Source organism: Littorina saxatilis, linkage group LG2 (assembly GCF_037325665.1).
Source record: "Littorina saxatilis isolate snail1 linkage group LG2, US_GU_Lsax_2.0, whole genome shotgun sequence".
NCBI lineage: Eukaryota > Metazoa > Mollusca > Gastropoda > Littorinimorpha > Littorinidae > Littorina > Littorina saxatilis.
The window spans coordinates 69,958,795-70,066,294 of NC_090246.1; the positions used below are offsets into that span (position 1 = coordinate 69,958,795).

General features: G+C 41.2%; 3 protein-coding genes across 7 annotated transcripts; 2 read left to right on the forward strand and 1 right to left on the reverse strand.

The window, feature by feature from the left end:
- The first annotated feature begins 18,070 nt into the window (after positions 1-18,070).
- LOC138953899 (internalin A-like) lies at positions 18,071-21,889 on the forward strand. The gene is made up of 2 exons (XM_070325881.1): positions 18,071-18,134; positions 20,949-21,889. The coding sequence occupies exons 1-2, from the start codon at positions 18,071-18,073 to the stop codon at positions 21,887-21,889; spliced, it is 1,005 nt and encodes a 334-aa protein (XP_070181982.1).
- Positions 21,890-36,869: 14,980 nt separating this feature from the next.
- On the reverse strand, positions 36,870-71,929 carry LOC138959616 (poly(A)-specific ribonuclease PARN-like). 4 transcript variants are annotated; one of them, XR_011453757.1, is made up of 23 exons: positions 71,901-71,929; positions 69,988-70,065; positions 69,728-69,801; positions 67,842-67,909; positions 66,152-66,233; positions 65,805-65,865; positions 65,166-65,346; positions 64,490-64,594; positions 63,451-63,574; positions 56,090-56,146; positions 53,567-53,644; positions 53,118-53,161; positions 52,554-52,596; positions 51,920-51,995; positions 51,203-51,313; positions 50,085-50,157; positions 49,401-49,456; positions 48,812-48,898; positions 46,565-46,639; positions 45,059-45,311; positions 42,772-42,863; positions 41,840-42,088; positions 36,870-41,776 (listed from the first exon to the last, which is right to left on the reverse strand). XR_011453757.1 is itself a non-coding variant. In XM_070331176.1 (23 exons), the coding sequence occupies exons 1-22, from the start codon at positions 71,917-71,919 to the stop codon at positions 42,039-42,041; spliced, it is 1,887 nt and encodes a 628-aa protein (XP_070187277.1). In that variant the 5' UTR covers positions 71,920-71,929; the 3' UTR covers positions 36,870-40,675; positions 42,035-42,038. The 4 variants fall into 4 exon arrangements, 3 of the variants coding, with proteins under 3 accessions (XP_070187277.1, XP_070187276.1, XP_070187275.1); XM_070331176.1 differs by having other exon boundaries at positions 36,870-40,675; positions 42,035-42,088; XM_070331175.1 differs by having other exon boundaries at positions 36,870-40,675; positions 42,005-42,088.
- Positions 71,930-72,120: 191 nt separating this feature from the next.
- On the forward strand, positions 72,121-85,419 carry LOC138959618 (bifunctional apoptosis regulator-like). 2 transcript variants are annotated; one of them, XM_070331178.1, is made up of 8 exons: positions 72,121-72,232; positions 75,421-75,649; positions 76,082-76,271; positions 76,841-77,000; positions 77,516-77,664; positions 79,288-79,455; positions 80,835-81,034; positions 81,564-85,419. In XM_070331178.1, exons 2-8 carry the CDS (start codon positions 75,438-75,440, stop codon positions 81,748-81,750), a joined length of 1,266 nt encoding a protein of 421 aa, XP_070187279.1. In that variant the 5' UTR covers positions 72,121-72,232; positions 75,421-75,437; the 3' UTR covers positions 81,751-85,419. The 2 variants fall into 2 exon arrangements, with proteins under 2 accessions (XP_070187279.1, XP_070187280.1); XM_070331179.1 differs by lacking the exon at positions 72,121-72,232 and adding an exon at positions 74,632-75,188.
- Positions 85,420-107,500: the final 22,081 nt, after the last annotated feature.

The following is a 107,500-nucleotide window of genomic DNA, read 5'->3' on the forward strand; positions in this document are numbered from 1 at the left end:
AAAAAACAGGTGACTGGCTTGTGTCGTGTGTGGTATGTAGACCAGGTCAGGGGTCAAGGTTAGGTCAGATCGCGTGAAGGATTGTGGTATAGATACAGTTATCACCGAGCTGCAGTTCGCCGATTCGGAGAAGACGATTGCACATTTGTTCGGTTTTGTAGCTCCAGAAAAATAGATAAAGAAGATACCAAAGGAGATTTCCTACAGGTTAATCTGCACAGCGTGTTTCCAGTGTCTGCGCGAGGAAGCGCTGTCGAAAGCGCAGTGTCGATCTGGCCATCTGGCAGTCGTGTCCCCGTAAGTAGGCTACAGACAGACAGATCTAGATCTAGTGTCTCGCACTCTTGCACCGTGTCACCTATGCTTACTGTGTGTGTGTATGTGACGGAGTGATTGAGTTTGTGTTACTGTTTGTCGATTTCTTACGTGAGCCTTGAAGGCTTCGCCTCTTGTTCTCTTTCTTTTTCTCTTTCGTTAAATTTTATTTTTCTGTCTGTGTTCGTTTTTTTAGCCGCCTTTATGTATAAAGCGGCTAGTAGGTTTCACTGTGTCTGTTTGGATGTTTGTCCGTTGTCCCACGACAGTTTAGACTTGTATCTCTGGTACTCTGGTTTTCTTTCCTTCTACTTTGTCCGTTTTTTCAAGTTAAGGAGACTTTTTCTTGTATTATTCACCAAAAAAACACTTTCGTCCGTTGCTTTACCGCTTTTTATGTGTTGGGGGGTTAAAGCCACCTTCGTTCTCAGGCGCATTATCATTTAAACCACCAGAAACCTTTTCAGGCTTGTGTAACACCAGGGGCGGAACCAGGAGGGATTTCCGGGGTATCCGCCCCCACCCCCCCCCCACCCACCCACCCCACCCCAAGCCTAGAAAAAATAAAATTACAAAATTAAAAAAAACTTGAAAAAAGACAAAATGATGGCTCAGATTGCACTAGATTGCTCCATTTTCCTTGTGTTTATCAAAATGTTTAGGGGGGGGGGCATGCCCCCGGACCCCTGTAGGAGCCGGCCTTTGTCTTCTAAATGACGATTTTGGAAGGTAGTTGGGTAATTTGTTGGCTCAGGTTGCACCAGATTGGTCAATTTTCCTTGTTTTTATCCAAATTTGTCTTCTTAAATTAACTTTTTGGTAGGTGCATTAGGGGTAGTTTCTTGGCTCCGATTGCACCTGATTGCTCCATTTTCCTTGTTTTTATCAAGGGGGGGGGGGGGGGGACCCCGGACCCTCCTAGGATGTTCGGGCGCTTCGCGCCCTCAACAAAACGCTTCGCGTCGTCGATCTGTCCATTAAAGAAGTTTGGAAACCCCCCCCTTAAAAATGATGTGATCCGCCCCTGAACACGCAATAAGAGCATCCTCCCACACACCAAAAATCTACAGCCTTGCTGTTTATTGTACAGGATGTGAATATTTTTGCTGAATTAATATATTCTTCTTGTCGACGGCGACCACACGTCTATATTGTCAGCCCGGACAGCTAGACAAATGATGCTGTCTTTTCCAGGTCCTCCTTTCCTTCGTACACCTGGCAGCGTAGGGGGACTGCAGTTGGCCACACGGTTTTCCTTAGGCTTTCTAAAATGGTCCATCTCGAATTAAGATATTTAAACCAATGTCAATCTTCTAATTCATTCATCAATTGTTTGTATTCCACTCTATACAGGACGCAGCCTAACGTTGATTTTTTGTATTTGTCCAAAGGATGGATGCCCTTGTGCCCTGGAAGACAGCCATAACAGTTCGTTTACACGTGACGTAATTTATGTTAAGGATAAAAAATAAAAAAGGCAGGGAAAAAGATAGAACCAGTAAAAAAAATTAGATAACAGAAGTAACTTCCATTGTCAAGAAAAAATAATTACATGAGGTATATCTGCTCTTCTTCTTGTCGTTCGCCAATAAGGTATATCTGCTCATTCTAAAGGCTCATTCATAACGAAAATACGAACATTTCAACAGTTCATAATTCATATTTCCGCCATTAGAGATTTTCTTTCGATCAAAAATGTTGTACATGTTTTCCAGTTGCAGATAAACCTTCGTGCGGAAGATGTTTTAAGTCCATCTTTTAGTTGTCAGTTTGACTCCCCATAGTATTCCCTGCTAATTCAATCGTGTTGTTGTCAGTTTGACTCCCCGTAACCTTCCCTGCTAAGTCAATCTTGTTGTTGTCAGTTTGACTCCCCATAACCTTCCCTGCTAAGTCAATCTTGTTGTTGTCAGTTTGACTCCCCATAACCTTCCCTGGTAAGTCAATCTTGTTGTTGTCAGTTTGACTCCCCATAACCTTCCCTGCTAAGTCAATCTTGTTGTTGTCAGTTTGACTCCCCATAACCTTCCCTGCTAAGTCAATCTTGTTGTTGTCAGTTTGACTCCCCGTAACCTTCCCTGCTAAGTCAATCTTGTTGTTGTCAGTTTGACTCCCCATAACCTTCCCTGCTAAGTCAATCTTGTTGTTGTCAGTTTGACTCCCCATAACCTTCCCTGCTAAGTCAATCTTGTTGTTGTCAGTTTGACTCCCCATAACCTTCCCTGCTAAGTCAATCTTGTTGTTGTCAGTTTGACTCCCCATAACCTTCCCTGCTAAGTCAATCTTGTTGTTGTCAGTTTGACTCCCCGTAACATTCCCTGCTAAGTCAATCTTGTTGTTGTCAGTTTGACTCCCCGTAACCTTCCCTGCTAATTCAATCTTGTTGTTGTCAGTTTGACTCCCCATAACCTTCCCTGCTAAGTCAATCTTGTTGTTGTCAGTTTGACTCCCCATAACCTTCCCTGCTAAGTCAATCTTGTTGTTGTCAGTTTGACTCCCCATAACCTTCCCTGCTAAGTCAATCTTGTTGTTGTCAGTTTGACTCCCCATAACCTTCCCTGGTAAGTCAATCTTGTTGTTGTCAGTTTGACTCCCCATAACCTTCCCTGCTAAGTCAATCTTGTTGTTGTCAGTTTGACTCCCCATAACCTTCCCTGCTAAGTCAATCTTGTTGTTGTCAGTTTGACTCCCCATAACCTTCCCTGCTAAGTCAATCTTGTTGTTGTCAGTCTGACTCCCCATAACCTTCCCTGCTAATTCAATCTTGTTGTTGTCAGTTTGACTCCCCGTAACCTTCCCTGGTTTTGCTGACACGTATCAGCCTCTACAATCCTAGATAAGTTTCTTGGAAAAGTATACTGTCATCTTCTTAACAAAAAGTAGTGGAGAATTAACTTTGGAAAAACTATATATTCTTAGAAGCAGTATAAGGTTAGTTTCTTCCTCAGGCATGGGTAACGAATGAAATCGGGGGCAGAGACTGCAAGGTATCCTTTTCACTCTTAATTTCTGTGTTATGTCACTGGTGTTGTTTTTTCTCCCGGTATTCGTTGACATTGAACCACTTTCTCTTTTATGCCCCTGTCGTTTTATCTTTGTCGCTGTTCCAGTTTGTAGGTAGCCTGGTAACTCAGTTCATTGGTAGAGCACTGAACTTGAGATTCACAGTCTCGAAGGTTCGAATTCAGACCGGGATGGACACGGGTCAACTTTATGTGGTGACTCAGAGGTGAAATTCATGCCCTAATAACCTCCTTCAAAAAAAGAAATAGAAGGCAATGAAAAACCTCGTGAAAGAACTCGGCACGCAAAAGACCTTTTTATTTAGCAAAAAATGCAGGTGACTGTTTACACCTCAACACGAACGCGACTCTTGTTGCTGCTAGCTTTACACTGGGAGAAGGCGACCCAAATGTCCAAGCAGTAGAATCTTAGACAATAAAGTATAAAATCAAAATTGAATGAAATGAAATCGTTGATTTTTCGTTCTAATTCCAAAGAACAATTTCACTATCGAATTTTTTTCTTGATTCCATTTTTTAAAATAACAAACAGCAATTGAGAACTACTGTTAAAATTTCCTGTATTCAATAAGATGTGGAGAAAAGTCGAAAATAGCCAAATGACACTAAAGTACCGCAAATGACACATATGTAGCGATTTCAGGAGTTGTCCCTCTCATTGAAGTATAAACATTTTTATTTTTTTCATTTTTATTATTTTTTTACGATGAGGGATTTTAAATAAAGTTTACTGAAAACAGAAAATCCGGTGGATTGTTATTTCATTTTATTTGTGTCTGCTTTAAATCACACTTTTCACATTCCATTTCCAACTTTTCTTCCGTCCTCCATTTCCCAGAAATGTGGGTGTGGTGGGCATTGGGAGGGAGGGTTTTTTCGAAAGGGTTTGAGAGAGTGAAAGGGAATAACCAGTGTCTACGTTTGGTCAAATTAGACATACTCAGTCCATGGAAGAGCAGCAGGAAAGCCATGTCGGGGTTGGCATACTCAGGTGACATCAATTTCTCATGTACCTATGGACATTCCCCCCCCCCCATCCTCCCCTCCCCCTTAACCCCTCTTTACTGTCCGTTGTTGGGCAAGCTGCCCATCCCACACCCTTTTCTTGACATTCCATTTCACTCTTTCAACCCTTTTCCGCGCCAAACGGTCGGGTCCACGATTTTTTATTTATTAAAGACCGTGCCATATGTCATCAATATTCTTACATCAGATACAACCTTTTGGCAAACAATTTACGGTAGAGTTCCAACGAATCCAAGCTTTACGAAAACTTGGCTGACGACATTTCCTTTCGTCGGTCGTTTCTGAGAAACGTAAGCGTGTTGTTTACGCGCATGACGTCGAAGATCAACAGCAAAAGCGACAGGCCGTGCACATCTTGTAAAATCATCAAAAACAACGTTTTTATGGTAGCACTGATCAGTCTGTCCAGAAATTCGCTGACAGCCTCCAATGTTGGCTGGACCTCCACAGGGAATTGGCTGATGACTTCTGAAAGAAGGTAAGCGTTGAAGGGACTCTCCTACCTGAGTAAAATGTTCGGCTAACTAGCTGTCTCAGGTCTGGCGAGGCTCTTACATGGGTGGCCCGGTAGCTCAGTTGGTAGAGCACTGGACTTGTGATCGGAAGGTCGCAGGTTCGAATTCGGGCCGGGACGGACACCGGTCAACTTTATGTGCAGACCCAGAGACGGAAGCCATGTCCCACCGCCGTGTCGCCACAATGGCACGTGAAAGACCTTGGTCATTCTGCCAAAAGTGCAGGTGGCTGAATACACCTAAACACGCAGACACCTGGGTAGCGCGACTCCGTTGCTGCTAGCTTTCCACTGGGAGGAAGCGACCCGAATTTCCCAGCGATGGGACAATGAAATAATGAAAAAAAAAACATCCCTCCACTTGGCGCCAACATGAACAGCCATAGCCATGTTGCTCTCAGTGCACCGTAGGATTGTTCAAAGAATTACTTTTGTAAAAGCCAATGGTGTCTTTTTAAGATATTAATTCCTAAAACATTTCCAGCTCACCACAGCAAGCAGTCATAGTGTTGATTTTTGGTATGTGACCAAGTGGAGGGATGGTCTTATACCATGTAAAAGCCTGGTGAGATCTGAGATGGGGAGTCGAAATGTTGACACGGGAAGGAGTGTGCACGTGAGCATACGTAGATAGATACAGTGCCCCCTCTGATATTCGGCGGCGGATTTATTTTCTTTCCCAAAGATTAATAGTCATAAAGGTTTCGGCATTTAAAATAAAAAAATCATGGCAGTAATTTGTGTCATTTTACCCACACCTTGAAAGAAAAAAAAAGGTCAGCAAGTACATCTGCCGAAATGACGTCAAAGTGTTCGGTAATTTGAGATAAGTTTCGAATGGCCTATTGCCGACTGCCAAACGACATCCATGCAGACAAAACAAAAATCTTATGACCTAGGATTTGAAAAAGTGAGTCGTCAAATTAATTTCAATTTGTCGAGTTACGGGCAAAGATGGTACAGAAATTAAGATGTGTTTCTTTGGGAAGTTTTTCACTATTTTTGTCAAGGTCCTCGATAAAAAAAAAGTTTGGAACTTGCAGGAACATCCTGAAGAATCTCCGCAATATCTTATCATTAATATGTACGTGCTTTGACCTGGTTTACTTTACACCTGACAAAACATCCTCCACACCTCAGAAACAGGTTTCTTTTGTCCTATAAAGTATTATTTGAAGGCTTATGGGTCAGATTGTACGTTTTTTGCAACTTTTTGTGGCAAAACTTGGAGTTATTGGGACACATTCGTCTTCCCGAATAATAAAGATAGAATCATTAACAGAGCAACTTTTTCATATTTATGAACAGATGTTGGCTCTGGGGAGATATCACTGTCACAAAATACATTTTGGGAAAAAAACAAGTTTTTGTACTTTGACAGAACATCTAAAGTTATTCCTCGATAAATCATAGAAAATCTGTCTGTTACTGTGTGGAGACATCATTTTTGATAAGAAAAAAAAAGGTAAGAAGATAGAACAGTTTCCATTGACGGTGCTTGTGTTCAAACAACGATTCTGAGAAAACAGCGTCAACAGTTTTTAAAATGGTGTCAAATGTTAATAAATTATTTTAAAAATGATAGTTTTATTGCAAGAAAGACGTTGAAGATGACAAAATTACATCGCACAATGATTCTTTGGTGTTCAAAGTACCTAACAAGTCGCGTAAGGCGAAATTACTACATTTAGTAAAGCTGTGGAACTCACAGAATGAAACTGAACGCACTGCATTTTTTCACAATGACCGTAGTCCGCCGCTAGTGCAAAAGGCAGTGAAAGTGACGAGCCTTTTCAGCGCGGTAGCGGTTGCGCTGTGCTGCATAGCACGATTTACTGTACCTCTCTTCGTTTTAACTTTCTGAGCGTCTTTTCAATCCAAACATATCATATCTATATGTTTTTGGAATCAGGAACCGACAAGAAATAACATTAAATTGTTTTTAAATCGATTTCGGAAATTTAATTTTAATCATAATTTTTATATTTTTAATTTTCAGAGCTTGTTTTTAATCCGAATATAACATATTTATATGTTTTTGGAATAAGAACATGATGAAGAATAAAATGAAAATAATTTTGGATCGTTTTATAAAAAAATAATTTTGATTACAATTTTCAGATTTTTAATTACCAAAGTCATTAATTGATTTTTAAGCCTACATGCTCAAATGCAATATGCAATACCGAAGTCCGGCCTTCGTCGAAGATTGCTTGGCCAAAATTTCAATCAATTTGATTGAAAAATGAAGGTGTGACAGTGCCGCCTCAACTTTTACAAAAAGCCGGATATGACGTCATAAAAGACATTTATCGAAAAAATGAAAAACATATCTGGGGATATCATACCCAGGAACTCTCATGTAAAATTTCATAAAGATCGGTCCAGTAGTTTACTCTGAATCGCTCTACACACACACACGCACAGACAGACAGACACACACACACACACACACACACACACACACACACACGCACAGACAGACAGACACACACACACACACCACGACCCTCGTCTCGATTCCCCCCTCTATGTTAAAACATTTAGTCATAACTTGACTAAATGTAAAAATGCTGAGAACCCAACAATTTTGGATCAAAATGTCGTACAATTGCTTGTTTATTGTATTGAACATGTCTTTATCCGTCATATCCATTTTACCATTATGTAACCTCTGTGCATTGCATGAGAAAATGTAAAATTGCCTGAAGAAAAGATCCCACGATTGACAAAAGGGTCTTTCCTGGCAAAATTGTATAGGCATAGATAAAAATGTCCACCAAAATATCCGTGTGACTTGGAATAATAGGCCGTGAAAAGTAGGATATGCGCCGAAATGGCTGCGATCTGCTGGCCGATGTGAATGCGTGATGTATTGTGTAAAAAAAAATCCATCTCAAACGGCATAAATAAATCCCTGCGCCTTGAATATGTGCGCGATATAAATTGCATAAAATAAAAATAAAAAAAAAATAAAAAAAATAAATCCCTGCGCTTAGAACTGTACCCACGGAATACGCGCGATATAAGCCTCATATTGTTTGATTGATTGAAGAAAAAACAATTGAAGAAAAAATGTCGTACCATCTGTGGCATAAATACACAGAGAGTCTTGGAAAACACGGTCTTAAATCAGTGGTCGGAAGTCTTACAGCAGGAGTCCACCGTACTGGGGCTAGATTGACTGACTGGCTGGACGCACATGGCTACGCCAAGTTTGGAATTTGCAGGAACATCCAGAAGAATCTCCGCAATATCTTAATATTATTATGTCACTTCAATCGCACGTGGGTTGACCTGGCTTACTTTATACCTGACAAAACATCCTCCGTACAGAATTTCGTCATGCAAACGGACAATATTGTATACATCCATAGTTGTTGTTATCAATGTTTTCCAAAAAGTAACCCTTCTATTTTTGAAAAGGGTCTAATGTGCGCAAAGATCAGCGCAGGAAATGCATGTGCATTAATGAAAACTATAGGTTATATCAGATGATTCCTATCAATTTTGTCAAATGTAAACCAAAAACGTCTAATTATATTTTAATTAATGCTGTCCATTCGGTTTGCTCCAATTAAAAATTATGTTTAAGTTATATGCGATGCAACTTTATTATGAGTTACTTCTAATATGCTGACTGTTAGCAAATGATAACAGACATGTCGAGAAAAAAAAGATATCAAGCATGAGACTTTTAGGCGAATGCTGATATCGTTTGTGAGACATGTCTGTTATCATTTCCTAACAGTCAGCATATTAGAAATAACGGTTTTATTACCGTTTAATTCGACCAAAAGAAATTTCGAAGCGACCCCGCGAATTAGACAGAACAGCCGCAATGGGAACTTGAGCGCTCCTACCTGATTATGCCTGTCAGTCAAAGAATTCTCGTGACCTGGGTCAGCCAATCAGAGTAACACACCTGACGTGATGAATATTCACAGGTCAAATGCGTTTGACATACAAATCTCACAAGATAAACCATGTTGAACATGCGTTTTGGTTGCTTCGCTTTTTACATTTAGTCAAGTTATGACTAAATGTTTTAACATCGAGGGGGGAATCGAGACGAGGGTCGTGGTGTATGTGTGTGTGTATGTGTGTGTGTGTGTGTGTGCGTGCGTGTAGAGCGATTCAGACCAAACTACTGGATCGATCTTTATGAAATTTGACATGAAAGTTCCTGGGTATGATATCCCCATATGTTTTTTTCATTTTTTTTATAAATGTCTTTGATGACGTCATATCCGGCTTTTCGTGAAAGTTGAGGCGGCACTGTCACGCCCTCATTTTTCAACCAAATTGGTTGAAATTTTGGTCGGGTAATGTTCGACGAAGCCCGGACTTCGGTATTGCATTTCAGCGTGGTGGCTTAAAAATTAATTAATGACTTTGGTCATTAAAAATCTGAAAATTGTAAAAAAAATATGTTTTTTATAAAACGATCCAAATTTACGTTTATTGTATTCTCCATCATTTGCTGATTCCAAAAACATATAAATATGTTATATTTGGATTAAAAACAAGCTCTGAAAATTAAATATATAAAAATTATTATCAAAATTAAATTTTCCAAATCAATTTAAAAACATGTTCATCTTATTCCTTGTCGGTTCCTGATTCTAAAAACATATAGATATGATATGTTTGGATTAAAAACACGCTCAGAAAGTTAAAACGAAGAGAGGTACAGAAAAGCGTGCTATCCTTCCCAGCGCAACTACTACCCCGCTCTTCTTGTCAATTTCACTGCCTATGCCGTGAGCGGTGGACTGACGATGCTACGAGTATACGGTCTTGCTGCGTTGCATTGCGTTCAGTTTCATTCTGTGAGTTCGACAGCTACTTGACTAAATGCTGTATTTTCGCCTTACGCGACTTGTTCTTGTTGAACAGAGAGCGACAGATTAAGAACCGACTCCAGACGGATGGGAAATGACGTACAGATACATTTGACGTAAAGCGAGTGACGCAATTTCACTTGTTTTTTCCGAACTTAGATAATTTAGATTTCAAGTGAGCGGGTCGGCATTGCACACTCAGAGGATGGGCGGTGCCCTGCTGTTCCGTAAAGCACCCACCGACAAAACTCGCTTTTCGGTATTTTTTAGATAAAGAGAGTATTATCTGACAGCATTTAAAGTGTCATTCGTTAGAATAAATCACGCTGATATTGTTGATTTAAATTTGTACTTTGTCTTGTTAATTTTTAGCTTGATAAACAAAAAGGGTCCCTGCCTGAACGTTATAACATTTAGAGGGTCACCTAGAATCCGTCCTGATTGGTCAAAAAGCCATATGGGGCACTGAATTGGTAATAAACGGTGATGATGTAGCTTTTGAAGACTGACAACCCCGTGCGTTTCGGTAGTTGTATGATTGAGGGATAGAAACGGTCACTTCGGTTTAACGGGGACTCAAACGACAAAGGGCACATTAAGAGATGGCTTTTAACCGGAAACTTCCAGTATTTTACCGGTAAAAACATAAATATACCGGAAATGAAATTGGCAATTGGTCAACATGCATATTGTTCAGAGTATGACCACTGTTACCTCTTCTGATGCCATTTTCAAAAAGGGGGTAATGGTACGGTTTGCAAGTCTGTCCTAAAATGTCTTGGTCAATGTTGAGTATGTGTATATGTGATAGTGTGGACTTTGCTCTGCATTGTGTAATTTTTGTTGTTTAAATCGCTCGGATGCTCCGGATATATATATGTTCATGCTAATTGAAAAACTGATCTGATTTTAACCTGTGAGAACGTCACGTAATTACGCTATTTGCGGCAATATCAGAAAGACACTTCACAATATCTTAAATAGAAACACAACTTTACAACAAACGTAAACCAGGGATTATTACCACTTACAAATTAGGTCCTTTGGTTGTAATTGATCGGTCATATACCCCATTCAATTACACAACCCTCGTTTGAATGATTCTTTCAGAATTCTGTATCATAAATTCTGTCCAATTGATTTCTCTATTTTTTTCACACTTGTTTCAACACACTCCGAAAATGTTACAAGAAAAATATCAAGGAAATCTATTTTTGGGGTCAATCGGTGTCCGATCTGTAGTACGTTAAATATTATAAAGAAAAATTAAATGTGATTTTTGTACATTAATCACAGCGAGAATGTGTGTATGCAGAAGGTCGTTCAGTCAAGAATAATTTTATGAGTTAGTAATTGTATTTCAATCAATCAATCAATGAGGCTTATATCGCGCATATTCCGTGGGTACAGTTCTAGGCGCTCAGCAGTGATGCCGTGTGAGATGAAATTTTATACGGCCAGTAATTGCAGCCATTTCGGCGCATATTTACCTTTCACGGCCTATTATTCCAAGTCACACGGGTATAGGTAGACAATTATTAACTGTGCCAAAGCAATTTTGCCAGGAAAGACCCTTTTGTCAATCGTGGGATCTTTAACGTGCACACCCAATGTAGTGTATATGTTAATAATATTTTAGCGTTTCGTCTGCCGTTGTGCTATAAGCACCACCACTGTAATTTCTCATGCTTGAGATAATACAGTTAATTTGATTTGATTTGATTTGATTTGAAATGACAGAACTGTAGGTCAGTGGTTTTCAACATGGCCATCTGCAAATGTTGTAACCAATATGGTAGCTAGGACAAAGGTTGGACGAGTCTCAACATGGTCAGATTTTATTGGCAGGTAAAAGAGCACAAGGAATAAACAAAACGAATAATACGACAATAAGCAACTCCTGAACACAGAGCAGTTTGTGTGCGCGCGCGCGCGCGTATGTATGTGTGTATGTGTGTGTGTGTGTGTGTGTGCGTGTGTGTGCGTGCATGCGTGTGTGTGTATGTGCGTCCGTGCGTGCGTCTGTGTGTGTGTGCATGTGTGTGTGTGTGTGTGTGTGTGTGTATGTGTGCGTGTGTGTGTGAGCGCGTGCTCGCGTACGTGCCTACGTTTGTGTGTGTGTGTGTGAGCGTGCGTGTGTGTGTGCGCGTCCGTGCGTGCGTCTGTGGGTGTGTGCATGTGTGTGTGTGTTTGTGTGTGCGTGCATGCTTGCGTGCATGCTTGCGTGCATGCTTGCTTGCGTGTGTGTGTGTGTGTGTGTGTGTGTGTGTGTGTGTGTGTGTGTGCGTGCGTGCGTGTGTGCGTGCGTGCGTGCGTGCGTTCTTTTGGCGATTGCAACTGTGTCATAGTACGTAAAAGGGAACACTGTTCTTGGCAAACTGTACCAGGTCTTTTATGTTACAAGGTAATATCACTTGAAAGAGATACGATCGACTGGTATTGTGGAATAGGGGATAGTCCTTTCATTCGTGTTTTGGCCAAGGACATTCTTTTACAACATGACCCAGTTACCCTTTTGTGGAATATATGATCACATATTACCAGTACTGACACATCCAGTATTGATTTCAGTGTCACTGCTTTTGCGTCAGTTTCAATTAGCTTTACATCTACACGTTCAAAACGTGCGCTTAAACTTGCGGCTTGGTCAAAAGAATCCGACGTAACAAAGTATCTACATTTTAGATGTCTTTTCAAACCGCCTTTCTAAGGCGAGTGATTAATCACGCATATTACACCGCGCCAATTTCTTGCTACTTGCCCAATCCTGTCAAAGTATGAAGTGTATTGAAACGTTTCCCATAAAAAGTCTACTAACAACAAAACATTCGCTATTCGATCCTCAATATCTGTAAACGCGTACGAGTGCGCCGGGTGACTTTGGCAAAAGAGTGCTGATGTCAGCGTTGGATTGATGCCACATAAGCCTTTCTTTACCTGTTCTGCAAGCGAATCACGGCGCTTTTTGTCAACGTTTTGGCAAATCCCAAATTCTCGAGAATCGACTTGCAGTATAGATAGGTATAAAGCAACTGAGTCATCACACCAGGAATGTAAAGGTGTGGTACGGTTACAAACAATGATTTTTTTTCTCCGAAAGTGGTTTGGTGATAATTCCAAGTAGTGGAGAAATAAACATTTACAATTTGAAGAGAGCCTATCATAGGGCTTATGAAATACTTTCCATTGTGACTGGCTTCAAGCCAAACGGCTTTGGTTTCTTTCCGAACTTGACGTGACTTTGAGTCGGGGTTGCTCTTCGGTCCTTTTTGCACACACACAAAAAGAAGAAGAAAAGGCTTGCGACAATAGCCTAAAGTCACTTACACGTGCACTTCTTCAGTTTTTCTGTACTCAGTGACATATTGGCAAAGGTCACATCTGAATAGTATCAACATTTTTTTGGAATGATAGAGGGCCCCAAAGGGTTTAAAATCGTGATCGTGATTGGCGTTTTTTTACCTTTCTGTGACCGTGATTGCCGAAATTTCCATTTCTGTGATCGTGATGGGACTTTGCCCGTGATCCGTGATGACAAAAAAATCAAGTCTCGTGATCGTGATCGTCATTTGTTTTCGTGATTGTGATGGGCATTATTGCAAAGCATTTTATTTTCAACGTACATTTTTCACAGCTGTATCACTCTATGATCCTCTATTCGTCAAGGTGTTTGTGATCGTGATAACAAAAATCAAGGTAACTGTGATCGTGAAATCTAAAATTTCCCTTCCCGTGATCGTGATGATACCCCCCCTTTGGGGCCCTCATGATAAGCATGATCATGGTGATTATGCTTTCATGAACACTTTGGGACTTTAAAGTTGTCACAGGAAACCTAAGTTTTCGTGCATCATTTTTTCTCATGGGGTTTACCTCAGTACAAGGAAAACGTACAGCATGACAGCCTCAACTCAGTCTCAATTCAATCTAATCATCTCTTGTCGATTGAATTTCTCCCAAAACCGGATGCAAAATGTCAGGCCTTTGTCTCTTTCAGCTTATGTTGCATTGTTATTGTAATGTTCATTTTCGGGTTTCCCGAAGTTGTTTTCCTTCTATATTTGTTTCTACTCATTCTACGCAAGCCACTAGTAGACCGCTTATGCATGGACTCATTCTTCTACTCGCAAGTAACTGTTCACCCACGTCGATTCAGAATTTGGCGAACATGTCCCACCAGGGCGAAAACAACAAGAAAGCTCCGATCGATAGAATGGGTAATGCACGTGCACATGCATGCATGACAGCAAATCGACTTCTTGTTCTGGAACCGATGCATGAGTGAAAAGCGATCATGCCGTGCCGTGAATCACTCAGGTGGAACAACATATAGGTGCATGAAAAAATGTCGATTTTTTTAACGTTTATTTTTTTTGTATTATTTTATTTTATTTGATTTTATTTCATTTGATTTTATTTTGAATATTACTATTTTGTTTATTTGTTGACTTTCTACAGGGAAGATTTGTTTAATGGTTTTTTCTGAAACAAACAGGCAAGAGTGTTAACGAAGGTCATTGTCTTGTGAATACAGCTCATTGTTCTGCAATGTCGCTGGTACATTTTTCTTCTTCCATCCTTGTTCTATCATTCCCAGTTTTTGTTAATGCGATCACGCTTCAATCTCTCCTGTTATTGCAGAAAAGACTAATTTGCAAAGTGAAAACACACACACACACACACACACACACACACACACACACACACACACACACACACACAGCAATTATGATCTCTCTCTCTCTCTCTCTCTCTCGCTCTCTATCTATCTCTCTCTCTCTCTCTCTCTTTCTCTCTCTCTCTCTCTATTTTTGAAGTTGTTTGATGCTCAGGTTCAACCGATTGTTCAGTATGGCTCCGAAATTTGGGAATTGGGAAGAATTTACCTGTTGAAAAGCTGCAGTTGTTTGCTCTGAAGACATTTTTGCAAGTGAATTGTCGTCCTCCAAATGATTTTATCTATGGAGATTTAGGACGATATCCAATTTATTTAAATTCATATGTTCGCTGTATTCGATATTGGTTGAAATTAGTAAGACGGGCGCTGTGGCGGGGTGGTAAGACGTCGGCCTCTTAATCGGAAGGTCGTGAGTTCGAATCCGGCCGCGGCGGCCTGGTGGGTTAAGTGTGGAGATTTTTTCGATCTCCCAGGTCAACTTATGTGCAGCAGACCTGCTAGTGGCTTATCCCCCTTCGTGTGCACACGCAAGCACAAGACCAAGTGCGCACGGAAAAGATACTGTAATCCATGTCAGAGTTCGGTGGCTTATAAAAACACAAAAATACCCAGTATGCTTCCTCCGAAAGCGGCGTATGGCTGCCTAAATGGCGGGGTAAAAACGGTCATACACGTAAAAATCCACTCGTGCAAAAACACGATTGTACGTGGGAGTTTCAGCCCACGAACGCAGAAGAAGAAGAAGAAAAGGTTGAAATTAGTTAACATGGATGAAAGCAGATTACCCTACAAAGCATACAGAATATTGTATAAATTAGATTGCAAGGGAAAAGTAACCTGGACATCAAGCATTCGTGAATGTTTGTGTAAAGATGGGTTTTCACATGTTTGGAATAATCGGGGTGTCACTAATGAGAATATCTTTTTGAAATGTTATAAACAGAGGATTATTCATTACAGATGGCATGACTGGGATGACCATAATACAAACAAGTACAAGATTTTCAGTGTAAAGAATGTTTAAAAAATCTAATTTTGTTGAACCGTATTTGTTGTTAAATATTCTTAAGTCTATCCGGCGTCCCTTTGTTAGATTTAGATGTGGTGTATCTGAGATTGCTGTCCATTCTCAAATATATACATTTCATAATTTGGATAGTATGAATTGTCGGATGTGTCAGTCTTCACTTGAAGATGAAACTCATTTTTTGCTTCACTGCCCTGCTGCACTTACAGATATAAGAGAATTCTATATTCCCCAGAAATACTGTAGACATCCCAGTAGTTTGAAGATGATCTTGTTAGTATCTTCCGGTAATACAACTGTTCTAAGGAATCTCGCCATATATTTGTATAAATCATTTCGGAGACTGAATTCGATGTTAGATTAGAGTATGCATATGCATATATCCAAACAGTACTGCTGAACTGTGAATTATTTGATGTTGTATGATCCTTCATGTTTGATGTTATTTATGTACTTATTCGTATGTGTATTTTTCTTTTTGTTTCCCACCCCTTCATATGGAGCTATGGCCTTAATGAATAAACCATCCATCGATCTCTCTCTCTCTCTCTCTCTCTCTCTCTCTCTCTCTCTCTCTCTCTCTCTCTCTCTCTCTCTCTCTCTCTCTCTCTCTCTCTTTAATTTATAAAAATCGAAATATCTACATCATGCATGAGCCTGTAGCCAAAACAGCTTTACAACAGTCACTCTGACATGGCCAAGTATGCAAACATTGACAAGCAATTCATTATTTACGGCAAATTAGATAGGAAACATGTGTAGAGTCTGCACAGGAATAACATTTTACAATATGCAACATATTGTCAGAATTTTATAGAATGAAATTCCCTTAACAAAATTTGTTTCACATAGTGTTAATGCTGAGTCACAGTGTGAAGTATCTAGATGTATCAGTTGACAGCGTTACCCCAGCTTGTTTACAACTATCATAGTTGAATTTTTCTTTTTCTTATTTTTAAAATTTTTTTAACAGAGAAGGGTTTAAACAAATCAGCCAAAATGCAGTCAAGCAGCAACTTTCTAGTGGTTTCCTGTCAGTTCTATTTCGCGTAGGGCTCTCCCCCCCCCCCCCCCAAAAAAAAAAAAAAAAAAAAAAAGATAGCGACATCGGATCTACGCGGATATTCTCACCATAGCTGGAGCTGAATAAGCTTAGTCCTCTATCACTGAGGTGCGAAAAGAGCTAACAGGTAGCTTCACTCAAACAAGAGAATGTTTCGTTTGAACAGAGACGACAGCAGCGTTGTGCAACAAACTGCAACTCGTTTGCATTAAAAACAAGTCGCGTAAGGCGAAATTACTACATTTAGTCAAGCTGTGGAACTCACAGAATGAAACTGAACGCACTGCATTTTTTCACAATGACCGTAGTCCGCCGCTTGTGCAAAACGGAGTGAAACTGACGAGCCTGTTCAGCGCGGTAGTGGTTTCGCTGTGCTGCATAGCACGCTTTTCTGTACCTCTCTTCGTTTTAACTTTCTGAGCGTGTTTTTAATCCAAACATATCATATCTATATGTTTTTGGAATCAGGAACCGACAAGGAATAAGATGAAATTGTTTTTAAATCGAATTCGGAAATTTAATTTTGATCATAATTTTTATATTTTTAATTTTCAGAGCTTGTTTTCAATCAAAATATAACATATTTATATGTTTTTGGAATCAGGAAATGATGTAAAATAAGATGAACGTAAATTTGGATCGTTTTATATAAAAATAATTTTTATTACAATTTTCAGATTTTTAATGACCAACGTCATTAATTAATTTTTAAGCCACCAAGCTAAAATGCAATACCGAAGTCCGGCCTTCGTCGAAGATTGCTTTACAAAAATTTCAATCAATTTGATTGAAAAATGAGGGTGTGACAGTGCCGCCTCAACTTTTACAAAAAGCCGGATATGACGTCATCAAAAGTATTTATCGAAAAAATGAAAAAAACGTCCGGTGATATCATTCCCAGGAACTCTCATGTCAAATTTCATAAAGATCGGTCCAGTAGTTTGGTCTGAATCGCTCTACACACACACGCACAGACAGACACACAGACAGACAGACAGACAGACAGACAGACACACACACACACACACACACACACACAGACACACACACATACACCACGACCCTCGTCTCGATTCCCCCTCTATGTTAAAACATTTAGTCAAAACTTGACTAATGTAAAAATGACACTGAACAGGGAGGCGACCCGGCCCTTGAACGCACGCGGCTTTTTTATTTATTTATTATTTAAAAAAAAAATCCAGCAGTGATACTAATCTGTGTAAATACGTGTTGAGACTAGAAACCGCCTGCTGAATCATAGAAGAACGAATGAAGCGCGTCAGTCGACGCAGTGGCCCACTGGTCTAAATCCAATCGACGCCCAGCTAAAGTATCCGGTTGACCCACCACACCAATTTCTCAGAACTTGAGCTTTGACTGACTCGATGGGAAACGCTGCGTGCATGATTGCGTGTGAGTGTGTGTCTGTGTGTCGCCAGCAATAAGCAAGGCAAGGCAAAGCAAGCGCCTCCCCGGCCTTTGTGGGTGCACGGATTGTCCCGCACTGACTAAAGTATTAGTAGACTTTTTTCGGTGAACGGTTTTATTGCGTCAGTTGCCTTGGCAGGTATAGACCTGCTATGCCTATATCGGTGTGTGAGCGAGTGTCATGCTCGCAGTCACACCTGGGCGTCTCTGGCATTGGTGGGGCGTCCTCCGGGAAGCCTGGAAGTGGAGACTCTTCTCTCGGAGGGGGTTCTGACTTGTGACAACTGTTTTTGACTGCAGCTTCTTCTGGTGAGTAAAGTGTAACCTTATATCACAGATTGGGTCTGTATAGTGATATAACTGCATTACTGTTGTTTTCCTGATCGTGCTGCCGTCTTTGTTTAAAAGAAGAAAGGGTAATTAATTTATGTACTGTTTGTTTTACTGGCCCCGACACGATCAGCAGGGGAAATTATACTTTATAAAATATATACAAAGCAGCAACTTCATACATAGGCTCACTGACTGAAGGACGGGGTCATTTTTTTTTAAACTTAAAGGACATGATCCTTATGTGCCAATATGATTGGAGCTTATGTAAAACAGGTGTTTTGTTTTCTAAGTAGTGTTAGCAGGGCCGGACTAGGCTAAGAGGAGGGGGGGGGGGGTTGCCAGTGGTGGTCCAGGGGGATGGTCCCCCTGGCGGGGTCAAGGGGCAGAGCCCCTTGTGGGGGTCAGGGGGCGAAACCTGATGGGTAGGTCATATTCTGAGATAGGAAAATGGTGGCTCCTTGCATGAAACAGCATAAAATAAACAATAATAAAAAATGTTTTAAATAAGTGAGGTACATGTTTAGGCTAGGTGGGGGGGGATGCGCAACCCCCATAATCCCCCCGGTAGTCCGGCCCTGGTTAGGACAGAAACAAGAAACTTGTAGCCTACACTTGTAGGCGTGACATAGAGCGCGCCTCACGACACACACGCGCACGCACACTCTTTCTCTCTCCATCTCTCTCTCTCTCTCTCTCTCTCTCTCTCTTAATTAACACAGCGCGGCGACGAAACACAAGAAAGAGAGAAGGGGGGGGGGGGGGTACAACAAATCCACCGCGCCTGATAGCAAGTAGAGGGAGGTATGTAGATCGATATAGTCTTAGAATGGCACACTGGGGTTGTTTTGTTCGTGTCATAGCCGTTGACATACTTCCAAGCCGAGAAAAGTCCAGATATCAGTGCCGTCTATATATTCACGTAATCTGTTCTGTTATCGTTCTGCTTTGGAAGACCCGGCCTCAGGTCAAGTTAAGCGGCAGTGCGTGTGTGCTTATTCGAGTGTTTGCTTTTTCATTTTTGTTTTGTTTTAATCGTCAGCGTTTATTCAGTATCACGTTTTTGCCCTTTGTTCCATTTTTTGACTACCGGCACGGTGGCCTAGTGGTAAGGCGTCCGCCCTGTGATAGTCGGGGGGTCTTGGGTTCGAACCCCGGCCGGGTCATACCTAAGACTTTAAAATTGGCGTCTGGCATTATGGGGTTAGTGCCTAGGACTGGTTGGTCCGGTGTCAGAATAATGTGACTGGGTGAGACATGAAGCCTGTGCTGCGACTTCTGTCTTGGGTGTGGCGCACGTTATATGTCAAAGCAGCACCGCCCTGATATGGCCCTTCGTGGTCGGCTGGGCGTTAAGCAAACAAACAAACAAACAAACAAACAAACATTTTTTTGACTGAGAATCTAACTGTGCCAGCTGTACAACCGTATGGCTTAGTAATCATCAAGTACGCTACTACTCCGTAACACTAAAGATCTTCAACAACCGATATATTTCACTGTCGAGTCATCAAAGTGCATGTACCACTGAAGTGTCTTTCTTATGACCTTGAACAAATAACATCGTCGTTTAGTTCACAAGGGCGCACGGAAACTCTGAGTGACCTGCATGTTGTTTGTTTGTTGGATGTTTCGTTCAAACTTGCAGTGATCAAGAATGTCTTCCGTGTACGGATAAGGAGGTCCCAACTCACTTATTCTAATTTCAGAGCTCCTCCCCGCCGGAGTTAGGCCCAGGTCCTCTATCCGTTCGTCTACCGGCAATGGTGCACGCCGCTTTTTGGAGTGCAGTGAAACGTAACACACAAGGACGTTACTGCTGAATTCGTCGTAAACAGGATACTGAAATGTATGCGTGTAACCTATATTAGGTGGTGTCGCTGTCTCATTCCCGACCACCACCTGTTTTGGTCTGACGGTCTGATCTTTTTTGTGACACTGTCACTGACTGAAGCATTGACACGCTTTTTCTCCCTTTCTTGGGAGAACATTGGCAGTATAGTGATTTTCTGGAGCGTAGCAGGTGTCCCATTTAATATTTTACAGGTTCGAAATAGCTTTTACTGATGGACGAAGAAGAAGAAAGAAAGAGAAAAAGAAAGAGAAAAAGGAATGAGATGAACAGGTAACAGTAGTACCATCAGCAGCGGTAGTACTTTGCAGTTGTACATGTGGTAATAGTAGTAGCAGAAGTATTAGCAGCAGCAGTTGTAGTAGTAGTAGTGGTAGCAGTAGTAGTAGCATCAGCAGTAGTAGTAGAAGCAGGAGGAGAAGAAGGAGAAGAACTAAGAAAAGAAAAATACCCCCTCTTCAAATTATAAAGCAAGAGTGACAATTTAATGAATTCGTAGAACAGAGCAGCATGGAAGAAACAACGTGGATTTTGTTTGTTTATATCCCACTGAGTTAATTAACATACATATGCGTTAACCAGGCTGCTGCAGATCCCTTCATACATGCACGACAGTTGTGTAAGGCTTACAGTAACAGAACAAAGACACACTGCAGTAAAACAACATCTGTTACACCAGCAACAGCCTCAATATCAAATCATTTGTCGAAGTTTGATGCAGCATTGGAATATTAGTAGACTTAGTGAATCACCGGCTGTATGGAGAGCAAACTGTTCATTACATGGAAACCACGGTATCAAAGGCAGAGTACTTCTCGTGAAAACCGTAGTTCGGCTCACTCTCTCAGATCTGGCCAAGCTCTCTGATCTGGCCAAGCTTTCTGATCTGGCCAAGCTTTCTGATCTGGCCAAGCTCTCTGATCTGGCCAAGCTCTCTGATCTGGCCAAGCTCTCTGATCTGGCCAAGCTCTCTGATCTGGCCAAGCTCTCTGATCTGGCCAAGCTCTCTGATCTGGCCAAGCTTTCTGATCTGGCCAAGCTTTCTGATCTGGCCAAGCTTTCTGATCTGGCCAAGCTCTCTGATCTGGCCAAGCTTTCTGATCTGGCCAAGCTTTCTGATCTGGCCACTCTCTCAGATCTGGCCAAGCTTTCTGATCTGGCCAAGCTTTCTGATCTGGCCAAGCTTTCTGATCTGGCCAAGCTTTCTGATCTGACCAAGCTTTCTGATCTGACCAAGCTTTCTGATCTGGCCAAGCTTTCTGATCTGGCCAAGCTTTCTGATCTGGCCAAGCTTTCTGATCTGGCCAAGCTCTCTGATCTGGCCAAGCTCTCTGATCTGGCCAAGCTCTCTGATCTGGCCAAGCTCTCTGATCTGGCCAAGCTTTCTGATCTGGCCAAGCTCTCTGATCTGGCCAAGCTTTCTGATCTGGCCAAGCTTTCTGATCTGGCCAAGCTCTCTGATCTGGCCAAGCTCTCTGATCTGGCCAAGCTCTCTGATCTGGCCAAGCTTTCTGATCTGGCCAAGCTTTCTGATCTGGCCAAGCTCTCTGATCTGGCCAAGCTCTCTGATCTGGCCACTCTCTCAGATCTGGCCAAGCTTTCTGATCTGGCCAAGCTTTCTGATCTGGCCAAGCTTTCTACCTGGGGCAAGGGCATCCCTCTACCTGGACACGTTTCAAAAATCAACATCCTAACTGCTTCCTGTTCAGCGTGGGAAATTGTGGATGAATTCATAGCGCAGCTTGATGCAAGTAAATCAACACATTCTCACTCTGCACAGAACGCATAGGTTGTTGATTTATTATTATATATATATGAAGTCTTATATCGCGCGCGTATCTCCAGACTCGGACTCAAGGCGCAGGGATCTATTTATGCCGTGTGAGATGGAATTATTTTTTTTACACAATACATCACGCATTCACATCGACCAGCAGATCGCAGCCATTATTTTCGGCGCATATCCTACTTTTCACGGCCTATTATTCCTAGTCACACGGGTATTGGTGGTTATCCAAGTGCCGAAGTGGAGAGATGATGTTGTTCCAAGGAAAAGCCCGTCCAGAACCGAGATTGTGAGTCGAGTGGGGTACACGAGGAAGGACTCGACTGTGTGAACCATCCTCTGAGGCGGGATCAGCTAAAGCCAGAAGCAGCCGGCAATGATTTGGTAAAAGCGTTGATTACATACATATTTACATCCGTAAGCAGTTCACCTTCTGATGAGAGGACAACTGTAAAGAGAGAACATTTTCTGTTGTTTGTCAGTTTCCCTCTCCATAGTCTGTGAACTTAAATAAAAAATCTCAGGGTAAATCTCTCGTGTACAAATTGTCACGTTGGTTTGTAGACGATTTGTGTGCTTTAAAGCATTATGTCATAATTTATGCTTTGTTGGATAAACTTGCGTCTTTTTCTCCCAACGAACTGTCGTCCTTTCTTATACGAAGGCCCCCCCCCCCTCCCCCCTCCCTCCCCCTGCAATAACTGCATCTTTTTTGTATCTTTTTTGTTTATTACATTCTTTGACCGAAGTCTCCCTGTCATGAGTACAGAGCGCGTACCAAAAATAAATAAACAGGGTTGATACCAAGAATTACCCTCTCATGACGCTAATCGCGGTGCTGGAATTTCCAGTCCTGCTCTGACGTCACGCCGGAATGCTTTTGAAAAAGGGGGCATCGATAGAAAGCCGGGAAACTTGATCTGTTTCGTGGAAAGCCGATACGGGTTTCATTCATTTTACATGATCAAAAAATCGATGCTCCCCGGTCTACCCTGCAAGACCAAACAAGTAGGCCTACGCCCCAGCCGCAGACGATCGAGTTGTGCAAGATTGAACGTAGATCATGCAGTTCTCAGCGGGGTAGAACTGCGCGATTTATTGATGCGTTTCACCTGCATAACTGAACAGCAGTGCCCCCTCAGTCGTCCGCTCCCCCTCCCCTCTTGTCGTTGTAGTGATGTAGTATTTGAGGGTGGTGGTGCAAGACCATGCAAGACCGAACACGTCCCTATCCTGTTGCAGACGACAGCGCACTTGAATGAGTTGTGAAAGACTCAACACTATGAAACTGTTTGAGAGTGTCGCACCATTGCATAATATTGTACTGCTGATTCTCACCAGCATATCTCACCGGCAAACGCGCAGCAGCTATAATGGACTGACATATACATGTATGCAAGTTCATGCAGACCCTTACACAACTTGAATACCACCCCACCCACACACACACATACACATAACGCACCTAGCAACCCCGTCCCCGCTCCGGCTATTCTCCTCGAAGTCCCCTCTTCCACTTGAAGAAAGCAACGAATATTGTCTTTGGAATGATAATTGAAAGAAAATCACAAAGATGCCAGAATAGCAGAAAAAAATACAGTCAAGAAGCCCGTTACTTGTCTCAAGAGTTGCATACATGCATGCATGTTTGAGCTTTTAAAGCATGGAACAAACATGGGTTAACAAGACATAAACTAGCCAGGCGGACGGACAGACAAACAGACATCAGAACACAGACAGACAAACGGACGCAAGCACACACACGATTAAGTTCCAACCAATGACCTCATTGTGACGTGGCTAAAACTGTATATGGTACTTATGTAACATCTGACCGATAATTTTTATTTCGTAACTGTCGTTTCTTGACTTGTCAATTGTTCCCCAAAATGAAACGAAGTTCCGTGTTTTTGTTTGTTTCTCGCTTTTGGACCGCGTGAGGTTTGCGCATAAGCTTACTTCATTAGTAAATTTTCTTGGAACTCCGTTTTCTGTTTATAATTTGGGAATTTAACACAAAAAACGGATGCACACACACACACACACACACACACACACACACATACACACACACACACACACACACACTGACACACACACACACACACTTACATTCCAGTAACGCCCACGTAATGCTTTAACGCCGTCATTCCATCGTTATGTTTGGGAAAACCCCAACATATGTCACCGCATGCATTTTTTTGTCTCACAGCTACGATTCTATAGATACAATGATATCCTTGTTGAAGACAGAGGAGGAGGAGAGGGGCGGGGTGGATCAATCTCTGTGGTTGGGGGGTGGCTGGATCTGGTTTTTTTTGCAGTGACTTTCGTTTTTGTACTACCCATCACCACCACCCTCGAATACTCAGAAATAAAATGAGGCGAACTGTGAATAGACATTACCTCGCAATGACTAGTGTATTTAAATAGATTTTCCCGCGTCAATAGAAATGGGAAAGTAATTTTGACTTGCCACTTTTTCAAATATCATCATATATTAACATCACATGACGGCTGATTCATTAGTTGCTGCTGCTGCTACTGCTGAGTGTGTGTGTGTGAGTGTGTATGTGTGTGTGTGTGTGTCTGTGTGTGTGTTTAAGTGTGTGTGTTTGTGTGTGCGTGTGTGTGTATATATGTGTGTGTGTGGTTGTGTGTGTGTGTGTGTGTGTGTGTGTGTGTGTGTGTGTGTTAAATTAAAGCAAATCATTAGGCGTGGACCAACAGGCTGCATCCGCTTGCGCATAGCTAATTTCCCCATCTTTGTTTGCAAGCCGGACAGACGAATAATCAATTATCCGGTTTATTTTGAACATCGGATGTGCATAAGTTTTCCTACAGAGTAATGCGAGCGAGCGTAACATACAGCCCTGTCAAATGATATTATCACGAGTTTTGTCCCGTATATGAGTGTACAGTTTCGGACAATTTCCCAAGCCTTTGCTGCAGTGCTGCAGAAACAAGGAGAAACAAAACTCTGCGGAAAAGTTATAAGGTGCATAACGTGCTCAATTCTCAGTATTGCGCCATAGAGGAAGAAATTGGGGAACCCCCTGGATTTAGTGTTTTGGAACAAAGAGCAATAAACACGCTCTTAGCAGCGCTGACGCCCGTGGACCAGAGGTAAGTTAATCGTCCGCTGTTTATTTTAATCCCTTGATCAACAACCACTCTAGAAGATTTGGGGCAATGTCATATTGTTTTCATACGAACCAACCATGTAATTTTATCAGCAACAAGACATCAACTTAGTGACAAGTCTGTTTTATTTCCCATCCATCAATGGCAAGTTCTCTTTATTACGAACTATAACTGACATGTCATCAAGACATCGACTCGGTAATAAATTGAGATCAATGCATCTCATCAGTTTTTCCAGCAATTACTTAGGATTTTGTTCTAATGGTGAAGTGTGGCGTTTTAACAAGACATGGACTGAGTGATAAATATAGTCCAACTTTAACAGGTTTTTCAGCATTCACTTTATTTCAGCCAATAGAACTTAAGAGAAGCCGAGTCTGCGGAGACTAGGAGTTCTGGGAGGCATTATGGTGCTCATGACAAATAATGCCCCCGGAAGTTCTAAACAACCAGGCTCTGATCCAACAAATTAACAAAGAAACACAGAACGAATCGAAGAAGAATTAGAATGGAAGAAGAAACAAGTCGCGTAAGGCGAAATTACTACATTTAGTCAAGCTGTGGAACGCACAGAATGAAACTGAATGCACTGCATTTTTTCACAATGACCGTAGTCCGCCGCTCGTGCAAAACGCAGTGAAACTGACGAGCCTGTTTAGCGCGGTAGTGGTTGCGTTGTGCTGCATAGCACGCATTTCTGTACCTCTCTTCGTTTTAACTTTCTGAGCGTGTTTTTAATCCAAACATACCATATCTATATGTTTTTGTAATCAGGAACGGACAAGGAATAAGAGGAAATTGTTTTTAAATCGATTTCGGAAATTTAATTTTGATCATAATTTTTATATTTTTAATTTTCAAAGCTTGTTTTTAATCCGAATATAACATATCTATATGCTTTTGGAATCAGAAAATGATGAAGAATAAGATGAACGTAAATTTGGATCGTTCTATCAAAACAATTTTAATTACAATATTCAGATTTTTAATGACCAAAGTCATTAATCAATTTTTAAGCCACCATGCTGAAATGCAATACCAAAGTCTGGCCTTTGTCGAAGATTGCTTTACAAAAATTTCAATCAATTTGATTTAAAAATGAGGGTGTGACAGTGCCGCCTCAACTTTTACAAAAAGCCGGATATGACGTCATCAAAGACATTTATCCAAAAAATGAAAAATCATTCTGGGGATATCATACCCAGGAACTCTCATGTAAAATTTCATAAAGATCGGTCCAGTAGTTTACTCTGAATCGCTCTACACACACACACACACACACACACACACACACACACCCCACGACCCTCGTCTCGATTCCCCCTCTATGTTAAAACATTTAGTCAAAACTTGACTAAATGTAAAAACAAGTCGCGTAAGGCGTTTCGATCGTTTTATAAAAAATTATTTTAATTACAATTTTCAGATTTTTAATGACAAAAGTCATTAAGTAATTGTTAAGCCTCCAAGCTGAAATGCAATACCAAAGTCTGGCCTTCGTCGAAGATTGCTTGGCCAAAATGTCAATCAATTTGATTGAAAAATGAGGGTGTGACAGTGCCGCCTCAACTTTTACAAAATTCCGGATATGACGTCATCAAAGACATTTATCGAAAAAATGAAAAACACGTCTGGGGATATCATACCCAGGAACTCTCATGAAAAATGTCATAAAGATCGGTCCAGTAGTTTACTCTGAATCGCTCTACACACACACACACACACACACACACACACACACACACACACACATACACCACGACCCTCGTCTCGATTCCCCCCTCTATGTTAAAACATTTAGTCAAAACTTGACTAAATGTAAAAAGAAAGAGAGAAGGAAAGAAAGAAGGAAGGAAGGGATGACGGAAGGTAGAAGGAAATAAAGAACGAAAGAATGAAAGAAAGCTAAAAAGAAGAACAAACAAGTCGCGTAAGGCGAAAATACAACATTTAGTCAAGCTCAGTCGAACTCACAGAATGAAACTGAACGCATTGCATTTTTTCCGCAAGACCGTACACTCGTAGCATTGTCTGTCCACCGCTCTTGGCAAAGGCAGTGAAATTAACAATCCAGAAAAGCGCGGTAGCGGTTGCGCTGACTCTCTGAATGTGTTTTTAATCCAAACATATCATATCTATATGTTTTTGGAATCAGGAACGGACAAGGAATAAGATGAAATTGTTTTTAAATCGATTTCGAAAATTTAATATAAATCATATTTTTGATATTTTTAATTTTCAGACCTTGTTTTTTTTATCCGAATGTAACATATGTATATGTTTTTGGAATCAGAAAATGATGGAGAATATAATAAACGTAATTTTGGATCGTTTTATAAAAAAATAATTTTAATTACAATTTTCAGATTTGTAATGACCAAAGTCATTAATTGATTTTTAAGCCTCCAAGCTGAAATGCAATTCCAAAGTCCGGCCTTCGTCGAAGATTGCTTTGCCAAAATTTCAATCAATTTGATTGAAAGATGAGTGTACCGTGTGACAGTGCCGCCTCAACTTTTACAAAATGCCGGATATGACGTCATCAAAGACATTTATCGAAAAAATGAAAAACACGTCTTGGGATATCATACCCAGGAACTCTCATGAAAAATGTCATAAAGATCGGTCCAGTAGTTTACTCTGAATCGCTCTACACACACACACACACACACACACACACACCACGACCCTCGTCTCGATTCCCCCTCTATGTCAAAACATTTAGTCAAAATTTGACTAAATGTAAAAAGAAAAATGGAGAATAATAATAAAGAAAGGTACGTTCAAGACATAACTCCAGTCCACACACACACACACACACACACACACACACACACACACACACACACACACACACACACACACACACACACACACACACACTTACAGCCACACACACACACACACACACTGAGAAGGACCTGCGTGTCTCTGCACTTGTTCGGTACAATAAACAACTTTGAGGACGTCGAGCTAGATAAGCCGAGTTCATGTGGTATGCAGTGTACATGGTTCAACGTGCTCATGTACTGACACCAAAGCAAGATCGACTGACGAAGAAAGAAAGGTTGATCGGTTAGTAAGCATGTAAGGCACGCAGGCAGGCAAGTACACAGACAGACGCACGCACGCACGCACGCACAAACACGCACATACACACATACGCGGACACACACACACACACTTTTGTATTTACTTTCTTTTCTTTTCATCTTTTCTTTGAACATTTGGACTTTTTATTAGTTTTTAAACTTTTTTTCTATTCATTTTTTTTTACTGATCACTGATTTATCTATTTATTAGTTCATATTTGTTGATTGTTTGTTTTGCATGGTGTCATTTTATTAATGCTTGCAGAAATCCGTATCGTACTGGCCTGTGGAACTGACTTCAGTGAGTCCCGTGACCAGCATTGTGAAAGAACTGCAGAGAACAAAAGTTGCACAAACGACTTTTGTTAGTTACTCGTTCGGTCTAACCAAACATACTAACAAGTCGCGTAAGGCGAAAATACAACATTTAGTCAAGCTCAGTCGAACTCACAGAATGAAACTGAACGCATTGCATTTTTTTTTTCAGCAAGACCGTACACTCGTAGCATCGTCTGTCCACCGCTCGTGGCAAAGGCAGTGAAATTAACAATCCAGAAAAGCGCGGGAGCGGTTGCGCTGAGGAGGATAGCACGCTTTTCTATATCTCTATTCTTTTTAACTTTCTGAACGTGTTTTTAATCCAAACATATCATATCTAAATGTTTTTGGAATCAGGAACGGACAAGGAATAAGATGAAATTGTTTTTAAATCGATTTCAGAAGTTTATTTTAATCATAATTTTTATATTTTTAATTTTCAGAACTTGTTTTTATTCCGAATATAACATATTTATATGTTTTTGGAATCAAAAAATGATGAAAAATAAAATAAACGTAATTTTAGATCGTTTAATAAAAAAATAATTTTAATTACAAGTTTCCGATTTTTAATGACCAAAAACTCATTAATTAATTTTTAAGCCTCCAAGCTGAAATGCAATACCAAAGTCCGGCCTTCGTCGAAGATTGCTTGGCCAAAATTTCAATCAATTTGATTACAAAATGAGGGTGTGACAGTGCCGCCTCAACTTTTACAAAAAGCCGTATATGACGTCATCAAAGGTATTTATCGAAAAAATGAAAAACACGTCTGGGGATATTATACCCAGGAACTCTCATGTAAAATTTCATAAATATCGGTCCAGTAGTTTAGTCTGAATCGCTCTACACACACACACGCACAGACACACACACACACACAGACACACACACACACACACACACACACACACACACACACACACACACACACACACACACACACACACCACGACCCTCGTCTCGATTCCCCCTCTATGTTAAAACATTTAGTCAAAACTTGACTAAATGTAAAAATGCATTCAGGACATGCTCTAAATGTGCTTTCCTTCCCGTCAAAACTGTTCCGCTCAGTACCTCAGGCTGACCATTGGATAATAACCTCCCTCTGCACTTGGACATATACCGAACATTAACATCTTGTGCAGAGTTGGAATTTCTGATTGCCTAATTTTTAAAAGACTCTTGATCTGAGATGATAAGCCACATTGTCTAACAACTAAGGTCTGTGCCTTTAATCGCAAGATCGACATGTCTGCTCAAGTACTATTTGTTGTGACATCTATATATATATACGACTAGTGTCTGTCTGTCTGTCTGTCTGTCTGTCTGTTCGCGATGCACGGCCAAAGTTCTCGGTGGATCTTTTTCAAATTTGGACACCGTATTCAGCTACACCCCGGACACAACCTCATCGATGAGATATTTCAACACGTGCTCTCAGCGCGCAGCGCTGTGCGCGCTGAACCGATTTTTTTTTTTCGGGATCCACTACCAGTAACTCTTCCTTATCTTCTCCAGTGTTTTCAGCCGCGATTATCTCCCTTCCTCTGTGTGGCGTCAATCCATATTCCCGTTACTACGTTACTATTTTTAGAAGGTCACTGCACGTTACTATTTTTAGAAGGTCTCCAGTGTTTTGCGTGTTTATCTCCTTTCCTTCGTGCGCCGGCGAAGCCGGCGTACACCCGGCAAAGCCGGGTCCCAGGCGCAGCCTGGTATTCGGCTCTACTTCTTCCCGGCGAAGCCGGTACCCGGCGAAGCGGGTAATCATCTAGTACGGCAATATGTGGGCCTTCCGGGTTCGTTCAGACCGATGCTATCAGAGTGGTAAAGATGTTGTATTTAAAAGCGTCAATTCCCTTTCAGTCAAACTGGATCAAAAAACAACAAAAAGAAGAAGAAGAAAGAAACGAATGGCATGACCAGAGAGCATAAATATCAACAAGCAACAGGTCTTTACTTCTTACCATTTCCGGACTCCTTTCAAGAAATGTGAATGCGCAAAGCAGTCCAAACACAAATTTAAAACTTGATTATTACAACAGAAAAGTAATGCTCACTTCAGAGCTAACAAGAAGGGCAAAGCCCATACGACTCACATGCTTTACACATTTTTCCTACCAAAATACATGTGACCTTGACCCAAGGTCAAGGTCATCCAAGGTCATGCAACATAAAGCTGTTAATTCAAGACATAGGAAGTACAATGGTGCTTATTGGCTCTTTCTACCATGAGATATGGTCACTTTTAGTGGTTCACTACCTTATTTTGGTCACATTTCATAAGGGTCAAAGTGACCTTGACCTTGATCATATGTGACCAAATGTGTCTCATGATGAAAGCATAACATGTGCCCCACATAATTTTTAAGTTTGAAACAGTTATCTTCCATAGTTCAGGGTCAAGGTCACTTCAAAATATGTATACAATCCAACTTTGAAGAGCTCCTGTGACCTTGACCTTGAAGCAAGGTAAACCAAACTGGTATCAAAAGATGGGGCTTACTTTGCCCTATATATCATATATAGGTGAGGTATTCAATCTCAAAAACTTCAGAGAAAATGGGAAAAATGTGAAAAATAGCTGTTTTTTAGGCAACATTTATGGCCCCTGCGACCTTGACTTTGAAGCAAGGTCAAGATGCTATGTATGTTTTTTGGGGCCTTGTCATCATACACCATCTTGCCAAATTTGGTACTGATAAACTGAATAGTGTCCAAGAAATATCCAACGTTAAAGTTTTCCGGACGTCCGGACGGACGTCCGGACGGACGACTCGGGTGAGTACATAGACTCACTTTTGCTTCGCATGTGAGTCAAAAATGCCACTGTATGATTTCCACCGCCGGATAATTATACTGATCAGTGACTATAGTGCACCTTTAAGCTAATTGAGGCTTTAAATAGTTCCTCACTCAGCTGATACTTGTAATTCACTTTTGCGGCTACGCCCTTCGGCCTATTTTTCCATTATGTCAGTCCCCGCCACTTTCTGTGAGACAGTTTAATTTCATGGTTTTTTTTATTGACACCTTCTGAGCAGCCTTCTGACCTGATTCAAATTGGATGACACCCAAAAGGATCTATTCAGGTTATTAATACACAACACACACGTACAACATTCATACTGAATAGCAGTTTTTTTCTGATCGTCACGCGTTACTCTTTCTCAGCTTGGCCCTGTAAACAGGTTAAGACCGATTGTATCAATTGCACATAAAGATATAAAGCCGGCACGATAGGACACTAGGACACATATGGGTACACCAGTACCGCTACCCCCCGCCCCCCCCCCCCCCCTCCCCATTTCCTCGACCTCTCCTTTCTCTCCCGTTCCACCCGGCCACCCCCACCCTCTCACGTATCGCGTGACCTGCTCCACATGACCCAAAACAACAACGTAAACGAAAGAAATCTATGTATTAAAAAAAAAATTAAAAAAAATTGGAGGCAACCCTCCCCCCCCCCCCCCCTGTCCCTCCCCAACACACATTCTTCCCCCACCTCTAACCAACACTATGTAATAATAGTGCAGGTTTCAACTTCCGCGTAGTTGGTTTCGCTCCGGCTGTCGTCGAGGTCACACTGACCTAGATTCATATCGACCAATCGCAGCTCGCCTTGATCGTTAAAGGGTACTGTGTCCCCAAGAGTGTTTCAGTTTTTTTACTCAAGTTTTGTTTAGAGGGGGAAATCGAGACGAGGGTCGTGGTGTATGTGTGTGTGTGTGTGTGTGTGTAGAGCGATTCAGAGTAAACTACTGGACCGATCTTCATGACATTTTTCATGAGAGTTCCTGGGTATGATATCCCAAGACGTGTTTTTCATTTTTTCGATAAATGTCTTTGATGACGTCATATCCGGCATATAGTAAAAGTTGAGGCGGCACTGTCACACGGTACCCTCATTTTTCAATCAAATTGATTGAAATTTTGGCCAAGCAATCTTCGACGAAGGCCGGACTTTGGTATTGCATTTCAGCTTGGAGGCTTAAAAATTAATTAATGACTTTTGTCATTAAAAATCTGAAAATTGTAATTACATTTTTTTTTTAATATAAAACGATCCAAATTTACGTTTATCGTATTCTTCATCATTTTCCGATTCCAAAAACATATAAATATGTTATATTCGTATTAAAAACAAGCTCTGAAAATTAAAAATATAAAAATTATAATTAAAATTAAATTTCCGAAATAGATTTAAAAACAATTTCATCTTATTCCTTGTCCGTTCCTGATTCCAAAAACATATAGATATGATATGTTTGGATTAAAAACACGTTCAGAGAGTTAAAAAGAATAGAGATATAGAAAAGCGTGCTATCCTCCTCAGCGCAACCGCTCCCGCGCTTTTCTGGATTGTTAATTTCACTGCCTTTGCCACGAGCGGTGGACAGACGATGCTACGCGGTGTACGGTCTTGCGGAAAAAATGCAATGCGTTCAGTTTCATTCTGTGAGTTCGACTGAGCTTGACTAAATGTTGTATTTTCGCCTTACGCGACTTGATTCTCTTTCCTGTGAATGTGTGACGGAGCGCATTAAAACTGTGGGTATCTATAGTAGGGTATCAGCTTACCTTCCATGAAGATTTGTGTTTTATGTGTTGGGATTAGCACACTTCCACATTAAAACTTAGTGTGTATACTTTTTTCTGTGAAATTTCAGGACGTACCCCCCCCCCCCCCCTCCCCCTCCCCCCCTGACAAGATTTTGAACTTTTTAAAGGAGATCAAAAGTTAAAACAAGATTTGAAACAAAAATTGTGAAAATATATGAGCTTTTTAAAACGTTTTTCATTTTTCTGTGATAGACCTAAATGTTAATAGTTTCAAACACAGGGCCTACCATGTAAAGTGAGAAAGGTGGTGAAATTGAATGGGTCCTGCACCGCCATATTGGACAAAGGGACGTTAACAACAAACAAGCAACCAAGTACTGTCTGTGGAATATTAACTGACAATGCCGCTGTCCTCCAGCGGTGGGTTTTTTTCTCCAACGGGGATAACGTTTGGAGTTATCCAGTAATTGCATTGCTGACAATTACTAGTCCACACAGCCGTGTTTTTCCCAGTTCCGTTGCAGTTAACTCGACTGCGATGAACAAACAGGACCTTGTATCAAAGTGCTGGTCGGTTGAAGTATTCTACTACTTAGCCTACTTAGCAGTACTCTGTAGAAATACTACAGTAAATCCTAGTATCAATTGGGCGAAGTCACGAAGCTCGCTGCCCGAAACTTTGGCACTGAATTTTTGGTAAAATGATTCACCTAATTATAATGAACTTCTGGTACTGTACATTCTGTTTACCTCAGTGTTCGAGGTAAGTTAAGTTGATAACTGCCCCTATGCCCCCGTTCACTTCTTATCGGCTTGGAAAGTAAAATCAAGTCGCATTGATTTTAAGTGTGTACACATTATGTTGGCATTCCGAGCTCCGCCGAAATGCAGTGACCACTGAATCGCCGAAAGGCGCTGATGTCACTTCAGAAAAGGATTTCCCTACCCAGACTTCCATACGGTTTATGAGATTTTGAATATTTCGTTCGGGCCGATGACGCACTATGGTCGGTTTATTATACAAAGAAAAGCAAGCAATTCAAACGGGAGTCGACCGGGCCAATAAAGGATCATACGAATTTGTAAGATCATATACCTGTGTAGAAATAAATGAAGCAAAAATAAAAAACAAAAACAAAAACAACAACCAACACAATAACCCCCCCCCCCCAAAAAAAAAAAAAAAAACTAAATCTCACTCTGATACAATCAGGAAACAAGCAGGCTCGTGATCTTTGGTATGTGGCCAAGTCAGTGTAAGAATTGTCTTATCCCATGGAAAAGCCTGGACAGATGGTTTACAAGGAACTAAGGCCGTACATTTTCTTGATTCGGAAATGACTAAACTGAAATGAGAACCAAATGAATAAAATAGATAGACTCTGGAGATGAATCATTTAAACTGTTCTGATTGACACTGCGTCCCTTGGACAAGTCTGCTTTCAGCCCCTAGTCCCAAGTCAGATTCTCATGTGTAATAATCAAAGTCTGTCTGTTCTCTGACCTGAATTGGTTCTGCAAGCACTAAAGTGTCTTTAGACCAGTATTCCAAACCTTGTTGAGGGGTCAACGACATTTTTTGAGGGTCCGAAGCGGCGCAGGTATTCCATGATTCTTTGGGGTCTTATGATATAGTTACTATTTGTGTACATCTGTTTGCTTTATCTGCATGTTATTAATGTTAAATCTGGCAAAAGCTCACGACCTGAAGATGCATTGTGAATGCTTCGTTAAACAGTTACGGTTTGGTTCCTTTTGGGTCAAAGTCTTGTGGAAAACAATAATTTGGCTCCATGAATATAAGTAAGAAGCGCGCTTGTGTGTGTGTGTGTGACAGTGCGCGCGCGTGTGTGTGTATGGCGGTGTGTATGCATCTGCATGTGTGTGCATGTGTGTGTAATTGTGCACATGTGTGTCTTATTATTTCTGTCCTTAATTCTGTATTTGTGGCGCTACGTGCTTGTACAAGTCGAATATCATGTGCAACCCGCGTGTGTGTGTCTGCACGCCTGAATAAATTGAGGCCAATGGTGTCATATGCACTCAGCCCGTAACGACCAAACGATTATCGAGGTAACAGTCGCGTCTCGAACAACACTGCGGCGTATGGCACGATAACCTGCACACATGTTTGTCCCCAAGCACGTTTCAGATATACAATGTGCCAACCTTTGGGCTGAAACCTAGAATTGAAATGCTTTCAGACTTAAACATTGAACATAAAGCGAATCACAAGTGAACGAGAACTACTAGTTTAATCCACTTCTAAGTGAATATATGTTTTTGGGGAGGGGCGGGCGGGGCGGGGGGTGCACGGCGTGGGGAGACGGAGGTGAGGAAGGGGGGAGGCCGGGGGGTTAAAATGTCTGAAAAGATTCAATGTGATTGTGTTTTTCTCTGTCAAAGCTCTTTTTATCAATACAGCTTTTTTAATCGCTCGATTTGCATTCAAGTTACATGCTGAAAAGGGAAAGACAGCAAATCCTGCAAATGGCTATAATGATAGTTGTGTCTCTTTTAAGAACTTGAATAGCACGGCACATGTGCGGACTACGCACGGCCAAAGAAAGCTGTCCTTTGTTCCAGATATCTCTAAAGATCCAGCAATCATCAAAGTCTTCATTGCAAAGTGATATGCTTCACTGCGTGGCCTTGGTCCAGTCCAGACGCATCACTTTTTTTCCTTTCAAATACCGGTTCATACCTGCTCAACATTTTGAATCTACCAAGACGTTCCTTTGACAAATTCACAAGCAATACCAATGTCGTGTTTTTTTTCTCTCACCCAATAGCGCCCTAACCCTGTGAACGGGATCCAAATGTTTAGTTAGTGGACGACTGTCGCCTCTTATTTTGTTGAATAAAACCCGACCAAACTCATTCTGACCCCCTGTGTGTGTGTATGTGCCTGCCTTCATGCATATTGTGTATTGCACGCACACACCTGTGAATGTCTGCTCGTGTGTCGAAATGTTTGTGTGTGTATATTTCCGTGTGTCCGGCTGTGAATGTTACTGATTCTCGTCAAGGGCGCGAGTGTGTGTGTTTGTATGTGTGGGTGCGTGTGTACATGCACGCACATGCGTGCAAGTTTAAGTGAGTGTGCATGTGTTGGAAGCACAATCTAAAACATGTGTTTTCACACACCTTTCTTGTTGGTTCAAAGTTCATAATTATCTGGGTGACGATTAAGGTTGAACGTCAATGAAATAATGTCTGTGAACCACTGAAAGTAATTGAATTGGTCAGTTAAAGTTTTAGACAGTTCTTTTTGTCCTGAGGAAAACGGGAAACTTCATAGCAATTTTATCTGAAGTCACATTCTGTTTAAACAAAACCTGTTATCATATATCTGTTAGCTCAACATAGGAGGAAAAAGGGGCACACTTTACGGGATAAACTTCAACACTGCAACCACAGTTAGAAACTGTGATGTGAAAGATGGGGATTTACCAAATGGATAAAAATAGGGTAGCAACTGTGATGTGAAAAATGTGGGGGATTCACCTAAAAGATACAGAGTAGGAGTGGCCGATATACTGGGGTTTAACCCGCCCAGAGTTGCACGCGGTTTCCTGTGTTCTTTGAATTTTGAACTTAAAGGATGCTATTTCTGTTTGAGCAGATTTTGAATGTTATTAATGCTTGGAGAAAAAAAAACATGCTTTGAAAATAGATGCGTATGTCCCAAATATGGACTCCTTTTAGATCTTCCACTCCCTCTCCCCTCCACTCCCAATTGACACACATGCCCGAGCTCATGCAAATTCACACACACACACACACACACACACACACACACACACACGCACACACATACAAATAGAAAGGTCTAGAAATAGACACACACACACAACAGGAAATACTTTGGGAGAAAAGCTATCCGATTTCTTTTATTTAAATCTGCTTTTTGTTGCAGAGAAATATGTTTCTCTCAGCGTGTATCTTTTACAACAATCAAAAACAACAGTCAAAGAAGAAGAAAAAATCACAATGTAATTTTCTTCCATTTTTTTTTCACAGCAAGTCTTTTTCATTATCCTCTCAATAAGACGGAAGTGGCAAATAACTATTATAAACCGGTAATGAAAACACAAACATTTGGGTCCTCTGCTTTGCACTTGAACTAAGCAGCTGATATAATAAAAGCAAACTTGCAATGTAACGGCAAAGAAAAACAAGTCGCGTAAGGCGAAAATACAACATTTAGTCAAGTAGCTGTCGAACTCACAGAATGAAACTGAACGCAATGCAACGCAGCAAGACCGTATACTCGTAGCATCGTCAGTCCACCGCTCACGGCATAGGCAGTGAAATTGACAAGAAAAGTGGGGTAGTAGTTGCGCTGGGAAGGATAGCACGCTTTTCTGTACCTCTCTTCGTTTTAACTTTCTGAGCGTGTTTTTAATCCAAACATATCATATCTATATGTTTTTGGAATCAGGAACCGACAAGGAATAAGATGAAAGTGTTTTTAAATTGATTTTGACAATTTAATTTTGATAATAATTTTTATATATTTAATTTTCAGAGCTTGTTTTTAATCCGAATATAACATATTTATATGTTTTTGGAATCAGCAAATGATGGAGAATAAGATAAACGTAAATTTGGATCGATTTATAAAAAACATATTTTTTTACAATTTTCAGATTTTTAATGACCAAAGTCATCAATTAATTTTTAAGCCACCACGCTGAAATGCAATACCGAAGTCCGGGCTTCGTCGAACATTACCCGACCAAAATTTCAACCAAATTGGTTGAAAAATTAGGGCGTGACAGTGCCGCCTCAACTTTCAGGAAAAGCCGGATATGACGTCATCAAAGACATTTATCAAAAAAATGAAAAAAACGTTCGGGGATTTCATACCCAGGAACTCTCATGTCAAATTTCATAAAGATCGGTCCAGTAGTTTAGTCTGAATCGCTCTACACACACACACACACACACAGACAGACACACACACACATACACCACGACCCTCGTCTCGATTCCCCCCTCTACGTTAAAACATTTAGTCAAAACTTGACTAAATGTAAAAAGAAAAAAAAGCCCGAAGAAAAAAGAACAATTCGCGTAAGGCGAAATTACAACATTTAAGTCAAGCTGTCGAACTCACAGAATGAAACTGAACTCACTGCATTTTTACAGCAAGAGCGTATACTCGTAGCATCGTCAGTCCACCGCTCGTGGCAAAGGCAGTGAAATTGACAAGAAGAGCGGGGTAGTAGTTGCGCTGAGAAGGATAGCACGCTTTTCTTTATCTCTATTCTTTTAAAATTTCTGAGCATGTTTTTAATCCAAACATGTTTTTGGAATCAGGAACCCACAAGGAATAAGATGAAATTGTTTTTAAATCGATTTCGGAAATTTTATTTTAATAATAATTTTTATATTTTTAATTTTCAGAGCTTGTTTTTAATCCGAATATAACATATTTATATGTTTTTGGAATCAGAAAATGATGAAAAATAAGATGAACGTAAATTTGGATCGTTTTAAAACCAAATTATTTTTTTTACAATTTTCAGATTTTTAATGACCAAAGTCATTAATTAATTTTTAAGCCACCAAGCTGAAATGCAATACCGAAGTCCGGCCTTCGTCGAAGATTGCTTGGCCAAAATTTCAATCAATTTGATTGAAAAATGAGGGTGTGACAGTGCCGCCTCAACTTTTACAAAAAGCCGGATATGACGTCATCAAAGGTATTTATCGAAAAAAAGAAAAAACGTCCGGGGATATCATTTGCAGGAACTCTCATATCAAATTTCATAAAGATCGGTCCAGTAGTTTGGTCTGAATCGCTCTACACACACACGCACAGACAGACAGACAGACAGACAGACACACACACATACACCACGACCCTCATCTCGATTCCCCCTCTACGTTAAAACATTTAGTCAAAACTTGACTAAATGTAACATCGAACGCAGAAGAAGAAGAAGAAGAAGACTAAATGTAAAAAAGAGACCAGAAAAAAAATATGTGTGCAGAAAGATGTGGTACATGTACAAATTCTAAAAGAAAAAGAGGTCAAATTCGCACTTAATTTTCAACAAGTCAACAGATTTGTAAATGCTTCTTACAATTTTATCAATACTAGATTCTGTCCTCACAAAAGAGTACAACTGCAAGGTCTGTTCATAATGTATAATAATAGGAAGAAACAAGTCGCGTAAGGCGAAATGACTACATTTAGTCAAGCTGTGGAACTCACAGAATGAAACTGAACGTAGTCCGCCGCTAGTGCAAAAGGCAGTGAAAGTGACGAGCCTGTTTGGCGCGGTAGCGATTGCGCTGTGCTTCATAGCACGCTTTACTGTACCTCTCTTCGTTTTAACTTTCTGAGCGTGTTTTTAATCCAAACATATCATATCTATATGTTTTGGAATCAGGAACCGACAAGGAATAAGATGAAATAGTTTTTAAAACGATTTCGGAAATTTAATTTTGATCATAATTTTTATATTTTTAATTTTGAGAGCTTGTTTTTAATCCAAATATAACATATGTATATGTTTTTGGAATCAGAAAATGACGAAGAATAAGATGAAATTGTTTTTGGATCGTTTAATAAAAAAAAAATTTTAATTACAAATTTCCGATTTTTAATGACCAAACTCACTCATTAGTTTTTAAGCCACCAAGCTGAAAGGCAATACCAAACCCCGGGCTTTGTCGAAGATTGCTTTGCCAAAATTTCAATCAATTTGATTGAAAAATGAGGGTGTGACAGTGCCGCCTCAACTTTTACAAAAAGCCGGATATGACGTCATCAAAGGTATTTATCGAAAAAATGAAAAAAACGTCCGGGGATATCATACCCAGGAACTCTCATGTCAAATTTCATAAAGATCGGCCCAGTAGTTTAGTCTGAATCGCTCTACACACACACACAGACAGACAGACACACATACACCACGACCCTCGTCTCGATTCCCCCCTCTGTTAAAACATTTAGTCAAAACTTGACTAAATAAATGTAAAAAGACCCTAAAAGCCACATGCAAAAAACAAAAACAAAAACAAGCTAAGAAATGTAAAACTGATCTTACATTACACTCATACAAGCTCAACAGACTTAAACAGAGAAAAACATATTTGTATCTCTTTTGTGTTATTCAATCTCCCTCCCTCTCTTCATTCTTATGTTACTACTGAATTAATTAATTAACTTGTCTAACCATAAACAATAAAAAATACTATCTAAGTAAGCTTTTAATTTGATTCCTTAATTGAAAATGATACTTTCTGCCAATAAACAATTACTATTTATGGTTGGAAATTAACAAAATCTTGACATGAAATTATAATACCAAACAGGAAAGCTTTTAGGTTTGCAGCCGTATCAGAGATACGATCACTTTCCACAATTTCTTCGCTTCTAAATGGAGAGCCCAGTTGTCAGAGAGAAATCCTAAGGTAAAGTCTTGAGGTGTACATTGTAATTAATTAACTCATTGTCTCCCAGGTACGGATATATCTGTACCCACACATATGGCTCTATCTGACCAGGTACGGATATATCAGCTCAGACTGTTTATATACTGTTTATAGCTTCAGTCGCTTCCTGTAACGTCGATCTAACGCCTGCATTCCAGCATGTTGATACACAGTTCCTACTATTCTGAGTGACCTGTTGCAGCACAGCTGGTCTTGGCTATAAAAAAAAAAGGTCAACATAGGTGGGGTAAAAAGTGTGAACTGCAATTCCTCTACCGTCCATATTCCATAACTGTCTTGCCTACCGTCCATAGTCAATCAAGTCAAGGTAGCCTAGATGTGTCTTCGCTGAGACATAGTCAACACCTAACACTCTTTACAACACATAACACTATAAACTGTCCTGAAAGGAATCATGGACAGAAACTCTTTTAGTCCTTCGCCTTTTGACACCCACACACAACACCGCCAATTGGTTACAATGAAAACAAACACACGTCCATTTCCAGCCTGTACTTAACCGAAGAACCACTGCACAAGAAAAATCCGGTACATCGGACTATTTTTTTTACAAAATATGCTGACTTTAGTAAAAGTTACTGAACAACATGCAAACATTCTGATTCGTTTTACTTTTCTTCGTTTAACATTTGGATGCAAAGGGGCCCAGCACACCTGTAGGTTAGGTAAGAATTAAACCCAGAAGGTCCAAAATCTACAGAAAGTGGGGAACAGGGATAGCAAAATAATAATAGTAAGTTGATAAACTTGTTCTTGTACATCCCGCAGACTCCAAAACCTGTGAAAGGTTTTCAGCGCATAGCTCAACACTGTGCTGCGCAACTTATGCAGGGTTTTCTGGAACGTATCTTCAGATTTCTTTATCAAGGACATAACAGTAAATTGTACAAACTATAGTACTAGTATCAAATGGTAACTCAATCAATCAATCAATCAATATGAGGCTTATATCGCGCGTATTCCGTGGGTACAGTTCTAAGCGCAGGGATTTTTTTAATTTTTTATTTTTTTTGGTCTCGTGCCTGGCACAATCTGTTGTTCACATGAGCCCTGAAAGTACTAATTATACAAAAGCAAATGCAATGTGGGGACACTTTCAGGTGATCCAATACTAAGTGTCCTCTCGTCAAAGGTACCACTGTACTTATACAAGACTGGCGCATTGCTTCCTGTTTGTACTTAGAAATCAGTCCTAGTAAATCCCAAATGTAAGTCTCCCATGCCTTTTAATACCCTGTTTTGTGAGAACAACCTCTGTCAATGTACCCTCATTTTAAGCCCCCTTATGGCTTTAGACCTGTTTTGTGAGAACAACCTCTGTCAATGTACCCTCATTTTAAGCCTCCTTATGACTTTAGACCTGTTTTGTGAAAACAACCTGTGAAAATGTACCCTCATTTTAAGACTCCTGATGGCTTTAGACCTGTTTATTTCTCTCAAGATGTTTAGGTCTTAAAAGGGGTGTTTCTCAGTTCATGTAACTGCGTTAAACTTTAAGCGTTAAGTTCTAGTTCCAGTGGTGTACCATTAAGGAGACCGCTTGCACACTCTTCACCTCTTCACCAGACTTCAGGTTCTGCAAACATCTTCTGTGGAGTATTGGTAACACCTGCAGTCCAAGAAAGACAAATATTTGGGTATGAGTTGATTTGAGAGAAATGGCAATGTCCCGATTTAGCCCCGTGTGAGGTTCACCTTCACACTGAGTGAATCTTACATGTTCGCTCTTCTTTCAGTGTGTGATGTGACTCACTTCCACAGGGTTAATTCGGGCATACGCCAGAGAAATTTCTCTTTACTTGCTGGCTAGTTTAAGGCAGGTAGGTACATCCAACTTTAGTTAACCTGCTACATGCATGTACAGGCAAGAATGCTTCTCTACACACCAACGAAATTGTGTTTAGCATAACAACTAATCTGAATGAATGACTGGCCCCCAGACCGATCAATCAATTAATTCATGAATCAACTCCTAGATCGACATATCCATCAAAACCTCCTGGGCTTTGTTAATTGCCGTATGCGTCCTTTGAATGACCCGCACACGGTTGCAAGCGAAAGATTTCTAGGAAAAGCTACAAAAGCCAAGAGAAAAAAAGGTGCCAAGAAAAAAAAAGGTGCCAAGAAAATATCACAGAAGTATAAGTGGGCTGGCATAAACTGCCGCATTGATTTCCTGCACTTTTTGAAGTTGCTTTATTTGCCGAATGGAGACCTTGGAACAACTTTGAGAATGTTATCATCTTTCGGAAGAGCTGACCGTACAACAGCGCAGCCAAAAGCATAGTTTACCTCTTCCGTTTGAAGATTTGTCACTGTCACCTTCTGACCTTGGAACTAACTCTGGAATCTCATCTTCTTCCATGGCGGCTAATGGTGCAGCACTGCAGCCAAACATCAGACTTGTTAATCAAATAAACATCAATCAAAACGCAAACAAGTATAACAAAAATGGACTTCAAGTTATCTTATCTTATGAAATCCCCCCTGCTAGGTCGCGAAGCTGCGCGCTCTCCCTACGCTTATTTTGAACTGCACAAAACAAGCGTAGCCGTGTCGTGGCGCAGTACAGTCGTGATGTAGGTTTTTTTTATGGTCCCCGTCACACAGCTCTACGTTTTTACGACGACCATGCCGATCACTCCGATTTGAAAAAGTTATGAAGTCGGGGCTCGCCGTCAAAATCCAGCACATGGCAAATAAAAACAAGAAGGGCAAAGCCCATACGACTCACATGCTTGACCTTGACCTTTACATGACCTTGACCTTCAGGGTCAAGGTCAAATAACTAAACCTAGCAATGACATACACTAAGAACTGCTTTACACATTTTTCCTACCAAAATACATGTGACCTTGGTCAAGGTCATCCAAGGTCATGCAACACAAAGCTGTTAATTCAAGACATAGGAAGTACAATGGTGCTTATTGGCTCTTTCTACCATGAGATATGGTCACTTTTAGTGGTTCACTACCTTATTTTGGTCACATTTCATAAGGGTCAAAGTGACCTTGACCTTGATCATATGTGACCAAATGTGTCTCATGATGAAAGCATAACATGTGCCCCACATAATTTTTAAGTTTGAAACAGTTATCTTCCATAGTTCAGGGTCAAGGTCACTTCAAAATATGTATACAATCCAACTTTGAAGAGCTCCTGTGACCTTGACCTTGAAGCAAGGTAAACCAAACTGGTATCAAAAGATGGGGCTTACATATATATCATATATATTGCCCTATATATCATATATAGGTGAGGTATTGAATCTCAAAAACTTCAGAGAAAATGGGAAAAATGTGAAAAATAGCTGTTTTTTAGACAACATTTATGGCCCCTGCGACCTTGACCTTGAAGCAAGGTCAAGATGCTATGTATGTTTTTTGGGGCCTTGTCATCATACACCATCTTGCCAAATTTGGTACTGATAGACTGAATAGTGTCCAAGAAATATCCAACGTTAAAGCTTTCCGGACGGACGGACGACTCGGGTGAGTACATAGACTCACTTTTGCTTCGCATGTGAGTCAAAAACGACATCACGACTGTACTGCGCCACGACCTGGCTACGCTTGTTTTGTGCAGTTCAAAATAAGCGTAGGGAGAGCGCGCAGCTTCGCGACCTAGCAGATCCTACCCCGACCAAACCACGCTCATGGAGATCCTGCCACGTTTGGCCCACGATTGGCCACGCTCTCCGACACTTTTCCGTCGTAGCAGAAGCGACGTCTATATTATGTGACTGGGGTATTAGTACCATGTTCTGGATTTTGACGGCGATATGCCCCGATTTGATAACTTTTTCAGATTGGCGTGATCGGAATGGTCGTGGTAAGGACGTAGCGCTGTGTGAATGGGCCCTTATAGAGCCTGGCCTATAATATATTTCTCCCTCCTGTTGCTGACTGGAGACCTAGGAACTTCTTCACACATGGGCTGAAACTTCCACGTTCACTCATGTTTATGCACAAGTGGGTTTTTAAGTGTTTGGCCGTTTTTCCCCTGCCATTTAGGCAGCCATATGCCAATTTCAGAGGATGCATGCTTGGTATTTTCTTGTTTCTATAACCCACCGAACTCTGACATGGATTACGGGATCTTTTCTGTGCGTACTTGGTCTTGTACTTGCGTGTACACATGAAGGGGGATAAAGCACTAGCAGGTCTGCACATAAGTTGGGAGATCAGAAAAATCTCCACCCTTAACCCACCAGGTGCGGCAGGGATTGAACACTCAACCTTCCGCTTAGGAGTCTGGCGCCTTACCCACCAGGCCGTTGCGCCCGTCGGAGACTAGACCTTCGCACAATTTTGAGAATTTTATCATCTTTCGGGAGAGCTGACTCTACAACAACACAGCCAAAAGCATAGTTTACCTCTTCCGTCACTGAAATTGTAGGGGTTTAGAGGCACTTTAAATACTTTAATAGCTGCATGCCCGTTTTCTACCCTGGCACTGAGGCAAACATATTTGTTTCAGGGAGCATGAATTAACTCGGTACCATATCACTCATCCCTTTTCCACTCCTCTACGAACCCCATCATTCCTCACAAAATCCCTCCACCCCAGAACAACTCACTCTTTATTAGCAGAGCGCTGTTTCTTGCTAGCCGACTCATTAGAGTCAGAATCATCATCATCAGCAGCAGGGTCGGCAGCAGATCTCTTGAGGCCAGTGAGGAGTGGTGTTGGTGTGGAGACAGGAACAAAGGACGACGCTTTTTCTGGCACTGGTGGTGGCATTAAAGATGATGCTACTCCAGCCTTGCTTTTGTAGACGTTGTACGGAACCAGCTGGTACTGAGACTGTGTCATTGCCAGAGTTTTTAACACTGAAATTGAACACACACACACAGTCATAAAATCTTTCAAAAATACCTATATACTTGAGGTGTAGGAGGAAAGAAAAATGGGAGGGGGTTGGGGGGGGGGGGGGGTGGGTTGGAAGGGGTTGGGGACATATATGCATACTAGGTGTATTTTAAAACAATCATGCTGATAAGTAACAAATAATCTGGAATATATATATGCAGGGTTCCACATCACGTAGAATTAAGGGTATAATACCCTTTGACCCTCCAAATCACGTACGAGATGCTCTCTGAAGAGGTATAAATACGTAACTGTTTTCTTCCAAAGAGGTAAAAAAAGTACGAGTCAAACGCTGAAAGGGTATAGCCTTTGCTAGTTTACAAGCAACAGCACGCAGGCCGCCTGCTCTACTGAGACCACTAAAGTACACGCCGTGTTCGTGCCACTCCTCTGTTGACACTGACACGCCGTGAAGCAGAGGTTGCCTCCCTTGTCCTCAAACTGCGCGATATCTTTAAACTGATCATCTCGATGGCACTGTTCGCTTTAGCCTATCCTCAAAATGGCAAAGGTGATAACTACCAGACAGGCAATCATATGGGGAAAAAAATGACATTTTATGGATACACCGATTGTCACTCATACCCTGTGAAAAATCTGGAAGGGGTATAAAAACCCTTTACTTTTTTCCTGAAAGGGTATGAATACCCTTGACTTTTGGGGTTGTGTGGAACCCTGTATATATATATATATATGTGTGTGTGTGTGTGTGTGTGTGTGTGTGTGTGTGTGTGTGTGTGTGTGTGCGTGTGTGTGTGTGTGTGTGCATGCTTGTGTTCATGTGCATGCTTGTGTTCATGTGCATATAAATGTCCATTATTATTATTATTATTATTATTATTACTATTATTATTCATGTGCACTTGCGTTCGTTTCATCCCATCCCCTCTTTTCTTGCGCATTACAACATCTTTCCAAGTAGTGGAAAATCAAACACTCGAGTACAATTCATGCGGAAGTATCTAACACAGTATTCTTTCTATGACCTTGCTGATATGTCCCCTTATCATTTTTCAATGAAAGGTACAGTGGGACCTGCCATGAAAGGACGCCCTTGGGACCAGTTAAAAGTGTCCCTACATTACAGGTGGCCTGTCATGACAGGTATACTTTGGTCATGATAATAGACATGGGGACTCCAGAAGGTGTCCTTTCATGGGAGGTGTCTCACATTGCAGGTACCACTATATAACTAACGGTATTCTTGACTTACCAACAGCTGCATTGTCTTTCTTGAACAGCGACACGAAAGCAGAGGAGTCATTCAGCCAGGAAATGTGAATGCTGCCTGCAGGTGATAAAGCACAGAAAACTACATCAATAACTGAGCAAAGTATCTCCTCAGGCTCACCCCCTGAAAACCGTGATTCCCCTTATCTAAGGCATTACAAAATCTGGGATAATCAGGTCTGCATTGGTAGCACCTGCAGTCCAAGAAAGACAAATATTTGGGCATGAGTCTTAAAAAGCACCAATCTTAAAATGATGGTAAATTTACCAATGTTATAATCAAAAAGTCTGGAAAACAAGGGTCTTAAAGAGGGGACAGTCTAAAAATGGAAAAGTCTTAAAAAGAGGGGTACCATGACATTGTAGCATAATGTTGGTTACAGCAGCAAGGCATCATTTAAGTCACTCCTTGGAAGCACAGAAGTACAACAGTCTAAGACTACTAGATGGGACAAGGGAAGTAATTGAAACAAAACTGAGGGATAGCAAAAGACAGCAAAGAGAGAGTGAGAGGCAAATTAAACTCATATTCCACAAGCTGTAAGTTTGTAATTTTTTCTAGTGTGTGCACTTGAATTTTGAATCTCTCCACTACTGGGGAGGAGGGGCTTCCAAAATGAGGCAGGGGTACAGGGGCTGACAAGGTGGGGTCTGGGGGGCCTTTGTTTGTTTGTTTGTTTGTTTGTTTGCTTAACGCCCAGCCGACCACGAAGGGCCAGATCAGGGCGGTGCTGCTTTGACATATAACGTGCGCCACACACAAGACAGAAGTCGCAGCACAGGCTTCATGTCCCACCCAGTCACATTATTCTGACACCGGACCAACCAGTCCTAGCACTAACCCCATAATGCCAGACGGAGCAGCCACCAGATTGCCAATTGTAAAGTCTTAGGTATGACCCGGCCGGGGTTCGAACCCACGACCTCCCGATCACGGGGCGGACGCCTTACCACTAGGCCAACACTGCCGATCTGGGGGGCCTCATCTCCCGGTTGCTTTTAAAATCAAGCATTATAAAGGGATGTTATGGGTCTCTCCTTGAGAAAAAAGGGATGTTTTGGGTCTCTCCTTGAGAAAAAAAGGTACATTTGCCAGGTAAAGGGGGAGGGGAGGGGGGCTTCTACTCCAGAACCCAGGAAACTACCCTTAGATCCAGCCCTGGTGTGAGTGTGTATGTGTGTGTAGTTGTGTGTGTGTGTGCGTGTGTGCGTGAGTGTGAGTGTGAGTGTGAGTGTGAGTGTGAGTGTGAGTGTGAGTGTGAGTGTGTGTGTGTGTGTGTGTGTGTGTGTGTGTGTTTGCCATGCTACATTATACGTTAATTGGATCTGTGATCCAAACATGGCTTTTGGTCAATCGAGATGGAAGTTTATTCCACAAGCCCGTAGGGCGAGTGGAATAAACTGCCATCGAGATTGACCAAAAGGCATGTTTGGATCACAGATCCAATTAACATATATATCTCGACATTCACTGGTCTTTGGGTTTTTGTTTTCAAAGAAGAAAGAAACTTGCTTGAACACGGACCACTTCTCCGAGCAAAATCAACAAACCTAATCACTCGCATTCCACCTCAAGGTCTCGGCCAACCAAGACTATGTCATACTCGTAGCAAAGCCGCCGAATGGTACCGTAAACCAAGAATAGTGACGTAAGAGAATAGAACGTCGTCTTTTGATTTGGAACGTGACGTGTTTCAGAACTTCTTCTGGACAACTCGGATGGTCTTCTGCGTAGTGGTTGGCACGAGATTCTTTTTCTTCTTCGACAGTTCATCCTCCGATACTGTAGCAAAACGTTTCATCTTTTTTCACTTTCGAGTATGCGGATGACTGAACTTGACCGCTAAAAAGTAGTCCTTTCGGAATCATTACGCCGAGTCTGAACATGAGGTCTGAACATTGCTTTTAGGCAGGATCTAGGTGATAGCGAGGCTGTTCTTATCTCTGTGTACAGTCGAGAGAGAGAGAAATACATGTCGAGACATAGTACATTGCTGTGAGCTTATGTAAGAAGGGGTGATTAATAAGTGTTCATCATTATTTATTTTTATTATAATTTAAACAAAATAGCCAGCCTGGTACGTGTCCAAATTTAAAAGATGGCCTTGTTCTATTTAAAGGCCCAGGAGGATGCATGCATGTATTTTACAAAAGGGTTTACATGGGAAGGACATTACCGTTAACCAACCAGGACAGAGAAAGAAAAATATGCACAGCTCAGAGCTCTCACCATAAGGAGCAAACAAGTTGTTGATGTCTGCAGATTTCCACTCCCTGGGAAACGACAGGTGAAACACATGATCCCTGTTGGGTTCCACTGCAACAATGAGAAAGCTCCAATCAAAACAACATAGCAACACTGTAATGGCAATAACATCTGAGCCAAGTCTGTCTGATGCAGACATCAAGGTGTCAGGTCATGTGTCTGTGTCTCTTGGAAGCATAGCCACCAACCAGATTTTATACGTATCTCAACACAATTAAGCTGCTCCCCTCTCTCAAATTCATGATCTTTTAAAATCCAGGTGACACTCTACATCAGGACAAAGCTCAGTCAGTCACAAACAAATCTTAGCTATCTGAATGATTCAAGCTTTGTTTGCATTTTCTTTTTTTGTTGTTATTCTTTTTAACCCCCATTTTTCTCTTTAGTCCCCAACCCAAAGCACAAAATAGACTGGCAAGTGATAGTTTTTTTTCCCATCAGTTTCAAAGTGCATTGCACCGAACATGGCACAAGGCCCTTGATCAACCATACTTGACCAACATAGAACACACACCTAAAGTATACACTGATGTGAAGAAGTAATTGTACTCACGGTCTGGTCCGCCCAGATTCAGGTATGGAATGTCAGCTATCCTCATCAAGAACAACCTGCACATGCACAACAGTAATAAAAGTTATTCCATTGGAATCGGTGTATGACTGCCTGAATGGCAGGGGAAAAAACATCCATACACCTAAAAGCAAACTCGTTCCTACAAGTGTACATGGGAGTTGCAGTCCATGAACGCAGAAGAAAAAGTTGAAGGTTGTTTACTGTTAATGATCTACTTCACAGCATGAGATAAATGTTGTGGATAAACATCAGCATGTATGTGTTTGTGGGGAGAACCGCTGCTGTCAGGAAATGATGCTTCAGTTTCCGTGTAAACCATTTGGTTAATAACTACAGATCTTTCCAAACTTTTACATGGGGTAACAGTATCCTTCAACGAGGACAAACATGTATACCGTACATCCACAGGCAAAATGTGGAAGAATGCAAAACAAAATGGTGCAGCCTGGTGAATCCTGAGACAGTTCTTTATGCTAAATGTATCCATTTACTATTACTCTTTCAAATGAGAAACTGTGGCACTTGAAAAAACGTGCCAATTTGACTATTATGCCAGAACTTTCAGAAATCACTCAATCATCGGGAAAATTGGACCTGGAAATAAATTCCAGAATTGGCGTGTAAATTTTAGGGTCTGAACAGAAAAACCCCAAAAAAACTCACTTGTTCATGAATGGTTTGAGCACTGCTTCTGTTGGCGCTACTGCCGGTTTGGGATCTGGCTTCTTGTAATTACCTGGATAAACCACAACATGAATGTCAGTAATAAATAGATGGTTACATCACAGCATTAACATTTAAACACAAATATATCTCAAGACAAGAAGGGCAAAGCCCATACGACTCACATGCTTTACACATTTTTCCTACCAAAATACATGTGACCTTGACCCAAGGTCAAGGTCATCCAAGGTCATGCAACAAAAAGCTGTTAATTCAAGACATAGGAAGTACAATGGTGCTTATTGGCTCTTTCTACCATGAGATATGGTCACTTTTAGTGGTTCACTACCTTATTTTGGTCACATTTCATAAGGGTCAAAGTGACCTTGACCTTGATCATATGTGACCAAATGTGTCTCATGATGAAAGCATAACATGTGCCCCACATAATTTTTAAGTTTGAAACAGTTATCTTCCATAGTTCAGGGTCAAGGTCACTTCAAAATATGTATACAATCCAACTTTGAAGAGCTCCTGTGACCTTGACCTTGAAGCAAGGTAAACCAAACTGGTATCAAAAGATGGGGCTTACTTTGCCCTATATATCATATATAGGTGAGGTATTGAATCTCAAAAACTTCAGAGAAAATGGGAAAATGTGAAAAATAGCTGTTTTTTAGGCAACATTTATGGCCCCTGCGACCTTGACCTTGAAGCAAGGTCAAGATGCTATGTATGTTTTTTGGGGCCTTGTCATCATACACCATCTTGCCAAATTTGGTACTGATAGACTGAATAGTGTCCAAGAAATATCCAACGTTAAAGTTTTCCGGACGGACGGACGGACGGACGACTCGGGTGAGTACATAGACTCACTTTTGCTTCGCATGTGAGTCAAAAAATCTATTCTCTCATTCTGTTACTCCTAATAATTTAAATAAATAACACCTATAACATCATAAACTATGTCCATGCAAACACACGAGTTAACGGCAGAAAGAAATATATAATATATACATCCACACTTTTGAATAAGAGACAAAAGTACACATACCCACACATGGATTAAAGACAGAAACAAATAAATAATAAAAAGCAAACATGAAGGCATTAATTACCTATGTAGTTTGTCATGGTGGCAAACATGCACCCTGTGACGTAGGCATCGTAACCAGCTTCATGATACTTGTCTGTAGCGTTCTGATAGTCACTGAACCCTTCCATCAACTCTGTCAACAAACAAACAAACAACAGTATATTAGCTTAATATCTCAGATCAAATCCTGATATAAAAGGTACAAGTATTAAAATATTGGTCAGGAATGAAATGGGTAACCAGTCATTGATACCAGTTGACAGTTTTTGTGTGTGGCAAATAACGCCATGAGTGTGTTTTCAATTTAGTTTGACTGGTTGGTGTAACAGAGTAAGAGCCAAGATTGGTACTTGCAAATAAATAATCATTAGGAATATGAGTGTGGCACAACCACTGCATATAACAATCGGGGCTCAGTGTCTATTTTCATTGGATGTCAAGAACTTGCATCAAATAAACTGAAGAAATAAAGGTATATTTGCCAGTTTTGTTGTTTGCGTAAAAAAATCCTGAAATTCAAACCACAAAACTTGGCTTTTGTATTGCTCTGTTTTTTTAAATTTGTTTTGGTTACTCATTGGTTCTAATCATCAGAAGCAGACCGACACGCTTACAAATGCAATGGACATATACATAAACACTACAGCAGTAGCTGATCAGCTTTCATTTCAAATGCCTTCTGCGACGATTACAGAATAACTAAAAATGTATGCCTATAAAATGTCATCAATGTACTTACCCACTTTTGCAGGTGTGAATGGACCTTTCTCTAAAGTTTCTTGCAAATTCCCAAGAGCTGTGTTGGGTATAACGTCCTGCAAAAGAATTCAATCATCGAAAAAGGCAATGAGGATATACAGGGAGACAATGACACAGTAAAACAGACATTCAAATCCAAACATCCTTCAGCCAAAGGGAGGTGTGTAAGCATGTAAGAATTTTGTGTCATTGTTAATTCAATTAGTGTACTCACATACTTTACGAACAGTTGTAATTACATGCAGATGTATAAGTGCATGCATGTGTGCTTGTATGTGTGCACACATTTCTGCATGCATGATTGTGTCAATAAAATGATACCTCTTTAAACTCATTGTCTCCCAGGTACGGGTATATCCGTACCCATTCATATGGCTCTATCTGACCAGGTACGGATATATCTGCTCAGACTGTTAGCTTCAGTCGCTTCCTGTAACGTCCATCTAACGCCTGCATTCCAGCGTGTTGATACACAGTTTCTACAGTTACTACAATTCTGAGTGACCTGCTGCAGCACAGCTGGTCTCGGCTAAAAAAAAAACGTGGTGAACATAGGTGGGGTAGAAAGTGTTAAGTGGTAACTTTTTAAGCACAGCAATAATATTGATACTCACCCTCAGTGGATGTGTGCTTGCCATGAACTTCGTGTCTATCAACCTAGCAAACAATAAGACAATTATTACAAAATCAAAAAGTCGTATTATATGTTGTGGCTGAATCTATAGATTAATCTAAATGCATGAATCATGTATGAAACTATGATTCAGCCACAAACTTGTTCAAGACATGGGAAAGAAGAAGACAACATTATTGTGCTTCACACACACACACACACACACACACACACACACACACACACACACACACACACACACACACACACACACACACACACACACACACACACACACACACACACATGTAACAATTTCTGCATGCTAATCTATGAACTGGTAACAAAACAGAAGAATTCGGGCATACATATACCTCATTAAATACTGACAATTCTCTGTTGTTAACATTTTTATTCTCTAGAAGTTTAGTGTAATGAATATATTTGCACATAACTGCATGCCATGCTGATTCGACATAAACCGTGCAAGCAAGTGTAACTGTCAGCCACTGTTTCTGTCAGCTGAAACAACAGCAGCAAGAAAAGAAGAACAAATCTGACATACCTGGGTAAACAACACTTGACCATTGATTTGAATTCCTCAAGATCCTTGAAAAAGAGAAAAACAAATATTTGAATCAGTAAACAAACAAGGTTAGGAACAAATAGCAAAATTACATGAAAAGAACATCACATTCCAATCCAAGTTTTGCAGGGATATATTAGTTGGTACATGTAAGCAGATAAATTAGCATTTCAATTACCTTTATTTCAATACTCTTAATGAATAAAAAAAAAAGTCAGTATACAAACAAACAAACAAGTGTTTGCAAGTACTTGTAAGTGTCCCTATCAGCGGCAAAAACTACACCCACTTGACACTTTTGCTTTTCTTTTCCCAAGATAAAAATGCTACTTATATTTCTGTACAAAAAGATTTTCATAACTTCCAAAATAATATCCTGATTTATGCATCAGTTGTTGGTTCACAAGGAAACAAATACAGGTGCATACCGCAGGCAAAGGGCAAAGGAAGTCGTTCAGCATGTGCATCACATCAAGAATCATGTTGTGGCCAATCACTAGCTTGCCCTGCAAAACCACAGCCAGCAATCATGAATTTCAAACAACCATTCAAAACAAACAAACAAAGACTCACAAATTCGTAAACTCACAGCTAACACACATCTTAAGATACTGGATGGCCAAAAGTACAACGGTCAGTGATTTTTCTAAGGTGTAATTTCGGCATAAAAGCGATCGCAGACTGACAGCCCACTTTGTCAACATCACGGGCCAACGAATTTCGACACAACCATTATCGAGCGATGAAGAAGAAGAAGAAGGCATAAAAGCATACAGTTACAAGTATTTTCAGAAATGCATAAAGCTGGCACCATGGTGCTGATCAACATGTTCAACTGATTTAATTCTAAGCAACTTTGATTCTTAGACTGATTCAAACACAGATGACAACTGTTTGTTGGCTTTTGCTCCCTTGCACACGCTTTAGGATTTAAAATTTTCAGTACTAACAGGTACACCAAAGTGATTTTTGAAGTTAGGATATTATTTTCAAAGTTAGTATTTTCTGATAGATCTTTTTATTCTGATTCCAATGGTACCAAAATCATTTGTGTATGTCAATTAGAACCAAAGTTATGATTTTTTAATCATTTAATTTTAGCGCGCGCTTTTAGGACACTTTACAAATTAGCAAATTAGGCAACTTTGAAGGACAACACTAAAGCAACCAAATGCATGATTTGTGTCAATTTCACTTTTATTACTTCTACTGAAAACATACAACAAGCCTAATTTTTTTGCAAGGGACCTGATGTCAGGAAATGTATGAAATCATCTCTCAAAAACTGCAAAACATGCGATTTTACTAGGGATTTAACAGATACACAGCATAACGCACAATATGCTACTTTGGCATTTTTCATAACTTCTGTTCTAATTCACCTACAAAAACGGTTTTGGTATCATTGGAATCAGCATTAAACACTGAACTCAACTAAAGTACTTAAAAGACTTGAAAACATGAAATATGTTTTTGTATTTATTACATAATACATTTTGTAATAGCGACATAACGTTAGATCATTCCTCACCACAGTAGTTGTTGCCATTCATGTTGGATTGTTACACAGGATAATGTGACAGGCTAACAGTTTATTTAATGAACATTTTCTTGCTCAAAAGTTCTGCTTTCTTCATGTTTTGATCAACAACAACAACAACAACAACAAAAATTTGAGTCTCCCCCCCCCCCCCCCTTCCTGAGAAAAAAATCAAATCCCTTAGGCTGTATAGTGTATCTAATCTCCTACAAAGTCAAAGGTTGGTCATTCTGTCTCCATCCTAGGCCTACATCTCAGGGATGGTCTCAGCAACAGCAGTAGGCCTACTCTGCTGTCCGCTTGCCGGCAGACGGAAAATTTGCGAAGGTCACGTGACCATAAAAAATGACATTTTTGGCAACATATAGATGCAATACTCAAGTAAAAAGTTGAGTAAACAATAATACAACATATTCCCTACAAAAGCAATGTAAAGTTACGCAGCATAGTGTAAAGGAAGTTAATTCACAAGTGAACTTTACCACCCTACCCCAGCTCGCTTTTCATCGATCTCTTCAGGCAGACAACCACCATTTTCAAAGACAAAATATACGAACAAAGTGTTTGTTTTGGGGCAAAATAACAACGCAAACAAACAAAATATAAGTTCAATCTGACCAAAAAGCATCTCCCATGTGAATGGGGATGAACAACTGGACGGATCGCTGCATTGTTGTGGTGACGGGTCACGCTCGGTCACTTCGCCGCAGGCAGCCATTGTGGTCATTGACCCGACGTGAAAACTTTCACACTTCACATCTTTGATCGGGCTACACGTCGCGTGAGTGTCGAAACAAGTTAAACAAACTTGACAGTTTTGAAGAAAAAGGTGCGTTCTTTCACATGGTGGGCTCCTTTCGATGGTATTTTCAAAAAATCAAGTAGAAAAAACGCGTAGTAGTTTTCATTCACAGATTTTACTTGTAAAGCGCGCGAGTATGGATCAATGAATTATACGAAAATGAGGCTCACAACCTCCTCTTTCATTCATTGGTGGTTATTTTTAGATTTGATGATCTCACCCGATGCACTTTGGAGAGAAGCGAACCTACCCATCGTAAAATTGACCGGCCCAACCGCGGGAGCCATCTTCGCTGCGGCACACACATCACTTTTTCAAACTACGATTTCCCCAATTTCTAAGCTATCAAACTAATAAAGAATAGAACAGAATAAAAGACAAAAGAATAAACTTTCACCCAGTATAAATTTTATTTCATCCATCGCCATACACACAGAGAAAATAGAGGAGAAAGATAGGGTAAAATTGGGGAAATTCCACTCAGCGGACAGCTGATTGACTGACTTTGGTGTACCTGGTACTAACAAAAGAAAGATCATTTTCAAAAGTTGTAAAAGCTTATGACAAAAATCAACTGCATCACTGGACAAAAACTATATATGTGCTTACCGATTTTGAAATGAGCTTCATCACTTTTGAAAAACCAACTGCTTCCTCCAGTTCCATCTGAAACACACGGTGTACATGTAATTTGCAAACACACTCTACATATGGTGGAATGTTGATCCAAATTTAAACTCATATTTATATAATTATAAACAAGATCAGATTCATGTAAAGTTTTTTGTTTTAACCCATTCTGTAAAACTGTGATGAGTTAAGTGACACACAGGTCTGTGTATGGCATGACATAATTTTTAGTTCCTTTAGATTAAAGGACCCTGCATTAACCATCCCTGAACAAAAACCCCACTTAGAACACAGGCATAAACCACTCTCATCTCAATCTGATAGTTTCAGTGCTTTCACTCTTTTTGTGGCAATCTCCCGATTAAGGCCCAAGCGCTTAGAACAGAGACATAAAGCCCTCTCGATCTTATATTTACAATTTAACTCTTTTCTGGTAATCTCCCGATTTAGGCTGAAACACCATCATACTGACTGAATTTGAAAAAGTTCACTCTTCTTCCAGTGTGTGGAAATACAGTAAAACCTGCGAGCAAAGGACACCCTTGGGGAACCTTGCCACTGTCCTTTGTACAAAGGTGTCCTTTCTTTTGAATATGAATGCGCAGACATTTTTTGGGAAGAAAAAAACCCAGCCAAATAGTTTTATTCTAAACTGTGCATTACATGTAGTCATACAGAAAGTGACAAAGAAAACAAAATTTCAAATTTTAGAAATAAATTTTCATTTAATTAATACTTACCCAACTCACAAATAGCAATTAACTCTAGTTCAGTGCTGGTAACGCTGTACGCGTCCCCTTGGTAACAAGGAAGGCGCCTCTAAAAAAAGAGTGACAGAGACCCGTAAGGGTGTCAAAGCCAGCCCGGAAACGAGGCCCCTTCCGTATGCGTGCGCATAAGCCGCCAACTTATCATTCGAAACGAAGCCCAACTCACTCTTTTTTAGACCCCAGTACCAACCACAGCGGGGAGGTGGGAGGGAATAAACGTTGTGAGTTGGGTAAGTATTAATTAAATGAAAATTTATTTCTAAAATTTGAAATTAAATTACATCCTTTACCCAACTCACAAATAGCAGATTGCTACTATAGGTGGCGGGACTTACCAAAATTCAATGAAGAATGACTTGCCCTGCGGCTACCATGGCAGGTAGCGCAAAACTGCCATCCTGACGCAGAGAGGAGATGTCCCTGAGGTAATAGTTCACGAAAACATCCTCAGATCTCCAATAGGCTGCCTCCAAAACTTCGGCCAAGCGGCCTGAACGGAGCACAGCCACCGAGGAGGCCCACGCCCTAGCCTCATGAGTCCTTGCTGAAGTCATGGGAAGAACAGCCCTAACTTCGCCAGACTGAATATGCCACCAGGCGTAAGCATGCCTGATCAAAGTGGAGACCCACTTGGTTAAAGTCACTTTCGCGATGTCTTTACTCCTTGCCGTATTAAGCGAAATGAAAAGCAATTTTTGACTTTCAGAACGAATGGACTGAGTTCGAGACAGGTAACTGCTAAGCGTTCTAACCGGACAGTTAACGATGTCTGGGTCTCCAGGAGCAAGAATGTTGCTCAAGGCAGGAATGTTAATGACAGGCGAAATATGGCCCGGTTTCTGATTTTTAGCTAAAAACTCCGGCCTGAATTTGAGCGAAATAGAACCATCTTTTTCGGTTGAGATATCCTTAGCTAAGCCGGAAAAGGCATGAACTTCACTACCTCTACGAGATGTAGCAAGCAAAGTAAGAAAAACTGCCTTGCGCGTCAGATTAACCAAACTGGCTGAATGAATAGGTTCGAACTCGTTAGAAGCCAAGTAACGCAAAACAAGTAACAAATCCCAGGCAGGGAGAGGAGATTTCTCGCGCGCGGCCTTAAGAGAGGCACCCTTAATAACGCTGGAGATGACCCCATCAAGAGAAATCTTATGACCCAGTTGTCGTAACGTTGAAGAAATAGCGGACCTTCGCACACGAAGGGAAGATGCTGACCCCCCCTGCCCTGCTAGCCAAGCCAAATGATTGGCTACCTGCATAGACCTAGGTGCCAAGGGCTTAACTCTGTTCAGCTCACACCATTTAACCCAGGAGGCCCAGTGAGACGAGTAGACCGAACTGGTCGATTTCCTATGAGCATGATTCACAAAGTCTACCGTGGCCGAAGAGGCCCCTGCCTTAAGCAAAGAGCTTCTGACAGTATCCAACCGTGAAGGTTTAACGCCTGAGGGTTCTCGTGATGAATGCCTGACCTGGGTTGCAAGAGTTCTCCCTTTCTTACTGCGATGGGGATAGGCGGTCGAACCGCCAGTCGCAGCAAGTCCGGGAACCAGTGCTGGCTTGGCCAAAATGGGGCAACCAGAACCAGCGCTGGTCTCTCCAAGTCGACCTTCCTGAGAACTTTGCCCAACAGACAAAACGGAGGGAAGGCGTAAGCTGTCAGATTGGACCAGTCCATTTCCAGAGCGTTCACGCCCCACGCCAGAGGATCCGGGAAGGGGGAAACAAACAGAGGAAGCCTCGCTGAATAACGAGTCGCAAACAAGTCGATTTGCGGCTTCTGTATCTGTACCCAAAGTCGGTGCAGGGACTGATGAGACAGGGTCCACTCTGAATGGACCACCTTGTCCCCCCTGCTCAGTGCGTCCGCCAGGACGTTCAAGCTTCCCTTCAGAAAGATGGCTGACAGCAGAATGTGATGCGAAACGCACCACTTTAGGATGAGGCACGCCCTGTCTGAGAGACTGCGGGATCTCGTTCCGCCCTGCCTGTTCACATAAGCCGCAACTGTCATGTTGTCGGTGTGCAGTCTGACATGACTGTTCTGAACGAAAGGCAGAAAAGCTTGGAGCGCCAACGAAACAGCCTCCAACTCCAGCGCGTTGATGTGACGTGAAGGTTGAGACAAGTCCCACACCCCCGACGCCACATGCTCCCCCAGGTGAGCCCCCCACCCCATCAGAGAAGCATCGGTGAAGAGCTCGTTCTCTGGAGACGGGCAAACTATCGGAACTCCCTGTAAAACCCAGGGGAGGAGCCAGACCTGCGTGGTCTCGAAAAACCAGGTCTCCAGCGAAACCTGAGTGTCCCAACCCTGGGTAGACTGATCCCACCGAGACTGAAGGGCAGCCTGAAAAGGCCTTTTGTGCACCCTGCCCAGTGGGATAAGAGTAGCCATAGACTCCATCTGGCCAAGTACCGATGTCAAAACCCGTACACTGGCCAGATTCTCTCCGTGAAGCGCACGAAGCAAGTCTTGAAGCTTGGACACCCTCTTCTGAGACGGGCGGACAGTCCAACTGAGAGTGTCGAACTCCATCCCTAAGTAAGTGAAATTCTGTGATGGAATCAGTTCCGACTTGCCCAGGTTTACGGAGAATCCGAGCTGAGCGGCCTGCCTGAGGACCTTGCAAGTATGAACATGGCACAGATCCCTGTCCTGATTGAGGATCAGCCAGTCGTCCAAGTAGGCTCGCAGACGAATGCCCTCCTTTCTCAGCAGAGAGCAAAGTTGTCGCACCACGATGGTGAAGATCCATGGTGCGAGAGAAAGGCCAAACGGGAGAGCCCTGAACTGATATGCCTTTTCGCCCCAGCGGAAGCGCAACCACTTTCTGTCTGTTACATGCATCAAGACATGAAAGTATGCATCTGTGAGGTCCACTGAGGTCGCCCAATCGCCTGGGCGAAGTGCCTCTCGCACAGAGGTCGGCGTCTCCATAGTGAACTTCACAGTTCGGAGATACTTGTTCAGAGTAGATAGATCCAGCACCGGTCTCCAAGCCCCCGAGGCTTTTGGCACAACGAAAAGTCTGCCGTAAAACCCCGGGGACCGAAGGTCCAATACCTCCTCTATCGCCCCTTTCAAGAGCAGAGCTGAAACCTCTCCTTGAACTGCGGCTCTCGCCTCTGGATCTCTTGGAGGTTTGCATGGCGGGATTATCCTGGTCAGAGGTGCTTTTTCTCCTGACCAGAGAAGTCGGAACCCCGAACGAACTATCCCAGTAACCCACTTGCTGTCCACCAGCTGCAGCCAGGAAGTGAGGGCCCTGGACGGGCCGCCCGCTACAACCAGTGCGGGGGCTACCGGGATAGCCTGCTCGGGGGAGCTTCATTGGGGGTGAGGCTTACGCCCCGACCCCCTAGAGGCACCAAAAGATTGGCCCCTCTTCGGGTACGGAGCACCGCGACCCCTACTCGAAGAAGCAAAGGATTGTTTGTGAGTCTTGCCACCACCAGACGAAGCAGTCTGAGGCTTGGCAGAGGACTGTGATTGCGTGTGTGGTTTGTTCTGGGGCTTCGAAAACCCGTGAGAAGCGAGACGGGCTATAGCTAGGTCCCTAGCGTCCTGGGTCTCCCTCTGTAGCGCATCAAGAGATGCCTGACCCAACAGGGACCCTTCCGAGAAAGGAGAAACCTTTAAACTCTCGATCGTGGATTTGTTGGTAATCCTAGAACCTGTCAAGAACGCTGTCCTTCTTGAATGCACGGCATGCGCATAAAGGTTAGCGGAGATCACCATCTGTTCTCTAGTGACCTTCGCCAGCGTGGCAAAAAGAGTACTCACATCAAGTGCAGACGCTTCAAAACGAAATTCAAACGGGTCCAACGACGAAGCAATAGACCTAGAAAGGGCCCGCTGCAACGATTCTGACACTGAGGCCAGCTCAAGCTGAGCTCTCCCTGCTTCCTCCAAAGCCAAAAGAGAGGCTTCGGAATACGGGACAACCCTGTTGTTGCCGTAGCCATCCTCCCTCAAAGAAGCCAATTCCGGAGAAACCGGAAGCACAGTAGCGGGCAAAGCAAACGTCTCGACCAAACTGATAGGACGAGGGGTGAGCCTAAGTTTCTGAATCCCAGACACAGCCCTCTCCCCCGCTTTAGCCAACCAAGGCAACACATCCTCTGGTGCCTCTCCGTGTTGAGCCAACAACGGCACCGCAGGAGTATTCCTTCCCTTGAACACATGTGCCAAGACATAAGCAACCGATGACGACTCCCGAAACCGGAACTGATCCTTCGGACTCTTGGAGGACCGAAAATCGTCAAAGGCGGACAGCGGTGGTGGAAGTCTCTGCTTGCTTCGCACCACCCCTTCCGGAAAGTACTTAAAAGCCGTCTCAGCTGCCGACGACACTGCGCTCGACAGCTTAAACGGCACATTAAGTTGGGTGTCATCCACAGCCGTGGAAGCACCCTCATCCATCTCTTCAGCCTGCTCGCCATCGCAGTCAGGCAGGTGAACCCCAGAGAGACTCTCCTGGTCAGCTCCGGAGACACCATCATCTTCCTGCCCCCAGGGCGGAAGGGGAAATGATCGACCCGACTCTGAGTGAGAGTGGTATGACAAATCCCTACGAACAACAGGGCTCCTAGCCTCTACCGAAAGCGCTCGATGCGGATTAACGGCGGGGGTTTCGGTGCTTTCGCCGCGAACACGGTCTACTCGCTCCTGTTTTCGCACACCACTGGCACCGGAGAACCCGGCACCATGTGGTGAGGACATACCTTCAAAGAGCCCATGCTCAGACAACGAGGGCACAAGACGTCCATCGCCCTGCTGCGACGCATGAACCTCAGCCCGGACCACCGAAGTAGCAGCCACAGCTGCACCTGCGAGAGAGGAAGCTGAAACGGAAGAACGTAACTCTGCTTTCGTCGCCGTCAAATCTGCGGCCAAAGTCGAAACCTGTGAACTAATAGTCAGAAGCAAAGACGCAATATCGGAGGGCAAAAACCCTGAATCGCCAGGGGCCCCCGACAACAAAGCATGTTTATCCACATTCGAAACATTTTTGTCACAAGGCGTGACCTTGTCCTTTTCAACGGACAAAATGGCGGACGAAGTTTTGTCAACAACTTTCGGACATTTATCCATCCCCGACCCAGAAGAAGAAGCGGCCTTTCCAGCACTCTCCCTTCTAGAAGAAGACTTAGACGAAGCTAAACTAGCAGTAGGAGAAGTAGTAGCCGAAGCCTGTCTCGAACTAGTCTTAGGCTTGACGCTATCCGCCATGGTAAAGCAAACTCACGAAAAAATATTTCTTCAAGAAAATTTCATAAGTTCACAAACATGCGACAAAATGTCGCCAAAGTTACAAAAACAAGAAATCTCTCACCCAATAACGGCAAGGATGCAGACCCAGCTAGGCGGCAGACCAAGGGGTAGAAGCCAAAGTCAGAAGACCAAGCAACAAGACTGAAAACAGTCGGAGCGTACAGTAAAGCGACCAGTCCTGTTGGGCGCTGAGTTGAGAATGATAAGTTGGCGGCTTATGCGCACGCATACGGAAGGGGCCTCGTTTCCGGGCTGGCTTTGACACCCTTACGGGTCTCTGTCACTCTTTTTTTAGAGGCGCCTTCCTTGTTACCAAGGGGACGCGTACAGCGTTACCAGCACTGAACTAGAGTTAATTGCTATTTGTGAGTTGGGTAAAGGATGTAATTTAATCAACATGCAACATGTATGTACAAAACCAGAATCAGTCTGGCTTGGTTCAGACGCACATCTTCAGAATGCTACTCAAGTTCATGACAGCTGTCAGCATTTCAGGGTGAACGGAGAACGAGCAAGAGAGAGAACGAGCGAGAGAGAGAGAGAACGACTGAGCGAGAGAGAACGGAGAACGAGCGATAGCGAGAACGAGCGAGAGAGAGAGAGAGAGAACGACTAAGCGAGAGAGAGAGAGAGAGAGAGATAGAACGACTGAGCGAGAGAGAGAGAAAGAGGTGCAATCGGTTTCTTATCTGAAGCAATGGGCCATTCACGGGAATATTCTTTGATCGAGCTCTCGAAAACCACTCGAAGAGTTCGCCGTTCAATTTCTTTATCACATCGACTCTTTCTTCTAAAGTCAGAAATTTCCGTTTTGACATGATGAGACCGCGATCGACGAAGGATGAGACGAAGATGCATCACAGTACAGAAAGTAGAAACCCTAACTTGTTTTTGTTTGTGAGTTCAGTTCAATTCACGGCATCGACCAATGAGCGTGCACCATACAAAAAATCAATCTTTCAAGTGCTGTCGTTGGCTTACAAAATAAGCTTCTCGCGCGTTCACATCGCCAGCGAGATTGTATTTGCAGAACCAAGATGGCGGACCGTTGTTGACAGGTAACGAACCAAATCGGGACCAAAAAAGAGTGTCCGCGTCCGCGCCTTTGAGGTGTCCGCTCTTTTAAGGTGTTTTTGAGTGTAAAATACATCCGTCCTCACTTGAAGTGTCCGTTATGCAAAGGTGTCCGCCGAATTAAGGGTCCGCTGGATGCAGGTTTTACTGTACATGGGAAAATGGCCCTTTTTGCCTTTGGACCTTATGTACTTTCATCACATAATTTTCTTGCTTACGATTTCAGCGTTCTGTTTGTCTTTTTCCTTCTTCTTGAGATCATCCTCGCTGGCCACCTTGGTCACAACGATGAAGCGATCCTTCTTCTCACCTGTCTTGGTCTCCAGGTGTACTGCCGAGAACCTTAGATCAAGACAAACAGTTGAACTTGGTCTGAGACTTCATTGGGTTATACAACAACAAAAAATCAAAGCAAAAGAACCTTCACTATAAAATCAGACCCAAAAAACCAGAACAACATCTCAGGTGGTAGAGCACTGGACTTGTGATCGAGAGGTCGCTGGTTCGAATACGGGCCGGGACGGACACGGGTCAACTTTATGTGCAGACCCAGAGATGGTATCCATCTCCCACCCCCGTGTCACCACAATGGTACGTTAAAGATCTTGGTCATTCTACCATAAGTGCAGATGGCTGATACCACCTAAACACGCAAACATCCAAAAGCCGTGATGGCGTAAAGCTCGAAGCGTATAAACCAATTCATGTCCAATATAGGCAATTAAGACCTGACGGACAATAAGCCCCTTAAAATTTACTTTTTACAGAACAACATTTCTGCTGCATTACTGTATTACTTTCCGAATGATAGGGTTTTCAAGTCTCAATTCTGAATGAAAATCAATGTGTGTGATGATGTGTGTGTGTGTGTTTATATGTGTATGTGTGCGCGTTTGTGTGCGCGTTTGTGTGTGCTTGAGAGAGAGAGAGAGAGAGAGAGAGAGAGAGAGAGAGAAAGAGAGAGAGAGAGAGAGAGAGAGAGAGAGAGAGAGACAGAGAGAGAGAGAGAGAGAGAGAGAGAGAGAGAGACAGAGACATACAGTTTAGATATTTAACTGAAAGTTGACAATTTAAAGGAGAGGAAAAACAACATTTCCTCACCCCCCCTCCTCCCCTCTAATCCACACAAAGAAACAGACATAAATTAACCACAAGATGGTACATGGTCAGAACTGACTTACGACAGCAGAGGAGACTGATTCACATCCAATATCTCTTGCATCAAACAGTATACCTCAAATAAATTCAGCAACTTACTTTGTGCGTATTGTCTGATAGATGAGCTTCCTCTGAAAGCCGTTGCAAGGGGCAAGCTGAAGCACCTCTGACTCAGATGTCTCAATGAAACTGCTTATTTTATTACTGCAAAAGACATCACAAACACTATGTCTGTCTTTTGAAAATAAAGCGATAAAATGCTACAGGCAGCTAAAGAAAGATTTGGCTCAAATTGAGGTGGAGAGATTACAACTAATGTATGACAATTCATGCCAAAAAATTACTATCATCTGATTCAACAGCAACATTTAGTCTCTCAAAGTCACCGGCATATAATTTTTCTTTATTTTTGTTTACATGTTGCACTCATCATAAAAACACACATGAACGTTCAAAAATTCTCCTACTCTTAATCATCTCTCTAAGAACAATCCATGGTGATATCTTCCGAATTAGTCCTGAGGAATTAACGTCACATACTAAAAGAAGAGTGAACATTTTGAGATTCATTCCGTGTGGTAACTAATTTCTCATGGAGCTTAATCGGGAGATTCCCAAATTCATCCATAGACAGGAAACATACATACAATGAGAACTCTTCTTCACTGACGCCCAAACCAAATACATTATGTATATATTCAAATCATTATCTGGAACAAAGTACTACAGACATTCAGGCCACAAAAAGAAGACAAAAAACAGAAATGCTTCTCACCAGACACCAGCTATGAAGTCTTTCTGTTCATCAGGGATCTGAACGGGCCCCTTGCCTGGGCCCATGTCGGCCCCATCTGGGCTGACAAAAGCTGGAGAGGAGAATTTGGAGAAGGCCTGGTGCTTACCAGCCAACGACTCTCGCATCACATCTTCTTCTGTCGGCATCAGGAAGGGGATTCCTTATAAAGAAACAGTAAACACACTGGGTTAAGGGTGGAGATTTTGTTCGATCTCCCAGGTCAACTGTTGTGAAGACCTGCTAGTGCCTTATCCCCCTCTGTGTGTACATGCAAGCACAGGACCAAGTGTGCACGGAAAAGATCCTGTAATCCATGTCAGAGTTCGGTGGGTTATAGAAACATGAAAACACCCATCATGCTTCCCCTGAAAGCGGCATATGCTGCCTGAGTGGCAACAGGGGTAATGTATAGATTAAGAAAAGACTGCTGCTGAAAGACAGAATTCTTCATAGCACAAACTGATGACAATTAAAAAAGGATGGGAGAAAACAAGAACAGGTTAAGGGAGTATTACAAAGATAACCATGCAACATTTTATAATAAAATTGTAATCGCCATCAGGACTGATCACAAACATGAATTCACTGCAGAAAGACAAGGAGGAAATATGATTTTACCTTCACGAAATAGTTTGTTGAAATCAAATCCCTGTTGCACCAAGAAATCAATGCTCGAACTCTGAAAAATTGAAAATATTTTGATTTTGTTATTCTGCAAGCATGGGCTGCCAACCTGCAAGCAAGACACAGCCGGCCACAGTCAGAGAGAGAGTAAAGGTAAGACAGAAGACACACACATGCACAACCAATGCACACTTTAATTGCATGCGCTCTCTCTCTCTCAAACACACACACAAACAAGCATGCATGCGCACACACACAGTGACACACACACACACACAAACACCACTCTGCAGATCACAAAAATGAGTGTTATCATCTTTATCATGTTCTAATCTGACTACCTGACATAAGAAGCGTTTGTCGGGTGCCTGTCTGGTGTAAGGCCTGGGGAAGACATAGAAGTTGAATGGCCTTGCTTCATAGCTGCAATAGATAACAAGACGCGTAAGGTGAAATAACAACATTTAGTCAAGCTGTCGAACTCACAGAATGAAACTGAACGCACTGCATTTTTTCACCAAGACCGCATACTCGTAGTTTCATCAGTCCACTGCTCGTGGCAAAGGCAGTGAAATCGAAAAGCCAGAATAGTGCGGTAATGGTCCCGCTGAGCAGGATAACACTTTTCTGTATCTCTATTCGTTTTAGCGTACTGAGTTTGTTTTAATCCAAACATATGGTATCTAATGTTTTTGGGATCAGGGACCACCAAGGAATAAGATGAAATTGTTTGTAAATCGATTTCGGACAATTAATTTTAATCATAATTTTCATGTTTTTAATTTTTAGAGCTTGTTTGTAATCCAAATATAACATATGTATATGTTTTTGGAATCAGAAAATGACGAAGAATAAGATGAAATTGTTTTTGGATCGTTTACAAAAAATTGTTTTTTAATGACAAGTTTTCGATTTTTAATGACCAAATTCATTAATTAATTTTTAAGCCACCAAGCTGAAATGCAATACCAAAGTCCGGCCTTCATCGAAGATTGCTTTGCCAAAATTTCAATCAATTTGATTAAAAAATGAGGGTGTGACAGTGCTGCCTCGACTTTTACAAAAAGCCGGATATGACGTCATCAAAGGTATTTATCAAAAAAACAAAAAAAACGTCTGGGGATATCATTCCCAGGAACTCTCATGTCAAATTTCATAAAGATCGGTCCAGTAGTTTAGTCTGAATCGCTCTACACACACACACACACACACACATGCACCACGACCCTTGTCTCGATTGTGGACTGGGTGGCCGAGTGGTAACGCACTTGCGCTCGGAAGCGAGAGGTTGCGAGTTCGACCCTGGGTCAGGGCGTTAGCAATTTTATCCCCCCTTTCCTAACCTTGGTGGTGGGTTCAAGTGCTAGTCTTTCGGATGAGACGAAAAATCGAGGTCCCTTCGTGTACACTACATTGGGGTGTGCACGTTAAAGATCCCACGATTGACAAAAGGGTTTTTCCTGGCAAAATTGTATAGGCATAGATAAAAATGTCCACCAAAATACCCGTGTGACTTGGAATAATAGGCCGTGAAAAGTAGGATATGCGCCAAAATGGCTGCGATCTGCTGGCCGATGTGAATGCGTGATGTACTGTGCAAAAAAAAATCCATCTCACACGGCATTGAATATGTGCGCAATATAAATTGCATAAAAAATTTTTTTTTTTTAAATCCCTGCGCTTAGAACTGTACCCACGGAATACGCGCGATATAAGCCTCATATTGATTGATTGATTGATTGATTGATTGATTGATTGATTCCCCCTCTTTGTTAAAACATTTAGTCAAAACTTGATTGAATGTAAAAAGAGTTTTAACATCCCATTAAACAAACAGACAGATGGATGAACAAGACAGACAGACTAATAAGAGCTACATATATTTGAGAGAAAAAAGTCCAAAATAACCTACTCCATGCCTAGAAATTAAAAGACCAAAAATTCACTTGACTTTAAAATGATGTTTTGATCACTGACACAGAAGGAGAAGGGGTGGAACAAACAAAGATTGATATGAACCAATGGACAAACCTCTGTGTGTCTTCTTTGAACTTGAAAGCACAGACACCAAACTGGATCATAAGAAACTCCAGTGAACCCTGTACAGAAGAGAAGCAAAGAAAACACATTAGTTAGACAATGAAAGTCAAATGAAAAAGGTGAAACAAAATAACTCTGCTAAGTGTTCAAAGTGTATTCGTTAAATAAGTTTTCCTGTACCTTGCCAAAGAGCCTGTCAAAAACCCAGTTAGCAGCACCAGAAACAATGTAAATTAATAAGTTGTGTATTAAAGCCATATGTACTCGATGACTATACACGCTAATTGCTTTACCAACAGCTGGAGACATGCTAAATTAAGTTCCCTGCAAAATATTGTGGTCTAGGAGCCCTTAAATGTTGAGATATTTGAATTTTTATTTTGATCTAGATGGTCCTATTTATAGATTTGGCAACACATGTAACGTTGATGCAAGGGAGCTAACACCGCGGCTTTGTTGACATCCTCACTTTTTCAGAGGCTAGAACAAGCTGTAATGCATGTATTATGGTCCGCGCATGGTGACATATCGTCATTATATGGTCTTATGGTGCGTTTGACATCGATAGTGGGCAAACTACACTTTGTAAACACGGGAGTGCGTTAGTATGCCTTTATATATATAAACAATTCACTCATCTACCTCATGTTGCACTCCACCTTCTGTCACCTTGACGTTTTGACTCACGACAAAATGTCCTCGACCTTTTGTGCCACGACCTTTTCGTCCTAAACATTATGCTTGGTTCTCTCCTGTTATAAACACAGTGACTCTAAAATTGCATGTACTATATCAACTTCTTTATTTTGACTGAAATCAATGCAGTGGAACCCCTCTTATAAGAACCCCCAATCTAACTAAGAGTCGTAAGACCTTGACTTTTCAGATGTTCTGTTATTAACCTCTAGTGTTAAGTTTACCTCACTTTTAAGCCTCCTTTTTTATATTTAGTCAAGTTTTGACTAAATATTTTAACGTAGAGGGGGGAATCGAGACGAGGGTCGTGGTGTATGTGTGTGACTGTGTGTGTGTGTGTGTGTGTGTGTGTGTGTGTCTGTGTGTGTGTGTAGAGCGATTCAGACTAAACTACTGGACCGATCTTTATGAAATTTGACATGAGAGTTCCTGGGTATGAAATCCCCGAACGTTTTTTTCATCTTTTTGATAAATGTCTTTGATGACGTCATATCCGGCTTTTCGTGAAAGTTGAGGCGGCACTGTCACGCCCTCATTTTTCAACCAAATTGGTTGAAATTTTGGTCAAGTAATCTTCGACGAAGCCCGGGGTTCGGTATTGCATTTCAGCTTGGTGGCTTAAAAATTAATTAATGACTTTGGTCATTAAAAATCTGAAAATTGTAAAAAAAAATAAAAATTTATAAAACGATCCAAATTTACGTTTATCTTATTCTCCATCATTTGCTGATTCCAAAAACATATAAATATGTTATATTCGGATTAAAAACAAGCTCTGAAAATTAAATATATAAAAATTATTATCAAAATTAAATTGTCGAAATCAATTTAAAAACACTTTCATCTTATTCCTTGTCGGTTCCTGATTCCAAAAACATATAGATATGATATGTTTGGATTAAAAACACGCTCAGAAAGTTAAAACAAAGAGAGGTACAGAAAAGCGTGCTATCCTTCTTAGCGCAACTACTACCCCGCTCTTCTTGTCAATTTCACTGCCTTTGCCATGAGCGGTGGAGTGACGATGCTACGAGTATACGGTCTTGCTGAAAAATTACATTGCGTTCACTTTCATTCTGTGAGTTCCACAGCTACTTGACTAAATATTGTATTTTCGCCTTACGCGACTTGTCTTAGACTTTTGGTGTCTTAAATTGGGGGTTCGACTGCATTAAGAATACCTCTTTGAGCTTGAAGTATCTTTCTTTGGCTGTGTCGAAAGGTGCTGAATGACTACAGTCAGGTTTGTCCAATCCTGAAACATAGCAGCAGTAATTAAAGCAATAAAAGTCCATTTGGCATTTCAAATTACAAAACTAAATCACTTGAAGGCAGTATTGAATATTGGATAAAATGCTATCGCTAAGTAAAACATATTTGGTCAGAATATTATTCCCTGTGAATTTAACAACAGAAATCCTACATCAATCAAAATACTTACCAGTAAATTCTCCATCCACTGCTAAGAAAGTTGCCTGGTCAATTGCTTCCGCAATTTCTTCCAGCTTCTCTGTAAGATCTGAAATAGGTCAGGTTTTAGATCTTTATCATGCTTCTTAAATCTTATATAAATTTAGAAACAGAGAGAAATATATTATTATTATGTCAGAAAACCAGGTTGAGACTAATGAAATGCAACCATACCAATCTTTATTTGCGTCTTCACCCCCCCCCCCCCCCCATTTTATACTGCACATGCCACATATCGCATGTGCCTGTGTTTGCTTGCATGTCCTATGGTCATTTTCAAAGGCCTTGACCATTTTCACGCATACCTTTTTAATCTGACGCATTGTTGCGACTACTGCATGTCGATTGTCCGATACCTGTGGGATGTGTTCCAACACACAACATTTTTTTGTGGCCAGGACATTTTGACCAATAGACATTTTAAATCCAGATCCAACTGACCTAGCTATTATTGTCCCCTGTGTCCGGAATTATAATATTTCATTTTTCACCATAGCATTTGTAGTGATTACTAAATTTTCTTCTGCTGAATGTTGATTTATTTAGTGCATGACTGGTTCTGTAACAGATATAACTTTGTGATGAAAAAGAGACGACTCATTCATTGTTAGGTCACGTGTCAAAATAATAATAAATGACTTTTCAATCCACAAAGCAGTGAAATTGAGAAACAACATCGATTTCTCAAACAAAGATGCCTCTTCTTGACCTTCTCTTCTAAAACAAAATATCCGCCAACGTATATTCCCAAGCTTGGGACCTGTTGGCGTAACATATCAAGATCAAGATCAAGATCAAGATCCAAATAGCAATCAAATAGCCAAATAAAGTCCAAGAATACGGGCTTATAAGGCGATCAAATGATGGTTTCATATCAAATACATTCTGTCAGTGTTACTGTCAGTCGACTCAGTGTCACTTAATTCTGTTCTACATGATGCATGCATGCCTCCCAAGACCTTGACCAAGAAATGTTTCTTTCCTTCTTTATTTGGTGTTTAACGTGGTTTTCAACCACGAAGGTTATATCGCGACGGGGAAAGGGGGGGGGGGGGGGGGGGGAGATGGGATAGAGCCACTTGTTAATTGTTTCTTGTTCACATAAGCACTAATCAAAAAATTGCTCCAGGGGCTTGCAACATAGTACAATATAATTATTACCTTACTGGGAGAATGCAAGTTTCCAGTACAAAGGACTTAACATTTCTTACATACTGCTTGACTAAAATCTTTACAAACATTGACTATATTCTATACAAGAAACACTTAACAAAGGTAAAAGGAGAAACAGAATCCGTTAGTCGCCTCTTACGACATGCTGGGGAGCATCGGGTAAATTCTTCCCCCTAACCCGCGGGGGGACCAAGAAATGTTGTGATCAAAGTTAGCACCGTGACTTTGTCATATCAGCAGAAAAGAATCACTAAAAGGGTCAAGCACCAGAATGCAGGCTGTGCATATAAATGGGTATGGTAAAATAAATTATAATCGTTTACAATTAATAGACCTCTACTAGAAAACATCTCTCATTCCAAAGGAAACCAAGCAACAGCTTGCGGTAAAAGACACAAATTCACCACGGAAGAAGTATAACCATGGAAGTAAGAACAAATTAGTGAGACTATGATATACATTCCGCATAAGACACAGCAATGTGAACTGCAATGCCGATGGTATTTAAAAAGAGAAACCAAAAGTAAAACGTGTGCTGATCTAGCTACTTGGCACTTAGAACTGGCAGTAAATGTCAGTTCCTAAGATCGCCAATGCTTCCAACTGTAACATATTCTGATGCATACGCCTTCTATAGACATAACAATTGCTAGTGTCCTTGAATCGAAATAGGTCTTTGTGCCTTTTTCTCGATCTATTTCCCGGACTTACTGCTCCTTGTGATCTCCATACTTGCCGCTTGAGACCGCAACTAACATTAATGACAATATTTTTTGGAGAAAGTTGAAAAGCAGGACTGTAGAAATGTCCAGTATTTTATCTCTTTATTATTTGTGTAAAAAGTGGTGAAAATATCTCTGAAAATATTATCTATCTGATTAAACAATAAATAAATAGAATGGTTTCGTACTCAAGGGCCACCACTCTAAATTCAAGGTTGTTGATCTAAGCGACAAAAACAACACTACGGGAGCGAACATCGGACTATCGTCTAGTCAGTTTGCTTTTCCACGAACCAGTTTTCAAAACGGAGAAACATTTGGGTAACCAGACTTCTGCTAGATTAGACAAAGCAAGATTAAAAGCCAAACTAGACATTCTTTAGGGTTAAGCTTACAGAGCTTTTACATGTACTGTAGGACAAGCAGGGATGTGTTATGTCTGGCAGATGAAATCTTGGAGTCGTGGACTGACTCGACCTGTTGTCGCTGGTTTTGACTTGATTTTCTTCCTTCTATATTGCTTCATAGATTTCTAGTCACCACATATTGTGACAGGCTAGTCTGATGCGTGCTTTGTGAAAGTGATATATCAAATAAATATAGATAAATCTACCTTCATGAGTCTGCAGTAAGTTAGTAACGCTGATGGGGTTTATGTGGACCACAGATGTGTATAGATCTATGTGTGGACCAAAAGAGTGGGATTCCCTGTAGGTGGACTTCCTGTAGGGGGATTCCTGGTATACAGGGAATCGCACAGGTGGGAGTTCCTGTAAGCGTTTCGCTGATCTTCAGGGGCTCACATCCACGTCGGACATCGGACATACACGGATATTTTTTTCCAAATGTCCCATACATTTTTCATGCAAGAGGACATATGTCCTATTGTTTTTGTCACAAGGCAATCATTGTCCGATTAAGCTTTCATTTGATCCGGCCGCGGACAGTGTCAGTACTTTCCAATTTACTGTGATTTGATTTGATATTTTATCGATGTTTTGCGAAGCGATGTGTCTCTCCAAGTATGGAAAACTTGGGGAGACATTATGTGATTTTTATAGAGAAGAGCTCCTCTCAATGCTCCAAGCCGGTTGAAAGTTGTCTCCCTTCGCGTTTTATTTCCGAAAAAGCAACACGCCGGTGAAACGAAAATTGGTGCCAGAAAAAGGCCGGAAGCGTTTGTACTTCAAATATCTGCCCTCAGCAGCGGCTAGTACCACTGAAACTGAGCTCCCTTCGGCCTCTGAGCAGCCAGAGCCATATGAAATCGTCACTCTAGAAAGTGGAACTTCAGCACCGAAGAAAGACGTTAAGCTGGCCGACTTCATTCCCGTGGGTGTCGCACGACCCGAAGAAGCAACTGATTTTTGCACGAAATGTCAGCAAAAAAATGTCCTATTGATTTATTTTTGTTCAGGACAAATGTCCTATCACTTTTGCACTGTCCAGGACATTTGTCCTATACCACCTCTCATGGATGTGAGCCCCTGGATCTTGCTGAAAGTCATGGGATGCTTAGCGACATCGGTTGAATTTGATGTTTTTCAATCTTTTTTGGTGTTTCTTAAAAAAATTGAGTTTGGTTTGCAATTTTGATTTAAGAAAAGTTTAAAATTAAATCGATAAATGAAAGAAAACGCAGCTAATATATTTTACTCGTAATAACGACATACTGAAAATCGTTCTATAACTATAAGCATTTCAGTTCCGCTTGACGCCATGGAGTTACTCCAAGCTTACAAGAGTGAAAGTGAAAGCGATTCAATGGACGAGCCAGTACGTACCAGCGACGGAAACAGAATACCTGTTGGAGGGGATGATCTTGAGAATGTTCTCCACTCTAATAGGAAAACAAAAATTGAATGTCTTCATCGGAATCGAATTATACGACATTCTCACCGAAGCATGTTAGCTTGACTTTTTAATGCCGCATGCGAATTCATGAATTCGAACAGATTTTCCTGTGGAACCGCCATTGTGGAAGGGGAAGTAACGCTAAGGTAACTCAAATCGGTTTAAGGCAGTCACGCGCTTGGCACGAGATCGAGCAGTATCCTACTTCCCTACAGGAACTCCACCTTGTGGGATTCCCTACAGGGAATCCCCCTACAGGAACTCCACCTACAGGAAATCCCACTCTTTTGGTCGACATAGACCCCATCAGTGTTACTGTTAGTAACGCATATGTATGCAAGCTAGCTGGTGCACCCGTAACATTTGTACTTCAGTGTTGGGATACATTACATCAGCATATACCGTAAACTACCTAGTATACGCCCAGTATCGAGTAAACGCCCACCCCGTACTTTGGGCCAAAAGCTGTGCATAGGGCATACTTAACCTAGTAAATGCCCATCCCCCATTTCTAGATAAATGATGTCACAACAATTATTTTTTGAACATTTATTTTTTTAGCATTTGTAAACTTCTACATGCGGTACAGAGAATTCGCCCGAATGTATAATGTCAAGATGCTGTTATGAAGGCATACCGTTGATTAATACTCTCACTGCAGTGCAGCTGAGTAATGGAAGAGAATTGAGGTTGAAAAGAATTTGATGGCTTGAATCAGTGCAAATGAACTGACTGCCAATGTGTTGTTTGTGATGTTGTTCGGCCTTGACTAACGCCGGTTCTACGAAGCAGGACTAGAGTTATCTTTTTTAGTTTTCACTTGATATATGTCACAGCATTGTTACCAAACCATAAAGTAATTGGATAAATTTCATTCATGATTTGCTTCTAGGTTTAGTTCTTGCGAGGCACTTGCACACACACGAACAGTACTCGTGTGTGTAAAACTGAAAGAGACATAGAGCGTGGATATTTTTTCCACAGAAACAAGTCCCATTAACAATTTTATACCAAGCAGCCAAACATTTAGATTTCTAACAAGAAACTAATCATGCACAGGGTGCAGTACCTACGCCCACCCCAACTTTTGGCCAAAGTTGGTGCATAGGGGGGATGGGCGTATACAAGGTAGTTTATGGTATTTAGATTAGGCTTTGAAGTAATCTGCATCTTTATCATTGTTTTTGTTAATTATCTTTACACATTCCTTCTAAAAATAATCATGATGACTTTATCTTGTGATATGGCACGTGAATTAGTATCTGACAGTAACAGTACATATTACTGCAACTTTATAAGCCATCTATAACTAGAACAGAGCAAGTTTAAAAGCCATATTACAGGACATGATTAACAATTATAAAAGGTAACCTTTAATTGTGCAAGCTGCATTGAGGATCTTGCTGTGATAGTGACTCGATCTGTGAGTGTGTATGTGTTGTACGTGAAACACTGAATCTTCTTAATTTCTATTTCTTGTATTTTTATTTTATATATATATATGTATGTCTATATATAATATCTACAATTATAGATAATGGTGTGTTAGTATGTGTGAGAGAGAAAGAGAGAGAGAGAGAGAGAGAGAGAGAGAGAGAGAGAGTATACATGAACATGGACACAATCATCTCAACTTTTTATATTTCAAACTTCAGCAACTACCAGTACCTTGATGGATGTGGCCACGCATCAACCTGAGGATGAAGAATTCACATGCCCCGTGTGTCTCAACATCCTGCTAGAACCAACCACACTGACCTGTGGTCACAACATCTGCCGTGGCTGCCTGGCTGGCTGGTACTTGTCCAACGTGCCCAGGAAAAACGAGTGTCCGACTTGCCGCCAAAAGTGGGAGGGCTTCCCTCAAGTGAACAAAACCCTCAGGTCAGTTAGAGTTAGATATCCTCTGTGTTTGTTGAAAGTAAGGTTACAGCATCAACATAGCTGGTAAAAGTGCTAAGACGTATTGTGGATTAGCCTGAATTCAGGGAGACTTGAGTAACATTTTTATCATAGTTTCTAGTGTGTTCAGCAACCAGGTCAGATAATCATGATGGGTTTTACTTTGTTGCTTCCTCAGAAAGAGGGATTTTGTATTTTGTATCTTATTGGTCAGCATTTAACATGTGTACTCAACACAAGAAAGAAGCTTAAGATCTTTGTACATCTGATTTTGAATAACCCTAGCATATTCTAAGTTCTATAAATACCAGTAATGAAAGTTGAAACTTATGTGTTGATAGAGTTTAGATGCGTGTGCATTTTATAGTAATAATTAATGGCAACTAAAAGAAATATGCTTACTTTTTTCTCCAGGAACATCATTGAACGAAGAGAGGCAGAAGCTTTGGTAGAGCGCCGCCAAGAGGTTGCAGACAACCAGGAATATCAGGAGTGCCTGACCAAATTTGAGGAAGAACTGCAGGGGACAAGAACGCAAGTAGTAGATGCCAATCAGAATGCTTCCTTCTTTGCTGGTGTGGCAGTGGCTATTGCAGCAGTTGTGGTACGTATGCTTTACAAAAGAACTTTAAATAAAAAAATTAAAAAATTAGATAAACAAAATAAAATTACAACAGCAAGCAATCATGAAATACAAATATAAGTTTATGTTAAAGTTTGGTGAAGCTTTCTTCATCACTTGATTATTTTGATTTAAAACGAAAGACAAAGCTTTTAATTATTAAGCTTATTTGTTTTTCATTTTTAACAGTTTCCTGATCTCATGTCTGGTAGTTCCGTCGCGATATAACCTTGAACGGTTGAAAACGACGTTAAACATCAAATAAAGAAAGAAAGAAAGAAAGTCTGGTAGTTGCATTAGATGAAGCATTAGTTACAGAAACATCATAACCAGTTATTCTTTCTTTCACATGAAATTTGTTAATTTTTCTCACACTCTTAGTGCCAAGGACAACCTTGTGTGTAATTGTTGTTTTTATTGATGTGTTTTAATGTTGTTTTGTGTTCAGCCACAATGTAATCTATCTTTTTAGATAATAAAGTATTATTGTATTGTTTTGTAAACGCAGTAATTACTTGGAAATTGTGACAGTAAGATTTATTGTCCCGCAGGTTGTGTACTTCATCGTTTACTGGAGCGGCAGCGGAGACAGAGAGAAGGCCAGATCCAACAGACCAGTGGCCACCTGGGGGACAGGCGATGTTTCAGGCTGGCTGCGCTCCATGGGATGGGCTGCCAACTACAGCGGCAATGCAGACCGCAACAGCATTGGTCAGTGAGAGGGGGGAACTGGAATGTGGGGAAATTGTAGCTCAGTTGGTAGAGTACTGGACTTGTGATCCTTGGGTCACCTGTTAACTTCATCAAAAACAATCATGTTGTAAGGGGATAACGGTTTTTTGCTGCTTTTGGGCAGTCTGTCATGGGAGTAACACTGAATTTTTGAAGTGTGACCAGTGTACAAGGGGAGAGAAGTGATAGTGAAAGTAAAACATTATGAACAATTATTTTTGCATCATGTTTTCTGTTAATTATTTTTAGTCGTGTGTTCAAATGCAGTTTTTATCTTTTTATTAAATAAGCTTAAGCAGGTTCAAATACAACAAATACAGGTCATGCGTTATATTTTATTTTGGGATAAGGCTTTTGTTCCTTAACATATTCAGCACTTCTCTTTCCTGAAACGCAAAATATCTCAATATTTTATGAATAATAATCTTTCAAAATGTAAACATCTGTTTGGTTCACACAGAAATTAACATTTTTCTTTTTCATGTGTCATTTAGATGGACCTACACTGCTATACTCCAATGAGACATATGTCATGGATAAGTTGAATGTGACAGACTCAAACCACCGCAACGCTCTGCTCCTGGCTCTTCAGTCTCTGAAAGAGGTTGGAGTTGCAATGCCACAAACCGTCTGGGAGTACAAGGTACATCTCACTTACTACACCTGTGTTTGTTTGCCTGCTTGTCCGCCATTAGGCAAACACAAAAAAGTTGTATGTTTCTGGTAACATGGCTACAACAAATAGGGTAGGTAGGTAAGGATTTTTTTAAATTTTTTTATTTTTTATTTTTTGGTCAGGGTAGAAAATAACTATACAGTGACGTCTGTTACTTTCGTTTTGACTCTTTTTTTTTTACAAATGCAATAAAAAAAAAGTCTAGGGTCGGCGGGAAAAAACTAGGTAGGGTCGGGTGACCAGAAACATACAACTTTTTTTTTGTGGCCTTACTTATACAGCTGTGTCTGTTTGTTTGTTTGCTTACTACACCTGTGTCTGTTGGTTTGTTTGCTTACTACACCTGTGTCTGTTGGTTTGTTTGCTTACTACACCTGTGTCTGTCTGTTTGTTTGCTTACTACACCTGTGTCTGTCTGTTTGTTTGCTTACTACACCTGTGTCTGTTGGTTTGTTTGCTTACTACACCTGTGTCTGTTTGTTTGCTTACTACACCTGTGTCTGTCTGTTTGTTTGCTTACTACACCTGTGTCTGTTGGTTTGTTTGCTTACTACACCTGTGTCTGTTTGTTTGCTTACTACACCTGTGTCTGTCTGTTTGTTTGCTTACTACACCTGTGTCTGTCTGTTTGTTTGCTTACTACACCTGTGTCTGTCTGTTTGTTTGCTTACTACACCTGTGTCTGTCTGTTTGTTTGCTTACTACACCTGTGTCTGTCTGTTTGTTTGCTTACTACACCTGTGTCTGTTGGTTTGTTTGCTTACTACACCTGTGTCTGTTGGTTTGTTTGCTTACTACACCTGTGTCTGTTGGTTAATTGTTTCAGCTGTGTCTGTTTGTTTGTTTGCTTACTACACCTGTGTCTGTTGGTTTGTTTGCTTACTACACCTGTGTCTGTTGGTTTGTTTGCTTACTACACCTGTGTCTGTCTGTTTGTTTGCTTACTACACCTGTGTCTGTTGGTTTGTTTTAGCTGTGTCTGTTTGTATGTTTGCTTGCCTGTCTGTCCGCCAGTTCCTACAACAGCTGTGTCTGTTTGTTTGTTTGCCTGTGTGTCTGCCTGTTTATCTGTGTGTGTGGTTTTTTTTTCTCTCCCAGTTTAGCTTTTGTAGGTGCTGTTTTTCTACAGGCAAGGGAATGTGGAATGTTTATAATTTTCTTGTTGGGATGGGGGCAGAATCTGTGGAAAATGGATAACTTTGGATGCCTAATCTAGTTATTTTGCTGTTGTATGTTCCTGAGTAGTTCAATAAATAGTTATTGATGCGTTTTTTTCTGTGTTAAAACTTGTTTGATCAGCTCTTTCCTACCAACACAAACATGCACATACCTGCAAATGCCCCGAAAAACACCAACACTCGCATAGACAAACACACACAAACCGACCTGCAATTTCTCCATGTGAGATAATAAAGTTAATTTGATTTGATTTGAAACATACACAGGCACACAGACTGTGACACACACACTGTTCAAACAAATATGTGATGAATTGATTTAATCAATGCCATAAACTCACAACAGCATGGTCATGAACTCTGGTGGTCAGTTGATTTCTGTGAGAATAAAAATGAACATGTGTCTATGCAGGAACTATTTCCAGGTCGGACGCTGTACTTCTCATACGCGCTGAAGGATTTTCCCCGCTGCGCTGTGCTGTACATGTACCTGTTTTACTACAATGATTGCTTCCTGCCCTTCATTCACGCTGCTATGCCCAGGGTGTGGGATGAGGAGCTAAAGCCAAGTGTGCATAAAGTGAGTGTGTGTTTTTTGTCTGTTTTAAAAGTTGAAACAAAGTGATGAATGGTAACCAGCGTGGAAGTGTGTGTGAATGTCTACAAATGATAAAATCAAGAAGAAAAACAGAAAGTGTTGAAGGAGCACAGGGGTGTACCTTAACTTTTTTTGCTACCGGCCAGGGGGGCTGGTAAGTCAAAATTTGAACCGGCCCCCCAAAATTCCAACCGGCCCCCAACCAGCCGGGATTTCCAACCATATCAACGGCTCGTAGATCGCGCGTTGGCGGCGACAAACACACAAAAACCTACATTTATACAAACAATGCTCACATGCTTATTTTAAATGCCACAAACAAACAAAAGACATAAACAAACTTTGTATGTTTGGGGTGCTTTAATTATTCACTATGGTTCAATAACAAAGCAAACGGTAAAGTATCAATTCAATGAAGAAAACATTTTATCAAATCAACATGTCACCCACTCACTGTCACACAGTTAACCTCACTCTTAGTAGTCAAATGCACACCCTCATATATAGTCATACCATTAAATCATTTACATGCTAAGGGAAACAATCACACACAAGTCATCCCCTTTCTCAGTGTCACACAATCACACATTAACTTTCACTCTGTCTCGTAATTGCCAGTCTTAAAAAGTTGCAGAATCTTTGGCACATCTAAATCTCTAAACACAAATTTGCCTCCTGGTATCACATTCTGATCACAAGTTCGACACACAGCACAATGCATCTCCTGTTTCGTGTCGTCGTACATGAGCCATACTCTTTCTTCGCCGGTATCTGTCCTCTTCCATCTTACCTGCCATTTTCTCTGCCGTGTTTCGTTTTCATACTGTCTCTTTTGACGTCTTTTTTCATCGTCGGTCGTTCTCTGTTTTTTTTGCGGCGGGGGAGTGACAGTGTCAATACATCTCCACATGTTTACAAGCGTGTGTACAGTACGACGTTTGAATGCGAGTGGGGAACTTCCGGAGGTAGTCGTGTTAGACGCGAGAAACATGGCGTCCAATATTATAGCAGACGAACCGCGCGAGATCTTTGTTCGCCGGCCGTTACTATCGACTGCGTTCATCAAAATTTGAACCCGCCAGGCGGGCGATTTCAGAGGAATTTCGAACCCGCCCGACGCGATTTGAACCCGCCGGGGGCGATCGGGCGACCGCCAAAATTGACCCCTAGGAGTAATATGTGTATGGCATAGGCGTAGTTATTGGAATGCCCTTTCATGTGTGTGTTCGCGCTCACGTGCGTGTCTGTGCTTGTATGTGAACAAACTAACACGAACAAACTAATACTTTAGCAACAAGTGCATGAAGATGTTCAAATGATACTTTTTCTGCTCATAAAAGAAAAATGGCTTCACGTTTCAGCTGCCAGACCCTGAGACCTCTCAGCTACTGATGTTCCTCCTGTTCATGCTGGTGTTCCCGTACGGCATGATAGGGCTGTTTGCTTGGTCCCTGCGCTCGGCCCACACCATAACTCACCTTGTTGTTATGACGACATGCATCTTCCAGACTCTCTTTGAGCTCAGCTTCTTCTCTTCCTGTATCACACGTGGCGATTGGAGGTGGGTTGCTTTTTTTGGAAATTTGTTTGTGTGGGTGGGTGGGTTGTCAGGTCAGGGTGATGTGAAAGGAGAAAGATGTGTGTGTGTGTGTGTGTGTTTGTGTGTGTGTGGGTGTGTTTGTAATTGCTTTTCTGTAGTGGGAATGTGTGTGTGTGTGTGTGTAGGTGTGCAAACACACTTCATCCCTGCAGTAGTCGAAGGGCAGGCAATCAGAATATGCAGAGAAAAAATAACTGTGTGCTTGATTGCCTCCCTTGGTATCTCTCACAAAGACAACTACTGCTTAGACATTAATTTTATAATTTTCGCAATTGTGTTTATGTGTGTGGTACAAAATCTGTGTGTTTGGTACACACTTATGTCTAAAATTACATGTACTACACACAATCTTCATTCAGTCAGATAAATGAAAGACAGTAATCATGTTTGTTATCTCTGAATTTGTAAGTTCTTTCCCGCTTTGTTCATCGTTGGTTTTTTTTTTTAACTCAAAACTGATTTTTTTTCATTTTTTTTTTTCATTGCACAGACAATGGAAAGCCTATCTCCATACCCACATGAAGCAGATTCTCTCCATGCTGTTTTACGTGGGCTTGTGGCCGGTCACCCCTTCCTTCGTCTGCTCTTTTTTCTTCTACGTCTGTTTGTACATGTCGCCGATACAGCTTGCTAAAAGATTTTACGAGATAGTTACAAGGAGAAACGAGCTCTTGTGATTGAAAGTAGGCGGTGGTGTAGAAATGATGAGTGTGTGCAGTTGACTGTTCTGTTACGCATTAAACTTCTGCTTACAAACATTCTTTTGAGTATTTGATTGGAGCATATCTGGTTTTGTGTTTGTAAAAGACATGTCACAACTGTATTTGTCTTTTACCAAAGAGTGTTATAAGTCGTTGTGTGAAGCTCATGTTCAAAATTTGTTTTTAAGTACAAACATGTTAAGCCTTCTGCATTGACACCTTCAAACTTATACCAAACGCTGATATTTTATATTCTCACTTGGTGGTTCGAATGGTTGTGACCAACTTCTTGGAACAAACAAAAACACAAACAAAGTGTGAGTAATTTTTACCAGGTTGAACGTGTCTATAATATTATATTCATGGGAGATGGACTGTTTTTACTGGCCTCGGATGAGAAAGAATATATATATACAAGCCTGAATGCATGCTTATACATGTATATGTCTGCATGGAATCATAAATTCTGCAAAGGGTGCTGATTAGCATTAGGTTCGATCACAGTATTTCTTGAATTATCAAAAATGTTGAAATTGGTAGTATTATTGCATCCTCCTATCTGTGTAATTCAAATATGTGACCCTCCACCACGAAATGAGTCGCATGTCACCTCGCGCGGTTCTGCGCTAGGCTTAATATAAGTCCGGGGAGTGTCTGGTAAAAGTGTGAGGGTCAGCTTAGTCACAGGCTTATAACTCAAACAGTTTTTGCTCTTTTCTAAAACGGTTTTCACCACTGGATAGAGCATAAAACACTCTTCAGGAAAATGTAAAAATATGAAAATCATGCAAAGGTGACATGCGACTCATTCCGTGGTGGAGGCTCACATATGAACAACCACTGCATGATCTGTTCAAGCTTCTGCAAAGGCTAGATAACACCCTTTCACTTGAGCACTTACTTTGAATCAAAAGCCTGACTGCTTCCTGTCGTCCTGATATGGCTCTGCGTAGTCGGCTGGACGTTAAGCAACAAATAAACAAACAAACAAACAAACAAAGACTTCTTCCTGGTCTGAGTGGGATTTTTTAGGGTTTTTTTGTTCTTAAATGCGATTGTATGATTTACACTGGTAAACCTGTCATTTTTTTTTTAGACATGCATATACGCAAACTGTCAGTGTCTTTAAGTGCCATGCTAAACTTACAATCTTTTTTAATTGTACAGTGGAACCCCCCTTTTAAGAACAAACACCCCCCCCCCCCCCAACCCACCAATGATTTAAGACTCCCTCCTTTATAACTGTTCTCCCTTTTTCTTGTCCATTACCTCTGTAAATTTACCCCCATTTTTGAGACTCCCTCCATTTTTAAACCTGATTTTCTCCGAATTATGAGGTCCTAAAAAGGGGGGGGGGGGGGGGGGGGGGGTCAACTGTAAATGGTTTTGTTAATTACTTGTAGAGAAAATGTTTCTATTGTCATGTTAAAATGATGTTTTTAACCACAGCTTTGTCAAATGTACCTTAAATGCATGAATACTATATGTATACTGCTCCTTTTGGATTGCATTTGAATTGTTGGTGTGTCTTTATGTGTGTGTGAGGTACATGTAAGTGTTGTCAATGACTTTTGTGAAGAGTTGCCGTCTGATTCCACCCAAGTATATTATGTATCAAATTGGTGATGGCTTGTACTTGTATGCTTTTGCAAAATCACAATTTTTATGTTATAAAATAAATCTGATCAATTTTTCTGTATGCAAAAACAACAAACCCCAGCCCCGCTAACAGTAAGAAGAGGGTGCTCTTTGTAGAGTGGAGTGTGTGTGGGTGAGTTTTAATTTTTTTTTAAATTTTTGTTTAATTGATAAGCCTGGATAGAGCAAATCCACACTTACATAACTGTGATTATTCTAATACAGTGGAACCCTCCTTTTAAGAACCCCCAATTTAAGACTTCTCCCTATTTAAGACCTTGATTTTTCAGATGTTGACGTTGACTGGGAATCGAGACGAGGGTGTGGTGTATGTGTGTGTGTGTCAGTAGAGCGATTCCGAGAAAAGTACTGTACCGATCTTCGTGAAACTTTAAAATGAGAGTTCCTAAGAATAATATCCCCAGACCCGTATTTCTTTTTTTCGATACATGTCTTTGATGACGTTATATCCGGCTTTTAGTGGAAGTTGAGGCGGCTCTGTCATACCCTCATTTTTGGATCAAATTGACGAAGCCCGGACTATGGGATTGCATTTCAGCTTGGAAGCTCAAAACTTAATTAATGAGTTTGGTCATTACAAAGCTGAAAATTCTAATTAAAATTAAGATTGTAGTAATCTACCCAAAAATGATTTAATCTTATTCTTAATCATTTTGTGATTAAAAAAACATAGATATGTATCGATTGAACATTAGATTTCCCTTCTTTGAGCGATGTGACGTCAGAGGCCGACACAAATTCATATTTAGGCGGCCAGCCAAGACTATAAAATAGTGTGTGTTTGTGTGCGTTCAATCAAAAAACTAAAAGGAATTCTAACCAGAATCGATCAATACATAAAGGTTATTTGTATTTTTGACCAAAATATGACAGTTTACACAGATCTTGACAGTCACTGTTCACCTTGACCGCTAATGCGGTTTCGGAGGAGCACTGACTGTCTCAATCTGTGTAAGACGTCATATTTTGGTCAAAAATACAAATAATGTATGAATGGCGAACCTGTTTAAGAAGACTACTTGTCTAAAAAGACCACTTTTTCTCAGTCCCTTGGGTGGTCTCTTTAGACAGGTTCGACTGTATAATGTTATGTTTGGATTAAAAACAAGCTCAGAAAGTTCAAAAAGAATAGAGAAAAGCACGCTTTCCTGGTAAACCCAAACGCAGCTGCGCTATACTGGCTTGTCAATTTCAGTGTGTGTTCCATGTGAAAAGTGTCAGCGATTTCCTTGCCGTGGGGAATTGACGATGCCATATTGTCTTGGTGAAAAAATGCAGTGCGTTCAGTTTCTTTTGTGAGTTCGACAGATTGACTAAATGCGTTCAGTTTCTTTCTGTGCGTTCGACAGATTGACTAAATGCGTTCAGTTTCTTTCTGTGAGTTCGACAGATTGACTGAATGCGTTCAGTTTCTTTCTGTGCGTTCGACAGATTGACTAAATGCGTTCAGTTTCTTTCTGTGAGTTCGACAGATTGACTAAATGCGTTCAGTTTCTTTCTGTGAGTTTGGCAGATTGACTAAATGTAGTAATTACGCCGAACGCGACTTGTTAAGATCTATTTTTCTCAGATTTGTGAAGGTCTGAAAATGGGGGTTCCACTGTACTGTAGTAGGATTATACATGTATTTGTATTGTACATGTCTTCTGCTATCTTATTTTGATATGAATGGCTTTTGTATTGATACTGTAAGTTTCTGTTGTATCATGTGTCATTTACATGTTTGTTTTTTCTCATTGTGCCGACTGTCCCCGTTTGAACATTTCTGACACTTTGTGATATTACGCAAGAAAAGAGTACCTAAGATATTGCTACTCTGAAGAGTACATGTGTGTATGTATTTTGCATGTGTGTGTGTGTGTGTGTGTATGAGTGTTTACATGTGGGGGTGTTAGTGTGTATAGAGTGTCTCTATTTGTGAAACTGAAGATGAGAAGCGTGAGAAATGTGCTCTTTAATTAGTTAAATAAAAAGAATACAATTCTGGGGAAACTGTTTTGCATTAACATGTATGTGACTGAAAGAGACAAGTTATTTGATGAACTTTTTGTTTGCTGGTTGAAGCTGTAACACACACACACACACACACACACACACACACACACAAGAACACACGTCTGTACACATTCACATTTCCCAGAGAGTGGCTGTGGAGAGTTCACTTTCACGTACTTGTTCTTTGAAAAGCACTGAGCTCAAAAGAAAATGTGTTCGTGAGGAATCAGGCTAGTTTTTGGCGTGAAACAAAAAATGGTACGTATTCGGGGCCCTTTACCTATTTATTGCTATGAATTTTTACCACGTTATTTTACACTTTCTATGGCAACGTTCTCTCTCCTCAAATAACACTGCATCAATAAAACATCAACTCTATTATGTCTAACAAAGGTACATCAAAGTGCACCAGTAGTAGACTTTACCCCACTAAATTGCGCTCGCGCGCGTGTGTGTGTCTGTCTCTGTCTCTGTCTCTCTCTCTCTCTCTCTCTCTCTCTCTCTCTCTCTCTCTCTCTCTCTCTCTCTCTCTCTCTTTCACCCCCCCTCTCTCACTCTGTGCGCATGCAAACGTGCATGTTTGTTAGTGTTAGTGTGTGAAGTTATAAAATCGAAATCAGGAATTCCTGATTTGAACAATGATTTCCTGATGGTTTTATGGATTTTCAAACCATGCAGGGAAACGAATATGCAGAACAAAACTTAAAACTGTCAGCACTACCAAGTTTTGAGGCAGATCTTACCGATCTCCAACATTGTGCGCGCGCATGTGTGTTTGTGTGTGTGTGTGTGTGTGTGTGTGATCCCTCTCGGGAACAAGGCCAAGCCGCTTCAGACAACACACAGTTAAGGCCTTTCTCTTTTTACATTTAGTCAAGTTTTGACTAAATGTTTTAACATAGAGGGGAAATCGAGACGAGGGTCGTGGTGTATGTGTGTGTGTCGGTGTCTGTGTCTGTCTGTGCGTGTGTGTGTGTAGAGCAATTCAGAGTAAACTACTGGACCGATCTTTATGAAATTTTACATGAGAGTTCCTGGGTATGATATCCCCAGACATTTTTTTCTTTTTTTCGATAAATGTCTTTTATGACGTCATATCCGGCTTTTTGTAAAAGTTGAGGCGGCACTGTCACACTTTCATTTTTCAATCAAATTGATTGAAATTTTGGCCAAGCAATCTTCGACGAAGGCCGGACTTCGGGTTTGCATTTCAGCATGGAGGCTTAAAAATCAGTTAATGACTTTGGTCATTAAAAATCTGAAAATTGTAATTAAAATTTTTTTTTTTTTAAATGATCCAAAATTATTTTCATTTTATTCTTTATCATGTTCTGATTCCAAAAAACATATAAATATGTTATATTCGGATTAAAAACAAGCTCTGAAAATTAAAAATATAAAAATTATGATTAAAATTAAATTTGCGAAATCGTTTTAAAAACAATTTCATCTTATTCCTTGTGGGTTCCTGATTCCAAAAACATATAGATATGATATGTTTGGATTAAAAACACGCTCAGAAAGTTAAAACGAAGAGAGGTACAGTAAAGCGTGCTATGCAGCACAGTGCAACCGCTACCGCGCTAAACAGGCTCGTCACTTTCACTGCCTTTGGCACTAGCGGCGGACTACGGTCATTGTGAAAAAATGCAGTGCGTTCAGTTTCATTCTGCAAGTTCCACAGCTTGACTAAATGTAGTAATTTTGCCTTACGCGACTTGTTCATCTTTAACTCTGATCTTTGTTTGTCTTTTTACATTGAGTCAAGTTTTAACTAAATGTTTTAACATAGACTTGGAATCGGGAGGAGGGTGCTGGTGTATGTATGTGCTTATATGTATGGAGCGATTCCCAGAAAACTGCTCAACTGATCTTCATGCAACTTTGCATACAAATTCTTCCAGATGATATCCCCAAATAGTTTTTTTCTTTTTTGGGATACATGTCATTAATGACGTCATATCCGGCTTTTAGTGAAAGAGTTGAGGCAGTATTGTCAAACCCTAATTTTTCAATCTAATTGGTTGAAACCTTGGTCAAGCAATCGTTGGCTAGGTCCGGACTATGGGATTGCATTTCAGCTTGGTAACCTAAACATTAATAAATGAGTTTGGTCATTACAATTCCCAAAATTCCAATTAAAATCAAAATTTTAGTAATTGATCAAATAAATGATTGCATTATATTGTACTTCTTATTATTTCCTGAAGCCAAAAATATACAGGTATGTCATGTTTACTCTGAAAATGTGCTCACAATTTAAGAATCTAGATAGACCAGGTACAGCCAGATACTATACGTTCGCATGGCTTCGCGGAGACGAGCTTGACCCGTCTCGGTCTTCAAGACTCAATTACTACATGAAGTCACGGTGATAACTGGTTTTTAGTGTTGATCTTTTAGTTTCAGGCCGACAGATTGACTAAAATAATGTTCTTATAGTATCGCTTCACGCGACTTGATTCTCTCTCATGTAATCCGCTCAACTTGCCTGTTGAGGCCGGACACCCACACAGACGAAAGGCTGCGAGAAATCTGGGGGTAGGATACAAGGGAGGGGATGATGAACGGGAATCTGCAGTCACAGGGGAAAATGATGCGTCTGGATGCAACAGAGGACTCGATCAGTCAACCTGTTTTAGGAACACACTCAAACAGATGGGAACACGCACATACGAAGCCGCTAGGTTGGTTACAAACGCACACACACTCACGCACGCACACACACTCACGCACGCACAGTGACACACACACTCGCGCACGCACGCACGTACGCACACACACACGCACGCACACATTCACACGCACATATATTATACACATACACACACGCACCGGCGGGCGCACGGACGCACGCACGCACGCACGCCAAACACACACACACACACACACACACACACACACACTGACACACACACACACCCACACACACACTCATAAAGGGGTATGCGATCGGCCGTTTGTTGTTAACTTTGGCCGCGCAAGAATAAACGCAGCCGTGGTTTTTTGTTTGTTTGTTTGTTTAACGCCAAGCCGACCACAAAGGGCCATATCAGGGCGCGGGCAGCCGTGGTGAAACGTGCACAGTTGACAATGTGCCGATGTTGGACAGGAGACCGTCTTTAGCACAACTAACACGACGTGAAACGAGGGTCGTCGTTAAGTGTTGACTGTTGTGGTGAAAATAAAGTGATTCTTTTTAAGTTGCACTGCAGGAATGGAATCCTACAATTTACAATAAATCACTTGGAAGTATTCTGCACTTAATGTTTTGATATCGTTAACACGACGTGTTCTCTTTTGCCCTATAATCTTTTTCAAGACAGCAGGATTTTCTCAAGTGTCAGACTAGATTTTAAAGTGGATTAAGTTGACATTTCAGACTGTTCGATAGGGACACGTTTGCACGAGCCGACAATTTCATTTAGGGAGTTGCATAAATCCTGGCTTCAATTGAGTAACAAAAAAGTCATAGCTTGGTTTGGGTCTACATGACATCTTGCGAGCACCAGAGAGAGAGAGAGAGAGAGAGAGAGAGAGAGAGAGAGAGAGAGAGAGAGAGAGAGAGAGAGAGAGAGAGAGAGAGAGAGAGAGAGAGAGAGAGAGAGAGAGATGAACTGAACTTGATCTAAAAAGGATGACGATTTAAGGCTGGGCCTTTTTTTAACAATCTGTCCTTGGAACAGAAACACACACACACACACACACACACACACACACGCACGCACACACGCACACACGCACACACGCACGCACCCACGCACACACACATACACACCCCTATATATTCATATGATGTACCAAGTCAACTTTTGCAAGTAGACAATGTACACTTGAAACTAAATTGGGAGAATTTGTATTCAATTGCTTCCAAAAAACGAAACAATGAAATCAGTTGGTTATTTATCTACCCGTGTCTTATAAACACTACGTTTCATGACAATAAAGTTTATTCGTAATCGTATTCACACACACACACACACACACACACACACACACACACACACACACACACACACACACACACACACACACACACGCACGCACACACACACGCACGTACGCACGTACGCACGCACGAACACACACACACAGACACACACACACACACACACACACTGTCTGTTCATGTTGATAACACCTCGCCACGCTCATTCAGTTTGAACAGACAGCGCCTGAACTTTCATCACACATTTTCTTTTGCATTTCTGCCAAACAGATTTTACCCATTTCCCCTGTTGGCATATCGAGCCGTAGAATAATTAATTACACGTCAGCTCATTTTTATCTATGAACATTCGCAATCTCTTAGACCGTCAAAACATGTTTTGCCCGCCAGTATCTTTGCAGATTAGATGTCTAGAGAAGACATCTGCCTTAGCAGCAGTTTTCAATGGTGATTTCCGTTTATCAGTTTCTTCTTTTCAATTTTGTGTTGTGTATGGGGGCCGGGCGGGAGTGGATGAGGGGAGGAGGGGGTCAGCTGGTAGCTCATCTGTAATTTGTTGCTTTTCAGATTTTTTTTTAGATCGAGGAGGGGGGGGGGGGGGGGGGGGGCTTACAGAGTGGGCAGTGCAAATTTGGTCAGTCGGCAGCTAATCTCTAATTTCTTGGTTTCTCATTCTTTTCTTGCTGACAGCTTATCTTCAATAACTATACCCGCAGAAGTAAAAAATAAAATAAGAATAATAATAAAAAGAAAAATCCGAGTATTTTGTGCTGATGATGTTGTCAGAGCTGGCAGACTAATTTGTGAAATGAGAAAAAGGATAGAAGAATGCTGTAAGCAAAACACACACACACGCACACACACACACACACACACACACACACACACACACACACACTGACACTCACAGAAATATACACCGACACAGACGCACGCAGGCACCCAGACACAGCCGGTCACAGACAAACACACTTAGGCTACACACCGTCAGTAAAATTTTTGACTTCACATCAGCACTTTCAACTACCAATCAATCAATCATGTAAGCTTACCCAGCAACATGTATAATCAGATTTGACATCTCTACGACCGTGTCTGCTATTTGGAGACAAATTGGAATGGTCCGCCCACTCCCAATGATTCATCGTAAAAATCGGTGACTAGCACGCAGAAACCATTTTTGTCGTTTTTAAAGATATTATATTTACACATTTTCAACCGTGGTTCAAGTAAAAGTCTGAGATATTTTTGAGAGAAAGAAATAAACTTTGTGTCAAAACGAATCACCCGTCGCCCTCTTCACCTCGGATGGGACGTTACGGAACAGGGTTCGAAAACAGAACCTGACAGTTCGCGCAAGGGAGGATATTCGATTCGTTCACCTGTTCCACAAACGAACTTAAAAAAAATTCTTTCTTTTTTTTATCCTTCAAACATTACAGACAATTTCGCTCTTGTCTATCTTTGCATTAATTCTTACACCCAAACGCGCACACACATCCGTTTGATCACTATAGTGCAACTACACTGCTTCAACCAGCCCCGATGAATCAGCCTTTGGTAGAAGTATTTATATCAAACGGGATGAAAACTAGAAATGCCACCCTCTCTATTTGGGGGGGGGGGGGGGGGGGGGGGGGGGAGGTGGTGGAGAGGTTTGAGGGGGTAGGCAAGTTTTCTTTCTGTGTCACGTGTGTGGACGTTTGTGTGTGCGGGCTGAAAAGTTACAGCTCTCTCAGTCTCTCTCTCTCTGCATCTGTAGCTGCATACAGTACAAGTATTTCATTCCGCCTTCGACACATGGTGCGTGTAAAATACATCGGCAGCCTAGAGAGGGGCATGCAGTATAGTTTGGCCACGAGGCGGAAAGATTCAGTTAAAGTATGATTTATCCCCGAGTACGCAGTAGGAGGGTCCAGCAGACTTTAATTGTGTGTCTGTCTGTGTGTCTGTCTGTCTCGACTTAACAGCTTATTGCTGGGAAACTACTGGGCGCACTTCGTTCAAAAAGTTGATACACTAACTTGATAATAGGTCCGATTGATCGTATTAAAACTTCATAATGTTACCTGGGACCTAAATGCCCCAAAAAACACAAAAGTTCTTGACGGTTGGACGAATTCAATCGGAGCGACAGCCAGCCATTGAGCTGATAAAACAGCCGAACGCGTGCGTCATGAAAAGCATGCGTATCGCATGCGAGACGATTTGCAAGCCAGACAGCGGGTGGGGATTAATTTGGTCTCGGCAAAGAAACTACAGTGCAGGTTTGGTCTCGGTGAGACTGAAAGAGAGACAGAGAGCACGAGAGAGAGCGACAGGGACACCGTGTCAGTGATTCAAGGTGGTGGCTTGGTGGCCAAAGGGATCCGGGTTCGATTCCCGGCATGGGCGGTCTATTTTTTTTTTAATTCTTGTTTACTATTGTTTATTATGAACGTTTTAATGTTTTATTTTACTCTAATAATTTTTTTAATTGTGTAAAATAAATAAATCTTTTTTTTTTAATTCACGTGCACAAGACAAAAACTTTCATACTGTGCCAAAGTGATCCGAGTTCGATTCCCGGCATGGGCGGTCTATTTTTTTAATTTTTTAATTTTTTTTTAATTCTTGTTTACTTTTGTTTATTATGAACGTTTTAATGTTTTATTTTACACTAATAATTTTTTAAATTTTGTTAATAAATATGTTTTTTTTAAATCCACGTGCACAAGACAAAAACTTTCATACTGGGGGAGCGAGCCAGTCTGAAGAGTACTCGGGTCCAGCGCCAGCGTTTTTTTATCAGCGAGAGATGCGGTCAGCTAGAATACAGATATTGCATCTTTGCATTGAAAGGAAACGTAGCTTTGCATGACGGTTACTCGTGACATTAAAACAGACCCCGCAGTGGTTATTATTAATCGTGTGTCTCCGGCCAACCATATTGTTTTCTCGAGAAATGGATTATGACAGATACAAAATGCAACGCGGTGGTTTTGTTTTTCAATTGCGAGGACAGGAACATTGTTCGATTTGGTTTTCTTTTTCTGTTGGGGTGATGGCCGGTGGTGGGAGGAGAGGGTAGGGGGTGAGGGGGAAGCGGAGGGATGAAGAAGAAGGGAGAGGAAGTTGACATATTATTGGGGGGATGTGAATTATTGAAATGATGTTTGGGAAAAAAGGGGACAGAGTTTATTCAAGTTCAATGTATGATGCATTAGTTTGTGTCCCTTTTTAAGACAGCATGCTTCTACGCACACACACACACACACACACACACACACACACACACACACACACACACACACACACACACACACACACACACACGCACACACCTACGGCATTCTCTCGATTCCCTAGCTGTCTATCTGAGTCAAAATCGATATGATTGTAAAAAAAACCCATCATCAGCAAAACAATAACATAAATATAATGCCTTTTCTGGGGAATCGGGCGTTGTCACTTTCATTTTACAATGGTAGTGTGAGAAAATGGGAGCGGAAAACACTACTAGGCAGAACTGTTCTTTTTGCTTTCAGTTAACAGTTGTGACATGCTTAAAGGTGCCGACAATCAATAAATGTGCGTGGGGTGTGTGTGGGAGGTGTGGGCAGTACGATTATTATTGCTTTTTGTTTCAATTAATTTATACAACATGTGTGAAGTACAAAAAAATCCTCTGTTGTTGTTGTTGAAGTTTCAGTTCATTTGTGCAACACTCATGAGGTGCTGGAAGCCAGTTACATGTGTATACTGATGGTAAACGCTGTTGGTTTTGGTTTTAGATACTTGGTGCGACGTGCAAAAAGCGCAAAAGTCAATTAGACACTGTGCATGTGTGAGAGAGAGAAAGAGAGGGAGAATGAGAGGGAGAGAGAGAGAGAGGGAGAGAGACTAGAGGGAGAAAGAGAGGGAGAGAGAAAGGGAAAGAGAGAGAGAGTGTGTGTGTGTGTGTGTGTGTGTATGTGTGTGTGTGTGTGTGTGTGTGTGCGTGTGTGTGTGTGTGTCAGTGTGTGTGTGTGTTAGTGTGTTAGTGTGTTAGTGTGTGTGTGTGTTTATGTGTGCATTTGTGCGTGCGTGTGTTTATGTGTGCATGCGTGCTACTGATCCAAATAGGAGGACTAAAGTAGGTAATAAAGTAAGTAAAGCGAGAGAAACTATTTGGAAATGCTTGTCAATTGCTTATCAAGTTTATACTAACAGCAACAGTCCAGGAAAATGTGCGCGAAAAATTCTGCCACATACCAGCACTGAGTCTAAGTGCAACATGCAGCATTATTTTTTGGCCTTGAAAAGTATTTCATCATTTTCTATGAGCCTTATTCAAGGCACGCCATCGTTTAGAAAATCGCTGTATTATACGTTTCTAACGAAAGTGGATACTAAACCCTTTTTTGGGCTTCACAGATATTATTGTATGAAACAAGGCGAGACTAACCTAGTATGGTGAGTCTTGTTGAACATTCTGGCAAATTTCTCGATTTCAGCGAAAAATAAGCTATAGACTTCAGTCCCAGAAGGGAAGTTTTCAATTACAGGCTCCTTTTTTGTATGTTCCTTTTTTTAAAATTTAGGTATATTTCGTTGACGGAACGATTGCTATTTAATTGGGAGTGGTGTCTTTTCCATGCTGACAGGCGCTCGTCATACAAATGTACAAGCTTATTTCTGTCAGACTTAGAATAATATAAATGCCCTTCTTCAAATTATTCCGCCGAGAAATAAAAACATAAGAGAGAAAAAGGAAAATAAATGGACCGAAGATTTTTTTTTTCTTTATTTGCAAAGTTATCTCAGATTACTCTCAATGCCAGCTTCGTATGTATATAATTTATGTGGACAAATATTTCTGATGGGGGTTTTAAATTCTGGGATGAAAAGCAGTAACATGTAAAATCCATATCCAATCCAAGTTTTCTTTGTTTAACCAAGATGCAAATCCTAAAAGGTCACTTCCGCCCACCACTCGAAAGCAGCACAAAAAGTCAGGAACGATTTGTTTCATGTTGATGGAGGTGACCCACTTTTCAGAAGACACACTTTTGCAAGCATTAATTTTTGTATTCAAAGAACAGAGGAGAGAAGAATAGCTCAACAGGTCGTCCCGATAACAGACTCAGTGAACAAAAAGGTTCCGACAACAACGATGCGATGTGGTACGCGAACATACACCCCCCTCCCCGCGTACACGATCATGTTTGCTGCCACAGACGCCATGGACGCTTGTCTTCACTGGTCAGAGGCGTGGTTTTTTCTCTCCCTCATTGATTCGAAGTACATGTAGCGCAATTAATTCTTCCACAGCCAACCCAAAACCCCGGCAATACGGTGATATACTGCGATGTTCGGAAATAACTCGGTCAGGTTTGTATGCCGGGTTGTGAAAGAGTGAATACTCTTACCTCAAAGTGAGGCGAGGTTTCTACACGTGCTCCTTTGTCCACGTGTTTCAGACACACCCCTCGCTTGTGACTGGCCTATAATGTCACGTGGGCCGAAGGTTTGACTCACTAAAAGCAAGAGTAGTCACTCTTTCACACAACTCATACAAACCGACAGACAGTCATTTCCGAATATCGCCTATTGGGCGCTGAGAACAGTAACGTACTTTCTCACCCTGAAGCGAGATTAAAAAAAATCATAGCCGATGACTCGCTCCATTTCATCAAGAAAATAACCAATCATATTTTACCTGCGGCTTGGGAGTAGTCCATGGAAGTAGGGAGGAATGGGATGTAATGGCTTGGGTGTGTTGGGTAAAATGGCTATGGGCGTGGTACAGGCAGTAGTAGGGGGTGGCAACACTTTTTTTCAAGGCGAAGACTGAGATAATCAGATTGGTCCAGGCAGCAGGGGGTGGCAAATTGTTTGGAGGCAATGACCGAAATAATCAGATTACTACTACAGTGTTTTTGGATGAGAGGTGTTGAGCCCTGCTTAACTTGAAGCGAAGCTACTGGGCTGAGAGTATCTCATCTTTTCCAACGCCTGAGTTGGTGGCCAGCGGACAGAAGAGACACATAGCTGGACGGACGAAAGAGAGAAACACAGTTGTCAGTTTTGACAAGAGGATGACGGACGGAATGACGGACACGGAAAAGACTTCTGATAATACGGCTCTATCGCACTCGATAGCTATGAATTATGCTGATGAAAAAGAAAGAAGAAGAAGAAGAAGAAGAAGAAGAAGAAGAAGAAGAAGAAGAAGAAGAAGAAGAAGAAGAAGAAGAAGAAGAAGAAGAAGAAGAACTTGAAAAGAAGAAGAAGAAGAAGAAGAAGAAGAAGAAGAAGAAGAAGAAGAAGAAGAAGAAGAAGAAGAAGAAGAAGAAGAAGAAGAAGAAGAAGAAGAAGACGAAGAAGAAGAAGAAGAAGAAGAAGAAGAAGAAGAAGAAGAAGAAGACGAAGAAGAACTTGAGAAGAAGAAGAAGAAGAAGAAGAAGAAGAAGAAGAAGAAGAAGAAGAAGAAGAAGAAGAAGAAGAAGAAGAAGAAGAAGAAGAAGAAGAAGAAGAAGAAGAAGGAGAATGAGACAAAGAAGGAGAAGGAGACAAAGAAGAAGAAGAAGAACAGCAGCAGCAGCAAAAGCAGCAGCAGCAGCAGCAGCAGCAGCAGCAGCAGCAACAGCAACAACAACAACAACAACAACAACAACAACAACAACAACAACAACAACAACAACAACAAGGCATTTGCGGTTAAATCAAGCAATATATCACACGTCGTACAGTGATGCATGTAAACAAATCGATGGACCAGAGGGCATATTCCTCTCTCGCACCCCAATGCCAAATAAGCTAATGAAATTCCCAGACATGGGAAAGAGATTCGGTATGGTCGACACTAGAAGTCAGTAACACTCTAACAGCTTAACCTTAACCTTATTTTTGAATATTTGTAAAGTATACTCAGTTTGATCAACAGAAATGAGGCGATTTCGAAAGGACGACAAGTCAGGGCCGCCTTGTCAATGACCACCCAGTTAAAGAAATGTGGATAGCCCCCTCGAACACTTGTATACCAATGTACACAAGTACACCGACCGTAAGGGAGATAACACGTACGATTGAGTTCTGTATGAACTTGCCAAGCATGCACATGTTTCACAAACCACTAAAAAGATAACACGATTCAGTACAGTACAAAACTAATCTCGAACACTTGTACAGGGTTATCATACATCAGGTTCACAGACCGTAAGGGAGGTACTATCCTTAGCGGATTATGACTTTATTCAGTTATTCTGCAGAAAAACAGAAATGCTGGAGAAAAACTGTTTGTTTCTGCAGCATTTCTGCATAATGCCATCTTTCGCGAGAGCAACGTTTTTTTCTGCAGTAAAATTGAAATCAAGAATGCTTCAGTAAAACGGTGATATTGTTTTACTGGAGAAAAACTGTTTACACTTTTTCTTCAGCATTTTGGCATTATTCAGTTATTCTGCAGAAAAACAGAAATGCTGGAGAAAAACTGTCTTTTCTGCAGCATTTCTGCATAATGTCATCGTTCGCCGAAGCAACGGGTTTTTCTGGAGCAAAACATTTTACTGCAGTAAAATTTAAATCAAGAATGCTGCAGTAAAACGGTGCTGTTGTTTTACTGCAGAAAACCTGTTTACACTTTTTCTGCAGCATTTTGTACTGGCTCATTATAATGTTGGAGCACGCGAGCCCCCCTCTGTCGAGAGATGGACTCATCCAGAATTACCAATAGTTGTGCGTGACACGAATGTATTTTGTCTGTCTGACTTCCTTTCCGCCGGAAGTTCAAAGTTTCAAATTAAACAATGGCACCTGTCAGCAACATTGTCACATTTTCCCAGACGAACGCAGTAGTCCACTTCGTGTTCGATTTGCTTCAGAAATTGTTCACGTTCGGCCGCCATTGTGAAGTTGAATATAATGCCCTTATGCTACACGCCTTCTGATTGGTACACTGCGGAACAAACTATTATACTATCCCAGGGGGCGACGAATACAAACGCTACTTTACAAGGTCGTTCGTTTTTCTCCAGAAAAACTGTCACAGACTATTCTGAAGAAAAAGTTAATCGCAATAATGCTGCAGAAAACCAAGTAAACATTATGCTTCAGAAAAACTGTTTTACTGCAGTAAAAAACGTTGCTTCGGCGAAAGATGACATTATGCAGAAATGCTGCAGAAAAGACAGTTTTTCTCCAGCATTTCGGTTTTTCTCCAGAATAACTGAATAATGTCATAATTCGCCAAGAGCCAGTACAAAATGCTGCAGAAAAAATGTAAACAGGTTTTCTGCAGTAAAACAACAGCACCGTTTTACTGCAGCATTCTTGATTTTAATTTTACTGCAGTAAAATGTTTTGCTGCAGAAAAAAAACGCTGCTTCGGCGAAAGATGACATTATGCAGAAATGCTGCAGAAAAGAACGGTTTTTCTCCAGCATTTGTCTTTTCTGCAGAATAACTGAATAAAGTCATAATCCGCTAAGGATAAGGTACGTAACACGATTGAGCTCTGTGCAATACAGCCGCGAAATTGCTCATCAAGTTGGTGTTTCATCGCCGACGATAAACGCATTGCCTGATATCCAGATCAGCCGCATGCCGCACTAAAACAGTGCAACTGCTCATTGTCAGCCAACAACCCGTGCTCGTAATCATTTCGCGGGACTCCCAGTCAGAGATCCATATCTTCCTTCTTTATTGTCTATACCGTTACGCCCTTTTGGCACGAAAGATGAGGGATGGCTTCCACGATGCAGCAGAAACCGCGATATGCATGCATTCAGCGCTTAGGCGAACGGCGTCCGGCGAGTCATCAGCCTGCCCTTGTCCACTGATCAAAGGGAAGATTGGATACAAGCGTGTACAGTACAGTGCTGGACTAGGGAAGATTGCGAGAGAAATGCTCTGCAGAAACTGCGGTCGAAAGTTCATTACAAGCGGAATTCTTGCCTCATTTTGACGATCAAAGCATAATTAACTACGCAGGATTGTAAGCATCGTTTCCACAAATGGTCCCAAACACATTCCAGCAGAATTGTTAGTCATAATGCCTTGACGAGCTCGTCCAAGTGCGTTAATGCGGAATTCTCACATCATCATCTTATTAATTCCCCAACGATACGGTCCTCCTGGCACAGTGCAAATTAGCTGCAAACACGACAGACGCGCGACAGGAGCCAGCAAGGCTGAAAGGGATGAATACCTCCAGTGGTGTAGATAAAACGCGTAAATTCGAACAGGCATGTTGGCTGCAAGGTGGGGTAATAGCTTTCGCTTGTGATCCCAGACTTATCGACTCCTTCTTGCCAGGATTATGCTTTCGTTTTTACATTTAGTCAAGTTTTAACATAGAGGGGGAATCTAGACGAGGGTCGTGGTGTGTGTGTGTGTGTGTGTGTGTGTGTGTGTGTGTGTGTGTGTGTGTGTGTGTGTGTGTGTGTGCGTGTGTAGAGCGATCCAGACTAAACTACTGGACTGATCTTTATGAAATTTTACATGAGAGTTCCTGGGTATGATATCCCCCGACGTCTTTTCATTTTTGGGATAAATGTCTTTGATGACGTCATATCCGGCTTTTTGTAAAAGTTGAGGCGGCACTGTCACTCCCTCATTTTTCAATCAAATTGATTAAAATTTTGGCCAAGCAATCTTTGACGAAGGCCGGACTTTGGTATTGCATTTGGGGCGGGGATGTAGCTCAGTCGGTAGCGCGCTGGATTTGTATCCAGTTGGCCGCTGTCAGCGTGAGTTCGTCCCCACGTTCGGCGAGAGATTTATTTCTCAGAGTCAACTTTGTGTGCAGACTCTCCTCGGTGTCCGAACACCCCCGTGTGTACACGCAAGCACAAGACCAAGTGCGCACGAAAAAGATCCTGTAATCCATGTCAGAGTTCGGTGGGTTATAGAAACACGAAAATACCCAGCATGCTTTCTCCGAAAACGGCGTATGGCTGCCTAAATGGCGGGGTAAAAAACGGTCATACACGTAAAATTCCACTCATGCAAAAAACACGAGTGCACGTGGGAGTTTCAACCCACGACCGCAGAAGAAGAAGAAGAAGGTATTGCATTTCAGCTTGGAGGCTTAAAAATTAATTAATGACTTTGGTCATTAAAAATCTGAAAATTGTAATTAAAATTATTTTTTTATAAAACGATCCAAAATTACGTTCATCTTATTTTTCATCATGTTCTGATTCAAAAAACATATAAATATGTTATATTTGGATTAAAATCAAGCTCTGAAAATTAAAAATATAAAAATTATGATTAAAATTAAATTTCCGAAATCGATTTAGAAACAATTTCATCTATTTTTTGTCAGTTCCTGATTCAGAAAACATATAGATATGATATGTTTGGATTAAAAACACGCTCAGAAAGTTAAAACGAAGAGAGGTACAGAAAAGCGTGCTATGCAGCACAGCGCAACCACTACCGCGCTAAACAGGCTCGTCAATTTCACTGCCTTTTGCACGAGCGGCGGACTACGGTCATTGTGACAAAATGCAGTGCGTTCAGTTTCATTCTGTGAGTTCCACAGCTTGACTAAATGTAGTAATTTCGCCTTACGCGACTTGTTGTTGTTGTCGTCGTCGAATGGGAAAGTGTGCGTCAAGAGAGTGCATGCCTTGTTCTTAAGGCGGTCCTTAAATTGAGTCCGAAGTCGACTTCGCGAAGACTTCGCTAAGTCTTTTGACTGAAAACTCAGTACGAAAGCTCCGTGCGGCCAGCTTCACGAAGTAAACATCGCTTAGTCGAATTCGCCCAGTTAAGGACAGGCTTTAAGGTAAGTTTTTCATGAATTTCAAGCCTTTTCCTTGAGAAACGTGAAGACCATACACATTAAAATAGGAGGTAGGCGACAAACGTAGATCCCCTTGGTTTAGATAGCGTTCACAGATACGTATGACGATTTTGAAAACACTTAACTTGCAGGATGTGTTTACAGCTTCTACTCAGATCACATTGGCACGAAGCACTTTTGCCTGTCTCAAATTACTTAATAACGCTGTGCTCACTCAGGGCATATTTCACAACAAGCGAACACATAGATAAACAAAACACAAACAAACAAACAAACAAACAAACAAACAAACAACAACAACAACAAACAACAACAACAACAACAACAACAACAACAACAACAACAACAACAACAACAACAACAACAACAACAACAACAACACAGCAAAGAAAGAAAGAACGAATAGGAACGAGCTCCCGTCACGTTTCCACACAGAAACAAGCAACTGTCAATGCAGATGCTTCACCGAGGGGACGAAAGAAACAAAAAGTAGGGGATAAACGGGAAAAAAAATAAACCCACAAACGTTTTCTTGTGCAGTTCTTTCCAACAATCAGTCTCCTCAAATGAAACACAAAAAAACTTGGACTTGTCGACATTCAGTTTGCACATGAATCTGTCCCACCGGAAGTAACGGAACAAAGCACGTGATCAGTCATGCGCCCATCGATTGGCTCGTAAGATTGTCTGCTCGCGTTTTTTCCCCGTCCTATCCATCTCTTTGCTTGTTCTCTTGCCCTTTTTGAACTAGACGAAGGAATCCCAGAGATCCCTTTTCTTGAGCTGATTTATAAATCTCTCTGTCTGATTTATAACATTAGTTTGTGTTAAAAGAAAGTTCAGTACAAAAGGTATCTATTGCAACTGTCGATTTTAAGGCAACCTTTGGCTGATTAAGAAACAAAAAAATGTGTTGGCTACTTTATTTTGTCATATTCATCTGCATAATAACAAAAGAAGAAGAAGAGAGAGAGAGAGAGAGAGAGAGAGAGAGAGAGAGAGATAGAGAGACAGAGACAGAGACAGAGACAGAGAGAGAGAGAGAGATTCTTGCTTTGCCCATCTTAAAGGCACAGTACGCCTCCCGTAAACCATCACAGATACTGTCAGGCTTTTACACACAGTACAAACACTCTTCCATTTGAACGCTCACCAAACGGGAACATTCTAGGTGCCCTACGTAAAGAGCGAGCAATTTTTAAAGAATTAATTTTGCGGATTGTCTCAGTAGACATTCGGACCGTGGTGCGTTTTGGCGCTAGACTTAACTTTTAAAATCTAAATAATAAATTGACAGCTTGTTACACAAACATTCTTAAATCATAAAAGAGTTGTTTTTTCATCAAGACAAGATCAGTACAATTCGAAGTTTTGAAAGTTAGAAAAAAGAAAAGCCCGGAAGCAGGGTCACGCAAGGTCGTGGTTATGGTAGCAGACGACGGTTTATGCCTATCTCCAGTTCCTCTGAACAGTCAAAAGCCATCGCTAGAGTTCTTGTGAACCACAGCCGTTTGTTTCGTGCATAGTCAGAGGTACATAATAACGTGCTATTGCAGATAAGCTCACATCGAGTCGCATTCAAATTACTAACTGACGACTACATTGTGAACAAGAGGCGAAGCCTTCAAGGCTCACGTAAGAAATCGACAAACAGTAACACACACACACACACACACACACACACACACACACACACACACACACACACACACACACACACACACACACACACACACACACACACACACACACACACACACACACACACACACACACACACACACACACACACACACACACACGCACACACACACACACAGAAAGAGCATAGGTGAAACTGTGCAAGAAAGCGAGACACTAGATCTAGATCTGTCTGTCTGCATGTAGCCTACTTACAGGGACACGACTGCCAACTAGTCTCGGCCCGCTCAAAATAATAATGACCGAGACTTTCAGTACTTCCTTCGCGTGACGTCTAACCCTCTTACAAAAATACGTCATAATGTGACGTCAATGTAATGTGACGTCTTCAAATGTTAGAGTTTCTACCACAGACATACACACGCACGCACGCACGCACGCACATACGCACGCACGCACAGACAGACAAAGTTACGATCGCATAGGCTACACTTACGTGAGCCAAAAAGGGAAACTGGATCACACGCGTTCACGATGGCTCAGGGGTAAGATAAACCACGCAAAAATAAATTATTTGAAAACTGCTCGCTCGTTACGGAGGGCACCTAGGATGTTCTCAAGCGGTGAGTGTTTAAATGAAAGGGTTTTTGTACTGTGTGTAAAAGCCTAACAGTATCTGTGATGGTTTACGGGAGGCTTACTGTGCCTGTAAGGTCAGCACTTGTTTTAAAAACTTTTTTTTTCTTCAACAATGTTTTATTCAGGCAAGCACAGATTTATAATGACACATTCAAAAGCATTGTCACTGATAAGTCACAGCAATGACAGAGCTGAACACACATGTGATATTCAGTTACTTCGTACATTTTCAGAGCACGTCCCGAAAATCAGAGGAATACATTGACTATTGTAATAATGTACATCACTCGTCTTTATCCAACCGTTACTAGCTGTTGATATGGAATCCACTTTTTAATAAACTGAGTCTGTTTCATGAGAATATTGTGAGCATATTTATCAATTTGGTACAAATTATATAATTCTCGTAAAAATATTTGCATGTGGGGACGAATTTTGTTTATTCTGCATTTGTAAACAAAAAACTTTGCTGTTAATAAAATATAATCAAAACCAGCGTCTGTTTTCATGTGGTTTTCATGGTTCAATAATACCAGTGTTTGTGTAAGTCTGAGTCTGTCACAGTTATAACATTTTTCTTTCAGACATTTTTCAAATTCAGTCAAAAAAACCTGGACATGTTCACATTGCTACAAAAAATGATAAACTGTATCTTTTTCTAATTCACAAAAATTACATACATTACTTGTGACTACCCTCATGTCTTTCAATATTGCATTAGTCACTAAAACCCTGTTATTTATTTTAATTTGGAACCATTGTAGTTTTACCTATTGTATTTTCTTTGTTTTATTTTATTTCTGACACAACTTAATATTAAATAATAAGTATAACACTCCTCCAATGTTACCTTTGATGCAAAAATAAAAGCCATGATGGTTTTCCACATTATCTGCTTGCGCGATCCTCTTCTGACGAGTAGACATAAATATACAATAGCTTTTTTTGTCTCGAATTTATAGAAAGCGCACACACTTAATTGCTTTGAAATTTAGATTTGTTTCCCCGTCTCAAGTAGCACCATTAGCATGCTTAAGATTCCAAAGGTTTTAGTTCCACGATCCAAAGGTGTTAGGAAACGAATACCCTTGTATGCGCCCACGAGCGGTTACAAAGTGTGTCTCGATCGTTAAAGGTTCATTCCTTCCGGTGTAAGCCACTATGTAAACCATCACAAACCTGTCCAGGATTTTGCATATCATAAGAGCATCTAGAAATGTCCACTCTTTATCGGAAGGCAGCCGAACATTAATTAAACAATTAGTAAATGTTGGTATTTGTCCAAGTGGAATGAGGCTTTTATCCCTTGACGGATCTTTCCTGTTTCACAAAATCGTTTACACGGAAAGAAAGGTGCATTTAAAGCCACAGTCTTTCCCGTGTCAACGATTCGGGAGACATTCTCTGACTGAATATTAGGCTTTAACATCCTCTTAGACCAGTTGGCATATAGTGGGACAGGTATTGGTAATACACTGAGGTTATGGTGTGATACATTGACTCGAACAAGCCCGCTGTGGCTGTCTTCTTCGACACACCAGCGTTGGGTTTGTCTCGTCAAAGTATCAAAATACGATCATGATAATCAGAGACGAGAGAGGATGCATGCGTGTCTTTGTGATTACCATGCCCTGAGATTTTCGCTGTGAACTCGGGATGTTTTTTGTGCGCATGTGTGCACGCGGGGGTATTCGGACACCGAAAAAATAAAAAAAATAAAGAAACGAACAGAAATAAGTCTCTCGCCGAACGTGGGGATCGAACTCACGCTGCTAGCGACTAACTGGCTACAAAGTCAGCGAGCTACCAACTGAGCTACGTCCCCGCCCCTGGACATTCTCTATTCGATCGAGGCTTTTGAATGGGATAAGACAATCCCTCCAGTTGAACACATACCAAACATCAACTGCCGAGCTGCATTTGATACGATATGGGGACTTTTTATGAATTTTTTTTCGTAGCCGACACTAGTCTCATTCAGCATATTGATTTTATATAAACAAAATATTCAGAATCTTCCCTGGAAGCAGCAAGGCAATGTTTTTTCCTGTAACAGTACTGTTCAAGTGGAGGGATGTTCTTATCCCATGTTATTAAGGCATGAGCAAATCTTCTTCTTCAGCGTTCCAGAGTGTTCTGGTTACGTGTGAGCTCGTTTGCCCATTTGGGTTCCCCACACTATACTCTGAGAGCATAGTCAGCTTCACTCCGCTTTCGTTGAGTAGGCATGCTGGGTATTTTCGTGTTTCCATAACCCACCGAACTCCGACATGGATTACAGGATCTTTTCCGAGCGCACTTGGTCTTGTGCTTGCGTGTACACACAAAGGGGGTTAAGTCACTAGCAGGTCTGCACATAAGTTGACCTGGGAGATCGGAAAAATCTCCACTCTTAACCCACCAGGCGGCAGCGACCGGGATTCGAACTCACGACCTTCTGATTAGGAGGCCGACGTCTTACCACCACGCCACTGCGCCCGTCATGGGCAAATCTAAGATCGTAACCGGAGAAGGCCTCGATCTGCCTTTAAGCCAGGCTGAGAACGTGCTCCTTTTTTTAAAAATATATATAGGGCCTATATATTTTTTTTTACATTAAGTTCAGTTTGGCTCCTTCTACCCTACCCCCTTCTCTCTTGTTCTTTCTTTTTTAAATCTATTTTTATTTTGATTCCTTTCTCTTCTGTTCGTTTCTTTTTTGTTTTTGTTTTTTTGAAGCAGCAAAGAGAAAGATAAAACGTGCTTGAAAGACAGACCAAAAGTGCCAAAGCATCAGACGACAGTGCAACACGGTGGCTGTAAATCCTGGTAAGTGTTTAACTTTTTGTTTGTTCTTTGCCCTTTTTTCTCTCGGAAATGCGTAGTTGAGAAATCAGGTGGAAGGTAGTGGATCTATGTCAGTCTGACATACGAGCAACCTGTTACTGTTACACTGCCTTCCAGAGCATTGCAGTTTGAACAGATTACTTTAACTCATTCGCTGCGTGTCGGAACTGGAATTCCGACACCTGTGTTTAGCGTTGGCCGCGTGCCGGTACTTGACTTCCGACGGATATCACGAATTTTTAACGGTGTAAACGGTCCTGCTGACCAAGGGAAACAACCCCTGCAATGAACTTCTATCTGTCTACAGTGGAACCATGCATTCCTTCCCTTCAATTGTTGGGATTAATTTAATTTTGTTGACGGTGTGCGACCCACGTGTTTTGACTTTTCCAAGATGGCGGATCGTTCTGCTGACAAGACGTAGTAACTTGAAAAGAGTGCTAGAACTTGTTATTCAGTACGGTTCTGATCTTGACCTTAGTGATGATGATAGTGGAGATGATATTTTAGATTCTGGTGTTTGTGCCAATGGACGATCATTTGGGTGATGATTCGGACAATGAAAGTGTCGGTCATGACATTGTGTACGATGAACCCATGACGTAGAAAGTTGTTTGTCTTTTGCTTCAAAGAGGTAGTTTGACTGGATGTGAAGACAACAAAAGGTATGTTCTTTCAAATGTTTCATATATTTTGTAAAAGAGCAAGTTTCAAACTTTGCAAAAATGTAAGGTAGGTAAGGTTATTTTGTGTTGTTGATTTTTATTATTTTTTTAAAAATGGGTCAAAATCGTGCGATTTGAGGGAACACAGGGAAATTTAACAATTTAGACGCGCCTCGATTATGCTTGACACTCACCAGTTCAAGTCTATTTAACAGTAATTTTTGTTTCTGATTCACCAGCAACACTCTGATTCACCAGCAACACTCTTGACATTTGAAACAGTGCATATCAGCTTGATTTTGTGAGAAAAAGTACTGCAACAGTGAGTTACTGGTGTTTCATTCAAGAACAAAAAATGTTTGTGCTTCAAATTGGATATTTTGCCTGGATATGAAGACAACAAAAGGTATGTACTTTCAAATGTTTCATATATTTTCTAAAAGAGTAAGTTCCAAACTTTGCAAAAACATAAAGGTATGTAAGGTTATCTTGTGTTGTTGATTTTTAATAATTTTTTCAAAATGGCTCTAAATCGCGCGCTGGCAGGGAACAAAGGGGAAATTTAGACGCGCCTTGAATGAGTTAATACCGTACTGCTATCATTCACTCCGTATTCTTAAGTGGAACTTTCTGGTCTGGTTCTTGTTTCATGTGGATGAAGTTAGACACACGATTTTGAGTTACAAGTACTAATTTCATTATTCTTATAACCCCTGTAGGAGGAATAGACACCATTTTGATCACGGGCAAGCGACCCTGACAATAATGCATTGCGCGGTGTGGAGAAAAGAAGGAACTCATTTCTGTCGTTCTGCTGCTGGTGTAATGTCCGAGAACACCCCCCCCCCCCCCTCCTCTTACAACTTCCCCGAGGAAAGTTCCCAAGGAGACCTTCTGCGAGGAGCTCCGAAATGGTCCCGCCTTCACGCATAATTCCCCACCTTCCCCTCTATCCCATTTCGTCCCCTCCCTCTTTTCTTTCTCTGACTGCGTGCCTGTACCTGATGACTACAGTGCTGAAAGAGAACCTAAGATGGCATAGCTAGCACTCCCCATGAATGATAACAGCTTAAGAAGTTGAATGTGACAATGTGTCAGAACAGATCCCACAAGCCATTAGCCGTAACCATGATATTATAAGGCTTTTGCCCCCTCCCCCCCCCCCCAAAAAAAAAAAAATAGAAAAAAAAGAAAAGAAGATGAAGAAGAAAATCATCCAATTATTTAAGAAATGGGCCGAGTTTCTGTAACTAGAAACCAATTTTGGATTTATTTACTACTACATGGGGAACGGGGGTATTTTGAACGTCTGCCGTGTTTAACAACCGCCGACACACAGAAAAACACACATATGCCAAGGCCACAACTTTTCCGTCCGAACAGCTATGATGACGAAGACGACGACGGCATTGATTATGAAGATGACGACGTCGACGAAGATGAAGAAGTTGATGCTGATAACTGCGACGACCGTTACAATGATTTAGATGCGTCGACGACGATGATTACAGTAACGTGAATGTGTGTGCAGACACTTCAAGCTATTGATAATATGTTTTTCTCATTTTTTATCCGACA

What these genes read in the sequence shown, in the direction of transcription:
- LOC138953899 (XM_070325881.1), top strand. Translation starts at nt 18,071, where the DNA reads ATGCCTATATCGGTGTGTGAGCGAGTGTCATGCTCGCAGTCACACCTG. An exon ending in CCTGGGCGTCTCTGGCATTG is followed by an intron (nt 18,135 to 20,948) that starts GTGGGGCGTCCT and finishes TCACTCTCTCAG; the next exon opens with ATCTGGCCAAGCTCTCTGAT.
- LOC138959616 (XM_070331176.1), bottom strand. An exon ending in TATCAGACAATACGCACAAA is followed by an intron (nt 63,575 to 64,489) that starts GTAAGTTGCTGA and finishes TCTTGATCTAAG; the next exon opens with GTTCTCGGCAGTACACCTGG. An exon ending in TGAAGCTCATTTCAAAATCG is followed by an intron (nt 53,645 to 56,089) that starts GTAAGCACATAT and finishes GTGGTTTTGCAG; the next exon opens with GGCAAGCTAGTGATTGGCCA.
- LOC138959618 (XM_070331178.1), top strand. Translation starts at nt 75,438, where the DNA reads ATGGATGTGGCCACGCATCAACCTGAGGATGAAGAATTCACATGCCCC. An exon ending in CAAGTGAACAAAACCCTCAG is followed by an intron (nt 75,650 to 76,081) that starts GTCAGTTAGAGT and finishes TTTTTTCTCCAG; the next exon opens with GAACATCATTGAACGAAGAG. An exon ending in TGCAGACCGCAACAGCATTG is followed by an intron (nt 77,001 to 77,515) that starts GTCAGTGAGAGG and finishes TGTGTCATTTAG; the next exon opens with ATGGACCTACACTGCTATAC.